Source organism: Anas platyrhynchos, chromosome 6 (genome assembly GCF_047663525.1).
Source record: "Anas platyrhynchos isolate ZD024472 breed Pekin duck chromosome 6, IASCAAS_PekinDuck_T2T, whole genome shotgun sequence".
Classification (NCBI taxonomy): Eukaryota; Metazoa; Chordata; class Aves; order Anseriformes; family Anatidae; genus Anas; species Anas platyrhynchos.
In genome coordinates, this window is record NC_092592.1 from 30703992 (window position 1) to 30824885 (window position 120894).

A 120894-nucleotide genomic window follows, 5' to 3' on the forward strand; every position below is an offset into this window, starting at 1 on the left:
GGTATGTTTGGAAACAGTGAAACTAGAGACTGCAACAACAAATGGTGTGTTATTTGGTTAATGTCAAGATAGCAGAGAGAGATTGAACAAACCTATCTAGAGATCCTGTCTCAGCTTTCCTTAGGAGGACGTCTCATCCAGCCAGCACTGGAAGTTCATCGGGTTTGGCTGGTTCCAGCAGCTGCCTTTGTGCATTTAGGGTGGAAAGGGAGGCAGCAGCAGGCCAGGTGGATGTCCCAGGGCTCTTTTCAGTTGAGTACCAGATGGTAGGACTTCACTCATAAACCTTTAATGCCAAGGATGGAAATAAAATCACAGAATCACAGAATTTTAGGGGTTCAAAGGGAGCTCCAGAGATCATCGGGTCCAACCCCCCTGCCAAAGCAGGTTCCCTAGAGGAAGTTGGCAACGTAGGCATCCAGACAGGCCTTGAATATCTCCAGAAAATATTCCAGAAAAATGTTTGCTGAGCTCTCCCCCCAAATCTGTTTCCACACTGAGCAGCACACATCCCTGCTCATCTGCACTCAGCTGTTTGCAAGGGAAGTGTAAGCCTCGTAGCGACTTCCAAGACCTCTTCATTTCCCCTTGTCTGCTATAGCAGGAAAAAGAAAAAAAAAAATGGAAAAAGCTAGATCTAATGCCTGCAAAGAGAGCATGGAGACACTGCTGCCCTGTCAAGTACTTTAGGAGATGATTTGTTCCGCTTGCATAAAACAGTGCTGCTAAGGAGGTGTATCCTGATGGACTGGACATACTGTCTGTATTTAAATACCAAAAAAAAAAAAAAAAAAGTGCTTATTGTGCAACAGAGACTTTTCCTCAGCTAACGTGATGCCACTCTTCCCCGAGGTCTTCATCAGCACAGACATTACTGGGGCTCATTACCTGGCATGCCCACGTTTTTGCCCAAAACCTGGGAGCACCGTTATCACGCAAGCTTCCTGTGTCTCCCTGGGGAATGATACCAGTGATGCCATGTGCCTGCAACCCACAGCCTGGCCCCCCCTGAAGTGGCCAGGGCCAGGGACAGCACCCATCTCCTCCAGCAGCACTGGCCTGGGGCTCTCCCCACTCCCTGTCCTGCCATCAGGCTTGCTGGGAGCTGCACGAGGGGCCCCAAACCTCTGTAAGGTGGTGATGGACGGGCGGATGGACAGAGCACACAGCCTGTGCAGCCTCATTTCCTTAGGAAACTGGTTACCCACCAGGCACGCATTGGATTCAGCATTGTCAGGACTCCACGATGCATCTGGCATTGACAGAGAAGGACCAGATGTGGATTTTGTTTGCAATTAGCATTCACCACAGAGCAGAGATTCATTCATAAATATACATAAGGACCCCACTTTACAAGCTCCAGCTCCCACCCGAAGTCACAACCTCTGCGAGCGAGACCTGCTCACCTGTGGAAAAATCCCTGGGGCCTGAGCACATGGGAAATAATTTGGCATACCGAGCTGTGCAATATATTAAACGGATCGCAGCACAAGAAACAGATGTTTATTCCAGTGGGTGCAGGAGTCCAGACACGAAGTATTGGGTTACCGTCTGTCTCAGATAACAGGACAAAGTGGAAAAGCTGGGATTAAAAGTGCTGCCTGTGCCCCGTGTAGGGGCTGCGATCCCCAACCACGTAGCCTGGGTCCTGTGGCGGGTATTTCACACCTGGACCTGCCCACTGCACCAAGCACACGGGCTGTTTGGGGTTTAGTTTGGTTCCTGGCCACTTGGTTTAACTCCTGTGCCCAAGGCAGGATGATTGGTAGCCCACATCCATGGGCGGTTTGGAATCATGGGCCCCCAGCCATGATCCTTCAGGTCCTTGGGGGCTGTGAGAGTAGGGGCAGACCTCAAACCAACAAGAGCCAGGGCAGGGCTTCAGCAGACATCACATCTGCCCCCCCAAAAGCCTGTGAGGAGCACACAGTGACAGCAGGTCAGGAGGATAGGCAAAAACTTGTCTGAAAGCAACAAGGAGGTTTTAACTCCACGTGTAACGCTGGTTGGGACAGTCTGTTAGGTCTGGGTGCCTCTTCTGTCCTCCTGTGAAGGAGTCCTGGGTCTCCTTCATACCACGGCACCTTCAAATGATGGGCACAGAGCAGAGCAGCAGGGGCTGGGGAACAGATTGGGCCATACCTTCCCGTGGTTACCCTTTAACGAGCCTTCCCATTGTTCGGGTCACAGCTTACGAATCCTACCCCTTTGAAAAAATACGGCCTGTGTTATGGAAAAGCACAGATGACGTTCAGCATGCACGAAGTGCTCCTTGCCATGACGGATGGGAAGAGGCTGAGTGCTTCACCCCATCCTTGGGAGTGGAGGCGCAGGAAGGAGGTGGGACAGGGCAGGGGGAAACTTCCACGCTGCTGCCTCAACTACACCCCCGCTGTGTCTTCCATGGGTTAAAAACACTCCTCGTTCATTCAAGGCTCATCTGGCTCGAAAAGCCTGGTCTCCACCATGGTGTTTTTTTCTCAAGACCTCACACCAATGACTCAGGCCAAACTCGTGACATTGGGGTCGCGACAACCCATGGATGACATGGGGACGACCAGTCCCCTGCACGCCTGCTCCCAAATCACCCGGCCAGGATTCCCATAATATCGCCGCAGCTCTGCCAGGAAACAGACTGTAAAAGTTCCTGTTTTAAGCCGGGAGATGAGTTTTATTGTCGGCAGTCGTTATAGCAACGCGAGGTGCCGGCGAGCAGCACGGCGGCGCGTTGCAGCAGCCCCTGACAAGTTCAAGGCTGCTGCCTTGCTGCTGAAGCTTGTTGCCAAGGCAATGCAACAGAAGGCTAGAGCTGGAGAAGTGACTGCTGCCGGCAGCTCGTGCCAAAAGGCTCCGTCTGCTGCAAGGCGAACTTGGGGAAGTCGTGGTAGTGTCACAGCACAGCCCCACAGCAGAGGAAGGGGCATGGGGACGGAGTGAAGGAGCCCGGGAAGAAGCAGCTTCATGCACTGGGTATCGTGGAAAAGCAGCGCCAGGATGACCAGGGTGTCCTAACCTGCAGTGAAAAAAAATGCACCACGTGTTTGGAGGAAGGAAAGATAATCACAACATCCTAATTTTTTACATTTCTTTAACTCAGGCAACACCACTCGAAAGGGGAATTGGGCTTTTTCCCAATGGCACCAACAGCAACAATTGTTTTCTCGATGCATTTGTTCTGTGACGTGGCTATTGCTGCTGCTGTGGTAAAAGGCATGAAGTAGCTCGGTTATCTCTCAATTTTATGCTCATTTCCAGCCTTTTTAAACATGCTTCATGACAAAACATTAGCAAGAAAAGAGATGGGGCTACATGCTGGTTGTTCTCTCCTGGCTATGCGTGTATGCTAATGTTAATGTTAATGTTAGCATTGACAGCATCCTCTGAGTTGAAGGAGGACTACTTCTAATTGACCCCAGAGTCAAATAGATGATCAATGCAGAAAAAATCAGGTACCTGAGATTAATTTAATTTCAGCTACCAATACAATATTTTGATGTGTGCTGGGTGTTACTGGAGTAGTAAAACACAGGTACTGCTAGAGTGCCTCAGATCCGTTGTTGACTTGCCTATTGATCAGTAAAAGCTTAATATTTCCTAAACAATTACCGTAGCAGTATTCTGATCCAATCCTACTTCCATCCCATGCATTTCACCTTTGCGTGGTCTGTCAATAGCTAAAAACGACCTCATCTTTTGCTACTGAAGGACTACTTCAGCAAGTGCGACTTGCAGCAATGTGACTGTAGTATACCCAAAACCTCCAAACGTCCCACAGTGGAGTTTGTCCTCCTGTATCCTGCTATGGGCCATGGAAAAGTTGTCAGGTCTGCAAGCATTTTGTGTCATCTAGAAACGGGAAAATAAGACGTGGGAAGTGATTTGTCAAGTGTGCTAAAAGTTTTTGTGTGAGATCACAGGCTGAGCCGTCTCTACTGACCTTCACAAAAGTAAGGCTTTTAATTAACTGTGAAGTATTTTTGTACTAATTTGCAGTTTTGAAGCTATGGGCCAAGAAGCAGAGAGTGACTGGTCATATGCTTGTAGCCATCACTCATTTTTCAGCAGCTAAATTATATTCAAAGGACTGACGATGTTTTACTTGCAACCTTACTGCTGCTACTGGTATTTTTCCACAGTCACTAGAGCTAGCTGTGAGATATTCTGTGATCAGAAAGGAGAGAAAACCTGGTTCAGGCAATTGTGAAGGGAATAAAACATTGCCCAAGAGGATGGTTTTGTTGTTTATTATTACGATTATTATCTTATTTTAAGACTGACTGTTGTATGAAGGAACACAAGAATCCTAAAACCGGGCATTAGCATTTTTTGAATAAGAAAGCAAAAGGAAACTATTTTTAGTCCCAGTCTAATTTCTCTGCTGGTGATTCTGCACATGATGTTTACTTCTTAGCATATCCAGGAGATGGTTTCACAGCCCCCTGGAATAACCTTCCTTTTTCTGAAGAGATGCACAAACAGAAACCTGGCTTGTAAAAAGGCAAAACCATATGGGCAGGACACTGAACCCGATCTGCAGGATCCCAACCCGTTTCCAAGACCTGGCTCTCCTGACCACAGGTCCCATCTGCCCTTGATGCCCGTGACAGTAGGACCCTCCTGGAAGCTTTCTGGACCTGCTTCACCACCCTGAGTGTGCTGTGTGATGTCTCCTCCAGGACAGATGGGATGCATGGGGGAAGTTCAGCCCCCCCTGAAGAAACCAGGGCTGAATCGTGCTGTAGCTAAGTGCACCTCAGCAGATGCTCCACGCCATGGGGCACAGCCAAAGGGCATCCCCTCGGTTTGCTTCTGCCCGCTGCCCTGGCCCTGGCTGTGCCTCTATTTCATTGCTCAGGAGCCAGCCCCAGGAAGCAGGGACGCAGTGGGGAGCCAGGGCAGCGCCATCAAGATAGCTACTGGTAACAGAAGAGACGGAGCTATTTCCAGAATGATTAATACTATTAGCACATGCTGAAGCTTAAGGCTTAACGTAAGCTTTAAAGGAATGGATTTTGATGTAAAAAGTGAATAAATGAGACAACTGTCAGAACAATGAGTGGCGAACCAAATAAAGATCCTTAGTGTAGGAGATAAAAATCCCTCCCTGCTGCCTTCTTTTCTCTGCAGCTGCTGGTAAAAGTCTCGTTGCTCTTCAGGCTGGAGAAGGAGCCTGGCAATGGTGCGTGGCACTGAGACACCCAGACTAGCATGCAGCAAGGCAGCTCCCACAACTAAGAAGCCACATGGCATTTTAGCACGGGCACAGCCATGGCAAGGCACCGGGAGCCAAGGGCTGCTCACTCCAGCCCCAGCCACACTGCTGGAGCCTGCTGGGGGCATCTCTGGGCTGCCCTTCCCTGGGCACACCTTGGATGCTTGCAAGACTACCAGTCGGAGGGCTGGCTCATCCTCTGGCTGAATAAAAAGCATGTCTCCGAGGGCCATCTTGACTGGATCATCTTCTCCTAATCCCCACCGCGGTGTTGTCAATGACATAATTGAAAACCTGCGGCTCGTCTTTTGAGAGCCAGGTTTAACCTCCCATAGGCAACTCCCAGGAGGACAGAGGTTTGCATAATCTGCCACATAGCAGGGATCATGTTTAGCATTATTCTGTTTTGCTTCTCTTGACACTCTCGTCTCACTGTAGAGCAGGCAAACAAAATCTAGTAATAGTTGTACAACATCCTCTTCCCTGATTCCTTTTTTATTTTAACTCCAGTCATGCAGGCTGTTTGTTTTGCTAAGAATATCGCGTTGCATGGGCGGCTTTTATTTCCCTTTCAAAAATATGTTCCTCTCCTCTTACATGAGACATTTGGAAAATAGCCGCCTCTAATGGATCCTCCAAACCCTGGTGGGTTTTGTTCCATTGGATGTGTCCGAGAGGAGGTCACACACTCAGTGTTTCTGTGGAGAGGCTCATTCAGCCTTGACCAAGCCCCGTGATCCTCCTTCCCGTCTCGCCTTATGGCCTCTGAGGAATGCTGCATTGGCTGCGAGGGAATTACGAGGTCTTGGCAAGACACGCTAATATCCTCGCAAAGACTTGTCGGGGACCAAGACTTCAGCCTCCAACTATTTCCTCTGATAAAGCAGAGCATTCACAGTAGTTCATCAGGCTCGATTCAACAGTTTGACTTTGTTTGAGAGAAATGCAAGGTCCGCACAGAGCAGAGAGGCTCTGTGAGCACAGCTGGCTGGTGCTGCTGGCCTGGCAGCAGGCTCTGCGACAGAAATCCAGCATCGGGTCCTATTGGAGGCATCGGTAGCTCAGGACACTTCAGTCTGGGCTTGGAAAAATGAGGACCCAGGTGGAAGGCAGGCTGCGAGTTATGAAAACACCTGCTGCATTAGGATTCAAAAGACAAATGAAGTCTTTCGGTACATCTGAAAGCTTGGACTCTCACATGTGGGGATGCAAATTTGATGGAAACGTTTCCTCCTGAAGACCTGCCTGTGTTTGTACACAAAATTTGTAGCAGAGACAGAAATGCAATCCAACTTCATTGCATCTGTCCTTTGCTTGTCACACTCGGTGTTATCTTTCCACTAGCATTAGGAATTACACTGATAATCCTTGAGAGTACGAGAGCGAGCATTGTAATGCAGCTAGATCTAGGAAGCCAGTTGCACAGCATGGAAAGTATTTTTGCTATCTTGTTTTGAACCACAGATAACAGCATCACCAGTGAAGGGACCGCATTGTTTGCTCGTGGGATGGGGATGGATGTCCCCAGCCCATGGCTGTCCCAGCACTGCTCCCACGGCACGGAGGCAAGGTCTGAGCAGCACGTTGCATGGAGAGGAACAGCTTTCCGATGGCGTCAGAGCTCTGGTGCCAGTGACAGAAGGTGGATCACGAAAGAGATCCAGCGTGTGAGAGGAAACGGCATTTGAACAAGCAGTTCCTAAGACCAGCAGAGCAGCTGAAGCTGCCGGGAGCTCCCCTTGCAGTGACCCTGTGGGTAGGGCTGTCAGACTGCTGAAGGACAGGGCACCTGCAGCAGAGCCTTTTCTCTCCTCTCCTCTTCAGCCTCCTGGTCCTCCCCTCTCCGTACAGACCCTGTGCAAAGCTGGAGTCGTCACCTCCAACCTGCCAGTGCCACCGAGCTGGGCTCCGGAGCATGGAACAGAGCAACTGCTGCCAGCCTGACCCTGGCAGCTGGAGGGCTCCAGGCAGGTGAGGGCATCATCAGATGCTCAGAAACTTCCAGCTGACTCAAGGCTCCTTTTCCTGGTGCTGTACCAGCCTCTGAACACCTCTGTGGTGTAAAATGAGGTGAAACAGATGGTTTCTTGTGTGCACCCTCAAGAGCTTTGGAAAGTCCCCAGCTTGTAGAAAACGGAGCAGAGCTGCCAGCTCTGGAGCTGGTTTCCCACCCAAACATCAGGCAGGATGCTGGATCTGTAGCTGCAGCTAGTTTGACAGAGTGCCAGCTCCTGCACAGCCGTCCTCATCTGCTTTAATGTCAGCTGAATATTTATGTACCATTTTCCCGTCCAGCACATCCAAGCCTATCCTGCAGGCTAAAGTCCCCCCAGCCTCCCGAGGAGCAGTAGCACAAATTGCAGTCTTGTACGGTGCCATTTGGTGTCACCCAATTCATCTCTTTTACACAGGGACTCAAACCAAGATGCCAGGTCAGCAGGTACACAAGGACCTGCCCTGTGCCAGCGCAGCACCTCTTGGGCTGTGCACATCCTTAGTGAGGCACGTGTTTGAATAACTTGTTACAACCACGCTGAAAGCGGAGGAAAAGAGTGATAGCAGAAAGACGGGGAGCCAGCTCTATCAGCCAGGCACAAGTGGATGTGTTTGAACCAGCTGATGGTTGATCCTGTGTGTACACACGGCAAAGCCACAGCACAGCTCGCTGCCCTGCTTGGCAAAAGGCTGCAATCGCCTCCTGGGAAACAAGCAGTCCTGATCAAACCCTCGCACAGAAAATAATCAAACAAAACTAATGCATGTGTGTGTGTGTATATATCCAGCTCACAGGGATTTAAGAGATGTGTTGTGTATGTGATGTGGGTCCTGCTGAGGGTGTCGGGGCTGCTGGGGAAGCCACAGCTCCAGCGCAAGGATGAGAATTTTCTGGTGAACCTCAGCATGGCAGGCAGACTAATCTCAGAGGTCGTTAAAGACTTCTGAAGCCTGCTAATTATACATTAGCCAAATCTTATTACAAATAAGTAATAAGTATAGGCACGTTTGTTGTTTTTACTAATGACATTAATGTCTTTTCTGATGATTTGCAGAACTCCAGGGGACCAGATACTCAATTTGCACTGATGTATCTCCCACTCTGGGGAACTCTGTTGATGTTTGCTGTCTTTTTACCATCGATCTTGAGACAATCCGAGGTCTGTTTTCTGCACAGTGGGTCAAGCTTCCTCTTCTGCCGTACAACAGTTACACAGATTTAGTGCTTTTCCTATATAATGGATCTGGGCGCAATTTTCCAGTCTGTAAGTCACCGTACGCAGTCTCACATATTACTATTGTTAGAGATTTGTGCTTTTCCTCCCCCGCAGCTTCCTTATCTCCCATAGGGAAATGGCTGTGACCATTTATCTTTCCCCTGCAGAATCCCAGAGAGTTCAGGCACCCCGGTCAAAGCCCTGACGTCGCACTTCACGCTGCGCCAGCAGCAGGGAAAGAGCCAGGCGTGGAGCTGGTTAAAACACGTTCTGCAGATTGATCCGGCTTTGCCGGGCACAGACAAGCACGGGTTTTTCCCTCGCATCCATCCACGTCTCTCAGGGACTGATGTGCTGTGAGTTTCCACCGGCTGTTTGCACAGACCCGACCGTGGGTCCACGCCGCCCCGCTCCGCTTCCTGTCTGGGAACAAACCGGGACAGTCAGCAGAAACAGCCTCACGTCCTCGTGGATGAAACCACGGAACACAGTTTGTCCCGCCAGGGAAATCAGTGCTCTAAGTGCATGAGTAATCCACTGACTTCATAGGAATATCTCCGGGTGGGTTTTTTAAGCATGCTCTCGGCGGTGCCAGGATGCTCGGGGTGCGTGCTGCTGACCTGTGCTGCCCTTTGGGGTTTGGGGCATCCCGGTGGCACATCCCACGAGCACATCTGGCCCCTGCTGTGCTGGGGGGTGAGCTCCTGCACCCTGGCTTTCCATCACTGACAGGCAGCCGTTCCTAGCGTTAGCATCCCTGGGAACACGCTCAGAAAGTACAGATGAGGTCATTCCCCAGAGTCTGCTTAGGTATTTGGGGCCCTTGACATAGAGAGGAGCTAGAATCTTACTCTCGCTGAATGGTTTTTAAAGGGAAACTGAAGCTCTTTTTATAGTGCACTCGGAGTTTGGTAATCTTGCAGTGGTAAATGATTAACAATTTGTTTATCCTAATCACTAGATGTTGTACTAGGATATGTTCTTCGCTCTTATTTGCTTCAAAAGGGGCATTGGGAGTAACAGTTGCCCATGCAGAATCAGAATCAAACATTATTCATGAATTAATGTTGTTTATGCACATTAACAAATCTGAGGCTGATTTCATCTCCGTCCTTTCAAGTGGTCCCTCAGGCACGCTAAGCAGCGGCTTGCCCCAAAGGCCCTGAGTTTGACTTTATGCTCTAAACTCCCAAAACTTCAGCCCAGGAGATGACAGCACTCTCTTCCCTGTGGGTCCATGGTGAGAACAAGAAGCACGGTGCCAAAAGAGCCGTCACCACTGAGGGCAGGGAGGGCTCCAGCCTTGTCCTGCACCTGGAGGTAACAAAGAAGTAGGAGCTTGGCCCGGAGTCCAGCACAGGGCTGGAAATCTCCTGAAACTCACCCTCCAGCCCATCACCTTGTGCCCTGACACGTCCCCATGCTTTCCCTCAGCAGCCAGGCTGCAGCTCTGCCCCCAGCACACCCCCTGGGAGGGGGCAGCTGGCTTGGGGACACAGCCGATGTGCCGGCAAGGAGCTGCTGGCTCCTCACGCAACCAGCAGAAGCCTTCTGCCCAAGTGTGAGCGGTGCCGAGGCGACAAACCTGGCTTTCTTGCTGCAGAAGGATGTGCTGTGCTCCACAGGCATCATCAGAATCACAGATTAGAGAAAGTCTTTTGAAAACCGTGCTCTGAGCGTGATTTTTTTTTTTCTTCCAAAAATAACTCGTATTTTGCTCATATTAAAAGAGCAGGATGTTCTTTCCTGTCCTGCAGGGATAAGGAGGAAATGAGAACTATGTTTTTTTTAATATGATATGAGCTACCATTCTTCTGGACTAGTGCTGTGAATCTTGATTTTTTTTTTCCCCAGACATTAGCATTTTATTCCCCACGGACCTCATTTCGCTTCCATTCATGCTGATTATCCCCCAGCAAAGCTCTCTTTGATTTCAAAGGGATCCTTCCATATTTACACCTCTCGCATCCCAAGGCAGTGTGGATTGAAGGGAGACAACCCACTGAACGCAGCGACTGCCGAAAGCCTCCAATCCCTTCTCACATGACATAAAGTCGGTCGAGAAACACGAGTGGGGGCAGAGAGCATCCTTTCCTGTCCTCTGTGTTTGAAGGAAAGAGACTGTGGTTTGGAGGAAATGTGAACGTAATGAACTGGACATTTGTGTCCCATTGTGCTGAGGTTTGACAGGAAACACTTGGGGCTCGATTCAGGAAAAAGTACATAGTATTCCTTTATTATACTCTCATAACCCCAGCTATCCTGCAGCACTGGCCTGCCTGCCTGCCTTTAATGTATATATTCTCACAGCTCTCTCCAGAAGACCAGAAGGAAATCTGGCCGCTGGGGAGCGGGGGAGGCATGGGAAGAAGCTGCAGGGCCATTTCCAGCGAGCAGCTCTCCTCAATGACAGCGCAAGGCCGGCAGCTCTCTCCCTTTCCAACCAAAGGGACCCCAGAGCAACCACCCCTGCTGCCTTGGAGGTCTGCTGGGGGATGAGGGATGCTTCTGCGGGCAGGGGGGCTGCAAAATGCCCCGAGTTTCATAAAAGCAAAATCAAAGCCCTGAATTACGCCATGGGAAGCAGGAGGGTGAGATGGCGACGCTCTTGCTGTGAAAGCCTCCTTGAGAAAGCAGCTGCAAATGCCAAACTTTGTGTAATTTCTGAGCAGCCTCCCCCAGGGCCGTGAGAGTGCTCCCCACCCGTCGGCTCTCACCGTAACCTATGGATAGGTGGCCGAGGCAGGTCTCCTGGGCACCTTGGCTTGGGGCTCACCCCGCAGCAATGGGTAGAAGGCTCCAGCCCTCAGCATTCAGCACCTTTGATCCTCATTTTGGCCGACTGAAGGTGCAGTGGTCCCTGGAGCAAGGAGTGACAGTCCCTCATCCATGGCAAACGTGCAGTGCCATTAGGGGCTGGTGCTTCACCGCATGGCTCTCCAGGCTGCAAAGAGTGCAGGAGAAACCTCAAAACCCCACACAACCCAGGAGTGAGAGATTGAGGACATAGCGCCCTTGATTGGAAAAGGAGGCACCCAGGAAACCTTGTGGTGTATATATATATATATTATTTTTTTTAACTAGAGCTCAAGTAATTTGACTTGCATGTCCCCTGAGCTGCTTCCTAAACCACAGCTGCACGAGGAATTATCTAGCTCTTAGCTGAAGTAACTCCCTAAAAAATAAAAATAAAAAAAAAATGTAGGTCATTAAAGTGCTAATAAAAAATGTTGATGAATCTCTGAGCAGTGCTCTGATTATCTCTCTGTGGGGAACGAAGAACTCATTAACATGAGCTTCGTGCCACTCCCTCCTCCCTTCTCGGAGTTTGGCATAAAGCAAGGAAACAAATGTTTGTGGTTTGGCCAAGATTCTAACGAGTAGCTCAGCTCGGTCCCCTGATTAGACACATGGCTTTATGGAGGGTGAAAAGGCTGCAGGACCGTGTAAGTGGCAAAGTGCGTCTGCTGGATCGGGCCCCCAGGAAGGAGACACGTTATCTGTTGTATGTAGTTCTGTGGTGGTTTTTTGTTTGTTTGTCTGTTTTGGAAAGTATTTAGCTGGATGCAGGAAATGTGCAGAGAGAGGGCTTCATTGGCACTGCAAACAGGGACAAGGGCACAAAGTCCAGAGAGAGGAGCACAGCCCTAATTCCTTCTGAGGACCCACTCTCCAAAAACACAATGTCACAGTAGCTTTCTGTGGGCTTGGGCTCACTCGTTAAAGTGCATTTTTTAATCCAGAGCTCCGGTCTGACCCCAGTGGATCTGTCCTGGCTGCTACCTGCCCTCGCTGCACTACCTGTTGCTTATCTGCAGACTGATGGGCACCTTGGCAGCAGCACCCAGGCACCCCAGGAGTCTTGGCATCGAGACCTGTCCAACGGGACTGGGCCGAGCTCAGCAGCACCCAGTAGCCACTCCGAAGGAACAAAACCTCCAGAACTGATGGGAAAAGTCTCTCCTGTGCAGGAATGTTTCTTCTTGGTCCTGCTTGTAATCCATTCACGGTCTGAATTGTGGGAATTTGTCATCTCCATCAGCTTTTCAGGACTAGAGTAATGGGAAAACTTAGCCACATGCCCAGGAGAAGAGAACTTGCCCTGCAATAAACACACGAGGCATCTTTACATGTCTGAAAGCATTCTGCTGGGGCAAGCGGTGCCTCTGAAATTCAGATTTCCAGGTGTGTGATCAATGTCACACAGCCCCTCAGCACTCAAATCAGCCTCCCCAGACATCATGTGTGCTGAGCAGACAGAGCCTCTTGTCATGGCTTTAATAAACTTTATCTCCAAAGCAGCGAGGTTTTTCCATTCCCGATACCCTCCTGGGGAAGGCTGAGCCTGATCGCTCTGAGGGTTGACAACTCCCCTCTGATTTCCAGCCGAAATTGGTCAGTGGCTGGAGGGAGTTCCCGATCCTCACCGCGGCACCACCCTCACTTCCAAAACCACAACTGCATCGTGGCATTCCTTGGATTTTCAGATTGAAAGCTTACCAAAACATGATACAGCTGTATTATTATTTTTCTTCCTGCAAGGCAAAAACGAGCGTTGCAGCGAATAACCACGCACGAGGAAGCCGATTGCCTCAGCACACTGCACATGCAGGTAGGGGTGTGTGTGTGTGAACGCACCCGCTCCTCCCGTGCCCAAGGTAAGCTTTAATTCCCCACGGCTGCCAGATGGTTAGAGGTCCTGCACTAAATAACAGGTGCTGCTCCACCTCATCCCATTATTACTGGCCGGCACCTACGGGTTCCCAGAGCACTGGTCCTGCCAGCCGGGGCCATCTCAGCTGTAAGTAGAAATTTGCAAAGCTAAAACACGTCCTCCTTGCACACCCCAGGGCTGGGCAGCTCGGAGCCTCGAGCAGTTGTGTCTCTGAGGCCCTCTGTAGCTCCCGAGGGACCTGGGGCTCACGGTGACGTGGTAGCACAGCCAGCGGGGCTGGTGCCTCCCTGCTGGCTCCCACCAAAGGCCCCGGGCGCACACAGCCCTCGCCCTGCCCTTGCTGCATCCCAATCGTGTCCCTGCCATCGCAGTCCCCAAGGAGCCCTTCCAAAGCCAGCAGGTTGCCGAATTACAAGGTTCTGTCCCCGAAACCACACAAAGCCGGTTGTGTGAGCGGCTTTACACCTGCAAGCACTGCTGTCAGGTCTCAAAGGGAACTTTTAAGCCCTCCAAGCTCATTTTGCACAACTTTTGAATCTTAAAAACGATTCCAAATATAATTACAGGCTCTTAACATTATTATTATTATGGCATGGGATTTATTAATATTTTTTTCCAGGCATGCATGCATATCACCCAGGGCTTTATGCATGCACTGAGACGTGCTTCTGCGAATTCAAAGGGCTGGTCAGGGGTGTGCCAGCCAACCCCAAACCCCAAACCCCAAACCCCCGTAACGCCGCACAGGGAGCAGCGCAGGAGCGACTGCAGCCGCAGAGTCCAGCCGCGTGGCCGGCTATTGAAAAAAAAAAAAAAAAAAAGAAAAAAAAAAAGCGATTTGCATGTTGCGCACACACTGCAGCACAGCGGGGGGGGGGAACCAGGTCCCTCCCCTCCTCTCCGGGCGGGAACAACAATGGAGGGAGGCGGGCGGGGCCTCCTCTTCCTCCTCCTCTCCTTCCTCCTCCTCCTCTTCATCCTCCTCCTCCTCCTCCTCCTCCTCGCAGCCCCAGCCCCTCGCAGCCCCCCCCCAGACTCAGCCTGGAGGCGGCCGCTGCCAGATAGTGCTCCACCGGGGGAAGGAGGAGGAGCCCAGGTGTCCCTTCCTGCCACATCGTGCACCGCCCCCCCCCCCCCTCCCCAGGCCCTCCCCCATCCCGTCCCCTCCCCGGCCCTGCCCCCTGCCCCTCCCCGGCCGTGCCCGCGGCGGGGCGGAGAGGCGAGGAGGGAAGGGAAGGGATGGAGTGAGCAGCGGGGCCGCCGAGGTAACGCTGCCGTGCCCGTGATGGGGGTCGGGGAGGGGGGATTTGAGGGTAGGGGGGGTCCCAAAATGTCCCCTCCAGGCCCCGCCGAGGGCGCAGTGGGGCGGGCGGGATGCGCTGGGGATGCGCCGTGGGGCCGGGCTTGGGGTTGGGGGGGGACAGGACCTAAACGGGGGGGCTCCCGGGTGTGTGTATGGGGTATGTGTGTGTGTATGGGGTATGGGGGTGTGTATGGGGTGTGTGTGTGTTGGGGGGGTGCAGTTGGCGCCGTGCGCGTGCAAGCAGCGCGTGCAGCCCGGCGGGGCCGCGCGGCGGCGCACAAAGGCTGCGGGGCGGCTGCTGCTGCGCGCCCGGGGGCACGGCGAGGACCCCCCCCCCTTTGCACCCCTTTTTCACCCCCTTTGCACCCCCTTTTTGCACCCCCGCACCCTGGTGCCGGACTCACCGCACCCCCACCCGCCTGGCCGGAGCGCAGCGGTGAGTGCGCGGCGTTTCGCTGCCTCGCTTTCCCCCAAACCCCCCGGCGGGTGGCCGCCCCCATCCCTTTTTCCCCTTTATTTTCTCTCTGCTGGGGCGTCTCTGCACGCTTGGGAGTCCCCGGGGGTGCTGCGGTGCTGCCTCCTTGGCTGCTGGCTCCGGTGCGGCTGTGGAAAGGACGGGGCGCGGAGCAGCGCGCCTGGGTTTGGAGACGCTGACCCCAAAAAGCCGGGGGGCTGATTGCAATTAGGGCCGGCCGTAAGCACGGGGCCCGGCCGCATGGGGCTGAGAAAACCGCTGAGAATCTGCGTGCTCCGTGAGAGCCGGGCTTTGGAAATGCTCATACACGTCCAGCTCCACCTTTGCTGCTTGTAGTGGTGCGGGCAGCCCGGGAGCTCAATTTCAATGCGTTCCCATCGTGGATTTGCTGGGCTGCCAGTGGCACAACCCCCAGTGCCACCAGTACCTGCCCTGACACCACCAGTACCTGTCCCCCTTCTCCTCTGCTGTCTCCCCAAGGAGCAGCCCCAGCCACGCAGCCCCTTTTGGGAAGAGTTTGGTGTTTTGGCTCTGTGTATTGCTCTGTGTGTGTGTGTGTGTGTGGTGGTCACAACAAATATCAATGTTTGTGTCTTGAACTTCGGTAACAACGTTGCAATGGGAACTCCTTTGGGGAGTTTGGTCTCAGTCCCAAGACTGAGTCCTCTTCTCGCGTTAAAACCACCTTGAATTTTTAAATGAGTTTTTATTATATAAACCAGTGTTTGTTCCAGACACGAGGGTGGTCTGGCAGCTAGGCAGTGTCTGCATTACCAAAGGACACAGTTTCAGTGGGGAAGCCTTGCAGTGGTACGGGGAAATGAGCGAGGAACTGACTTGAAAAACAGCCAGCACCACTGCTGCTAGTAGAGGTAATGGCTTGTGGTTTGGTCTTCTGAGCATCCTTATCTTGCAGTTGAGCCCGCACCAGCAGCTTGCCCTTCATCCAGGGGTACGGGGCTGTCTTGAGGGTGGTGATGTGATTGTGAGCAGAGGGAAAAAGGAGCAGGATTGAGCCTCATCTGGGCAGCACTCCTAGAAGGAGCTAAGTTTTCAAACAGAATCGGTGGCAATGAATGAGCAAAAAAAATAATCGGCCAAGGGTTCTAAAAGAATCAAGGTATGAAATTGCCAAATTACTTATTGTGCTGGATAAGCTGTTGCTTAAATCGGCTTTGGGACCTGAGGAGTGAAGCTGCTAAATGTGACCTCAGCCGCTGGGCTTCGATGTGACCGGGGGGACTTCAGGTTTCCTCCTGCTCCAGACACAGGTGGCTGGTGCCGCGCTGCCACCAGCGGTGGTGGCTTTGGAGGTACAAGGCTTACTTTGTGCCTGGGGTTGCCGGGACATTTTGCACCAGCGAGCTCTCGGTGGAGGTGTTCTGCACACCCAGGCGTTGCGGCGGCGTGGCCAAAAACCCCAGGTGAGTCCTTGCAGCCTGCTGCAGCGCTGCCCAGGGCTTGGCGAGGAGAGCAGGTGTGGGTCTGGGAATGCGGCCGGCTCCTGGGCTGGTGCCAAAAGGGCTGGCAGGTGCTGCTTTGAGAAAGGAGAGCACGAGCTCCTTAATTTGTTTGCCCACTCGTTAATAGCGGATACTGGTTTTAGCTTTACGAGTCTTCACGTCCTCAGCTTTAGAACATTTCTGTTTTTTCAGGACAAATTATAACTTGTGCGTAGTTTTCAGTGGGAGAACATGAAGCCCAAAGCAGGGGCTCTTGAGGGACCGAGTGCTCGGTGGTTGGGGTTACCGCACGGCGGTGATGACTGAGCACGTCCTTACTCCTTGGCCATCAGATGGAGTCTTGGTTAAATCGCTCATTATCCTTGACTCTTACCTGAGGATCAGCACAGCTGGTGTTTTTATTTAAGGAAACAAAGATTTGGGGGTGATGCCGTGGTGTATCCTGCAGGGCAGGGTGCAGGCGGTGCGTTCCCCACCCGCTGCAGTGCTCCTGGAGCAGTGGGGCAGGAGCAGGGCTGCACGCTGCAGTGCCTCTGCCTGCCCCCTGCAGCTGGGAAGAGCTGGGGTGCCAACTGGAATGGGTCCCCTGGCCCTGCTGGGCTTGTCCCTGCCTGGTCTGGTGCTGGAGATGTTGGTGATCACTGGGGTGCATCGTGAAAATTCCTGCTGCTGGTTAAACCTGCAGCAAACCTCCCTAACAGCCTGCTCTGCGGCTGGCGGCACTGCAATTACAGCTCTTAAAAGAAATAATGATTTAGGGAAAGAACCCGAGTGTGACCTTGAGCTGGTGCATAAAGTAGGCCTAGCTAGCTTTTTTAAACAGGAGGGAAATAAAATTATTTTTTAAAACGTCCTGTAACTGTAGTGGCCATAGCAACCTCTGGCTGTTAGTTCTCCCATAGATCAATTCTGCGATTTCTCAGTGTTGGTGTTTCAGAAACCGAGTAGGTCATTGTTTTGGTATCGACCCAGAAGAATGCAATCTATAGGATTTAATAGCATTGCTTCCTGTTACATCACAGGCTTTTCCTCAAGCTATGTTTTGAAATGCTGGTGGCTGCGTTAGGAGAAGAGGCGGTGGTATGGCATCTTATGGTTCCCGGGGGCAGTGTCTTTTATGTAGCGTTTTTTGGTGCAAGAAGATGAATGAAAGCTACTTGACCCTTAGGGAGCAAGCCATAACTTATTTGTTGTGTTAGTGTTAAATTATATGGTGAACAGGGTTAGTTCCTACATTAACTTTGAAACAAGTGGCACGTGGGGAAGCACTTCTTGTTCTTTTCCCAGTGCGAGGTAACAACTCATTGTAGTCACAAGTGAGAATTGGAGGTGTTTCTTCTAAATTCATCCTGACAAGTACATGGTGGTTTCGTGGATAGCTCTTGATCTGGATTGTTAGTTAAGACAAACCAATTTTTAATTGCATTAATAAATTTGGTCAGATATGGAAGTGTCTTCAATTATAGCTTGCTTTCAGTCCAGGCTACAGTGGAGGGTTTTTTTTTCCTTCCATCATCGGTAAAATGGAAAATAATTTCTACTAAAAAGTTGAGGTTTTCTTAGGATTCCTTGAAAAGTTTCTGAAGGAAGGCTCCTTCTGATGATTCTTGTTTTTCTTATAGCTGGCATCTTCACGGTTTAGCTGATGTGACGTGGGCAATTATTTAGCCAGGACTCTGGGAGCATATAAGATTCATTATTATATTTAAAGTCATTCAAAGGGTAATAATGTAAACTCTTCTTAACAAGGATGCAATCAGCTGGTACAAAGTGCTAATTAAGGAAATAGTATAATAGCCCCATTCAGTGTTCCAGTCTCTTAAACTGCTCTGGTCTTGGCTGGGAAGAAACTCTTTCCTTGCCTTGTGTTGTTTAATGTGTTAAAATCCTGGTGACTTCAAAGCAGCAGGGAGCTGTGCGGTGAGCTGGCAGCTTGGGATGGGGTTCAGTGAACGTGCTAACTGCTGGGTCTGTTTGGCATTTGCTTGACCCGATGGCTAACAGCTGGGAAAATCCCTGTGCCCCCACACAGCCAGCACCTCCTGAGTTACTTCTCCAGCTGAAAGACGTGGCAATCTTGAGTACCATGGAGTTAAATTGCTGTCCCGTCGCAGCTTCTCTTACTGTTGCTGTGCTGCTTTGAATGAGTCTTCAGCGTGGTGCTGGCACTGCAGCCAGGAGCTGGACTCTGTTGGCCCAAGTGAGAAGATTTTGTTAAATCACTGTGAGAACTTGTGCTTGCTATCTTCTTGTATACCCACAATAATTTGTCTTAAGATTTTTGTTGTTGCATATATTTAACTGTATTATCACAGAATCATGGGGTGGTTTAGGTTGCGAGGGACCTTGGGAGGTCATCTGCTCAAGCAAGGCTACCCAGGTTGCCCAGGAAGATGTTACGTTTTTTATTCTTGCAGAAAATAAGCATTGCTGTGCACGTCATCTGTACCTGTTGCACTACATGTGATATTCTTCAGAGGCCAGTTGGATCTGCATCTTCTTGTGTTTGCGGATGCACAGGTGTGTACCGCACAGCAAAGCCCTCCTGTGCATTCCTCATGGGTGCAAAATAGAAAGCCTTGCTTATTGCCTAGTTTGCTTTATTGTGCTAATTTAGAAAAAACAAGAAAGGTGAAATGTATCTTGAACATTTTGTTTCTTTCCCTCCAAGCATAGGCTGGCTTTGGGTGAAGAAAGGCTTTCGTAACAGTTCTAGGGGTCTTGTCTGAAGCCTGTGGCATCCATTTGGTACTGACCTTGTCTGTGAAACTCAAATCATTTTAGATCAGTGGAAATTTCAAGTTGCTGTGTTCAGAGATGGCTGGTATGAAAGCACATTGTTTCATATAACCCAGCATCCCAGCACTTCCTCAGCAACCCGCACGAAGGTGTGTGTGCTGGGGGGGCTTTTGTCCATTCCAGGTCTCCCTCACCAACACACCCTGAGCAAAGGATGACCTCAGGAGGCAGAGTTCAGGTCTTTTGGGTGAAGTTTGTTGGCCAGTCTTTTTTCTTTTCCAAAACACAGGTTGGGTGAAGACATTGCAGGCTGCTTTTCAGCCCTTCCGACTGTGCCCAGCTCAAGAATCAGCAGCGATGTCTCACCCCCATTTCAGTCTTTATAGATATATGTACAAAAAGCTCTGTACTTAGAAAGAACATCACTAAGGCCACAGAGTCAAGTATTTGAAAGCAAAGTAGTGCTTTCCAAAGAAAATATCCTGGATTTAAACGTGAAAATTAAACTATAGCATTGGAAAGCATACTTATGAGCCCTTGTGTCAGGAAGAGTTGAAGTGTTTTGGCTCAGATGCTTCAGATCTAGCAGACACTTAGCAGAGGCAACCTTAAGCCTAAAATATGAAAAAATAGACAAAACTGAAAACAAGCTTTGGAGGTGGAGAGAGTGAATGATACCAGACAGCATGTCTAGCTCTGTCGAGAGCCAAGCATGGTGACACACAGGTGGTGGCATGGCAAAGTACCTGTGTATTTTCCTGACACAAATACACAGCTGTTTGCAGGAGTGCTTATGGATTGCACAGTCATTTTTCCAGGCTCCTGGATGATGCTAAAACAGGAGTAAAACGTGATCTAAGCCAGTTAGTTACTCTGGCATGCCTTTAATACACCAATCTTTGCTACATACCAGACAACCTACTGTTGTTCACTGTGCATCCTAAAACCCCAAAACCAGACTAAAAAAGTTAATTGTTAGAACATTCAAACTTTGAGATTTCGTGATGTGTAGTACTCTGTGGAGGGAAAGATCATGTATCCTCTTATGGTTGTTTTCAGTTGTATTATCTGCAATTTTTATGGTGGTTGTGAAACTTAGGGTGCGAGAAGCTGGTTTCTATATCAAATTAACAGCTGGCACTCCCATGTTAACTGAGTTCAACATTAGCCCCTGTGATATAATATAACTGCCATAATAAATGAATACCTAGTGAAATATTTCTGTTATCGTGATTAAAATGTGGCAGTGCCCGCAAGCCTATCATCATGTTTCAGATCTTGATTGCATATGAAGTATTGTACTAAATGCCAAGTTGAGGAGTCTTAAGTCTTTGTAATGTTCGCAGTTAATCTGTGGAATTTTTGGCTTCGAATGGCAGCTTGCTTTAAATGCATGCTTGTCTAAAAGTATATGCAAAGGCAAGACTCTTCTAGAGATTCAAAACAATTAATTTTTTTTTTTCTGGCCCAGCTGTCAGGCTAGAAGGCAGAAAGCAGAGATGTTCATGATCTTCAACTCATTTAGTAAATGGGAGCTGTTGTCTCCTAGGGCAAACTGTATATTTTCATGCCAAAGGCTGTGTATTTTACTTATTCCTTAAATTCTCAATGTTATGAAAGAATATATATACATGCATTGTTTTTTTTTCCCCCAATTCCATTCAATGTACATACTACCAAATACAAATTAGGTTTCTTGTTGGCGTGCCGATTGTTACAAGTTGAGTATTCAGAGCTATTTGTCTTTGACGCATAGCTGACTTGGCATGCAAAGGACACGTGCGTGTTCTGTGTTAAATGGCTTAAGGACTGGAGGGACACAGCTGGAGCGCTTGGCAGACACCTCTCGTGTGCATGATTTGGAACAGAGTGCTCCGTCTCCTAAGACGAAGTGTCCAAAGTAGATCTTTCAGTAAAATTTTCATAAATATTTTCATTGCAAAGACTTAATCCTGAGCAGCTGAGGGAGAAAAAGGAAGTTGTGAGACGTGCCTTAATAATGGGCAGAGCAATGATTTCTAAAGCAAAATAAGCCTGTAACCAGCAAAGCCCGTTTTATAGAGTTGGCTTGTTCGTTATCAAGATAATCAAAATCACGGGTCTTGTACCAGTATTGAGGAAAGAAAAAAAAAAAAAAAAAGAAAAATAGAAGAAACATGCAGAGGATTTTGCAAATACTTTGAAACTTGTGGGATTTAAAAATCCATAATTAAAAAAAACACACACACAAAAAACAGTCCTAGTGGTCTGGCAGTCAGGTTCTCCCCCTCCTTTTCTCCTCTATTTCAAACGTTGTTTAAATAATTTTGCAGTGTGCTAAGAGATTGAATACATCTGTAAAGCACTAACGTGAGTGAGTCTGTGCTCAAAACCAGGTTAGTTTATAAAGAAAAAGAAAAGTTTGTGCCTTGAAATGGGTCCAGGGAGCTTCCTGATTAAAACATGTGAACTCAAGACAATTCTGTTTAACTACATAAAACGTTTAAGCTGTAAAACACCAGGAGGTGGTACTTAGAGGTACCTGGATAATTCGCCCTGAGGCGGCAGAGGGGCAGCGTGGGTTCCCTCTTTGCATCAGATGCTTTCCTGTGTGCCAAGCTCTGGGGGGAAACTGAAACGCTGCTTCCTCTTCAGATGCGGGTTTGGATGTATGTTGTGCTTCCAGTGTGTTTGTTTGCTCAAGCTTAGATGTTTTTAAACAGCAGTGCCTGTGATTTTACATGCCCTGAGATGACAGCTCAATAAGGGCTAGACCAGAAGGACTGCTTGATTTTACTCAACCACTGCCTCTTTCCAAATGGCAATTTTTGCTGTCAGATCAGCAGAAAATGTTTGTTCTTGTTGTTCCTAATGTGAGGCTGTCACTGTGTGTCAGTGCTTCTAATCAAGTCTAATGACTTAATTTACTGCCAGGTGGCAACATTTTTCCTTCAAAATATCTTAAACCTGAAGGTTTGCGACCGCCTGGGTCAAGGCGCTGTTCCCTGCGATGGACCTGGCGTGGCCACCGGCGGGTGTGCAGTGCTGCCAGAGAAGTGTCCTCCAGCAAGGGCAGTTAGCCTTCCAGTCATACCCTTTGTGAAATCCTTGCTGAGCTGCAAAGATTGCCAAATCTTCCCTCAGTTGGCAAGCACCTAGGATGCAACTTGAGCCAAGGGAAGGGAGAGCTCAGTGCTTGGAGGTGCGAGTGCCTGGTCGGGGCTGCTCCGGCTCCATAGGCGAAGCCAGCAGCAGCCCAAAATCACCCGGCCATCCCGGGGCCAGCCCAACAAGGCAGACCACAGCACAGTGGTGTGATTGTCTCCATACTTGGGTTTGATACCATCTCTGATGGAAAAATTCACTATGTTTCCTTGCTGAAAAGGGTTCCAATAGTCTCCTTTGGGTTAAAAATAAATAAATAAAAGGCATCGCCTCCTTTTCTCTTAATGTTGGCTAATACTTTGCATAAGACTCTCTACTGTCTGCGAAACATTGACTAAAATGAATTAGCTAAAGGTGGGAGTTGGAGTCACGGAGTCATATTTATAACCTGGGCTAGCCTTTAACAAGAAAAAAATAGCTTGAGGTATGCCATGTAACAGGAGAGTCTGGCTGCTATCAAACATGCTGCAAATGTATAGTAACGGGTATTGTGTGTAGGAAATTTATCTTTGTAGTAGAAACCCGATGTTGCTGCTGTTCCCAGGGGGCGAGTTGAGTGAGGTTATTACTGCGGCGGAGCTAACAGAGCTCTGCTTATAGCATGCATGCAGACCAGACGGTTCTTCGCAGAAGGGTGACCTTTGCTGTATTTTGGTTTCAGATTTCACAGGGACCTATTTCAAAGTTTTTAGCTTCAGTCCACACCCTGCTGGTGGTTAGCTATAAAACTCTCTTTGAAGAAAGTTTTAAAAAAAAAAAAAAAATCTGCCTTTTATTACCTTAATAAAGTTAGATAGAGGTCATTTGTTTACTCCTTTTTGTAATAATGCACTGCTGCCGCTGTTATTTGTCAATATAACTGATAGTTCAAAGATGGAATTAAAGCTGCAGAATTACCAGCTATAGTGTGTAAAAGTGTAGCGCAAGTAATTCTATTTTATGGCTCTTCAGTTTATTAGTTAACTTGAAGAATGTGTGCTGGCATATATTTGTGCTGGGGAAACCATTCTGGTTCACATGGCATAATGTAATGTCCTCCCTCCAAGGTTATTTCACCTTCTTTCTAAACTTTTTTTTGGTTATTCTCTCTTGCTTTCCAAAACCAATTTAAAGAAATACAAGAAAGCCACATATAGTTGGATCCTGTCCCAAACGCTTTTGTTACAAGTGCTGGTGCTCACTAAACTTAAGTAGCCCAATGTGAAAACGCAGCAGAACACCTCCTCTCCTTTCACTTTCTGCATTAATTCTTTTTAATAAGTTGAATTGGCTCCAGGAGGAGCCACGCGAGCACTGGAGCAGGTGCAAGGTCTCAATGGTGGGAACGTGCCAAGGACAGGGGAACCTGTCTGTACGGAGATTGGGGCTCCGGTCCTAAAATCCTACAAAGGGGGCAATGCTGGCTTGTTGAGTCCATTCAAATACATTTGTGGACATTGTCTGCAAGCTAAGCCTTTTGCAAGACTTGTTTTAAGGCAAGTCAGAATGAGGAGGCAGTTTCTCTCGGCTTTGAGATACGAGCTGGCAGCTCCAGGTCATTAGGTTCCCCCTGCTCTGCCAATACTCCCAAAATCTGTGGGGAAAAGGTCTTGTTTGAGGGGAGGATCTTTGGGGTGAAGGCAATGTTTTGGAGAAACTACATAGACTTCAGAATTATTTTAATTAAAACCTCCTTGTCCATTGTTTATTTTGGCAATTCTTAAGAGGCTCAGAAATGTGTCAAACCTTCCAAGTTTTGAAAAGCCACTCCTGTTATCTGATAGTTTGGAGAGTTTCCTGTCCTAGATGCTGGATTTGAAGAAGGAAAGTGTCATGTAGGGAGGGGGAGGAAAAAAAAATGGGGATAACCAGGCTGAAAGTGGGACTTGCTGATGTAACTGGTGCACAGAATGCAGAGGAGGAGTGAAAAAGCTGATGAAGCTTTAGGAATAAGCACTGAAGCGTGCCTACGTATTTTATCCTTAGACCATAATATGCAGTCGTGTCTGGTAGTTATGTATCTGTGCATTTGGTTCACCGAACTCTTACTGGCTGCAGGAGGTGGAGGTATGGAGCGTGTGTGCAGGCAGGACAGTGGAAGGTGTCTCTGTGATTTGGGTTTTTCTCATTTTGCATTAAGGCCTTGAATTCAGCTTACTACTGGAGTAAAATAACCAACTGGCTCCCCTCGTCTGCGAGCGTTAGTGTGTCCTGACATAGAGCTGGAGCGCTGCTGGGGTGTCAGACACATGGGACACGGGATGCTGGCAGCCAGGCAGACCAAGCACATTACAGCAGCGAGTGGCATTGTGCCATGATGTCCTATAGCAGCAGCTGCCTCAGGGCAGTTCGCACACACAGAGCTGTGGCCTGGCACAGCTGCACACTGAAGGCAGCCACTCCTGGGCTCAAGCATCGTACAGCCATGTCCCAGCTCCACGGGGCTGCCGGTGGGTGGGTGATGGTCCCAGGCTGGGTGCTCGGGGTGAGGCATTGGGGTTGCTTTCTGTTGCACCATTCCCTTGTTTTCAGTCTGCAGCGTTCCTGTACAGAGCAAAGCATCATAATTAATTTTTCTCATGTAAAATAAAAAGGGTTTCGCTATTGAGCAGTGTGTAACATTGCTATTTTTTAGCTCTGTTTCATGGTTATGTACAAGAAACCGAGGCAAAATGTCGCCATGGTAAAACTTTATTGCATCAGGTAAAGCAGGATGTCTGTTCTCATATGTTAGTGTTCTGCAACATAGAGACCAAAGTGATTGTTTTGGTGAGAAAGAATGGGGCTGTGCTTGGTTCTGGCAATGAACTTATGCATACGGCTGCAATACAACTTTATATGTGAAGAAGTGACAATTGCATTGAGGAAAATGTGTACAAATAGGTTGGCTTAGCATAGCTCAGCTTGCCTCCCAGAGTGTCCTGTAATTAAAACCTGTGGTCTCTTTACATCGTTTGAAGAGTGTTATCCGAATTCTCCTTCCATCCAGGTTTTCATCGGTTAAATGATGTGTAAGAAAACCTAGTGTTGCTACTAACAAACTTGGCACAGAAATTGTTTTAACAATTTTAGTGCTGACTTTCCAACAGCAGAAAGCTGTTTGCTGTGGAGTTGACTGAAATGGTTCCAGTTATTCTCTGCAGGTGGTGAATGATACACACTCACAGCATGCATAGCTGTCCTGTAGTTAGCACTTCGTGTCCTTTATCCTGGTGTGTTCCTCACTTTTCCTTTTGCTTTTATTTTTTCTGTGTTTATTTTTGCTGTTTGTTCCCCCACCCTCAACTGCAATGAAGCATTATCTCCAGAAGTTTTTGTGCTTTTTTTTTTTTTTGTTTGGTGTGATGTGCCAGCTTCAGCGTAGATACTTAAGGAGTCTTATCAAAGTAATACTGGCTCAGTCAGAGTAAAGATGCTTTAGCTAAATAGACTATGGCTGTGTTTAAAAATAACAGCCCTGGCTGTGTCAGCGCGTCGGACGACCTGGTTTCGGCGTTAGATGAATCAAAAGAGGGAGGCTGAATGCTCCCGAATTTTCGATGTGATTAGCCAAAAGGCTTAGAGGGGGCTGGTTATGCTGGGCCTTTTAAGTGCGTGAAGGCTGCGTGTGGTGCCTCTTGCTCTCATTGGGCTGGGTGCAGGCATTGTCCTCCCTCAGGTTTGGGTTCTCAGCTGTTCTCAGGGCTGCCCTGTCGGCCATAGCTCCTGTGTAAGTCTCATGCCCTGGGGTGCCAGTTGTGTCCCCCAGCAGTGCCCTGCCACATCCCTCCCTGCTCTGTTTTGGGGGGCTTGCTGAAGGCTGGCCTCTCACTGCCCCTTGTAAAGGGGCTCAGGTAGTGAGAGAGCTGATGTGCAGGAGGAAAAAAAAAAAACTTCTTTGAAAATACCATGTGCATCTGTTTGTTTCATTTCTTGTTCCGTGTGGGTCTTCTATGCTTTTTTTTTTTGTTGTTGTTTCTTGGCAAGGAGAATAGCATTACATTCTTGTACCCAGAGGAAGGGTATTAAGCTAACTCGTAAAAAAGATGATTTATTAGCAAATGTAGTTTTTCATTTTGTCCATTGGAAATTCAAAAAAACAACAAAAAACCCTCTAACCATACCCAGATTACTGGCTTCATTCATGCAGTCTTTGTATCAAATTTGGATACTGTCTTTGTTAAATTATGGCTCCTTAGGGTTTTCTGCTACAGAGGCTTCTTCAGTCGGGAAATGAGGGTATAATAAAGAGGATCCAAGGACCGGACATAATGATTCTATATAATTGAAACAAACAATGCCGGGTTTGGCTGATGCTGGTTTTTCCATCAATTTTTTTATTGGCGCTTGCTCATTTTGCTTTAAGCATAGTTTAAAACTGAAGCAGCTTGAGTGTCTGAAGTAGTTGAAAGCCCAATAGCAGGCAATTCGGGCAATACTGTTAATCACTGTGTCCTATCTTTATGCACTTCCCCTGAATTCTGGCTTATTCAGGAAGTCTCTTTGATTAGGGCAGTAAATTCAGCAGGAGACATCCAGAGTCACTGGAGGGTGTAACTGAAGCCAGCCTGATAGGTCTGGTTGTGCCCAAGGTCCTCGCAGCCTTGTGCCAAGCACTGGGCTCGTGCCTGGCAAGGAGTGGTGAGCACCCGGTGCTCCTCGCCGCTCTCTGGTGTGCTTCAGCTGGCTGCTGCTGTTGGCTTTCACTCCTGCTTCTGTCGTAAGGTGATCTTAATTGTAAGGGTAGAATCATCGCAGCATACTTCAGGATGCAAAAACAGCGTTGCTAAGCCTTCAGCAAATGACTGTGCCTCTCGGGTGAAGCAAGAAGCCAGAGCACACTGCTGGCTCTCTCTCATTCTGATGCTGAACCACTGCAGAAGAGGAATGATGCCGAGTCCCTCGTCTCATCTCTGCTGTGCCAGAACACTTGATCTTTCAGGCCAAGGAGCGTGCGGGGCTGTGGTTTTGCAGATACTGTTCAGAGAGAGAGGAGGGAAAAAAATTGCAGTCTTGGCATTAACACTTACAAACTAATGTATAATCCTAGTAAAGCTGCTGAAGTCAAAGCTGTAGGTATTTTTAATGTCCTCTTAATCTGATTCTTTTTAAATGTTTTGGTGGTATTTTCTCCTCATTTTTGTTCTCAATAACTGTTGTGTCTTTGCATGTTGATATACAATCAGGTACAACTTTGAGTCATACCTAATACATAGAAATGTTTCTTTTCACTGTTTATTTCTGCATGTGCTGTTCAAAATGCTTTATTAATTTATTTAATCTAGAAATCCAGAGCAGCCTTTCCTAATGCTCTTTCTCATATTCAGGTTCAACTACATAACTCCTTTTCCACTCTTTTCTACTGTCCATGTTAGAAACAGCTCTCAGGTAAAGTGAAAGCCCTTGCTGTCACTAATTGTATAGTGCTTTGGAAGATGAAGACTGGATTCTTCATGTAACAAAAAGCTGTGTGTGATTTGAGATTAGCACTTTCAGTACATGACTACAGTGCATTATTGTCAAATATAGCAAATGCAACATTTTCAGTCTTTTTGTGTGATTTTTTTTTTTTTGTGCACTATATATGCGTATGACGCACACAGAAAATGTTTTCAATGAAAAAGAAAGCTGATGAAAGGGGTAAAACTGTATATAGCCTCAAGGAGAGACTTTTGGAAACATTTCTGTGGACTGTAGCAATGGGTGTTACGTAAGAGAGAGGAAAAAAAAAAAGTTTGCCCTGAAGTGCCTAAATTACTGTAGCAATTCTAAAAGTAGGGTCTGTCTGCCTGCCTAGAGATCATTGCAATGTCCACTTCTGAACGGAAGAAAGATGAGCATGGATGTGTTGGAAAAACATAGTTATTTACAGGAGTCTGTGGGCTGTGAGGGTTACAGGGTTGTGTAACTCAGTGCAAGAGTAAACGTTCCAGTGGACATCCTCATATTATTCAGTTAACTTGAAATTGTGTGAAATTCAGTCTCCTGAGTGGTCTGAGTTCGTATTTAGCACATGAGGATCTGATCTTTTATTTGTTTGCTCTTTGTGGTAAACTGAGCTAGTGCAGACTTGACTGAAGTGTGCAGTTGCACAGCTTTCTAATTAATTTGAGTGCTGTCTTTGGCATATTTGATGGATTGGGGGAGTATAAAAGCACAACAGTAGATTTTTTTTTCATGTGTGTTGAAGGATTTTGTTGTAGCATCTCGTGATGCTTGTGGGGTTTGCACTGGGCACGGATCCACAGCTGGCTCAGGAGCCACAGAATCTCTGTCTGGGTCCCTGAGGCAGAGGGAAGGCAGGAGCCATTCAGCCGCCCAGCTCATCCAGCCTGGGCTTTCTGCTTAATCACATCCCTGCCTCGAATTGCCTTCTGGAGAACTCTATTGTTGGTGGAAGCCTTACAACGAGGCAAACCCAGCTCAGACTTAACTGGCTAATTAGGGTGCCCTGTTAGGGAAGTGTGAATAGAGCCCTTACACTGCCTTGCCTGCACACATGTTCTTTGTGCGGTGGGGTCCGGATCCTTGGGTCCTCCCAGCTCTGCGCAGATGACACATGGATAACAAGTCTCTGTTTAGGTTTCAGCTCGTCATTCAGACTGCTGTAATATTTGACTGCCCCATCTGCATATTGGCTTAGCCCATGGAAAGTCTTGGGCTGTGAGATTTTGTTTTAATTATCTTTTTAATATAAACTGTGTAAATGCTGCGGTGTTATTCTTCTGCTTTTAGGGTATTTGAAGCCCCCAGTGACTGACAGCTGCTGGCGTTCCTCCTTTCTGCAGACAGCCCATAGTGTGAAACAGCTGGCATCCAGTAAATGAAAGGAGGTTTGCTGTTGACTTCAGTGTGGTCAGATCCACCTGGAGGTTTCAGGTTCCTAAGCAGTTCTGTTTGTTTGCATTCCCTCTTAAGAAAATAAACAAACACACATCCTCATTTGTTTCTACTGCTCCCCCTCACCCCATCTGTAGGTCAGCTTCACTATTAGGTACAAATATTCCCAATTAGGTTTTTCTTTTATGTCCTTTTGTTTTAGCAAGCCTTTTATTACAAACAGTTTAAGCTCCCACACCTTGGTGGGCTCTTCTTTTTGACTGAGGATGTAGCATTGAAGCTTGTTGGAAGCAATCTTCACTGCTGCCTACCTGCACCCTCCTTCCCAGCCGCCCCAGGAAAACCAGGGTAGGCACATTGCTGAGCTCGGGAGAGCTGGCACGCTCTCTGGATGAATTCATCGTTTCCTCAGGGAGCAGAAACAAATGATTTGCTCATCTCTATGCTCTGATTGCCTTCTTTATCCATCTCAGCCAACGCTTCCTCTCTGAACAAGCCCTTAGTTCTAATCACACATAAAATTAATCTGATACCGCCTCTAAGGACAGTATTTATACAATTATCTTTTCTTTCTAAAATCCTGTTGAAAATGCTCAATACGGATGCAATGGATGTTTAAAGTTCTCATTAGAGATTGGGTGGCACCTTTTAAATAGTTGTGGAGAACTGATGCTGCCAGGTCTCACTGCCTCCAGAGACAAGCACAGCAATGTACCTGGCAATTCCAAGCTGCCTGACTGCAAGAGGGTTTTCACGTTGAAGTGCCAATTGTCTCATCTTTCATTGTGTTTTTTAGGTGAAAATTGGGCTTTTTCCTGCTTTGAGTTTGTTCTTCAGTGTTTTTATAATTTTATGTGACTTTTTTAATACCCTGCTTGGAAAATTATATAGGTTAATCAAATACTTGCTTTAATGATAAATTCAGGTGTTCATAAGTGGCAATGTCTTGTGAAAGAGCCAAGTTATTTTTTTCAAAGGTTCAACCTGAAGATAATTTGGCAACAGGGATTGTTTTCAGTTGTTGATTTAAGTGATGTCACTGGTGGTTAACTAACCTCACTTCAACTACTTAAATTCCTATGATAAATACATCATCAAGGCAATAACCTTTATAACCATGAACCACTTGGGTTTTACTAATTTAATTTTGCATGAATATGAACATGAATGTAGAGTGAGAGTAAAATGACTATATACAGAGAGAATTTTTCTTAAACGTTGGATTCAATACCCATGTGAATATGAACTTGCCTGATCCAGTTCAGGAGTGCACTTCTTAAGAGTGCTGTTCATAAGTACTTCAATATCTAGATATCAAATATGGTACAAATCTTCTAGTTTTGGATGGGAATGATAGTCAAGCTTTGTGCTGTTTCTAACCTATTTTGAAATGAATATGAGCTTGAATAAAACTTTTGTGAGCTAAGTTGCTAGTATTTTATAAATTGGCATGCATGAAGAATGTTACTCATTTCAGTTTAGACGTACTCATTTTCAGTTGAGAACTTATTTATTATTCTATTAGTTTTGTTGATTAAGTGGGTTCTTATCAGAATTAAACAACTTCTTGCGTTCTCAACAATGATGGAGCACACTGATTTTTGTCGTGCAATGTATATATTCGAGCTAACTCAAATTGAGTTATCTGGCCAAGAGCTCTACAGATTAGTTAGAGATGTTAAACATGTCATTAGTGATCTAAAACTTGGGTATGTATGAGCTGAATTTCTTTTTTAACTAAAAACAGTAAAGATATTTGAGTGAAGTATCTTAAGTGTCTCCACAAAGGTGAATAGAGTTATAATAACCGTTTATGTACTTTGAAAATAAACACTTGAGTTGGGGCAGTCCTAGGTTAGCATTGTTTGTAGTAAAGAAACTCAGACTAGCCTTAGTTCTCTCCTGAAAAGTTTTCTTACAGCAGTGTTTCCTAAGCAGCATGTTCAGCTTTTTGTAGATAAGGGTACATGTGAATTGTTTTTGTGGTGGAAATATGAAAAGGTGAGTTTGAACTTGTTAGTTCTAGGAAACTTTGTATGAAAAAAGATAGAGGGGAAAAAAAAAGATAGCAAGTAAAATGATTAAATAGAGAATTTTCCCTTAAACATTGGGTTCAAGATGTAGGCCACATCTGTAATCATGTTTTTAGAAATGAGTCCATATTAAATGGACTCTCTGCCAACAGCATCTGGTTGCACTTTATGTACGTGTTTTCTTTCATAAAGAAAGCAAACCATATGACATAACCCCAGTCAGATAAAAATGATTGTTTATAATACTTTGTTTATTTATATAGCACCACAAGATGAAATATTTCTTCATCCAAAGACTTTGCAGCACACTACAGAGGTGAGCAAATGAGATCTGCGTTCCCTCAGGAACGGTCTGGGGTACTGGGTGGTGTGGATAGTAAGTCCTGGGACATAAAGGGACATAAAATTAGGATCTGAGTCGATAATGGAATGTGAGCCTGATAATTTCAGGTGCCTTTGTAGGTAGTGCCCCACATGCTCTGGTGGCAGCGCAGTGCCGGTAGTGCTCCCAAAGCATTGTGTGGATTCAACAACAGTGAGGCTAAGCGGTGAAAAAGCGTTGAAGACACGATGCCTTTGAGGACTAGTAGCAAGCCCTCGGTGCTGCTCGCTGCTAAAAGTTAGGTTTGGAAGCAGTGGTCTGCTTTTAATAAAATAGACTGCACAGCAGTCGTTTGCATGAGTTGTTCAGACTAATTTGAACAGGTTGATCTTAACGATGCTTTTTAAAGTGGCTTTTTCACAAAAAGAGCCACCCCTGTGGGGCTTGTAAAGAGCTCCAGCCTGGACAGACCTTTTGTGTTCAGCTTAGGAAGCAGCAGAAAGACAAGAACTGGAAATTCAGAGGTATGATTTCCTGTAATAAAAGGGCAGTGAGTTGTGAGCACCCCCTGAGCAGGAGGAAGCTACGTGGTGGGGCTTCACCCGTCGTAGTGCTCAGCCACACGTCTCATCGGCACGTGCCGACCCATGTAGCTATGGGTGCCAGCTGTAGCTTTCTAACATGAAAGTTGGGCCACCCACGGTTGCAGAAAAAGCTGTGGACTAGGGAGTGTTTAACTGAGTGTGGATGTACTGTACTTCTACCTGGAGGTGTTTGGAAGGAGCAATTTCCATATAGAGTAGCAGATGCTTGAGAGGTGTGGTGGGGAGGGGGGCAAATACATCTGCCATTAGGTTTATTTTGTCCCATAGTAGGCTCTGATCAATTGTGCACCAGAAAAGGAAGTTTTGACAATTTATACCTAGATAAAATGTCCTTGTGTGATTAACTGTCTTCACCTGGGATCCAGGTTGACTTTCATTTTGGATTTTCAATAGATTATTTGTTAGCAACATAACTTTTTTTTTTTTGACTTAGTCATGAGAATGATGGTGGTCTAAAACAGATTTTCATTGCAATACTAGAACAAAACAGGAATTTAAATATTGTGGGTATTAGACCTGTTAAAATTAAGCATTCTAATTAACAGAGCTAAACACAGCTTAATTACTTAATGTAATTAACAGAATATGTATTACTTTTTTTGTTGCTAGGCTGGAAGGTTTTTAGCCAAGCATGAGCTTTTGCTGTGCATGATGACCCTGAAAAGGCTTTTGGGACTCTCTCCAGCTGGCAGCTTGGCACTGCTGAGCAGATGTGGCTGGTCTCTGGAGAGCTGCTCTGTACTGCTGGCTTTATTCATTCCTGATGTTCATATTGATCTGTGGGTCCAAACAAATGTAAATAGTCTCATATGGAAGTGGCATAATGAGTTCCTGTCGGTCTCTTCCTGATATGTTCAGGATACATTTTGGTAGGTCTAAGATAGGTCTTACTTGCTGTTTGTACATGTGTATGTTTTACAGGTTTTTGGCTTCATGCTCCACTCTTGGTGATTCATAGAGCACCAAAATATGCAGAAACTGTTCTCAGCACTTTTGTAGACCTCTCCAGATGATAATTCTGAGTACTGCTTTTTCACGCAAAGCAAGTGGGCGAGCTGGAGGAGCATTCGAGTTTTCTGGAAATGCCCACGATTACTAAGGAACTGCTTTGCAGTTATCTTCTCGGAAGAGAGTTCTTCCATATATTTAATGATTAAAAACTTGAGTTGGAGAGGGAGTGAATTTTCCTGTGATAAGCACAGATGGTGTTGAAAAACCAGTTGAAAATTTGTTCTGATGGACTTGAGTTTGATTTCTCCTAGACCCTAATTTATATCTGCAAAAGGCAGGCGGTAGTAAACTGCGATTAGTAGGACAATAAACTAAAATCAAAAGTTGCAGCTTTTTGTGTTAAGCTGGGGCATATAGTCATGTTGTTTTGTGTATGGAAAGTCTTTGTTTGCCACCTTTCAGTGTATAATTGTCAAAATACTGAAGTGAGTATTTCTTATGCTTCTGAAAATTAAGTCAGAAAATTGAAATGGTTTAGGAGCATGTTGGAGATGTTGATCACAGGCAATTTCAGATAGCATTCTGAAGCTTCCCAATGGAGGATGCCAATGGTTAATGAATTTCCCTGTTCATTCACATGCTAACACAAAAAAACGTACATGTTACTGCAGCTAAGGCGTTGCATTAATGCACATTACTGACCTCATCCCAAGAAATGTACAACACAAGCCAACTTCTGATATAATTTGGGGAAAACATTGATTTAAATGGTTAGTGAAAACAGATGTTTGAGAGGTTTTTGTGGGTATGCTAAACTCTTAAAAAAAAAAAAAAAAATCTTGTAATCCTGAACTGTAATTATAATAGCTGATTGTTTATACCTTTCCAATCCATGGTCTCTGAGGCTGTGTTCTGGTGATACTGGCTTTGATAATTTCTACAAGGGAAGCACTTGCTGATCAGAAAGTGGATTCAGATTGAGACCACCCAATAGTCACTGAATAGCAGTCATGGAAGTATGTATGTTTTCATTTAGGATAAACATTTTGAACTTAATGACTTCCTGTTTCTAAGGATGAAAAAAATCTTTTTTTTTTATTTAAAAAAAAAAAAAGGGGGGGGATATCAAAACAGGAAACTTGAGTACATGACAACATTTTGCTGGTAAGCCTATAGGTTGATGCTCAACAAAGAGCTAACTCTAAGGAAGGTTCCTGAGATGTTATGCTATTACAACATGCAACTTCTAACATTCTTCTAAGTTATGACTGTTTTTGTACAAATACCTGAACTTCTTCATTTTTTAAAACAGAAATAAAATGAGACAACAGATGAGGAAGGAGTTAGGTGGCCAGGAAGACCATAGAGAATAAGAATATGGAGGGGGTATTAAGCTGAATGTTGACTTAATGCAATGTTACAGAGGATGGGCTTTCTGTTTAAACAGATAACAAGCCTCTGTTTACGTTATCCCAACCCAATCTAACAAGCAGATAATGCTATAGAATAGTAAAAAGAAAAATTTAAATAAAACGTTAGGATTAGACTGGAATCATTAAAGAGAATATTCAGCAGTCACACTCAAGTTGAAATGTCAATTAATTCTATCCCAGTGTTGCTCTTTTTTTGTAACTGAATTTGATGTACAAGTTATTAATATGGCAAGCTTTTAAAAGCAGCATATGAAAACAACTGTATTCATTTTGTCTTTTGAGTTTAGCTGGCTTAGCACTGGAAGTGAGTGATTTGCAAAGACTAGTAAGGGCTTGTATAAATTCACTGAGATGTGAATAGTCAGGAAATGTTACACTCTTGTAGTGCTATTTTATTTTATACTTGAACTCAGTAAATGGTGTTGGCCTGTGATGTATATCTTGTGCAGCATTACATTGCCACTTCATGGAGTGCTCTGTTTGATCAGTGCATGTGTTCTTCGTCTTTTTAAGTAATTTCTGTTGAAGGGATCGTAGTGTGCACAATAAATCCTCATAACAGAAGTTCAGGATCCCATTAGAAAGGTGGCTATTGAGAGGCGAGGAGGAGGAGGCCTGCGTGGTTGGATTCAACTTTGGGGCTAAGAGGGGATCTTTAAACCAAACTGGGCCTCATCCCACCTTTCTTGGAGGAGGAACATATAAAACTAAATAGCATCCTTTTTGTTTAGCAATAACGTGCATATGTGTTGTTCCTACTGTACACTTGAGTACCATTTTGACTTGCAGTTTTGAAAAAGGAAATATAATTCCTTCCCAAAAGAGCTTTGTTAGAAGTGTGATGGAGGAGCCTGGGTTATAAGTGAGTCAGCTTGACTAAGCTGCAAATAATGCTTTGTCTCATAACTGAATAAAAACAGAAAACTTTCTTTCTGAAGGGGGAAAGAAAGGTTAGCAAGACATGTTCTTGTACCCCAGTCTTGAAAATGTAACTCACATTTTCAAGAATACTAGATATATGTTAAACTGTGATGTTCATACTGACTTGGAGTTAGAGTTATGGGACTTGGACAATAATATGCGTATTGTGAAATGAAGGCTCTTCCTGAGTCAAAATGTAAGAATTTCCTTTAGCTTTTGGTGGCAAAATAAGTTAAACTAATTGAGCAATCTTCTGAAAAATCTTCTGAAGCTTTGTGCTTTGCAGGCATTCATCAAGGTAGGGATTTGTTCTATGAATGTAAGCAAATTGGGGTATTATTATTGTTCAAATCTTCTGTAAATTGACTGTACCACTTACATATAGTTCTAATGGTCCTTTTTTTTCCCCTTTTCTCCTTTGGAAATCTGGAATCCCTGTGGTGAATGACAAACCAGGATTGCATCAGTTAGACTTTGTTATAATGGCTTTTGCAGCAGTATCTGACAGGATCTGTCTTTCGTCTCGACTTGGTGATATCAACCAGACAGAACTGTGCAGCAGCAGTATTTTCATTGAATGACCCTAGATCTGTTCCAACTATCTTTCATTTAAGGAACTCTGCATTTATTTTCCTCTATTACTATTTTATAGCGTTTCCTCACACCTTAAAACTAGGTAATTTTCAGCTTGGAATTTATTATCTTCTGTATTTCTTGTAAGTGGCAGTAGTTGTTAGAAACTAAAGCTTGGCAGTGGGGAGGAAAAAAAGCTAGGACTTGTGTATCATAGAGCAAATAGAAGTCTTGTTACTTTTATATTTGAAACAACTACTGTCATCATGTAGACACTGAAGTTCTTTATTTGTGTTTTTTGTAAGATAGTTACACAACTCAAGAATTTTCAAATAATAGAAAAGAACAATCTCCCCTTAATAATGTTGACTTGGAATGTGTTCTAACCTGTGAAGTTTAGTTTTATACTATAGGCAATAGCATAAAGAATTGTTCAGTGCCAGATATAAAGAGGGCAGCTGTAGTTCATGCTGCCTTCCTGATGCTGCCGATCTGGGTGTGCTCATCTGATGGTACCTGCTCAGCTTTAGACCTTCCTTTTGTACGTCTCTGTTTCTGCCTGGTTTTTGCTGGCATGGGTTCTTTGCTTTGGGTATTCCTTTCTTCCCCTCTCCAAAGCATTAAGTGCCTCTCATCTCAGGGATTTTTGAGTGCAGCCTTCCTTTGTAGACATTTTCACAACAGAAAACAATCACAGTTCTCTTGGACAACAGTAAATTGGCAAAAAGAAAGTTGTTGCTTCTAGTGTTTGTTTTGTTGTTGTGGGTTTTTTTTTTTATCAAGGCAATAAATGGCTATGTTATTCTATTTGAGGAAATATAATTATTCATCTCTACTGAAATATCTTAAAGAGTATGTTTTATAAGGAAAGGCTTCAAAACTTAAAAGGCAAAAAAGCCAAATATGTGTGTGTGTCTATCTGTACATATATCTACCACTGAGAACAGAAATATATCTTAAAGAATTGTTTTCTTGCCAAGGGAAAGAACAAAGTTATTTTACAATTTTGCACTGTGTTTACAGCTAAAAACACCATTCTACTTTGCATTCAGAATGATGCGTGTGACAGGCCATTATCTGGATTATTCAATGTGTGTAATTAAGCATTTACTTTCTTTTTTCTTTCATAGTACGTGTGCTGGGGTTTATAAATCTGAAGTAATAATGATCTGTGCATTTTAAAACATCATTTGAATAACTATTTTGGGAGGTTGATCAAAAGGATTTATTTTGAAGCTTTTTGTGCCTAAAATACATTCCTTTATTTTTTTTTAAGATAGGCATTGAAATACAGTCTGCATTGGAGCTGAGTGCAGAAAATATCGTGGCCTGTGGTAACATACCCAGGATTTAAGACCATGTCTGTAAATCCCTGGGCTGTTGGTCTTTGGGCCAACACTTGGCAGTAGTTCTTAATGCTGATGCCTTAAGGTACATTGATATTTTCCTTTTGAGAAGTAGGCATCTGTGTGAAAATCTCTGCCCCAGCCAACACAGCTCGTATGCCACGAGGAGAAGCTGGAGCAGGACCTGATGCCTTCTCTATGGAGTTAAATTAGCCTTGCTAGTGCCTTTATTGAAACTGCTTTAGAAAGATTTTGAGTTCTCTGTGCACTTTGTATTGAATGGAGAGGAGACCTGAACTTACCTGGAAATGTGAATTTGAGGTAACTTTTTTTTTTAAAAAACCCTGTATATACCCTGTGGAGAAGCTGCCATGCCGTGTGTTGGGGATATTGGGTAACAGGACTTGCTGTGCCTCTGGCAGACCCGTGCGTGTTGCAGCACCTGCTGCTAACCACTCGTGGTGTGGGTACTTGGTGGAAGGAAGGAATGTTTCATTTTAAAATTTCGGAAGTGCATCACATACCTCTGAAGTTTTTAAATTCTCCAGGGGATTCTGGGTGTACTGGCCTGCAGCAGCACCATGGGCCTGCCTGCCCCTTTCCTGCTGTGGCGAGGTGCTCCTGGTGTCCCCAGTGTGCCAGGGTCATCTTGGGGTGTGGAAGACCACCCAGAGCCACCACAGGTCCCTCTGGCAGGGGGTTTGGATGCTCCCACCACACAGGAAGGTGGCTTAGGGCTCACAGCCTGGAAATCCCTCCTGGAGACCAGCGCCTTTCACTTGCCCTTCCTGGAGTTCCTGGAAAGAAACGTTTTCTGCCTCGCTGGTGAAAGATATTCTTTCCTTGTGAAAGAGGAACCGTGAAATGTGGGTAGTCAGATGTTTCAGAAATGTGGGCAGTCGGATGTTTCAGCAGTCACACAGGACCGGTGGCACACGCGGAGGAGCCGGCTGTGTGAAGTGCTGGGCTGGAACTGCAGATGACTTCTGCAGGATGCTCAGCATTCAATTCCTTAATCAGTTTGGAGGGATTTTGCTTCATGTGCCTTCTGTAGCTGATGCTGTTCGCTGCAGAAGCAGCTCAAAAGCAAAATTCCCTCAGATTCTGTCAGATTTCTGTAGAAACTAATTTCATACCATAGCTGTGGACTGAAAATCAAGTTGCTTTGCATCCTTTCCTCTAGAAACACACAATCAAGTTGATGCACACTAAATGCAAATGTATTGGTCCTTGGTTCTTTGTGGACAATGCAGTTGATCTTCTCTTACAGATCATTTTCCAACTTAGATGCATTAAAGAACAGAGTGCACTTAAGCTGTGATCGCCATTCATTTGATAAAGTTGTGAGATGTCCTTGCTTGAAGCAAAACATTCTTAGTGTTGTCTTGCATGAAACATTCAGCTCGTGTCTTGAGAAAAGGCAATTCAGTTGTCCAATTTATTCAAGTCTGTGTCTTCACTTCTAAGAAAAAAAGATTACAAATTTTAGGGAAAATTTGAACAGCTTGAAATCATACAAGAGGGGGAAAAAAAGTCCTCGTTAGTGGAGATATTGCTCAATTGGTAACAGATCTCCCGGGGTTTTGTTTCTGATAAATAACATAACAATGCTTCCCAAAAACAGAGATGTGTTGCATCTTCACTGTGTTTCAGCTGATTTTAATGACAAAACATGTTTATTCATACTGGTGGCCCTTTGTTGGTTTTGGAGATGAGGAGGGAAAAAACTGGAAAGGGATACTGTTGAATCAGTCCAGAAATTGGAAACAGCAACTGTGAAGAGGCAGCATGTTTGGGTTTTTGTGAATGTGGCATTAAAACCTTAGCTTCATAGACATGGAAGAGGTAAATGTTGGCAAGGGAAGTGTTTCTGCCTCTGCTTTGGCCTCTTAGTACTGTTGACCCATGCATTTGTGTGGCCACAGAGTTTGATGTGAAATACTAACTTTCTATTTTGCATTATTTTATGTGTGGTGGTATTTTGGTGAATTATTTCAGTAGTCATTTCTCACATGGACGTGTTGAGTTGCATTTCTAATTCATTGTTTTCTTTATACAATGTGCATTTTCTACTCTAACAAATTTACTGTGGTATGCAGCCTCCTGCACGTTCGTAATTGAGCTTCTACTCCCTGGTATTCCAGAAGAGCTGTTGAAGAGATAAGAAAATACTTGATGTGGTCATTAAAAATCATTATTCCTCTGAAGGGTCACTTGTTTTGAATTACATTTGGAAGCTCGACCAGAAAATAAACAGCAGCAGGTAGTTCTCTTTAAACAGTCACCCCTCAAGGTGTTTTTCTTTCAGTATGTATTTCCTAATTTCTGTTACCACATAGTTATATGTTAGCATTTTTCCCTTATCACAGCCATTAAATTAGTTCATTAAATTAAGTTTTCAAATGAATCAGATGTTTGAGTCAAGCATCACAAAGCATCAGGAACCTTCAATTCCCAATTATAAAGCTAGCTAGCTGCCTTTTATGTGCTGCTGATGGCTTTCATGAATTTTGTCAGTAACAAAGGGGCCGGTCTGGCTTTCATTGAAACTTAATGCAGATTTCTCGTGCCTGTCAAGAGGGGTAGAGGAAAGCTGCAAAATAGCTTTTAATGATAAGCTGTAGCTGGCTACCTTTGATAGAAAAAGATAGTGTGCCTTGAAAAATAGGCTTATAAAACCTACTAAAAGGGAAGAATTTTACAGCAGCACAGATAAAAACAGATAAAAAACAGGCAGTTTTTAAGAACATGTGGCTGATGCTTAAAAACCAGTTGGGGAGACTTTTGCAAGTCTCCATCGATGTGTGGGTGTCTGAGCACTGGGACAGGGTCACAGTGTGGTGCTTGTGGTAGAAGGCCCTCAAAGTAGGTAGGGCTCCAAAAGTAAATCTCAGTCTGTGTTGCTTTTAAAACTTGTTTCTGATCATGTTTTGGCAACAGCTGATTTCATTTGCAGAACTGTCACTTTCACTTCAGTGAATTTGGTTTTTGAATGCTTTGGTACAGCTGCCATCGTTCTGCTCTATTGTGTGTGAGGTTCAGCGCTGTTTGTAAGGGCTCTTGTGCAGAGGGATTGAAAACCAAGGGGAAAAAATACAAATTTCTTACAAAAAAAAAAAAGAAAAAGCAGCCCTAGAAAAGGGTGAATGAAGAAGTTGTATGACCCCAGTAGAGCTCACAGAAAAGATTGTGAGAGCTTCCCAGAGGGCATAATTTTTTCTGAGAAAATAAGAACTTAGAAAATAACTGTGCAGACATGACAGGAAGATAGTAAGGGGTTTTCTTTGTTCAGGAACAAATTTAACTTCTTAGTAAAGTAAATACAGTCCAGATGGCTGGAAAGTACAAGATGCTCCCAGGGGTTAGGGTGGAGGTTGGATGAATTAAGCTTTGTAGAAGTCAGAGGTGAACAAGTGAAAGATGAAAATGCAGTTACAGACTTCAAAAAAAAAAAAAAAAAAAAAAGAATATATAGTTTCTGTTCTTCCTGAGGTTTGAGGCTGGATTGAGCCTTTCATGATAGTGATTAAATGAAAGTGTATGAAGAGGCAAAGTCTCTGTTTATTTATCAGAAAGTAGGAAGAAAATGGATACAAACAGTTTTTCTTTTGGTTTTCTTTCAGCAGTGGAGATGGTCAGTTTTAAACTTATCATTTGTTTAACTTCCAAATACAGTTTGTTTCAACAAATGAGTGTTTTGGTACTTTGTAGCTGAGGAAAAAGATCTAAAGAACTGTGTGCACACTGACTGTTATTACCTTTGCAGCAGTGCTGTTGTTACAAATCCAGCTATGACTTTATCCAGATATTATTACTGGAAGAAAATAGCACCAGACACTTGAAGTTTACGTTGTGAAATGTGTTCTGCTCGTCTACCACCAGGCACGCAGGCTGTGCCATGCACTCAGTCGCTCTGTGGGGTGTGGGGAAAGGCCTCCCTCCAGTCTGTGGCTGCAGGGCTTCCTTTTCCTTTCCTCTTTTCTCTTTCTGGTTTTGGGTGTGGTAGGAGACAAGTTCGGACAGTCTCAGAGTGAGATGTGCAATCACAGTAACCTTGCTGGAACCGCTCAGTAGTAATGCTGCTGAGGTACAATGGGGGTAAACACTATCACATCAGAGCTGGAGGAGAAATCTGCGTGCTGGAGCAGGTGTAGGGTTGCTGTAGATTTGATGACTTAAAAATAAGAACATGATATGAAAGGAAAAGATGGGATTAGAAAGGAATCAATGGCTACGTAGGTGGTCCAAGCATCGAGTTAGTAGGCATCACATCATTTCCTAGTAAAGACATCCTGAATGGGTGTTTTCTGCAGTAAAACATCAAAGGCAGTTTGCAAAAACCATGCTCTGAAACGACATCTAATGTGAGAATGTGTTGGATCTTATAGATACTTTTTACCAAAAAAAAAAGTATGAAAAGATTTCTTACAGACTTTGCATTTCTTTTTATCCTTGGGCAGACCATTATTGTTATACCAGTACTGTAGCTGCAAATGTTTAAGTGTGTTTTTTTCTGTGCAAGTCTAATGAGAACAGCGTGTCAAATGCACATACCAGGGTCCTGGTCTTATTATCACATGTCAGACCCAGGGGCAGAAGTCTGGCTCCCTGAAATGCCCATGCCTTCTTTGAGGTGAGGATGCTGCAGAGGTCGTGTTGGGCTGAGAATAAAAAAGGACTAAATAAGTGCAGGGCTGGTTCCTAGGAGCAAACTAGTATATTTGTGATTCCCAGGCATAGGAGGTTAGTCTAAGGAATGCTGATAGGCAGTTCTCGTGACAAGAGCACACATGGCAATAGCAGAAGAGGACCAACGATAAAGTTGTTGTAAGTGCATTGAAAACTGAACGCAGGAGTTGGAGCAAAGAATGAAAGGACGGACCTGTGGAGGGTGGGATTTCTTCATGCTTCTAGCACTCTTGACATTTTTGAGCAACTGTGCACTGCTGAGAGTAGGGTCCTGGAAACCACTAGGCAGGAGTGGTTGGGGTGGATAGCTTCTGGTGAGAAGCCAAGAACAATTTTTAAAGTGTGCAGTGCAGCATATTAATAGATGAAATCTGGTGGTCATAATGAGACTGTAGCAAAAGCTAATGAGTTGGAGTTGACACTGAAAGACTGGTGGAAAATGACATTCAGTCTCAGGGACAAGAAGAAAGCAGGAAACCTGGAATAGCAAAAGGTCGGAGAGGAATCATGTTGGGCTTTCACGTTTGTATCTTCTTTTCTTTTTAAGAATTTAAGATATTTTTTTTTCAATAGAGATTTAAAGTCTAAAGAGTCGTAATACCAGAATACATGTGGTACGGGACAAAAAAAGCTGTGAAAATAAGATCAGGATGCAAGGTGGGTAGGCAGGGGCTTTAAATAGCAGTTGGAAAATGCTAGATGGCTTTTTGGTGATGATTACCCAAACCTTGTGGACAACTGGAAAATTATTTTGTGTGTATTGTGTGTAGCTTTTTCTTTTTTCATAATTAAGGATGAGGGAGCACAGTCCACCTCCCCTTGACAGACCTTGAAGCCAACAGTGAGCACTTGTATTTTGTCTGTCTTGAAATACCAGTCACTGAAAGAGATGCACTATATTCACAAGTGTGAATGAATAGAGCTTGACTAATCCTGCTTTCAGTCAGGATTTCACCTTGTTTCAGGGGGGCGAGGCAGGGCAGAGGTATGCAATGCTCAAATGATTTTCCCAAGGCCAGGCAGGACGCCTGTTACAGAGCTGTGCCTGTCATCCAGACCCTTAAGTCCATTCAGGTGATTTCTGAAACTGCCACTTTTCACTACTTGGACTGCATTTATATCAACTAAGTTTAAGTAATAATGTAGTGCTTAAAATACCCTACCTGAAAAGATCTTTGCAAACTTGCTTAAACATGGTTAGTAATTAAAATACAGGCTGCAGCTGTGTTCTTTATAACACTGAATTGCTGAGCACTGAGCCTTTTATAGTGGGATCCGAGGTAAATGGAGTAACAAACAAACAGTAAGGGAAATGTGAATTAGCATTTTCATATTTACATGTATTTAGCTGAGCCAGAATTCATAATTTAAGCCTTTTAAAAATTCTTAAATAGCTTTGTCACATTTGTCTAAAATCAAGTTCTACTTTCTCATGCTAAAGCTTGCACTGACAGTAGTGAAAGCTCAGCCTGAGTAGCAGTGTTACATGGACTCTGCTCTGTAGTTTCTTGCTGTTCTGGTCATGCATCTTGGTGCAGCAACTGTAGGAAAAAATAAAAATGAACTGTGTGTTTTTAATCAGAACCAGCAAATCATTTCTGGCATAGCTTGATACTACTCTGCTCTAATTGTGGAAATATGCGGTATATTCTAAATACTGCCTTGCCTTACAATCTGCATAGTTTGGGTAGTCAAAGCACAGGGTAGTTCTCTGTATAGCATAATCAGTAAGATTAAATTGAAAAGCTTTTAGTGTTCATTTTCCTCTGTGTTACTGAGAGTAATAAAACTAAAAAGTAGCTTTCAAGTAGTCTTCTAAATCTCAGTACAGACTTCAACATATCAGCTGATGTTTTATTTTGCTATCTAATTAAGGCAATGACTAGAGAAATATTTTTTGCTGTACTATTTGTCATTAAGCCAAGTTGCTTTTTTTTTTTATACTTAACGTTTAGATCTTCAGCATCAACTAAAAAGGAAGGGAGTGCTCATGTGTTTGTAACTTCAGAGAAGGTGAGCTAAGACCAGAGGCCCTTTTTGGTGGCTTGAGGGTAGTAGTCACTTAGTGCTTCAGGCATCTATGAACTAAAACCGATGAGTCTTGGAAATGTTGAACATCCCCCCCACAGAATATCTACGTTGTGGGTTGCATGAGCAATGAAGGGCCTGGTGGAGGCTGAAGGAGTAGCATGCTGACAATGGAAGGGGTTTTCTATAATCCCCAGGGACTCTGGGGATTCCATCTATTCCATCTATTACACTCACAATACAGGTCTGGGTTTTGTGTTTTAGGCCTCCTCTGAAGGGTAAAGCTGATACCATAACTGAAAAGAAGAGGGAGCATTCCCTTCCCCAGCTGTGAGCTGGGACTGTCATAACTCCTTAAAGAAGGCCATGCTTGGTGTTTCGTGTGGAGATGCCTTCCCTGGCCCTGTGGGCCTCCTTGGATGACAGAGCCATATCCCTTCCTCCTTTCTCAGAAGCATTGAGCATTTTTTTCCATGATCTGTTTAATTCAAAAATGGGGCATTCCAAAATTTCCAATCTTGTCATTCTAAGAGTGGATTTCTTGAGTACTGGTGTAATAATCCTCCTACACAAGCAAATTCTTCTAACATCTCTGTCTGAAGTTGAGGCATTTGTCTGTCTTCATACCATCCAAACTTCTTGAGTTGACTTGTCTGGCGCACTAAAAACATCAAGCTTTCTGTCTTTCATGAGTTTTGTTTGCTTTGTTTTTTCCTTCTGAAAATAATTTGGGCTCTTTGTAGCACATTTTGTTTTTGTTCTGTTTTTATGACTTGTTCCACTTGCTGCTTTCCTTCAGCTGCAGTGGAGAGAAATTAAATTCAGTTGTAGCCCTGATTAAAATCTTCACTTAATTGAGTTGCAAATTTGTGATGACAGATATTTGTCAGGGTGGTGATGATCAGTACCTCTTTGCATTCCTGGTACCTTTCTGAATTCTGATGATACTCTCTGGTTTTATCACTGCTTATGTTCATTTCTCCTCTTTTTCTCTCTTCTCTACATGAAGCTCAGCACAGGGTGTTAATTGCTTTTTCCATGATAGAGTAACTTGTTAATTAGCTGTCAAGAAAATCTAGTCCCTTTGTGAGGCCTGTCTTGCATTTCCCTTGGAGTGTCTCTGATGCTTGCTATCATCACACAGGGTCTGAAGGCCAGTAGATCTCTAGTAGTGGAAGTGCCATTGCACATTCCCATATGCTTTTTTTTGGCTTCCTTCAGGGATGATTTGTAGTGGTGATAAGCTTTATTGAAATAACTGTGAACTGAGAAGTTGTAGCGGAAATCTATTCATTAGGCTAATGTAGGAGATACTGTATAGGGTGCAAGGGGTATACTACCATTAGTGCTTTTTTCATCCAATGTTCAAGTAACCACCCAGGTTTTCATAGCAAAGCTCCTCACTGGCATTCCCCATCTTGCTGTCAGGGAATACTGCAGGACTGAGTCTTTTTACTGTTAACAGAGTTGAGGTTTGGGGTTTCTGGTTGAGAGAGGTATGTTTTGGTGAAATCCAACAAAGGAGTAGAAATTGCAGTTAAAAAAAAAAAAATAATCAGTAGGCAAAGATGCTCAGTAATACAGCCTAAGTTCTCTCTCTAACCTTCTGGAAGTATATTTGTGTATACCTCTCAGTTGCTGAGCTTTAAGCAGAGAAGTCTCATGGCCCTGATAGTGATTGTACACCACTTCTGTATCCTATTATGTCATCTATTTTGTATGCTGAGAGCTGAGAGTGGAAAAGATGGAAACATGGTTAGATTGTCAGTTGTTTCCAATGAAGAAATCTCTGTTTGGTGGAACTGTTTGCATTCCTGTGGTCAGTGGTATAAGGAAATACCATGTTATGAAAAATTCCCAATTGTTTCCTTAAGGGCTCTTTTAGAGTTGCACAATCTTTTGATGGTTTTGTTTGTTATTTAAAAAAAAGGGGGGGAAAAAGTTGCCAGCTCTTCAGTTCAGAACTCAAAATTCTCTTAAATATTTACTAGGACTTTGCTTTCTACACTCAAGGTTTGGATTCAAACCAGAAGTGTATTTTCTTAATATGCACTGATCAACCATTATAATGTGAGTAGTTGAAGATTATTTTTTCATTCCAGAGGATGTTTCTTTGGGATATCCCATCAGTTCCTTGACTATCCATCATTGTGATTACTCATACTTTCTGGATGCAGCTCTAAAACATTACTTCTTTCTCTGAGTGAGCAGGGGAAAGCTCTCAAATAACCAAGTGGCTTTCACTTTAATTCTCGAGAAGAGAAATGGCATCTTTGACACACAAATCCATTTGTCTTGCAGGCTGAAGGCTTCTAACATTTAATGTGTACTTGTGTTTTCAATATCCTGTTAGGATTTGTGTAATATGTCTAATTTTTGACATATGCATTCATTCAGATGTATTCCAAATTTCTGAAGCTGCTCATGTTCAATATTTGTCTTACCGCTGTCATATCTTGAGTTAAAATCAATCTCTCTTCCTAGCCCATTCATCCAAGAATGTCTTCATTTTCCCTGAATTGAGAGCTGGCTTTGAGATGATGTTTACTGTGTGACTCTTAGTCCTTTTGCAGATATTTTTCCCCCTGTCCTTGATATGATCTATATCCTTTGGTATTAGATGTGCAATTTCATTTTGGCTGTAGAGGCATTTAATTAATCTTTACTCTAGTGAAGAAAGCTTCATGCATGTCTTAAGCAGTGCTAAGCTCAGCGAAGCCAACTGCTGGTCAGTGCCTACACCAGAAGGTTTCTCAACCATGGCGGAGGAGTGGTAGGGTGGGATGAGAAGGCCCCGATCGATTAAGCAGAGTGAATTAGGACATGATGCCAATGTTGTGGTAGTGTTACAGTTGTTGAGGGTTTTCTTTGTTTGATTACGGGAATTTTAAACTGTGGAGAGGGGAAGAGATTATGAAAATGCGTGCAGTGCTACTGAGGAGCAGGGATGTGAAGGAGAAGAATGGCTGGTAGCAAAGAGCTGGTGACAAGCAGCAGGAAAAGCATCTGCTCAGGGGCCTTTGATGTTTCTAGCATAACGGCTGTAGCCATCTTCCTGTTCCCTTCTGCTGATCGCTGTAGGGTCTCTGGCCTCCAATGTGGGGGCACAGCCTGGCCACTGCTTGCCACGGCTCACACTGGCCCCTTGGTGGGTACTGTGGACTCCAGGGGACTAAAACATGCTGACTGCCACCATAAGGGCCACTGGGCCCTGGGCTGACAGAGCTGAGGAGGGCACTGAGGTCTAACAGAGCAGCTGCCGACCTGCAACACAACATCTCCTCTCGCCGGTGACAGCTATGCTTAAAATAACTGATCAGGAGCTCGCATAGAAATAGCATTCCCTTATCTCCAGCAGCGTGAAGTAGATGAAAAATAAACCGTACTCATGCCAAGAATAAATGGCCACGTTCAAGTGTCTAAATTCCTGCTGCTGTGGAGTGCTCCGGCTGCAACGTGGTGCTTTTTGGTGCCAGCCCGTGTCCCCTGCCTTCCCCAGCCGCTGCCATGGGTCTCTGGGTGCGCTCGGTGAGGAGCAAACATGCCCCAGGCCTGCCCCCAGCTCATGCTCCTGCTGGCCTTGAAGGCAGGGGAATTCCGGTGGTGGCTGCTTACCTGGGGTAATGCTGAGTGCCAGCACGTCCTTTGCTCCCAAGTGCAAACTGGCTGAAAACAATGCCAGAGCTTCTTTTTGCAATGTTTATTTTTCTAGTGAGTGGGGAACTAGCTTTCTCTACCACAGTAATGTAGGGAAAGTAGACTGTGAATATCTTGTGACAGCAGTGCCTTACATTAGTTTTGTATCATTCTACTTACTTTTTGTGCCCTTTTTTTTTTTTTTTTTTTTTTGGAAGTCAGTTCTGTGCAGTTGAAACCACAACAGCCCTGGATAATCCACACACTTCAGTCAAGGAGAAAGGGCTAGGCTGAAGTGTTGAAACTGTTGAAGTACTTGTATGTACTCAGAAGACCAAACCTGTAATGCTTGAGGATACAGTGTTCAAGTCCTGGAGGAGTAACAAGGCAAAGCTGGTGATGGTTAAATTTGTTTCAATTTATAAATACAAATGGTTAGCTGGTTAGAAAGAAGCACCATCTGTGCCTGACCATAGAGCTCAATGTCACAAGGCATAAAAAGTCTAATATGCAATGAGTTGATCTTTGTAATTAAAATTAATAAAAGCACGTGTTCTGTATGCATGTATGAAGTCAGGGAGCCTGGCCCCCGTCCACCAGGAAATAATTGCTTTTCCTCAGAGGAGTGGTTAAGGGAAAAGGGAAGGTGATGGAAATAGATTTTGTTGGGTTTGACTGGAGACAGTTTATGCTCAAAGACTGAGAAGACAAAAGATGATAGAAGCAAACAATCGCTATTTTATTTACTCGTTTTACTTTCATGTTAAAAGATGAAGGCGAGAGGGAAACCCATAGCTGCTCGGTGGTAGGAAGGGGTCAGGGAAAGGCGGTGGTTGCCGTGTGAACTTTGCACGACAGCAGCTCTGAAGCTGCCGGCCTTCAAAGAGGGGAATTGTGTTCCTGATTGTGCTCCTCTTTCTCCTGCTTCCCACCCTGGTCAGGGTCTGCCCGCCCGGCAGCACAGCAGGCATTTGGCTGCTCTGAAGTTCAGCTGCTGGCCTGGGGAGGAGTTACAGAATATGGGGGTTATTTTACAAAATTCAGCAGGTAGCTGGGTTTGGTTTCTGTTTGCAGCCCGTTGTATATGAGGGACATGGCTGGGTTCCCCACCCAGGCTCTCTTAAATGAGACTTCCCTGTGCTGAGATTTATTATTTTAATGAAGAATGCATTGTATGGTATCAAAGTAAAACATAATTAAATTAAATAGTCTGAAAAAGAGTTCAAGAAACCTAATGTTGTGTTAATGATTTCTAAAGTTTTAAGTGTACAGCATATTCCAGTAATACTGAAAAGCCTACCACAAGTCATTAATCTTTCTTCTACTTTACAGGTCAACTGCATTAATAGAGCAAGGAGAGCTGTGGAAAAAAATCAAGGTACCCAAAATATTTTATTACGTGAATTCTTGGCTGTGTTCTTGCTGGTCATTTAGTGTAATGATTTTAATTGGGGGGTGGGGGATAACTGAATTAGCGAGCTGCCACTTTAAAGTGGCTTTATTGAAGCAATTGTGGTTTTTATCTATGCTTTTTAATCTCACTACAGTTGTGTAAAATACTTCTGTGGGGAGAAGCTGTGCATTAGCTTTGAGATGAGTGCTGGAGCCTGCACAGCACTGCCTAACACTTGCTTTAAGGGTACACGGAGCTTCCCATGTGCATGGGCAGCGAGGTAGCCTCCAGCTGGATGCTGCCCACTGGTCTGACCATCCCAGCTGAGCAAAAGCAGTGCTTGCAGCTTGGCCTCTCATCACGGTAATTAACAAAATTCAGCACTTTATTTAACTGTTACTTGTATGATTCCTAAAGCTGCAAAAGGAGGAGTATGAAGTCTGCAAAAGCTGAGCAGTAGCTGATATTTTACAAGTTAGGAACTCTTCAATTTTCATACCTTTTCCAGACACTTCTATTTTGACTTACAAGTGTTACTGTGCTATGGCTAGGATATACAATATTGTGTTCCTCACTTTTGTAATAATAGGCAGCAAACATTCTCACAATGCTTTATGGATTTCCTTTCTTCTTTTTTTTTTTTTTTTAGTTGGAGAAAGTTTATCTCCTTTATTTGTCATGATTTTGGAAAGAGAGGGGAGTGGATAAGCAGATAGAGCCATAGCAGATGTTATTGAATTTCTTCTTCCCAAATAAATTCATGTGCATAAAGAAGAAACCAGAGATGAAAGAGTACAACAAAGTTATTTCTGTCCATTGATTATATGTTTAGTTGGAACATAATTTCTTCGACAGAAGCACAGGAGCACCTTGCAAATGCAGGACCGAGGCAGAAACAAGGAAGAAGTCAAAATGTAAAGCAGACATTTAAGTAAGAGCTTACTGCATCCTTCCATGCTCTTCAAACTGAATAGTGCTGAGATACAAAGCTGCCTTCTTCCCATAAGAATACGTGAAATTGCTACTTAGGAATGCTGTTGTAGTGAGCTCTGCAGCTTTCTGCCCTGTGCAGGAGTTTATGCTAGGTGAATGTATTTATAGCTGTGTAGGTAGTTCATGCGCCACATACAAAAGTCTGATACAGGCAAGAATACGGTTCATACAGAAGTAATCTCTCCAATTTCTACTTCTAATACATCTTTTAGAGAATGATTACATCAAGCGTTTGTTTTGGCTTTGTGATTGGGGAAAAAATAACGTGTGTTTTCCTTTTGAGTGATGTCTGCAGAGGGTGAGAAGCTGAGAGAAGGGCAGAGCAGCCTACAGTGCTGGTAAAAATGAAAGGTGTCCAGTTCTTGGCCTGCCAGTAGGTGATTACACTTACATGGCAGGTGGTGCACAATTGCTCTGCTTATTTGCTGGCACAGAACTGGCAACACAGAGAAATCCTGTCCCAGAGCAGCGAAGCGGTGGCATCATCATCAGCGTGTTCATCGGGGTACCTTTTTATTTCAAGAAATGGAGGGATGCCTTAGTCCCTCAGCTTTGCTCTCTTCCACCTTTTTAAGTGGCTTCTATGGTACCTGGGGTGTTCAAAGCTCCAGCAGTTCCCAGGGGCTCGGCAGGCTGTCTGTCTGTGCCGTAGGCGCTGTGTTCCCCAGCGCAGGCGCCCCCAGGCTCTCGGTAAGACAGGAGCTGGCAGAAAGTACGGGAAGGAATTTGTGTGCAACTGGAAAAGAGATACAGGCGAGCCTCAGACATTTTTATCTGGCGTCTCCATGCTGAAGGAGAGGTTTCTATCTCCTTGCCCAATATAGACAAGAGATTTTATTCCAGACGTCTTCTTGCCCCTGACTGTGCAAAACCTGTCAGATCCTTTTCCTGACACTTTCTCCCTCGTCAGTCCCTCTAAAAGACTTCAAAAGAGATTTTCCCTATTGCAAAAGGAACCAGACATGGTCTTTCTTTACTAGCCCTGCATTCGAAGCATTGATAAGTAACATGTGGCTGGCTCCAGGCTGCAGACTTTCCCAGCAGTTTAAGGAAACACTGCTAATCACTTGGTTTTAAAGGAAACTATAGGATCCTTCTCCCTTTTCTGTTGCTGCTCATTTGTGTAACATATCCCAGGAGCTATTATTCCCTTCTGTTTGAAGCTGTCAGGATTCACCACTGTCTGATTGCTGAAAAATAATAAATATTTTTCATTTTTCCATGTGGGATGAGATTCTTTATTGATAACCCATGTCACAGCTTTGATTTTTTTTCCATAATGCCTTTTGGATCATCGCTGTTTGGAACACTTACTTCAGGAGTGCCCTAGCAGAAAGAAAAATATTATTTTTAAAACTAGAGACTGAGCAAGAGGAGCTTGGAATCCGAATGCACTGTCTTCAGTAATTGTTTAAACCTGTCGTGCTGTTTGGCAAAGGTCTGAACCAAGCGGTCCTTTCCTTAAAATGGAGCTGGGGCTGCCGCTTCAAAGAGAGGGGATGCCTGAGGACAGCCTCTGATCCTTTTAATAAGAGCAGGGCTCACTTGAAAGGCAAGGCGGCAGGTGCAGGAAGAATGTAACCTGGGGGGCTTACGGGTTTGCTCAATAACTCCAGGCTGGTGCACCGCCTTGTAGCAGTAGGAGAACACAGCTTCTTATTTCCTGCTTTGTTTGGGGATCGAGCTAAAAGCAAACAGTACAAAAATATAGTCAGATGGAAGATGAATGTAAATCTGTGTTCAAATTTCTTGCCTAAATTGCTTTTTTTTTTTTTTTTTTTTTTTTTAAAAAAAAGAAAGTCATCCTGGCCCTGAAGTGCAGAAAGGCCAGCAGCAATCCCCAGAAGCATTTAACCTGGTCAGATAAAACTGGGAGTTGATCCTTAACTTTTGGGCTGCCTGCTCACCTCTGCATGCATGGTCCTTGTGAGGAAGGGCAGATGCTTGTGAATCTGTGGGGTTTTTATGCTTTTTCAGTCTGTCTCATAAGAAGCGTGTTTCTAGGCTCTAATTGGCATTGCTAGTTTTGCTAGAAATTAAAGCTCTAAAATCACCTTACACCCAGCACTGAGGAAGAAGTCAATGCAGGGCAGGCTAGGACAACTACCAAAATATTTCTGTTTATTGCTGAAGTTGGAGCTGACCAAACTTTTTGTCTCTAACCTCCCTAAGTATCAGTCTATTGTGTCCCAGTTTCACTCACACGGTCCAGGCCCTGTCTGCAGGGTAACCGTGATGGTGCAGGTGAAAGCTGTGCCTCTAACCCGGCCATTGTGGGCTTTGTGCTGTTGAGCCCTGGGCCTTCAGAGCCCACACAGGGACTAGATGTTGCTCGTGGGGTTATTTTAAGCATGTGCTCGAGTGCTTTTTTTCACCCAACACATCTTTTGACTCGTCTGTCTCTTACACTGCAAAGCATGATCTCCATTTTCCTACCAGCCCTCACCCTCCCAGGCCAGCGGTTGTGATGACCATTGACTCAAAATCCATTTAACCTCACCCCTTCCCAGGCTCGAGCAATGGAAACTGCTTAATAAGTGCTTACTCCTGGATACATGCCATTTCAGGCCAATGTGAAAAGCTTGATCACCTCCTTCCATCAGTTCCCAGCTGTACCGTAGGATCTCAGAGGCCTGGGGTCCTGCTCAACGTGACTTTCTTGTCCCCACTGAGTGCTGTGCCCAGGGTGAGCCTCCTTGGTTTGGGCACTTCTGTCATCTGGGCCACTTCCCAGGTAGGGCTCTTCAAACAGCAGCGGCTTGATAGTCATATCTGCATGAATAATGAAGCAGGATATGGGTACAAGTGCAGCTCTGCCTTAAATGACCCTTCCCAATAAATATTTGTGAAAATAAGTTACTCGTGCAGTCCATTAACAGAAACAAAACTAAACACACAGTTGGGCTTGCGCACATAACATAAAATAATGTTGTAATCCGATGTCTCATTCTCTGCCACAAATCAATTTGAAGATTTTTTTTTTTCTTAGCATGAGAGGCTTCAGAGCAGGAAAGTCTTTTGAGTTAACCTTCTCACTAAATATTTGTAGTTGCTGACAGTAATATTTGTTCATACTGTGTCTGCAGTCTGCATTTTTTTCCACTTAGAATGGAAAAAGAGATCTGTATGGGGCGTGAAGACAACTGTATTTTCTGTACTTCTCTGGAACTGGAGTTCCTCACTTGTTGGACTGCTTTCCCGTTCAGCTGAAGAAACGTTTTGGAGCTCGGTCCCTGTTGCTTGGCTGGTGGCAGCCACGTGCTGTGCTGGACGTGATGCTGGTGCTGTACCTCCTCCACCTCTCCAGCCCTCCCCGCTGGTGGCAGCGCTCGCGCTGAACTCAGCTGTTCCCTCTGACCGCTTGCATCAAAGCGCTGGAGCTCTGCCCAGATACTCGTAAACAAATGAAACGCGGTGTGGGATATATATTGTGCAAGCTAAAGTAATCAAAAGAGAAAATAAAAAGACAAAGGGAGATCCTGTTCGACCGTTCTGCAGTTGTTGCCTTTCTCATGAAAAAGCACTTCTTTTGTATGTAGTTCCTGTTGCTTTATTACATGTATGAAAGGGTTGTGTGGTTTAGGTCTTTGAGAAACATCAGCTTCAACAGGGATTGCCATTTAAAAAGTAGGAGCTGGTTCTTTTTTCAGCACCAAGCTGAAGATTTTCTGTCTTAAGAGATCTAACATCAAAGTTGTTCTGGCAAGACTTGGCTAAACTTAACCCCCTCTCACCGCAGTGGAAAACTGTAAGAGAAGAGCTTTAACAGTGGAGGCTGAGGAAGCTTGTAAAGTACAAGAGGAGAAAGCATCATCCCAGGGTATTTCTAGAATTGCTGCTGTGTCTGCGATCCATGGTTGCGAGGAAGACAACCAAATTCATGCAGCCTTCTAAAGTCTTAGTAGCTGATTGAGGCTTTGTGCAGGATTTCTGTAGATAGTATTCCTGTTGTGGACTTAGGAAAAAGATGATACATCTTTCAAAGGCATTATTTTCAATAAGTTAAAATCCTGAACCGTGGGCACTGCGCTTTTTTTCCACAAGTACCTGGAAGGTGTTGAAGAGCTCTGGATGGCTCACCACTCTTTTCCCCTTCCCTTTCCTATGCCCCTATCTTGGAAGCAGTTTTCTGGCAGCTGATAAGTTTCTATATCTCATTCCCTGTCAAATTCCTTGGGCCGTGCAATAAAGCAGTTTCATGCTAGGCGGGAAGAGGAAGAGGACAGCATGAATGGAAAGTATCCGATTGCACTGGGATCGGGGGAGCTTGGCTGTCGTTTCCAGAGGGAATTGCAGGGAGGGAATGCAGCCGAGCAGTGGGAGGGAAGCAGTGGAGCTCTGGATTGCACCAAGCAACAACAACAACAAAAAAAAAACAATCTTGAACAAACTTGTTGGTTTTCAGCTTTTTCAGTTGACAAGAGCAGGCTGTTAAAAGTTAGTAGCACAGACTGTGTTATCTTATCCTGTTAATGATGAATTAATGAAGACCAGCTCTGGAAAAATGAGGTGATATAATTACTAGCTTGTGACATGCTGATCAGATTTTCAGCTGTTTCTATGTGATGCTGGAATTGAAGCTGAAAATTTTCATTCAGCATTTCAGATTGGCATACGTTAAATCAATAGGCTTATAACTGAAAAAAGACAGATCTAGATACTGTTTCCAAAAGGCAAAATCATTCCATTTTGCTAGCATTATAACTATTAATGAAATTTAAATGTCACCCGTATCTCAGCCACACCACACTTATTTTTTAAAATGCTCCTTAGTCCAGGAGCAAGCCTGTACTTGATGGCTTAAAAATACCATATCTTTTTATGAGCATAAAAAAATGTTGCTAGATATGTATCGGCTCATCACTGTGACTTAGAGTGGAGATTGTTGGGTTGTTTTTTAGCAACCCAGTCTGGTTTGGCTTTATTCATAATCTGAGTGGAATGAATGAAGAATGAGTGTTTAAAAGTTGAACTTTTTCCAAAATAATTATAAGCCTTAAAACTTCCATCCACTCGATACTGATTTAATAATTTCAACAACAGCCTGTCTTTTTAGGATTATTCTTTTCCCTTTGTGCATTGGACTGTATATAGTACCGCTGACCTTCTTAGCAAATGTTGATATTTAGAAAGTCAGTTTAATAAACACTCTGCTTTTTGTTGCGCCTCAGCTGAAGCTGGATTTACTTCCCAACAGTTCAGTTGTAACAACAGGAGGGCTCTGTCATTCTGTGAACAAGCAGTCACTCTTCACAGAGAATATCTTGCATTCAACTTTGTTAAATGTGGACAGAGTTTTAAGACATGGTTTAGTGTGTACCCTGGCGTATCAGGGTAAAACAATGCCAGTCAAGTGGTTTGCAGCTGAGGCTCCCTTAATTCTGCTCCTAAAGGGCCTGTGCTGTTAGCTGAGTTTTTCCAAAGCTGTAGCCTCTGCTTGTTATCAGCACAGGGTGCTAGGAAACGTGACTTGTCTTGTGTTATCTTTAAGCTGATGAGAGTCTTGGTGAAGAGAGGATGGGGGGAAAAATATCTCTGATGTAGAGTGAGTGTGAGTCCATTTTTTTTATGCTCAGTCTGTGTTAGGGAATCATTTTTAGTGGTCAACAGTTGCTGCTATTGCCTGGTGTCAATGCCTCCGTAAGGAGAAGCAAACACAGGATTTTACATCAAACCATTCAGATTGAGGTTTATCTATATGGCTGTTTGGAATTAACTGCAATTAGAACTTTGGATTTTAAGTATAATTTATCCATGCTTCTGAATTAAGGTTAGCATAAAAATGATGACTTACGATTGATGAATCAAATCTGTTTGTTTTGAACTTAGGTCTGTGTTTAACTGTAAGGATGTCATAGACCCATTATACTTGATGTAGGCTGCGAGTTAAGGTTAAGTTAGTTCTTCCAAGCTAAAGCAGTCCAAGACCCCAAATGTAATTACTGAGCAGCAAAACAAACCCCTTTGTTTACATTGTTAGCATTCTTTGGATATGTGATCCTTATTTAAAAAAAAAATAATAGTATAAAAATTTGTAAAAATAACAGGAGTTACAAGGCTGGTTATAAAATAGCGAATAAATGATATTAGGAGCACTGGCATGCTCCTGTGAAGGAGCCGAAGGAGGTAAGTTTATGAATGCTCTCAAAGGAGGAAGCCTGTTGATACCAGTCTCAAGCTTGCAGGAGGAAGTAGCCTCAGAAAATATCAGTGTTGCTTTCAGGACGTTGGTAACTGGACTCTAGTATAGCAAATTCCATCGACAGTTCCCATGTCAGCCTCCCGCCTCTGCTAGTTGAAGCCTTTTCGAGACTTTTTCGTGTCTGACACAAACACCGGTGTGCCCATTACAGCCTTTCCAGAGCAAGAGTTGGTAAGATGTGAAGATATTTTTTTAATTTTGCATAGCTTTGAGACTTTCACAGGGCCCTGTAGCTATTTAAAATATTGCAAGCACTTCATGGATAGACCTATCAATACGAACAGGTGAATGCAATGCTAATATTTTTAGTAGACAGAAGTAATCTGTAGGAGAAATAAGGCTGGAAATCTTATACTTTCGGCTTATCAGTGTTGTTTTTAATTTTATTTCTTTAACCTGCCGTTTCCAGTAAGCTTTTAAAGTCAATACTAACTTCCTGTGGCTTTTTTAGAACTATAAACTGTACATTAGGGTATCTTCACGAATTTATTTGATCATGATCTTGGCAGTTCTTGTAAAAATGACCTTGTCGTCTTTGAAGTGAGTACAGCAGGAATTGTTCATCCAGTACAGCAAGGCAGAGAAAAACATTTAATATGTCCTTTTTGTCAGTAGTAGTTTCATCCTTCAGTGATCATATTTAAATTCCACAACTGATAATTAGTTTACTTATCCCTAAACACTTGAATTACTGCAAAAACACCTTCATCAGGGTATCTCGCTTAGTCCCTGGCCATTGGGGTTGAGCTCATAATTTACAGAAGCACAGCTGGAATTGTGTAATGATGTTCTCTTTAAATTAGTACTTGCAATCAGTATGGCAAGGGTAAAGAGGTGCTGAACTGAAGTGGAGCTTTGAAAATTGGATAGCTCCGATAGTAGACAGATTTAGTCATTTTTTGCAAAGATACTCGAACTGTGGCAAAAGTGGCTCCCTGCACACTTGTGCTCCCTGCCATGTACACACCAGTGCTTCCATTGTTTTCCATGTAAACAGTTGCAATTAGGATATGTAATTGGGACAAATAATTTAAGTAGAAGCAGGGTAACTGGCAAGTCACATCCAAATTAAAGACAAGTCAGGCTACAGTGGGTGAGTCGGTTATCAGGTGCACTAGGGAGAAGGAAGACCTGTGGCTGCAATGATCCTAGACCTCAGGAGGCAACTCAGCAGATCTTTCTGAAGGTCTGGGAAGGAGCCAGGGACCAGCAGTACAGGTAGGACAGAGTTTCAAAAGTCAAATGTATACTGGCAGGAACCCTTGGGGAAGTGGTCTGAGGTGTTCCCAGGATCGTGTATGAAGTGTTGCTGAGGCAGAGACAACTTTGGTTTGTGGTTGTGAAAAAGCATGGAGAAAAGAGGCTTTTGTTCAATTATGAATAGGAGGAAAAACTCAATCAAAAGATCTGAAAAAGGAAGGACGACCTCATGCTAAATCAACAGGGAATCAACAAAAGGTACTCGACATTTTAGAAGCTCGTGGACAAGTTTTCAAACTTAAGGGGGAGAGGAAGTCAGCTATTGGTAGAGTCAGCTTGGCGTGTCCTGCCTTCTAGGAGTGAAATTGGGAATAATCTTCCAATGATAAAGGTGCAGATTAGCAAAAATCAGCTCGGATGGGATGAAGAGTGAGAGAGACAAAGTGCACAGAGTCTACAGATAGACCAAATAAATGCCTTCTTCCACCTGAAGGTTTTACAAAATGCCAGTGGGAAGAAATAATTAAAAATGGTGATGTGTGTCTTTTAGCGAGGCCATAGATGTGTCAGAACTTGATGGTCGGAAGAAATCCCATAATTGCAAGGCAGAGGTGACTGTTGATAGACAGCTTCTGGACGTTGAAGAAAGCCTCAAGGTGAAACAGAGGATTTGTTTCAGTAATGAGTTACACTTCTAATTCTGTACAATGAAAAATGCTAGTATTGCTCGCTCATCGCTCACTCAGAACAAAGAGTGATATCTTGGGCCAAAAGGGTGCTTTGGGGTGCAGCTGGACAAAGAACCTGCAGGACGGGGAGCAGTTCGATCTGATCCTGTGTGCATGGGCTGTATCTGTGGCTGTAATAGACTGTAATTCACCATCTTTGCAGAAATAACCAGAAGGTTCAATATGGTAGAGTTCTTAATTTAGGAAAAAAAAAATAGATGAAAACAAGGAAGCTGGTTGTAAGGAAATCAAAGCTCACAGGTAGTAAAGCAGCATATTAGAGGTTGGATAAAATACATGCCATATATCAAATATGTCATATTCCATTTTTTTCTGCTCTTGCCACTTTTTATTTGTAAGAGACAAGGATGGTTTTATGGCAGAGTTAAGGAATCTATTAGAAACAAGGAGACATCTTTCAAAAGCTGAAGCTGTGTTCAAACAAAGAAAATAAAAAGGAAAAAAAAATACCCTCTCTCAAATTAAATTTTAAAGTATAATGAGGCTGGCCAAAAGATATTCTGAGAAACAATTCACTAAAGACATGAGAGCCTATGATAAATCATTTATATTGAATCATTTCAGATACTTGCAGGAAATGGAAGTCCTGCCAGACAGGCTGGAGAGCTGATGGATGGCCCAAGTGTGAAAGGAGAGCCCAGAGAAGATAAGGCGCAGAATGAAAGCTAGGTGATTTGTATGCAAGTTGACTTCCCTGGGAAGTCTTCGTGCAGGAACTTTGCAGTTGAATCTTGAGAAATGATTTCATACCGAAAAGTTGTTAGAAGTGACTTAGAATCTTTTTTTTTTTTAAAAAAAAAAAAAAAATGAGAGAGAGAAAAGAAGAAAAGTAGCTAATTGCCCAGGAGCAGATAATATTTGCCCAAGAGATTGTAAGGTAACTCCAAGTGAAAATGCTGATCTAGCAACTGTGATCCATTGCTTAAAGCTACCTTAGGATCAGAGGTATGGAAATGGGCAAACGAAATTTCAGTATCTTAAAAGCATTCCAGAAATAGTCAGGGTACCACAGGCCCAGCAAGTCTATACAGGTGAGTTGGTATGTGTCATTACAAATAAATAAACCCCACAGAATTGGTAAATATGTGGGCATATATCATTTATTGTGTGGTTTGGGAAAAGTGAACGTGTACACTTCAAATAGGTTGATACTCTTCAGTCTTATGGCAGACGTGCAATTTGCTGGTTCTCGTCTGCCCCTTCAGCCTGTAGAATTGAAACTGACAGTATCTTAAAATGCAAAAGTGCAATTATTTATTCTGCAATCATGTGTCTTTGAAAAGAATATACATAATAACCAGAAGTTTAATGCCATACCACAGCGTAACTTTGTGTAAAACCCGTGGATGTCAATGAATAATTAGATCATAAGAAATAGTGTACTGAAATCAACTGTATTATATTGAGTACTTTAAATATCCTAGATGTGGTCAAAATATGTGACTGCAAACCTATATTTAGATGTGTTTGCTCAGTTTTGGTCAAGTCCTGACCGCAAGATGTAGGTAAAACTTGCTTTGTGGTGAGTGGTGGATGTGGCATGGTCAGTAGAGTCCTACGAAATCTGCCAAGTCTGAAATTTCTGCTCTCTTCAGATGTGATTGGCATGAGTCAGGCTGGATGCCTGTGGCTTTTTTTAAATGTTACTGCTGATCTTGCTTCTTGGTAAGAGGACACGTAATGAATAAGGTATAGTGTCTTCCTTGTATCTGGTACAAGAGTTAAAGAAAAAAAAAATATTGGGACTAATTCTGGCTTTGTGCTGGCTCTTCCATGGGTGCAGCCTCTTTGAGATGTCTAACTTTGTGCGTAGACTGAAAGTATTTTTTTTTTGTTGTTGTGTTAAAACATTTGTAATAGATTCAAACATCAGTTTTTTCCTGCTTGTTCATTATATGTGTATGAATTCATTATCTGAAAGATAAAGTAGACATTTAATGAACTTCATGTTTTCTGCAAAAGAGAAAAATACCTGATTAAAAGGAAGATATGTTTAATACACTTGTTCCCATGACATCTCCCTTGAAAAAGTAAACAGTTGCACAGAGCAATAAGGCTGTCTGCCATGAGGATTTTTTTCAGCTGCTTACCACCCTGAGTAGGAAGGATTTGCATTTCACAGAATCACACAGAATCTCTAGGTTGGAAGAGACCTCAAGATCATCGAGTCCAACCTCTAACCTAACACTAACAGTCCCCACTAAACCATATCCCTAAGCTCTACATCTAAACGTCTTTTGAAGACTTCCAGGGATGGTGACTCCACCACCTCCCTGGGCAGCCCGTTCCAGTGCCTCACAACCCTTTCAGTAAAGAAATTCTTCCTAACATCTAACCTAAAACTCCCCTGGCGTAACTTTAGCCCATTCCCCCTCGTCCTGTCACCAGGCACATGGGAGAACAGGCCAACCCCCTCCTCTCTACAGCCTCCTTTAATGTACTTATACAGAGCAATAAGGTCACCCCTGAGCCTCCTCTTCTCTAGGCTGAACAAGCCCAGCTCCTTCAGCCGCTCCTCGTAGGACTTGCTCTCCAGGCCCCTCACTTTCGACTGTATATAAAGTTGCTGATGATATTTGAAAAGATAAGTAACTGAAAAAAAGCACTGAATGTTGATCTGTGTAAAATTTTAATACCATAACAGTGGTGAGATAGCTTTAAAGTAAAAAAAAAAAAAAAAAAAAAAAAGTTTAATAGGTTAGAAGAAAGGCCCTCTCCTGCACCTCTCAGCTATGTACCAGTTTTGTACCAAGGAATCGTAAAATGGGGAAAAGTCACAAAAGAGGTCAGGTTCCTTCCACTGAGCCTCTTTATTTGACAAAACCTGTTTTCTGTAGGCTTTGTGGAGATGCATTTGCAGATACATTTATTCTAGTCTTTTAAAACCTAAAACGTCAAGTTTGTACTGTTGTTTTCTTGCACGCGTTGTGTCATATGGAAGAAAGCATATGCTTGTAGGTGGGTGCTGCTGAACCTGCATGCTTCAGAAAAGTATTCAGAAACCCTTTCATCTTCACCACCATTTATAATGTTCCATGCTTGCCATTCATCGTAGCAATTCAACCCCAAAATATCTAGCTGTGGTATAAGGGGGCTGGGTTTAAATTAGCCTTTACCAAGCAGTGTAACAGGATGTTTGTAATGGGCTGATGGATGTGTGGGTTTTGTTTTTGCTTTAACTCATCTTTCACTGTGGACTTTTAAAGGATTTCTGATAGAAAGCATCACTTTGCTTATTTACATGTCATACTAACAGTGTAATAGAAAGATTTTAATACCTTGTTGAGGTCCAGAAGTGTGAGCTGTTTAATGCATTTGCTGACTCTTTGGCTCATTTATCCTCTCATGACAGCAATAACAAAATACAGAAAATTTGGTCTTCAAGATGTACGTTAGCTCCAAGCATTTATGGGGAACAAGGGGGAAAGTGTTATAGTTGCTTTAAAAATTTTTTATGGAGCTTGTTAAGCCCCATTTCCTCTTAAGGTTATTTGTTTTATAGTAGCCTTCACGGGAATACATTTTCCTAACCAAGTAAACCTGTATTTTGATCACAAAATACAATAAAATGTAAATTACTGTGTTTCCCATTCCTCCTCCCATCTCCATTCCTCCTGCTCTCTTCCTCGCATGTCGACATCTTTGGTGATTTATATTTTTTAAGGAATCAGATGTATTTTCACTCAGCGCTTGTTATGTTAGCAGCTCCTGCACTTGATATTCTGCAAGCTTGTTTGTGCTGGTGACATTTTCTCGCAGCATATTTTAGCTGTACATCCACATTCGCACCACCGTTGCCAGATCTTGCTGTTTGCTTGGTAGCTGCTCTGCGCTCGTTTCATACCGCTTTGTGTCGCAGTGCAGAAAATCAGTATGTAATACAGCTTCTGGAGGGGATCGATACCTCTGAAGTTAGTGAGAAGCCTGGAAAAACACATGCCGAAGTGTGCTGCCTGCGCTGCTGTGTGAATTGCAATAATTTACTGAGTAGGCTCTTGTTTTAAAATCCACCATTTGTCATTTTTCTCCCTTGGTATTTAAAATAACTAAGTGATCTTGTCTTGCTGTGTACTTCCCCAGTCTTGCATGTACCCTGCTAGTGTGGCAGAGCAGCATTTGTCTTGCATAACTGAAGATGTCTGCAATATGGATGTCTACTTGTGAATTATGTGCTTCTGTTTTGATGGATGTCTAGGCAGTACAGCCAGCGAAGTCTAGCAAATTATTCACTTCAGCCTAGTGGAAGACTTCAGACAATGACTTGGAATGTTTGTAAACATCTGAGCTTAAGCAAAAGAACCCCTCCTCTAGGACCTAATGAATTTATTATCAAGAGTTGAACGTGAAAACGTTGTTTTTCTGTAGTTCATCATGTGAATGAGGAATGAGAACTCTGTTATTTTGCACTTTCCCTATTTCAGCAATGCATGTTGCACATCTCATCTGTCCGTTTGTTTGGGCACCTTCTCAGCATGAGTAATAATAGCAGCTTCCTCACGCTGTGGCTGTGTGTGGAGGCTGTGGGTTCTCTAAACACCTTTCACAACCTTTCCCTGTTAAATCCTCAGTGTGTAGCATATCTGAGACCTCTTAAAACCCCGCTGCTGCAGTCACCCTTGACTGTTTTGGGATGTGAGTGGTGTGCGGGCTTGGAGCCTGCTCTGCCTAAGACACCTGTCTTGGGCAGGTGTGCTGCATGGGGAAGAGTTTTGATCTGTATAAGGAAAAAAAAGAGTAGTCTGAGTGGTCGTGTTGGGTTAGCCTGTTGGCACGCGTACACCTGCAGGATTCATTTGGGTTTTTTCTGTCTGTAGCACTCAGCTGAGCTTCACTGATGCAGTGAGGTTTATTCTTGTCCCTCTTGATACATCGATATTTTTGCAGCCTTGTAGGTCTAATAAAGCTTTTAATCCCTGTGAGATTTTTAAATCAACAACTTCACTGTATCTGCTTTGCTGTTTGAAGTAGAATTTTGCCTTGTATAGCACAGTACTTAATATAATATAAAATAATTGTGATAAATTATTATTTATTATTTGTATTCCAGCAGCTATGAAAGGAGCAAACTCCTTACAGAGCTGGCATTATGCCCTGGAGTTCCTGGGGCTGCACAGTGTGAGTGCTGCTGCATCCCCCTCTTTACCCCCATGCCTTCCTTCCTGCTCTAAAACTGGATTGAAAGTATAAAGAAGCATTTTGCGTGTGTTTCTCGTATATGAGAAACTCAGATTTTGCTGTGGCAGACAACGAACAGTGTAGGAAACTGTCCCTCAATGGATTTGCCCAGTGTAGAGCAGCTAGAATTGAAATTACAGGAAGATTTATGAGAGCTGATCGTGCTTTCAGTAAGCAGTGGAACTGCTGCAACAGTATAGTGAGATTACTGGCAATGTAAAGCATGCCATACTTGTGATTAAAAATAAATAAATAGTTTGCTGCTTCTGTGTAACCATCAGTAAGTCATTTGTTCCAAGGAAGTAAAAAGCGAAAGTATTTTGAACAATGCATGCAGCACTGCTCTCCAGTCAACCACAGAATTTGGATTGACTTTCCTTGGAAAACTCTAAATTGCCGCAAATCCTCTGTTTTTGTAGTTTCCCACTGATAACACTGAATGCTTGTGTAGGTGTTGCAGAGATTATACAATCTTCCTGAAGCATACATCTAAACTTTACAGACTCGTATTTAAAGAGGTAGTGCTGAAATATTTCATCATTACTTGCTAAAAAAAAATATTGTTCTCATGCCTGTTTTTCTTCTCAGAAAGAGCAGTCAGGTATAGGGACGGGTTGCCCAGGGAGGTGGTGGAGTCACCATCTCTGGAGGTGTTCAAGGAAAGGTTGGACATGGTGCTGAGGGACATGACTTAGTGGGTGACATTGGTGGTAGGGTGATGGTTGGACCAGATGATCTTGGAGGGCTTTTCCAACCTTAATGACTCTGTGATTCTGTAATTCCATACGGAGATAAGGTCCCAGTCCTACTTCTGCAGTATTGTTTTTCTTCCCACATGATGGTACCCACGCCTGTACTTTTTGCAAACCAGATTTATTCAGTGAGATGGGCAAGATGGCTTTTCCTGGTGCCTTTTTGCAGAGGGATAGCCCTCCAATAGTTACTTAGACACTGGTTCTGAAAATTATCGAAGGCTTGGCGTTTTCTTACTAGTGTTATTCTTCTGAGTAGCTGTGCAATTTGAGAAGTTGTCCCTGCCTGATAGATCCAGCAAGCCCAAAAGTGACCTGCTGTTACTAATGAGCAAAGAGCTCTTGAGCAGCAGGCGTTGGAGAAAAAGCCAGTGATGCATATTAAGAGTCTGCTGTGTGTGGCTTTACCCAGTAATAAGGAATCCAGAGCAATGATTTGGAGTTCCTGAATGGGGGTTTAATTCAACTAAGGGAGGAAAGAAAAAATGTATTGTTTTTTTCTTTTGTTTGGATTGTTTTGTTTGCTTGTTTGTTTAAATGTGTTAGAGGAAGCAGGTAAACTGCCTGTAGCCTCATGAATTTATTCCAGAGTGGGATGAAATATACCGGTGTTTGGTGGAGCAGGGTCTGTGTTTGTTACTGGTACCATCCTCTTCTCCCATAAGCTGCCCCTTTCCTGAAATCCCTTGGGGGGTGAGGGGATTATATTCAGAGGAAAGACTAAAGGTATGTCCCACCTCGTCCTTGCCAGCAAGCAGTGGCCGTGGCTGTCCTCTTCCCTGTGTCCTCTGCTTCTTGTCCTCCACACTGGCCTGGATTTCACCTCTCCTGCACACTGCAGGGCCCATTCTGCTGTGGGACAGGGAGAGGAAACGGGCCGATTCCTCCCTGCGCAAGCAGCTGGGCAGCGGTGGCTGGAATGAATTGCTGATCTACGCTGCCCATGTTTTTCTTCTCTTGTCACTTCCTTTGCAGCTGTTACAGGGCAGGTTTTCAGGCTTTGAAAACAGCATAGACCTCAGCGGTAGTGATGCAGAGGTGCTGAAATACGTGTGCTTATTTGGGTTTGCATGCGAAATAAAGCATCACCTAACCAGTAACAAACAGTGCTGCTACCATCAGTGCCCAGATTCTGACTATGCCTTCCAAAAGTCATCTCTGACTTAGGATTTCCAGTTTGAGAAGTTCCTCAAGGGAGATTTGGCCTTCTGAATGCAACATGCAGTATTTTTGGAAATTAAGCTGCTTCAAGGAGTTTTCCCTCAGTTGAGCGCTGAAAGTAATCAGTTCTGAAAATGTTTGTCTTTCATCTTTGGAAGACACGTCTCTGGTGTAATAGCTCCAAGGCTATCACACCAAATGGACTGACACTGCTGTATCCAAATGTGAAACAGTCAAACTGCTGAAAGTCATGTTGTGGGCCAGCAGTTATGGGAAATTTATCATGGGGTTGGAAAATATGTGCGTTATCAACAGTGCTGCCTCGAGGCTTCCCCCAGCCCATAACAATTCAAAAACAAACCACCCATCACAAATCACAAAATGCTGTCAAAAGTAGGTTCTGAACATGAGAGATGTCTGAAGCTGCCGCTTGCTGGTTTTAGTTTTAAAATCAGTGGAAAAATGTGCAGTATCTACCACTGAAGATAATATTTTGCTAGCTTCCACCCTGCAAATCCCACAGATATTTTTCCTCTTGTTTATTAAACTGTTCTAAATGCATTTGTTTTATGGAAATTGTTAGGCCTCCCCTATTAGCAAGCTTATTATGCCGGTATGCAGTTTACCCAGGAGAGCATCTATAAGCTGTAGGAACAAAAACACTTTTGCCTAAATAACTACACCCTCCCTAGGGATTTTGCTGATGCATAGAATCACGTACTATAAATTTATAGAGAATGTGATGTATAGAATGAATTGTTTATTTCAACGAATGCTAGAGAAAGTGGTTTTGTTTCTGTTTCTTAGACCTGGTCCTAATAACTAAATAAATAAAGTTGTACAAATAACACTGAAAATGTCCTCACAAACTTGTGTTGTGCATTTACTTCTACCACAAGATGAGTATTCCAAAGGTCTTCAACCATTATTTGTGGTAAGAAATACTGTGCAGGGTGAGGAAGGGATGACAGACCAAGATCTTAAAAATAAAATAAATGAAAAGTTACACAATTCTCGTGAGGAGGCAGGCTTCCAGTCACAGTGCCCGCAGCTGCCAAACTTGCAGAGGCTTTGGACAGACCTGGGGGACTGCACTTGTAACAAATACAGAGATGTGTGCCTTACTTCAGCCTCTTGTGCAAGAGATTGCCACTGCTAACTAACATCTGACACGGCTAGCACTGTGCAAGGAGATGACAAGCCCAGCCAGGCTCACACGACAGGCAGGAGTTGGGCTGTAGTAACTCCATTGTAAATCTGAGCCCAAGAGTCAAGCGTGCTTAAGCCATGGTTGCTACTTCAAAGAGTAAAGGTTGGGTCTTACAAAGTCTTCTGGTCTGTATAGCTGCACGAGTTAACTGCTGTGTAAGTCATATATTATGCCTATATATGTATATATTCGTATGCTCATATTTTATTTTAAATATACACACAGCATAGGCACCCTGTCCTCTCTCTGTCATACTAAGCACTTTTTTGGCAGGTAACACAAGTTATGGAAACAATTAAAATTCCTCTGCAACATTGGACTGCTTACTTGTTTGGAAGAGTGGGTGGTGTCGGGGTGGGGGGAAAAAAAGACAGATCTGTACTTCAAAACAAAAGCGTGAAAGCGGCCTGATCTGTTTTTACCAGGAGGTCTTCTCTCGGTTCGTGTTTTGACAGAAAGGCTTGAGTATCAGGAACATGGCTCTGGGTTTTGTACTGTGGTGTGTCTGAATGATAAATATTTAAGAAATCATAGAGCTGCAGTTGTTTTTATGGCCAGTACTGTGTCTGTATCCACTTCAAGGCGCTGGGCAATGTATGGAAACAGCTCTTAGCTTCCCCTCCAGTGCAAGGGGCTGTTCAAACAAGGGTTAGGAGCAGGTTGGTTTCTGCTCTGGCTTCATGCCCTGTCTTTCCTAATGTACTTTAATCTCATCCATGTCTGACTGAGATTAAAAGTGGCAAAAATGAGTTTTAAGAATAGAGAGAGTAGGTGGGCAGTGTAATATTATCCTGTCGGGAACATCTCGATCCAGGGAGTCTGTGGCTGCATTTGCCTGTGGGTTACGTGACAGGTCAGTGGCGTGATGGACTCTGCAAGCCTGCGAGTGAGTGCGTGTTTGTGAATCCTGCAGCTGTGGTTTTTCTCCACCCTTTTCTCATGAATAAACTCGAACGCTCTTTAGGGGAAGGTTTCTCTGGAGTTGCCACATCTGATGGTATCTTTTCAAGCAATGGTCACCATCTGTTGGCATTTCTGCGGTGATGGGGAGGAGTAGCGCAGCGTGCCTCCGTGCAGTGAGAAGCAGCATCAGCGAGGAGTCATGGCGCTGTGACAAGAGCAAACCACACCAAATCTAACACTGTTGTCAGGAGGAGCCTGTGGGTTTGGTTCTCAACCCCCGTATTTGTTTGTTTTGCTTTTATTTTTTTGCCAGCCAGTGACTTTGAGCCCAGAAGTGTTTGGTCAGTCATGGTGAAATACTCCTTGAAAAGATTTTCATCTAACCAGCAACTCCATATCTCAAAGTGCTTGCAAGTTCAATGTCTTAACCAACCACCTGACTTGCCACATGAAGTCATTACGTGCAATTAATAAATGTTATGGATTGTTCTGCATGTAACTTGCACGCCATAGTTGGCCAATCAAATACGTGACTTAGCAGTGCTGGAGCTCGAGACATCGTTGCATGAACTTTGTGTAAGAGTGGGTTCATTCAATAAAATATAAAAGGAGCATTTAAAGAGCCTTTTATTCCTGTCATAAAGATGCTTTGTGCTATTGCTGTTGTGTATTTGACAGAACAGTCAGGGATGGATGCTGAAGAAAATTGTCTTGTATTTTGATTACCTTCTATTTCAAGCTTCTGTGATTTTTGTCTTCGGAGTAGCATCATGGCTGGTGAGTTACAATTTTTTGAGTGTTTTGAGTGTGGTTTTCCAGTGCAATTGGTATCTGTGTAGTCCTTAAGTCAGCTGTTCCCTGCTTGCCTCAGTTGTTCTACGTTTGTTTGTTTTGGTTAGTTGGTTTTTGATGAACATGGGATTTAGTTTTGCTTCTGTTTAAGTGGAATAGAGTGCCAGCTTTGAGAGGACTGGCCGCTGGATTTCAAGTGTATGCTGTGACTGTGTCAGGCATAGGACTGATCTTGCTGTGGCACAGTTTCGTAGTTTGCCTTACCGGCCTTACAAATTTCAGTTTTATTTTTATGGAATAAAACAAATATTTCTGTATGGCTGAGCACAAATAGGTAATTTTGATTTAATTCGCAAGATGTGTTTTAATATATATATAATATATGGTTCTAAAATACAGCAGAGTACTGGTCATGCAGCTGCAGCAACTGTTGCACTCTAGTTCCATATCTCGGTTTATTATATCAAAGCAGCTCAGCTTCCGTGAGTATGTGTGCTAATGGGCTTTTATCATGTGTATAAGTAGTAGTAAACAAGATATTCTCCTGTATCAGCCATTGCAGTAAGAGATAGTAGAGTCTTTATTCTTTTGGAAAGCTATAGGAGAATGTGTGAAACAGTGTTCATTAATGTATACTATAATAGTATTAACTGTCTTAGATTATGTCAAGTAGATTTCTTACAATAAGCACATCATGAAGTATGTTCATTTTGCCTATCAAAGTGGATTTTCTGGGTGGGGGGGAGGAAAAGAAAAATCCTCAGGCATTTTGAAACTCGTAAACTTGAGTTGTGGAGAAAAGACAAAGAAAAAACTTCGATTAGATGCTTAAATACGCTTTCAACATCCAGAATTAAGCCTTTTTAATGCAGCTTTGAGATGCGCAGTACTAATCTCAGAGTTTTCTGTGGACATGTAGAGCTTAGCGGAAGCATCGGATGCTCAGCTCTGGCACTATTTTTTTTTTTTTTTTGCATTGTTTCCACATTCTGGCACTCCGCTTCGTTTCCTCGCCTCACTGAGCACTGCGAGGGACATAAATTGACATAACTAGATTTCTCTGACTGGTGCAGGGGAAGCGGCCTGAAAGATAAACTTTAACCTATCATCCTGTCAACAAATTTACATTGTTGTGGGAGTAAGGATTTACGTACTGCATAGTCAAAAATAGTATACAGGGACAATGCATTAAGATTAAATAAACAAAAGTGCGTGTTTGAAGTTGTATTTTTCAGCCTAAAAATGAGTTAAGCATTCCACTATCTGATTTGCTTTTCCATATTTTTGTCAAAAGAAAAGTTCTGAACGTTTTCTCCATCCCGAAGTGAAAAACTCTGAACTACAACAAGAGATGAAAAAATTCATGGGAAAGTTATGAAAGAATTTGATCTGTCACTATGATTTTGTGACAGCCAACCCTTTCTTAGCAGCCTGTGCTGTGTTTTAGGCATGCCACGGTTTACTTGTGCAGTCCTGGGAAATTAATCTCTCATTGAATGCTCTCTTCCTTTATTAAGGCTAATGGGAGTCATGTGTTTATGTCAGCGGGAAAGCAGACCCTTAAAAATCTTTCTGGTAGATTTGGTAGAAACAGAGCTCACGTTCACTATTGCTTTGTTCTGGGCAATCGGAGGTCTCATTAGTGGGATGTTAATTAAGTTCAGTGCACTTCTTTATTGGGCGAGAGGATATGGTTGAAAATATTAAATGAGTGACTTCTCGATTTTATCATTTCCTGTATGGTTGGATTAATTTCTCTGTCCATTGTGTCCTTTCTCCTGTGCTTATATATTGTCTGTAATCACCTCCTGTGCTTAAATATCACCTGCAGCGGCCGTTACCCATAACCCGGTGCTGACATAGGTCGCAGCAGAAGCCAGGCTGGGGGACAATGGGATGGATTGGGGTGGGCCCCAGCAGGTCCCATCCAGCCCCTGCTGAGGAATAAACACGACTTCAAACAAATCCACTGGAAATGGCCCTTGGGTGATAAAGCAGGAGAGCATAGGCCAAGCAGGCGTGCATGCAGAAAGCTCATCCCCAGCACTAAGAGCAATGGGGCAGCTGGGCGGCCTGGCCCCCGCAAAGCCCAGCCCTGGACCCGTGACACACGGTGGGAAGGCTTTCCCCTCCGGAAACACTGCTTTTTGGTGTTTTATCTCGCTGAGGCAACCGCAAGTGAACAATGGGCTGTTAGAGCAGGGGAACAGCGAGAGCTCTGCGGCTAACCCAATATTTACTTTGTTCCGCAGGCGGTGCCGCAGGGAGACGCGGGCCGGGCCGCAGCAGTAACGTGGTAGATGTCCTGCGGGGCCCGAGCCAGTTTGGGGTGTGAGGAGGGAGGGTGGTGGCGGTGTCAGCTCTGGGAGCTTCCTGCCGGGGCTTCCTGTTGTAAAGGGACAAAAATAAACGGAGTAATCAAGGGTGTTGACATAACAAGAGCGTGGTTTTTCTTCCCGGTACAAATTCTGTCATATTCCTTCTGCAGCACTTGCCACAAAGCTATTGCTGCATTGACTGTTGTCATTGGGACTGTAGTAGTGTCTAAAAATGGGTTAATCGCTAAAGTGCCGGTTTACAAACAAAAAGGTGTTTGTTGACCTTTCCTGTTTTATTTGGGATCGGACAGTCAGGCTTTCACCTGGCTGCACAGACTGCAGGCTCGCTGTTCTCCTCAATGTAGCCTTTGGAGCCATTGTCCTGCCTCAGACTGAGCACATCTGTAAGTAATTTGATAAACTACACCGCTGATATCTCAGAGATCAGAGAGTCAAACTTGCTCTGCTGTGAATTTTCTCAGTTTCAGAGAAATGAGAATACAGGGGAATGCTTCAGTCTACAAACAAGGTGCCGTCCAGCTGCAGGCACAGACTGGGTCTCTTGAAGGTGCACTTTTAAGTCACTTGATTAGATGCGCTTTTATCTCAGCGTTGGTTAAAATGTTAAATTGCGGGGGAGATGTATGTTTTGAGGAAGTTCACGAGGGACACAACACTCAGATGTTTTGACAGTAGCTCCTCCTTTATAAAACGGAAACAAGTTTTCTTGATGCCTCAGCCTTCACTCAAACCCACACCCTTAACTACCAAAACCAGAAACCAGTCCTCCTGATGAGTTTCGTACTATCCTGGATAAAATTTTTCTGCCTCTGTTGCAGAAGAAGGAGCCCATGCAGTACATGAGCAGTTCATCTGTCTGGACACGGTCCTGGGCTCCAGGTTGAGCAGGAGGGTTGGACCAGACAGCCTCCAGAGGTCCCTGCCAACCTCAGCCATTCTGTGATTCTGTGTTATGTAGGTCAGTTGGTGTGTCCATTACAAAAAATAACAAGTGATGAAACTTGTTTTCCCTTCTGCACCAGTATACTTGTGGCATCCTGAGATTATTTTTTTAATTTTATTTTCTCAAGATATTTAATAATGAGGAACTGTGGCATTCGCTTTGGGCATTTGCCTACTCATTATGTAAATATATTCCCCTGTGCCCTGACTTGGAGCCTGCTGGAAGCCTCCCAGCCAGTGGCCTGGTTTTACAGCTTTTGGGTTGCATCTGAGGGTCCAGTCCCGGGGACTTGGCCATCAGTTTGATGGGGGCAAAACATGCTCTTGATGCAGGAAGACACATTTAAAAGTTATGATGTACACCTCTTTTTTTTCAGATGGGGAAAAACAAGCTATGGCAGCAGCTGTACCATGTGAGAGAGTGTGTCATGAGCCTGCTGGGCAAAGGCATAGTGAGGGGCATTATTTCACTGGGAGGTTGGCACTGGCCATGGCCCTCCGGAATGGTCACAAAGGATTTTCTGTTCGGCATCTAACGCAGCAAGAACATTCATATGTTTGCAGAGGGTTTCCATGGAAACCGTGTAAACTGTGATGCTAGCACACAGAGGCAAAGGTTATACTATTGTAGAGGCCCTTTTGTATTCTCCTTAATGTTGCAGAGCAGCTATATTTCTTAACTGATACTCTGAGCACACATTTTGTTCAGATTTTTTTTTTGTTGACTGAGCGTTTGTCATAGCTGTACGGAGGAGGTCAGATGAGCTGCAAGAATAACAATGAATATGTTATTTTTTAAAACGTACAATCACTTGAATATATGATTTGATTTGTCTTTTTGTCAGTGATAACGATGCAATTGGAAATGAAAGAACAGGGCATGGAAGAAAAAAAAAAATCCAGCTTTTCTAATACAGTTCCCAGTTCTGTTAAGTGCTTTTTTCGTTCAGGTGGAACAAGCACCCTGAGGTTATTGTTCACTGGCACTTAGGGAATTCTGAATGCTTCTCTCTGAAGTGTGATCCTCTGCTATTTATAGATACCAGTTGTAACACAGTTCAGTATGCTTTGATGGCTCATGCTGTCTTTATACTACATATTTAAATTTTCAAACATATCTATTGCGTTGTTTGCTCACATCTCAGGAAACACTACCACCATGGGCATAAATGCTATTTGTTGTTAAAAGAAATGTGATTATCCTTGTACACGTTGGACTGTCCCTGTCTGCAAAATTGTGCTTTCTATTCTCCTTTATAGGTTTGTTTATAAGTTTGTTGTTTTTTCTTTTTGATTGACCTAAGTTTTGCACTTGTGTTTGGGCTCACACTGCAGGTCAGCGAGAGCTCCAACATACTTGGTGCTCTAAGAAATTGGGGTCTTCTGTGATCACACTGCGTACGTATTCATTCCTGCCATGTAGCTTCTGAACCTGTTGGTTACTTTAAGCCAAACTTGGTACAAGATGGTAGAAAATAATTTTCTAATACATTACAAAAATTGATACCTGTTTAGAAGAGAAGGTTGTAGGATTTTGATGCTTAGATTGCGATGAGGTGCAAGTTGCTCATTCCACCTGATCACAGGTCAGTGACAAAAAAAAACAACAGTCCAGTAAAAGTGGACACAATCAAACTCATGATCAAATTTTCTAAACAAAGAGACAATTTCAATTTAAAGTTTTTTATATTTTATTGCAAAATGCACAAAACCTCTTGGGAGTATACGTAATGCAGTCAAGTAACCTAAAGGCAATGATTGCATTTCCAAACAACATAGTTTTGAGAATGGTCACTATTGTGCTGTCACAATAAATGAGGCAGCACTTGGTAATTACTTTTCCTTGTGTATGTCCCGTACATGGATGAAAATAATACTGTGACAGCTGCCTTAGAGCAGTTACTGTTGTGGGCAGTAGTTTCTGACACAGAGTGAGAGGGTGCAATGTGCTGTTAGCTCAGGAGAGCTGTTGACCTACCTTTGGGCTGTTGGGCATACTGGGCTCCTTGCTGCCCCATCACAGGGTGGATTTGTTCATTTATTTACTTTTTGTTCTCAATTGCATGCTTTGTCATTTTAGGTATCATTTATAATTATTAAAAGCTTTGTATCCAATGTCTCATTAATGTGACAGTTGAGAATAACTTCAAAAAAATAAAAAATAAAAATAAATTCAACCACTTGGAATAGTTCCACCCGTTTTAGTTTTTGAGAAACCACAGGTCTTGTTGCTCAAAATCACCAGATTACAAACACCACTTTCAATGTGACATGAAAACGAACACAGGATACACGTAATGAAAACCTGTCTTCAAGTTTCATATTGTGTAATTGCTCTGAATGAGGGGCAGGGGTTGTGCACCAGGTAGGAGTGTTTTTCATTATGAATCCCGGCTTTCTGAGCTCCAAGCCAGAAGTCACAGGAAACAGTCTGTTCATTCAGCACAAAACTTCGCATACTTTCCTTCACCTCTTTGTAACTGCTCTGCAATGCTAACTCTGATCCATTTTGATCATTTATCACAGAGAGAACATAATGCTGATGAGGCAGGCAGAATTCAAAATCCCATAGCAATGTGCTACAGAACTAAAAAACCTACATTAACTCGCAAATTGTATCTTAAATACTTACTCTAATGCACACTGAAAGTACCACCCAATAATTAAGATGAAAAACAGAAATCCTGCTACATCAATGCCTGAAATAATATAACAGTTTAGCAAGCTAGAAGAATGCGTCTTTATTAAGGGGGGAAAAAAGTCTAAATATTTCCCAATTCCAAAAGAAGCATTCTCTGTTATCCCTCCAGAAGCCTTTGAGACCAGACTAGGGGGACCAGATTCCTCCTCAGCCTCCTCTTTTCCCTTTTTGGAGCAGGCGATGTGTTCTAGCACAGATGCGGTGCTTGCTGCAGAGCCAGAGCCCGCTGGTGTGGTGCCGTCCCACACAGCATTCCTGCATGTCTGTGGATGCTGTCGTGAATGCAGCCTTTGGCAGGCATCTAATCACCTATTATTCAGCACTTTATTAATCAGCTTTCCTGGTATTTTTTTGGCATGGTCATATGTTACTACAGAGGTCCCTAATTCCTTGATGAAAATTAAAGCAGTGTTAGGTTTTTACAGATGTGGAACACAACCCAAAACATAAGTGACCAAGATAACTGAAAGCCATAGAAAAGACGTGATTTACTTTCAGTCTTCCAGCAGATGTAATCTGTGTAGCCTCTGATATTTCTGTGTCATCAATATATTTTTTTATGGCATAAGCTGAAATACCATGTTTACCTGGGATGATTTCCATGAGTTAAGTAGTTTAAAAAAAAAAAAAAAAAGATAAAATTACTGTGTTGTTTTTACAGTAATTTTGATTACATTGTAAATCAGTTGCTTTTGATTCATGACGATATAACTGAGAGAAGTATTTGCCCCAACATCTCTCCACACTCAAAGATTCTGAACTCCCAGCCAGGGGGTTACGTGCCTGTTCCTGGCTTTCAGTGCAAATATAAGCAACTTTAATTGCAAACAGGCAAATATCATTTTTAGCAGGTATACAAATGAGCTTAGAAAATTAAAATAAAACAACTTTTATGATACTTTATGAATTTTGTCATAATCTTCGACATAATCTTGAAATCATTGTATCTGACAGATCAATCTAATGTATTTGTTGCTTAAGAATATTCTTAAAATTATAAACAAAGAAAAATAGAAGTAAAAAATGGAAGAGTTGCCTAGGGAAGAAATAGCAGGAGCATCTGCCATGCTGGGTATATGATCAGTTAGAGGCTGCACACGCTGATCCAAAATCATGACCGGGGTCTTAGCAACTGGACACGGGTTGCTGCTGCTGCAGCTCATTCTAGGAGCCTGCCTTGTTTTTTCTCTTACAGAAATTGTAGAAAAGCTTTTCTTCACTTGCATGACAGCGTTTTGGTGGAAGGTACGTGTCCTGTGAAGCTGTTTGCTGGTGCCTCCTGGGCTGTTAGGAAATTCTGTCACCAGTGCCTTTGACTGCCTGACCACTAGACGTGAAAATCAGCCAATTTTATTCACGTTTCATGCAGCTGCTTAGGTGAAAGAGAATATGGTGTAAATCTCCAGCAGGTTTTGATGTCAGGCTGCATTCTAGAAACAACCAGTGCTGATGTTTGCATGTCCCTAGGATTGTGGACAGTATGCAGGGTGCATCCGGGGATACTGGAGTAGTTTGTGGAGCATCTTCTATTTTATCCAGACTTTCAGTGCTTGCAGGTGGTAATGGAGAAGACAGGATGAACGTAGATAATTGCTTGCTTGAACTGGAACGTTGTAGTAGCCTAAGTATGAAGTATTTATACATTCTGTCTTTGACATCTTAACTTTCTTTGCGCTTAGCACTGACTCACCATACCCCTCAGTGTGTGTCCTACTGGGGCGTTTGTCAATAAATCCTCAGCACTTGTTCAGGGGTGTGCTGGCTGCTGCGCTGGGCACATCTGCTTCTCTGCTCAGCGCTGTGGCTACGTCCAAAATGACCATTTGACTTCAGACTGGCTGCCTTGAAATCCAGTTGAGTAATTTTCCATTCCTAAAGGTATATAAGACCTTTGCCTCTCTAAATTCAATTTGCTTTTCTAGTGCTGTTAGCAGAAGGTGCCAGAGACAAGAAACAGGTCAAATGCAGGCCAAGTCAATTGAGATTAATGTGCATATTTATGTAGGTAAGGCTTTGACTGCAGTGGAAACTTCTTGGATTTACTAGTCAAGTATTTTTTAATTATTTTGAAGCAAGCTGAAGACAGTATTAGAAATGTGCGTAAACACAGCAAAAAAGCATTAGTGCACCACCATTAATCTAGGGATTTCCCAGGGAAGGATAATTAAAGCAAGATGCTTTGAACTCTGGTAATTAAGTATAGCTGTCTTTTGAACTTTCATAAAGGAGGTCCTGGCTGCCCTCTGAACCTCCATGTGGCCCTTCTCTGCTCCGTACTTTCCCCTGCCCTCCTCTCCCCAATTATTCTTAGCCCTGATGTGTTCATGTATCTAGTTCAGACCCTTTCTTCGTGGGCAGATGTGCTGGGGTGGCAGTTGGAGAGCTGTGGAGCTGAAATGTGTGAGTTGGGAAGGATCACCTCGAGCCAGCCTAGAAAATATGAAAAATTGTAGCATAAGGTGTGAGTTTTGAGTTAAGTCCTCTGCAGATGAGAATTTTGCATGTATTTGGCAACCTTAATTAAATGCTGCTTTCTTCTTGTTATGTTTTAACACACATTAGCATTTAATTTATGGTTGCAAATGGACCAAGAAGGGGAAAATTTGTCCAATATGTTGAGGCAAAACTTATTCCAGTAATGAAAAGAAAAGCAAGATCCTTCTGAGACTGAATGGAGTGAGAAAAGGCACTGTCAGCATGATTTGGAAATAGTGTGCTACGGGGTTTGGGTTGTTTTTGTTTTGTTTTCTCCGTGCCATCCAGTGGATGATATAGGCTGTTAAAGTCCTACTAACAGTACCTCCTCTACACCTCAGTTGACAGATGTCTTTGGGTGAGCTTTTACTGGAGTAAATCTCTCGCTTTATTCTCAAGATGCCTGCTTTTCTTTTTCCATTCTTCTCCCAGCTGGTCAGTGGCAACGTGCCTGCTGCACGGTCAGGCCTGGCGTTGGGGCCATCGTTTGTTTTAAACTGTCATTGATTCCCAAAATTCCTATTTTTAAATTATAATTAAAAATCTGATCATTCCCTCTATACCTGTTTGTCACACATGAAATAAGCATATGCAGTTGTGTTATCTAAAACACACTTAATTTTTGGCTATTACTATCGTGAAACAGCTTTTCTAAGTGACGTTGTTTTCTGTTTAACATGAAATATCTGTATGGGTCAGTAAAGTGTCAAAATTCCTTTTTTTGAGGAGTTAGTCAACTTTTACATGGCTAAGCTGGGATCAGTGAATTATTATGGATTATGTTGCTGCTGCATATTTAAAATTTATAGTAGAGTGATTCAGAGATCCTGAGGTGAACTTGGGGGAATCACGCAGGGCGTGGTGCATCACATAAATAAAGATACAATTTGTCCTGAGGACTTCATGATCGAAGGCCTGGCACAATTTCATCTTTTCTTCACCTCTCCGATTACAAATGTCCCCGCTGGGATCAGCTGTTGGCCGGGTTTCTCCTTCCTCGCCGAGGAGTTTGGAGGGCGTTGAGCTGCAGCGCGGTGTGCTCAGTCCGTGGCCCTCGGGTCCTCGCCGAGCTGCTGCGGGGAAAGGTCAGGACTTGGTGTGAAGAGGAGGAATCCAGAGGTTTGGGCTATAAAAAGGTCTGGCTGCGTGATGCCATACCCAGGATGGGCTGTTGGGGTAAACACGTGTGAAATCCAGCAGTTGCTGCGTGTCCATCATCTGGGTTGCCCACCGTCACAGCCTCCGACCTCCGTCTGGGCCCGGGAGGCAGCTGCTTTGGCCGTGACACTTCTCAGGATAATCGAACTGTCATAAATCAAGGCTTCTGATGTGCCCTGGGATCGATAAGATTCCTCTCTGCTATCTGATGTCACATGTTGTACCAGCAGAGAACAGGGAGGCCTCTCATGGATTGCCAGAGTAGCCCTTGTGGCTCCAAAAGCTGCTTTCCAGATTGGGATTAAAATAAAAAAAAATCTGCATCAAACTTTGTTCTTCCGTCCGTAACACTGCGTAGGTCTGCGTGAAGAGTGAAATTGTTTCCTTCCCGCATCAGTGGTGCTCAGAGGAAGCCCCAGAAAAAAGTCACCGGAGGAAGTTGCAAGAGAGGGAGGGGAAGGGTGTTGCAAAACGTGAAAGGTTTCGGCTGCAGTCAGCTTTTCCAATTAAATGTTTGTTTTTGTTTTTCTCACAAATAAGTTTTTAGTTTGAATTGTAGAGGAAGCTAGGTTCTGGTTCTCCCTTTTCCAAAGGATTTAGGGAGGTTTTTCAGCCATTACTTGTGTATGTGTGGGTTATGTGTGCGCGTACTTTCACAGCTTAGTACGGATAAGCACTACCAGAACATAATCTTTTAATTTAGCTCTCTGTTGCCTACTGACCCGTGAAATATTTTAGGTAACTTAACCACAAGTGATTATGTAGATAAGCAGAGATAAGTCTTTAAGAAAAAAATAGCTTTTTATTGTGTTTTAATGTTTTGGAAAATACTGCCCATTTTTTCATTACCCAAGTCCCACCTTTCTTTAAAGCAGTACCAATTCTAAAATGCAGTCTTTTTTTTCCACCTGTGATGTACTTTGTTTCCCTTTGCTGACAGTTGTTTTCGAAACCTGGTTCAGTTTGTAGCATGAATATAAGCTAGGTCATGAGAACCAAAAATTGAAACTGCTTTGGTGCTGCAGTGCTCGTGTTGCCAAGGTTTCATCAGAATCCTTAAAACCAAAAAAGCAAAGCAATCACTCTTATTGAAAATAGGTATTTCTGTCTTCTGTCTGTGTTTATATTTTAAAATTAAATGGAAATGAACACTTGGGGTTAAAGCTCCGTGACATTACTCTGAGGGGGTTTTTGTCCCCTGAGGCAAGGAAGGTCAAACGCCAGTAATGTGATCTCTGCTCTGTAGGTTGACTTGTATCTGTGCTGGTGCTCTGAAGTGCTAGCTAGCCTTGGGAGTGGATAAAGGGAGGAAGGCTTTAACACCCAACTAATAAGTACTGAGATTCTTTGTAATATGTAAATATTTGCTAATCTTATTTATGACTTACTGTGGTAGGGGCGTTGTTAATATGACTGATTAAATGGGGATGAGCAGTTCATTCTTCGGGATGCGTAAGCTCCGAGGTGGCATCGGGAGAGGGCTCGTGCTTCTGTCTCCATCTGGAAACCACTGCTGCTGCTGGCATCGCTGCTCTGTCTGCAGCTCTGCGGGGGGCCCTCTGCCTGCTGATCCTCTGTAGCAGCCCTCGACGCCACGAGGAAACGTGTTATTAGAAAGCGTGCAAATCAATGGGCTGGAAGTCTGCCCTGCTGCTGTGGTCCTCGCCCAGTCCTCTTGGGCAGCGGGGCTGGGAGGATGCTTTCTGTGAGCAGTGGTTGGATCAAAGTGGGGACAAGCAGAAAAACGTACATGTAGAAGAGGGAGGAGAAACTAACCTCAGTTCCATCCTTGTTGTTCAGTGCTGCTGTGCTTTGTGAGAGCAGATTTTTGCATCTGCCATAGGGAGAGGTCTTTCCCCTGGCAGCTCTTGTAGGTCTCCTTCCCTGTGCCGCAGTGAGGACACCTCTCCAGGAGAGCTACCTTGCCATGCCATAAAAACAGGTGGTTTGAGCTCGGTATTCAGGTGTTTTTTGGGCGAACCCTTATATCAGTGTAGGGAATTTTGATACTAACACAGAAAAACAACATAAACCAAGACAGACTTGAGCACTCGTTGCAGAGTTCAGTTTTACTGGGCTTTTTGTGAACTTTATAGTGTAGAAGGTGGAAGAGAAACAGAGGAGAAGTGGGTGTGAGGTAGGACTGACATGCTTTTCAAGTCTAGTAAGTACAGAAGCTAATTACAGCTTAACAAATGGTTTAATTTATTAGCCAGTCTGGTGCTTTTACTCAGTTTCAGGAGGTGATTTTTTAAATTGCCTCAGAAATAGCCTGCATGCACAGACTCCACACCATTTTGTAGGATCAGTCACCCTGTGTACCCAGGCAGAGGCGGCAGCTCTCAGGCACTCCAAGTGCGCTTCAATGTCATTTCTAAATATATGCATGTATCTGCATATGCAAATGAGACTTACATCCAAGCAAAACGTAACTCACCTCTAAATTAAAACTCCGTCTGGTGAATTGCAGTGTACTGCGTACTTATTAAAAATAAGCAACTACAAAAGAAATAGGAATAGCAAAAGAAAATTTGCTTTTAAAGGAACAGGTATGGGGACAGGGAAACAACGAACCGACTTGGCATCTATGGTGACTGACCTTCTCTTAAAGTGAGGTTTTAGGGACACAATTTGTGCGTGTGTGTGTAAAGAGCGGTGTAATCTCAGTGCTCCTGCTGCCTGCACAGCCATAGCACCGTGCTGGTGCAAGCAAACAAGCGGATAGAGCGAGGCAGGGAAGCCCCACAGTGTGGGAGCACACTTCTCCAGAGCTGTTGGTGCTCTTTGTAGTCCTGCCACTCAGAACAGGAGCTCACCCACAGGCTCTCCATCGTTAAAAGCTGTCGCACAGCAGTGAAAGGATACCCGAATGTGTATGACTAAAGCAGTATGTGCAAGGTTAAGTACAAAAGTTCAGTTCTGAGACTTAACACATGCAAGTAGCATTTATGGCCATGTGGTAGAGCATATTGTATGCATCAAACCCTCATCCTAGGCTTTTTTTTTTTTTTCTTTTTCTTTCCTCACTCCAGCTTGTGCTGCAATATACTGGCAGGCCAACACAGCGAGCACGGCGGTGCAGCCTGCGGCAGGGCAGTGCTGCTGCTGGGGCATGGGTGGGCACACAGTAGGCGACCTTCCCCATCCCACCAAGGGTCATGTCCTTGGGTGAAGGTGCCATCCTCGTGTTTTGGGTGGGTATCAGCAGCCCATGATGCCGTCTCACTTTTCAGCAGTGGAGGAGAAGCTGGCTGTGGTTCAGCTCCAGCTTGCACTGAGCAAAGCATGAGTTGAGCTGCTTGCATATTCATGTTGACTTCAGTGTTGCACCATATGAGCGTGCAAAAATGATGCTTTAGCTTTAGTGCAGAAACAAAACATGGGTTCAGATACACTCAGGTTCATACATCTCAGGAAAAATATCCTGCCGCCACGGAGTCTGCCTAATGTGGTGTCTGAAAGGAGATGATGACTATTTCATTAGCTTACTCTGTTCAAAAGCAGAAAGACTTAAATTAAGTGCATGGCAGTGGATTTGCATAGTTGGTTTCTAACCAGTTTGGGCTGCAGTATGACGGATCACTGTGCCTGCCCTGTGCTAGCAAGACCAGTGTGAGGCAGCCCTGTATTGTCACCAGCTCCACACAAGAACAACGTAGATAGCTGTGCAGTGAGCCGGGGGGCTGATATGGCCAAAAGTAACAGCCATTTAAAAACAAAAGCTCAAACTGAAAAAAATAAACCAAAACACAAAATCAGCAGACGAGTAGTTTCTCCTACCCATCCCGCTTCACAAGATGGCATGAAGGTGAAGAGGTGACAGAGGCAGAAGGACTGGATGGCTGGGAGGGTTGGCGGGAGGTGTGACTGCTTTTTTTTTTTTCCCCTAATGCAAATACTACCTTGTGTCAGTGTGAGGGTGTGATTGGGCCGTTTGACTTCCTTGAGTGCCTGTGTACAAAATCTGTATATTAGTAAAATCAATTAGTTTTGAAGAAATGCTAACTACCTAGTCTAGTACGAGTATTTTCAGTTCCACAAGTTACGTTTAGAAGATGCTAGTGTATGAATGCACATCGTATTCCTCTTACCAATGTGTAAAGTGAGACTGATAAATGAAATCCAAGCTGCTTGTAACGTAAGAGGTAATGTAATCTGTCAACTTATTGTCAGATATTCATGGCATTTGATGTCCTGATCAAAAGAACATAAAAAAAAGAGAGAAAATAAATGAGTTTTGAGCTGTTATCCAAGTATTTTCTTGTCCTAGAACAGATGTGATTGTTCAATAATATATCACTACTAAAATTTATAGAGGAGAGGATTGCTAGCTGAATTCCTAATGCTAAAAGATAGCGACGGTGACCTTAGTGTCGGTCCATATTCCCCTACCTATTTTCCTGTCCTTCTTAACCATTCTTTCATATTCCTTAAGCGTGTTTCCTTCTGCCATCTCGCCTGTGTAGCCGACAGCGTTGGCGAGAGCCAAGTCTTTGATTCAGACTGGAACCTGCCTGTTTCACAGGGAGGCTGGAACCGAGATCAAGAGACATCCAGCTTGCTTCCAACAAGTCTCCTGGCAGACAAGATACCGGAGGGGGGGAAGAAAGAGCAGACTGTTCCTTAAAAGCAAGCAGGCGAGAAATAGCAAGAGCAGAATAACACAATGTGCTCCTTAAAAGTGCTCGGATGCGGTCTCGTCTAGCTTGAGAGCTCAGACCCGAAATCAGCCGTAGTGGCTAATTATGCAGTGCACACACTGCTGGTTTACGGTGCTGGAAACTCTAACAGATGGATTGCACTGCTAGAGAAAGTGGGGATGGCTGAAACCCGCCATAAAAAGTCAGAATAAAAGGTAGGTTAACGAGTTGTTGCTAGGCGATCTAATCATTTGGTCCCTTTTCCATTGCTGAATTTCTCTTATGGTGGTATTTGTTCTTATGTGTGCTCTGTACGTTGTGAAGGATACATTAAGTCAGTGCTTTCTGGGGTGTTCTTTGGCAAGAATTTTTCCTTGTCTTTGGTTCCTTTCTTGCTCTTGGTTTTTTGTTGTGTTTTTTTTTCCCCTTCAGTACTCTGTGTTTCTCTGACCTCATTATTATTTTTGAGCTGCTTCTGTGATTTGACATTGAAAACAGTTATTCCAGCAAAAGCAGCACAGCGTGTTACTCAGGCATTACAAAGTGTCAGATGGGCACGATCAGGGCTTCATCTCGCAGCCTACAAGGCACGGATCCAAGTTATTACAATTAAATGGAAACTTTTGTTAAATAAAACTTCTTATAGAGCTGCGCATCCTCCTGACAAAGGTGCCGTGCTCTACTTTGTGTCACCCAGTTACAGGTACAAAACACAGAACAGAAAGAGGCCAAAGCAGTGAGCCGTGTGAGGGCATCAGAGGGAGGCAGCATGCAGCCGGTTTTCTGCTGTGGTGGTGTCAGAGGTCAGTTCGGCAGTAAGTGGGGGAAGCTGGGTGACGTTAGCAAGTGCCCTGCAGCAAAGGCTTCAATTTTCTTTGTTTTACAGGTCCCTAAAACTATTTTCAGCGGAGATGGAGACTCATGTATAAAAAAAACTCGAGCACGCTGACTTGCTTTTCAGGGTTTCTTTTGCCCCCCATTGGAGGAGCTGAACCACAGGTGCCAAAACTGCTCCTCTGCGTGCTTTGAGTCTATTTGGCATGACAGCTTGTACAAGTTAGGCCAAAATGTGGGCTGAGATGTGCATCTCAGCTGAGCATGAATGATCATGTCAGCAGGAAAGAATCAGATCCTTGGTCAGGTTTGATTTCTTTGTGTATGTGTCCCTTCTAACCAGTCTAGATTTAGCCTCAGGTTGCTGCAAGGGCATGAGGTTTCTCATTCCCACCTGCATCTCAGGCTCTGTGACCATAGATTTCCCCAGTACAAACAATACAGCATGCATGGGAAAAATCACTGCTCAGGAAGGTGGTAGCTCGTTCTTGCTGTAATTCAGAAGCATCACTGGAAGGGGTGGAAGCCCAAAGCAGCCTTACAGCAAAACTGCTTTTCTCCTAGGTAAAAGAATGGCCACAGAAAATAAAAGTGGTGAATGGAGAGTGATAATTCTCTATCACAACTCATAGACTTCAACTTCTGGATTTTCTGGGGTTATCTTGCTTCTGTGTCGTTGCCAGTCCTGTGCTGAGAAGGAGGTAGAGGTTCTTAGATCCCCAGAAACAGAACATGTTTTAACAAATGACCCCTTTTTTAGAAAAAAAAATCAGTGCAAGATACAAATAATAAAAGAATGGCTGATTTGTTTGAAAGTTTTCCAGCCGAACAGTAGGGGTTATGCAAGAGTCAGCCTGGGCCCAACAGAGCAGGCATTGAACCAGGTCTTGTAGGAACAACTGGACCCAATACCCATATTATGTCCAGTAATAGAGGTTTTTGTAGCACAAGGACTTTAATGTTGTAATCTTAATGGCTAGAGGTAACAAACCAATCTGGCAGGAAAGAGGAAAAAACGAAGTCCAGAGCAATTAGAAAATCTCTTTTGTGGCTTTTGAGCCTTGCCAGCCACATTTGTGTCTTTTTCCAGATGAATGGGGTTTTCTGTCACTGTAAGGCGGCATTGTAAAGTAACGGGCTTGAACTAATTGTGTCCTGTAAACCTATTTAAAATAATCATAATAATAATAATCAAAGATTTTTGAAGCCTAGACATGCGTGCAGTTGGCCCAACCAGAGCCACGTGGGCTGGCACTTGAGCAGCAGCTTGCGAGTCGGGCTTAGCCGGGTGCAGGAGCATTTTAGCAAAAACAACTGGGTAACGCAGCTCTTCTGAGGGAAAAGTAACGAAAAGAAGTTGTTGGTTATTGCCACTTGGAGCAAGGTTCTCACCCTTCTGCATCTCTACACCAGTTTCGGCTACCAGCAGGTGCTTGAGGGTGTCTGTTCTGACCCTGATGGAGAACAGCTCTGGTCCTGAGCTCCTTGTGGCACTTGGAGACCGAGCTGGTAGGCTTGCATGTTCTCATCAGGGTCTGCTTTTTCTCTCTCAAACCCCACCATTTTTTGTGGGTGGAGGGAAAGGAACAACATAATCCATTGTTAGATTTACAAGGGTCTCTCCTGACCTTGTTCTAACCTGAACAGAGGGAGGTTGAGCTGTGATGCTATCCCAAGTGCTGTCCCCAGAGGTCTGTCCTTCTGCTTCAGTTCTCTCAGCTGGAAAAGACAATGGCTCATTCTTTAGCAAAACCTTCTCTCCTTTTGTACCCCTGTTTGTAGCACATTGCCCTAAGCAAAGACTTAAACGAAAAGGCATTAACTAATTACAGTCTGTAGTGGGAAATTCATGCACTGAATTTTTTCCCCCTCCCCAAATCCCCACTTCCTTGAAGCAAGCAGTGTCTCCTCGCCTTCTCCCCAGCATCCCCCAGCCAGCTGTGCGTGGCAGACTTCAGCCAGCAAGCACTGAGTGAGCTCAGCCATGGCAGAGCAGCCAGTGCAATGCAGCCTCCATAAAGAAACCATCCAAGTTCGTGGAGCTTGTGTCCAGGATGTGGATTATACGTCCCAGGAGACACTGTGTTCATCCAGCAGGCCTGGCACCCTCCTGAAAGCTGGGTGTGAAGCTGGATAGCATTGTAATTTAGTGATAGCCTGTAATATATAAGAAAATGGGGGATGTGGTTTTGCTGTGCCTTATCTGCGAGTGCTTTCCCTGACAGCTCTGTAGGTGCTGTCTAGCCGGGGTTTCACATTTTGGGGCAGTGCAGCAGTGCCTCAAGCCTTTCATGCTCGCGCTGCCCTGTGCAGCGTGCCAGCAGAGCCGGCTGGGCGCCACGGTGGGAAACTGGCTGAAGAGAAACCCACGTCCTCCTGCCAGCCCGTTTCTGGGGCTCCTCACAGGCAGGACGAGGGCTGGGGCTGCCGAAGGGGCTTTAGTGGGACTCTCCCCAAGTATCTCATCTGGAAAAGGTGGGAGGTTTTAGCTGCACAGCTCAGATCCGCACATTGGTTTGATGCCCATAGAGCTACAAAAAGTAGTCACAGTGACCCAAAAGAGGGATGTTTTCAGCCTCTGAAGGTATCATGTTGAAGCACATTGCTTACTGCTCTTCCCAAGCGATGTTCCTTCACATTTGGCTGTTCTGTGCATTTTTTATATACTAAAGATGTTTGCATGCAAATATTCTTATGTTAAGTACGTGACTGAATGTAGGTATTTGCATGCTAAAATGTATTTTCATAGTATCTCTTCCTACAAATCTTGCTTCTCTTTGTTCTTCAAACCTGAGAAAACCTTCCTCTTGGTGCCTGTTTGAGGAATGGTGTCCTCAGCGTGTTTCTGAGCCCAATTCTGTGTATGAAAATGCAGGCGTCGGATTTTCTGCTTTTGATCCGCTTCTGTTTGTGTTTACAAATGCTTATCAGTTTTTTTTAATGATGTTTTAAGTGCAAGACATGAAAGTTGTTTTTTCGTTCCTAATGTAATGAGCTTTGGTGAGAATCCTTGCTTACAATTGCACGCAGAGGAGACGAGCTAAAGCCCTGATGTCTGCAGCAGCTGAAGCTGCAGTCCAGTGCCACCCTTCTCTGCTGGTTTGCTCTCTTTGAGGATGAACTCCTAGCACAGGCACTGGCAGAGATATGCTAGCAGGCTGCGAATGAGCCAACAGCATTTCTCTAAAGTGAAGCTATGGGATGCTTCGGAAATGCTGTAATTAAGGGATGCCGTCGTTGGAGCTGGGAGGTGAGCTCTGAGCCGATGTTAAGCAGAGGCCCCGTCTTCTGGATGTGTTCTGTTGAAGTTCAATGCGTCAGGAAGGAGAAATACAATAAAAAAACATGTTGGGGGGTGATGAATGTGATGTAAAATGAGACAGGAAATGTTGTCATAAAATATATAGTGTGTATTTTGGATTTCATTATTTGTAATATTGTTCTGCTGTGGTTTTTATTTGAACTTGAATAGAGATGGTTACAAAGTACCAGAGGTCTCATTAATGGTTTTTAAACACTTTTCTACAGTTTTTCCTTAACTTCCTAATTATGGTAATTATTCACTTGTTTCACTCTCATATTAGACATCATTCTGCAGAGTTGAAGGGAACAGTTATTTGTGTCTGAACTTGAAAGTTGCATTCAAAATTTTCCATTTAATTGCTAATCACTCTTCCCCCTTTCTCACTTTCTTCCAGGTGAAGGCCATCATCCGCAGAGCTGAAGCATGAGTACGGATGCCAGTCAGGTGGTGATCACTACTCCTCCCCCTGCCACGATGCCTCACAAGGAGAGGTACTTCGACCGCATCAATGAAAACGACCCGGAGTATATCCGAGAGAGAAACATGTCTCCGGACCTGAGGCAGGACTTCAACATGATGGAGCAGAGGAAGAGGGTCACTCAGATACTGCAGAGCCCTGTGAGTAGGATTCGGGAGGGGGCTGAGAACTGAAAAAGGTTCTTTTCTCAGATTTCTCATTAATTTGCTGAGACTTAAAATAAATAAATAAAATTATGTCACAGTTAGCTAGAATAACTCTGGACTGTCTTATAAGAAGAGCCATGAAGCAGATTATCCAACATTTTGTTTGCATTGCTTTTTGTCTGTGAACAAACAGTCTTTATTGTGAGTTGGTTTTTGTTTTTTTTTTTCCTCCTGATGCTTTTATGGTTTTATGCTTCATTACAGCATTACAAAAAGATCTGGTTGGCTGCAGGGTACTTAATTAAAAACTTAGGCTCGGGGAAGAGAGTAAAGGAGTCACCGGTGAAATAGGAACAAATTACTGCATTGCTAGGAGTTCTGCTTCCTGGTTTGGAGTGTGAACCTATCATTTGCATCAGGAATGCTTTAATTAACGTTTTTAATGCAGGCTACAGTCGTTTAAATGCTAGACTGTGCATTCTTCTCGTGTACTTGGGGGCGATTGTACCCATACGTAGCCGTATTAGCACATCTCTAGTGGTTGTCTAAGTTCAGTACTTGTGTAGACTGCACGTAACACTTAAATCTATTGAACCACCCTCAGATTAGTTTTAATTCATATTGTAATTTATGCATGGTGTGGATTTAAGCTGATGAATGCATTAAAAAGTAATACTGGTGTTTTGAAGCCACGGGGAGTAAGAGCTGTGCGAGGGTGGGGGCGTAAGGTGAGTGATGCAGACAGCAGGGCGCAGTGGGGTTAAGCTGCTTCACGGATCCTTCCCTGCTCAGTTCCTCTGTAAGTTGGGGTGTTTCTTGTGTCATTTTCCTGAAGCTTTTCCATATGTAATGAGATTGCAAACAGCTGTTAGTAATCACCCTATTATAGTCATCCATGAATAACAGGATTGTTTGCTAAAGTGTTGTCGTGGAGTGCCTCTTGGATCTGTGCGTTGCTCTGGGTATAATGTGAACCTGTTGACTAAGGAATTTATTGCTTTTGAGTCCATTTGTGCAAGTTTAGTTCTGCAGCCAGCCTCTTTATTATAAAGAAAATACTCCAAGGAGGTATTGCATAATGCTTTAATCATGATAAAATTATGTTAAACACTCAATTGTAAAATGTGACCAGCCTGCTCCTTCCTGTTAAAATACTCCCATTAAAAGTAGCCAGGACTCACAGCAAAGACTAGATAGATCCTCGGCCTGTTTAGAAAGGGCAGGGTAAAAATAAGTTACAGAGGTCTTGTTTGGGCTTGTGTTTGTGGCATTCCTGGGTTCTTCCGACAGAAGCTTTGAGTCTGCTGGGCGTAACTATTTGCTTAGCATTCAGGGGGACCATTTGCTGCATCTGCCAAGTGTAATAAATGTCTCTTTGCTGCAGTCTCTGTTTTTTTTAAAGAGGTGAAGTGTTATCATGCAGGTTTTAGGAAGGGATGAGGAGGTGCTACCTCTGAGTCTAGGTAACTGTTTTAGCAGACGGCTGGAGGACGAAGAGCCACCAGGCGGTTGTTGGTGTCCTGCTGCGGGAGAAGCTGAGCCCAGCGCTTTTGGGAAGTGACTGCTTGGAGCTGCCAATAAGTTGCAAGTTTTTGTTTTGCAAGGGAACAGTTGTCCAAATAAGCCAGGGGCCTGCTGGCTGGGCGGCTGTTGGCATCTGGCAGGGAGAAGATGGGGACATGGAGCCGAGTGTGTGAGCAGGCACGGAAAGAAGGTGCCTGAGCTACCAGCTTCCTTCTCGCCATGTCTCCTTCTGTCGTCTCTTCTTGAAATAGAAAGCTTGAAGGAATGCTGCTAGGGTTTCTCTTGTGAGGAAATAAAAGCATTTGTAATACAACATCTGTGACTGAACATCCATCAAGTGAATTTCATAACTGATTTGGAGATAGAAACTGCATTATTTCTTCCAGAGTCTGGCTGCAATGTGACACAATGTTCTTGAGAGTCTGAGAGTCAGGACTGAAAATTATCATCTTGTTTCCTCATAAATACAGTATTTTTCACAAAAGTACCAGAAAGCATTTGTCTTCTTACTTGTCTGCCTAATGCAGGTCCAGGATTGCATTGAGCATGCTTTTGTTGTACAGCTACAGAATTACAGAATATTAGAAGATTGCATAAGGCTCCTCTGGTTTACTCCAGTTGACGAGTAGGAATTGGTTTGAAGGTGTTTTGGAAGAGGAGGAAGAGAGGTTATCAGACACAGTTTCATGAAGAGTCTGCTCACTGGTAAATCTTCACCCGGTCTTACATGTTGATGTATGCACTCAGATCGGAGAAATAGTCATTGACTCATCTTCTGGCAAGTATCAGTAACTGGAGTGTACATAGCAAGGATAATGCCTTTCTTTTCTAAAAATATATGAGCATGTATGGACTTGAGGTGAGCTTGAGTGAAGACATACTTTCTCCAAAGAATTACGGTATAAACCGAAAGGGTTAAGCACTGCCACACAGGAGGAAGCTTTGGTACTCATATATTGAATTAACAAGCCTTTTTCTTTGTTCCCAGTAGGAAAATCTACATCCCTCAGCAAGAAAATAAATTAGAGAATATATTTCAGGAGCCACTGTATATTTTGAGCAGTGTGTGTTATTGTAATGGCTACAGCCCTGACCAGACACCCTCAGACATCAAACTGCTGCATCTCTCTGATGTGCCATTTGATGCACATATTGATGTGCAGTCTGACTGCTCCTCTCTGATGTGCAATTTCCCTTTCCTAAATTAAATAATTTAAAGGCTACCGAAAAGCTATTCTCATTACCTCTGATGTTTGTTAATGTCTCGGAGCCTGTTTGTAATAACTCTTAAACAAATCATAGGAGTTTTGCAACGCTGCCCACGAAGAATCTCCTGACATTATCAGTGATTTCTCAGGCATTTGCCTGATGCTGTGTGTAACCCATGTGCGTCTGAAGGCCTGCACAATCTGATGGGACCCATATGTGTTGTTCTGTGTCTGTCTGGTGGAAAGAAAGTACATTCAGCACGGTTAGCCATGTCCAGCCTGATAGGATGTGGAAGTACCACTGGCCATGGTTTTAACAGAAGAGCATTTAGGTTTGGTTCAGTAATGTCTGCAAGTTCAGAAGGTCTGGGTACTGGGATTACTTTTAAAGGAAAGGATACATTTTTGCACTAGACTAATTTCATTGCTTTACATTGTGTCTGAGATACTTTACCTGTAATAAATAGGAAAGCTTTTTCTTTTTTTTTTTCAATTTTCATGGTTAACTCCAAAACTAAACCCCGTTTTGTTATTTTACAGGCTAAACAATCATATTCTGCTTATACAGAATAACTACTTTCAATGAGTAAACGTCTATCTGCTATATCATCAAAACCCTAGTTTAAGATGTGGTATGCAAGTGCTCCTGGCCTTCCTTTCTTTCTGGCATTTTGCTGGTGCCCTTGCCATGGCAACTGAAAGCTTCAAAAACACTTTTTTATTATTAAAAAAAGAAAAGGCATGAAAAGCCATGATTGCCCAGCTATCCTGTGTGGAGACGGAGTGGTCACTTCATTATTGCGTTGTGGGGGCCTGTGGGGCACAGCAGCTGCCTGCTTGCTGAGTAGGGTCAGAGTGGAAATGGGAGAGGGTGCATAAATTTACTTGGCATATACACAAAATAGAATTAGATCTATTTCATAATTTCACTATGCAAGGAAAAAGTAGTTAAATTTTTGTACGAGGCAACGAGCTGAATGGTTGAAACACACAAATGCCTGGCTATTGGCATTTAAATGCCAGGTTTATGTTTTGAGCTTACCCAGGAACGTTTCTTGTGGCTCATCGAGGTGCACGGAGCATGCCCTGGCCGTCTTTGCCCATGAAACATGTTTGGTTTGAGGCTGAGAAGCAGCTTGCTCACAGGACCTCATCGCACTTCATTTTATTTCTGTGCTGGCTGGGAGCACTTATCAGGCCCCTGCGGCCCCGCAGGGCGATGCTGCTTCAGTGCCGCTGTTGCATAACAGCAGTAATTCGCTTGTGCCCGTCTGTAACACAGAATCAGTTTCCTTACGGTTAGGTTAAATGTCCTTCTGTCCCTTGTCTGTCCTTCCTGCCCCTACATGTGCCTGCCCCAGCTGGTCCTGCCCAACCCGGTCCCGCTTGGTGGCTGCCGTAGCATGCAGGACATGGGCAGACTTTTCTCCTTGTAAACAAGCAAATAAACCCACACTCCATTTTTTTCTGGCTATGTTTTTTTTTGTTTTTTTTGTTTTTCCAAACCATCAGTTCAGAGATGAAGGATAGTTTTGTGTATTTACTTTTCCCCCCAGGTTTTCCATTTGTCTGGCTTGCTTTGCTCTGTATTGGATGAACATCCAGTGTTTTCACAACACCGCTCCCTTTTGAGGCAGTTTATTTTTTTTAAATACCAAAGTCCATTCAGTTGCTTGTGCATTTCAGCTTACAGGGCTCTTTCCCCATAAGTTCAGAAGCCCTGTGGGTCCTTCAGGAGGGCTGCCCACCTCACCCGTGCCTTGGGGCCCCTGGCTGCACCAGCTTCTCGTTCTGCAGCTCCCTCATCTGGCTTTGGGCGTCTCTGACATCTTTGTGGCTTTCTGCTGGGGAGGTGTGGACGTTTCCCCTACTCTCCTCTCATTTAAACTTTTTTTTTTTTTTTTATCTGTGCTATTCTGCTCTGTTATGTTAGAAATGAAAGTTACCTTTGACTCCTCTCTTCCTCCCATGTTGCTGCTTTCCATTTAGTTTGAACTCAGGTCTTTCGTTAGATAAAAGTGCCGATGTTTTCCGGATTGAATCAATAAACATGTATTTTTATTTCTAATCTTCCTGTTGTTGAGCTGCTTGGGTTTGGGTTTTTGTTGTCTTGGGTGGGGGTGGCGTGGTGCAGATCCTGCTGTAAGGCATCAAGTCAGTCTGGTGAGCGAGCAGGAAGAGGGGTGGCCAGTGCAGCACAGGTAATGAGTGACAATTAAAAGGACCTGTGCAGCTCTTCGCTGTGCTCACTTTTAAGTCTTTTTTTTTTTTTTTTTGACATTTTCTTCCTGGAGACAAGTTATTAAATAATCCTGTGCTTTAGCATGAGTTCCTAACAGCACCTGGGAACTCCTAGAGAGCAGTGGCTGCTGGCTGCAGGATGCGCCCTGCGCTGTGCTCTGGTCCTGGGGTACCTTTGTACCCCTCCTGCAGGTGTTTCTTTGGGAGCGCGGCCCCGGCTGGCATGGAGCAGGAAAAAACAGCCCACACTGAGCCAGCTGCAGGTCTCTTCTTGTCCTTGGGGTCGCTCAGGCCAGTCCAGATACCCACACACTTCCTTACAAGTAAAGAGATCGTCGCAGCTGTATCCAATTCCCCACACTTATTAATAAGCCTGTTTCTTTCTGCATTAACACCAAAGCCTCTCTTACTACTTTTTTTTCCCTCCTAGAGTTCACAAACACTTGTTGCGCTTATCTCCTCCTTGCAAGCCTTTACTCAGTGGCGGTTTTTTGCGGCCAGCTCCACCCTTCCCCACTCGGGCACGGGTTGTTTGTATCTGCGCGGCGGGCTGGAGGCAGCCTGGTGCAGAGCTGCTTTCGCCAGCTGCTCTCGGTGAAGCTTTTCCTCCCTGGGTGCTGCGATCGAGCACCAGAGGCAGGTAGGGTGTCCGTGCTCTCCGGAACAAAAAACACCAGTTAAGTTTTAAATTTTTTTGTTAATTGTAGTGATTTGGCTTAGAGACTGTGGGTGCGTTTATAGATAGATAAATTGAATTATACCCTGTTAAAATATATATAAATGCTTTGGTCAGAAATGGGCAAAAGAGACTAAATGGATGTCTTGAATCTTTCTGCAGCTTTTAGGCTAATAGTGCTGTTACTCAGTGTAGGGATCTCACAAATCTTTTCTAGCTCTTTTCATGTAGGCTGAGGTACCGAACAGTTGGGACCTTGCTCTTATTAGCCCTGATAGGAACATGTGCTTTTTCCTCTTTGTAGTTTGCTGTGGTGTGGGGTATCTGCAGGTAACCTGCATGTGAGCCATTTCTCTGTCCACAGGGGAATTCTTTTTCTCTTCATTTTGTTTCTATTTCTGTTGAGCAGATAAGTCTCATCATATACATCCTTAAATCAATGGTAAACAAACAAGAAATGACATAGAAAGATACTACTTATAGTATAAGCCTAAATACTTATGAGCCTGCGTGCTTCATGACATCCTGAGAGCTGTCTGCCAAGATGAAGAGATTAACAGAATTTTTGTAGTAAAAAAATATCTAGCAGAGAACAGCGGGGCTATAGGTTATTCTAGCAAGCTAGTTTTTCTAGTTGTCTGCTTCTGTTGACTGAAAAATACCAGCTGTCAACCAGTTGCTTTGATTCTTAAAAGCCCCAATTTACACTGTCAGCTCATACGTGAGCTAAATGGGGGTGAATGAGTCAGAACCAAAGCCTGCAACTTCGCTGCTGAGTTTCAGAGAGCCCTTGCAGGTGTAGGCTAAAAGACTTTTGCATCTAAGCTGCTTGAGTTTGTGATGTGCATTTAAAAGATGGTACCGTGCTCTGAGCTGGGGTGCCCTCTGCTCGTCCAGGTACTGTGGCTTCGAGAACAACCTCAGCTGGTACTCGTAGAAGTTGGGCTTGCAGCCGGTGGCTTGCCCAGGTCAGATGGGGAGGTTGTCCAGTGCCAGGTGATTAACAACTCTAATCACCCTGCTGCTGGCCCTGCACCTTGTCTGAAGAGTGGCTTTGCCTCCTTTCCAGCGGCTGTCCTGGACCCAGCTTTGATACCAGGGGCTGTTTTCTGTGCAAACTGTCATTGGGATGCTCAGAGTACTGCTCCAGCACAGAAAAGATCTGAATCCCAGAGCTGAACCTTTCTCCTTACTGAGTGCTGCTGAGCATACAGCTGAACAACATAAATTTGTCATTCATCTGGCACTACATTTTTTTCCTGGGTCAGCATTTTCTTGTCAAGTACTACATCTGAAATTACTAGCGACCTTTCCACTTGAAAAATTGCTGCTTTGTGTTGGAGAAAGGCTTTTGTCTCCCTTTGGAAGACACCCCCTGTAGGATGCCTCTTGTGGGCACAGCAGCAGTGCAGTGCCAGTGTTACAGCCCTGTGAACTGCAGCAAACCAAGCCGCTGGGGCTGCAGATGGGTTTTCAGAAGCAGATTATTGCTACTGAATGGGTTGGATCCCAAAATCAGAGCCCTGATTTACAGCAAATGAAAGCACCAGTAAATGTCATTCATTTAATGGGGAATAGCTGAGGTGAATAGCTCTCTAGAAGGTGGTGATGCCCCTCCTGTGAGCCTGTCAGGAGCAGAGGAAGGCTGTGTCAGCACGGTGGGTGATCACCTACGGGCATGCAGCGGAGCACGTGGAAATGGGAAGAAGCCTAAACACAGCAGAGGGGAGTACTACGGGTCTGTAGGCGTGACTGGAAGGTAGGGAAACATGCCTAAATATGCGTGGAGGAATGCGTGTGAGTCACGAGCGTGACACTGAAGGCTGCTGTCTACTAGATAATGTCACTGTGCACTGGCATGTAGATAAATGGCATACCAAATTTTATTTGTATTTCAACATACCCACACCTGCTTTGTTCATCCCAAACCACCGTGTTTGCTACTTGCCCAGGGTTTTACCTGTTGTCTGGTATTTCTGAAATTACTTCTAAGGAAAGTTTGTTGTGTTATGAGCGACTTTATTAAACTATAAATCCTTATTTGTAGTAGTGTTAGTGTGTAAAATATACTCCTGTTAGCACTGAAGTACAAAACTGAGAGCAGGAGAATGAAAATAGCATGATCAGAAAGCAAAAGAATAAAAATACAATATAAAATAAAATTGTTCCATCAAAAGCTGTCCGAAATACATTATCTTTTTTTTTCTGCAATAGCAGTAATATTTCTCATACAAGTTGGGGGGAAAAAAAACGTCTGGGTATGACTAATAGGAATTTACTGTGAATGTTTTTGCAGATCCTTTCTATAGTCCTTGTTGAATTGAGAGTGATTTAATATAACACAGATAACTGTTTTTCCCCATCTCCTCCCAAGCAAATACTGACATAAATTTCATGAATTCTGTCTTCTACATGGCCCCCATGAGACTACAAATGTGCAATTTCCTTATATACAGATTATAAACAAGAGTAGAAGAGTATTTCAGCCTTCCTGAGTGTGAAGTGGCTGAGCTTTTGTGCAGGGGCCTCTTTCAGGAACATTTGAGGAGTAATTGCATGTCTTGGAATGGCAGAGCCTGAAAATGAGGGTTAGTATTACTTGTGGGTGAAATATATGGGCCAGTCGTTGTCTCTGCTATCTTAATAGATCACAGTAACAGGAGGAGAAAATGCCATAAAGCTGTAGCCACATTATGAACCATTAGGAGAAAACAGCTGGTTCTGGGAAGTCTGTTATGGCAGGGCAGCAGTTGTGTTGTGAAGCTTAGGCAGAACATGAGGTGAACTGCCACAAAATCTCTTGCTGGTTTATTTTCTGAGGTATTTTCTTTGTTTTAAAGCTTTCAGTAACATCAGGAATATGATGTGCAAAGGGATAGGAAGCACCTCTGCTATTTTACACTTCTTGTGCTTTCAAGAAGGTTGGTAAAGCATAAAGATTGGTCCTCAGCTCCTTTCTCTATGCAGTTGTGAGCTATTTGATCACCAAAATCCTTTCTTCTAGATATGCGATACATCCCAAAGTCTTATACAAAGTTGCATTCATGTCTGAATTTCATCTGGCTGCAGTGACAGAAGTGCTCAGGGCCTGGTCCCGACCTGCCTCAGCATCTCCTCCAGGTTGTCACAAGCGATGCTGACTCTCCTGCTTCCTGGCCTTGCAGTTTTGGAGTTTGTATTTCCAACTTGTTCCCCTGAGATACAGCAGTGTGCATTAAACACTCAGAGCTGCACTTGGATTTTCAGAGGAAATTGGGCTTGGAGTATGTAAAAAGCTACTTGCTGCTGAGTGCTCTGCAGATCAGTCCCTGGGCATCTCAAAATGAATGTCCCAAATTAGTGGAATCGTCTGACCTCTGCCTCTTTGCTGTTCTGTGAAAACGGTGATAGCGCCCTGCTTCACCTTAAAGGCGTGTTTGGGGGATTAGGAAGTCAGTGCTTCAGAAGCATTTGGATTTACAGTACTTATCTGCCCCAGAGAAAATCTTGTCAGATAAGTAATAATTGTTATCGCAACAGGGTCTGAACAGCATGCTGAAAAGGCACAGGGCCACGTGCTGAGCCGTGATGAGGAAAAAAAAAATACTGAATTTCTTTTCTAGTGAGGACTTGCCACTATGTGCTATGTGAGGCAAAGGGACAAAGCAGCTGTGGTAGAATGACAGGCTGTGTGCAAGGCAGGCAGGGAAACATCACTGAGAGCCTGGCCTCTGGCGCTGTGGGCTTTGCAGCCATGTTAGGGCCAGGGATTGTGCTCGCAAAAATCTGGCTTTGCCCATGTATCTTCAGGCTAGCAGGGAGCTGGTGAGCTGTTCTGTGGGCATGCTGCGTGCATTTGGTTTGCTCTGAGAGACCTGTGCAGCAGATCACTGAGTAGTCAGTCCACACAGATCCTTAGAGGCTTTTTTTGTGAAGAACTGGTAAGTCTCAGGTACACGTGATCCTGACAAAATTACTTGGAGAAAAAGAGCACAGGTGGCTGTGCTTGAAAATTAAATGTAGTTGTGGATACCCAGCCGAGAGGCCGTATCAGGCAGAGTCCTGCAGATGTTTTGGGGGTCTGGCAGCAGCACCCTGTTCATCAGCAGTTCTGAGTATACAAGACTGTGTTATGAAACTGGATCTTTCCCAACCAAGTTGGGTGTTTTGGAGGAATGAATTAAAATTCAGTGAAGGAATTGTGTTTGCCTTACAGAACTGTTTTCCTTTTTAATTGAGACTAAATACTCTACCAAGGCAGGCAAACTGAAAGGAGCAATTACATAAAGGGAATAGCCTGGAGTTATAATAGGAGTCAGCTGCGTTGTACAGACACCAAATGTCTCTCTGGAATGAACCAGCAAGAGCATTCGCCATACACCTAGCTGGTGGTGTGTGCAGCCCTGTGTGCTGCGTGTTCAGACAAAAGCTCGAGGATGCTGCCAGAAAATAATGAGAGGGTTAGAAAATATAACCCGTAAGGAAAGTTTGAAAGAGCTGAATTTATTTCATCTAGAAATGTCAAGGCTGAAGTAGTCCTAAAACAGGCGTTTGTTAGGAGTAGTGGTTCGTCTGCCTTCTGGAAAGAACAGGCTTTGTCCACAGTGTTAAGTATATTAAATCTGATACTGTGAAAACTGCTTCATAATGTATTCTGCATGAGTTTATCTTGTTGGGGTTGTGGATATTTTATACTGGGAAAAGAGGGGAAGGGCTTTTCCCTTGAGGAGAAGGAAAGAAATAGGAAGTGACCTCCTGACATTCCTTCTAGTTTTTGCGTGTCTGCGGTACTACTTCAGCGTGGATGAACTCCAGTTTTCCATTTGTTTATAACTTTATCAAATTTGGATGGATTTTCAGAAGGATTACTGAATTTAAAAGAAAAAATATCCAGCACTAAAAGCAACATATCCTGGTCAGATTTCAACTATCTCTTCCAAAACATGGAGTGTGCTTTAATTGTTGATACAAACACTGTTGTTAGCATTTACAAAAATATATTTTACCTTGTGTTCTTCTAGGAAATAGTTAACCCTCTGTGACCAAAAGCCTTCCCCCTCAGCTCCCCAAATTGCCAGTACTTAGGATACAAAGCTTAGATCAGATGGTGGAAGTCTGGTGAGGTTATAAGCAGCTAAAAACAAGGTCTAAGGGGAAGTGTCATGTAACATTAATAACAGGCAAATCTACCAGCCCCACCTATAATAATCTTTCTTCTATCAAATCCAGGTTTCCTTGATGATTGTCAAATGTTTCCACAGGCTTTTAGAGAAGATCTGGAATGCCTTATTCAAGAACAGATGAAGAAGGGCAATAACCCAACCGGACTGCTTGCGTTACAGCAGATTGCTGATTACATTACAGCAAGCTCTTTTGCAGGCTTTTCCTCATCTTCACTCAGTAAGTGAGCTATGCATATAATGGACCCTTTTTCTCTTCACTTTTATTATCACCAGTGGCTAGCACTGCTGGGATCTCTTCTTTATCTGAAAAAAAAGTTTGTCAGAGCCTGCTGAAGCTGTGAAGTAGTACAGATGGTGGTCTTAACTTTCCTTTTGGGCCTTCTTTCTCTCAAATGCTTTAATTTGTATGATATCCAAAATGTTTTGAATCTTCACACTTGGTTATTTTAGAATTTGCTAAGAGGAATTACATTGAGAAAGAGAACAAAATTCTGTGCCTTGCTATTATTAGCAATTTAACATGAGCATAAACTGAGATGTGAAGTTGTTTGTTTTTCTGCTCTTGCATGTAAGTTGTAAAAAGGAGGAACAGCCTGCCGGACTGGATTGTTACCCAGACATCTCCCAGAGTTAAAAACAGCTTCTAGTATGCACTATAGTTACAAAGATGTCACTGGGACCTTCCAGTCTTTCCAAGTCCTACAGCACTGAAGTGTTAAAGTCAATTTAAGCTCTGTGGGTGGATGATATGATACGGGAGCTTACAAGCCTGAAGTACAGTAGCAGCTGTCAGCATTCAGCATCTTTTGAGAACTAGTCCTAAAATGGCTCTTTGGTGTTCCTACAACAAAACAAGTGGAAGAGAACAGCAGAGAGCTCAGATAGCCTTATCTCCATGTCTCTAGCCGGTCCTGCAGGTCCAACTGTTGTCTCTGCAACATTTGCCCAGGGACTTGGACAGGATGACTAATCTCAAAGTGCACACTCCTTCTGTTGCAAACCAAACCCTTTTCCCTCTAGTAGTAACTAGTTGCTCTAGTAGGGTAGTAACTTTCCCTGTAAGCAAAGGCAGTAGTTCTTAGAGGGGTATCATGCTCTCGCAAAAGGGAGATGTTGGCCTTCACGAGATGTTTGTGCAATCACAAGTCAAATAAAGTAATTAATTTTTATGCCTTCTCTGTTAAGAGATGATCTAGCAGTCTGACAACTCTTGCACTAATCCTAATTCCTTCATTAGGACTAACTTAAAGGGCTCTGACTGAGACATCTCTTCAGAGGCTTAATTTTGGGGTGTGGTTCCTACTCTCCTAAAGTAACAGAGGTTTCAGTAAAGACCTTAGAAATCCCTGGAGTACAGGTCCAGTCTAATAATTGCTGTTATTGCTATAATGACAATTTAAATATACTGCTTCTGAAAGATCACGACGATACCTGACGTGCCACCATCTTCACCTGTTTGTTTTTCAGGCCATGGGATGGTTACCCCTATCAATGATCTACCTGGAATAGATACCTCCTTGTTTGTTAAGGGAGAAAAACTTACTCGTTGCAAGTTAGCCAGTTTATACAGATTGGCTGACTTGTTTGGGTGGGCACATTTGCCAAATGCCTATATCACAGTAAGTATTTCAGAAAATAAGAATTTTTATTTGGGATCTCAGCTATTCAGTCAAATTAATTCCCCCCCCCCCCAATAATATAAATTCAGAAATATGTCAGTAATCCATTTGTCTTTTTCCTCCATTGCAGGTCAGAGTAAGCAAAGAACATGACCATATTCTAATCATTCCAAGAGGTCTGTCCTTTTCTGAAGCTTCAGCTTCCAATTTGGTATGTAATTCACCTGCAGTAATAACCACCAAGGCTCAACCTGTTTTCTAAAATACTTTTGTGGCTGCTAAAATGGACCTGAACTATAATAATGCTGTTTGTTGGGTTTGTTTGTTTGTTTTATTGTTTACCCACCAGATGCAAAGCTGATTAACTGTTTAGATAGTAGCATCCTTAATACTTAGCATTTCATTTTGGGTTTAGCTTTACCTTGTGTTGCTTTGTCTCCAGCCTCAATGTAGAGTAGCAAAGTTTTGTTCTGTCTCCTGAAGCTAACCAAATAGCCTCAGCAGCAACCTTTTATAACCTGACAATATGATAATGCAGGGGAAATCACTCTGTAGGAGTAGTGTTAGTAGAATCAGCTCCTGTGTTTATAAGTGGGAAAATAAATTGAATAATCTTCCCTGGGCTTAACAAAGGAGCTGGATAAAGCTACAGGTTGGCATTTAGGAACTGGTAGCTGCTAAATCACACATCTTGTGCTGCAGAACCTGCCATATGTTCTTCATGTCAGTACGTATCTGTAAAGAAACTGTCTCCAGTTGGAAAAGGGCAGCAGATCAAGATCGATAGCATTGCACCAGCAAACACAGAACCAAAATTAAAATGTGAGAAGATGACCTGATGTGCTATTATTCTAATGTTACTACAAATTTGAAAATTCCCTATGCATTTAATTTTCTTATTGGACATTTCTCAGAGCCTGAAGTTTCTTCAAATGCAAAATCAGGAAATCTTAATAAAATTAATTTTAAACTGCCAGAAATGAGAATGCCTCACTTATAGAAAGTCATTAGTAGTGGTTTGTATTTGTATGTCATTTATGGGAAAATACTGAAGGTGTCTTTTCTCCTTTCTTGCATGGTTGGAAGATGCTTACATAAACATGCTAAATATATTTACATAAACATGCTAAATATATTTACAGGTTGAACAAAATCTTTTCTTTCACATAGCTGTTTTCTGTTCCAGTTGTGATTCCAGTTTTTAAGTTGCTGAGACTTTCTTTTAAATGAAAGGTCAGGTAGACAAAGAAGAGTGAATGATATGATATATTGGGTTCTTGTCTTTTACTTCTTCCACATTAGAAATAAATGCTATCAAATGCTATTAGTGTCTTGGATGGTAGAGTGGTTTAATGACGCACAGACTGATGGCTGCTCTCCTTTTTTTCTCATGATCTGAGCCCTGAGTATGTGAGGACCAAGTGAGAAGGAGAGGGCAGTTCTCAAATAATTGTGGTTGTCACAGACTTCTTAAATATTATTCCTTTGCTTGACTTTTCCAGGTTAAGGTAAACATCCTAGGAGATGTAGTTGACCAGGGGAGCACAACTCTAAGTATTGACTCGGCAGGATTCAGTCCACATGTGGCCATCTACTCCACGCGCCCCGATGTCAGGTGTATAATACACATACACACCCCTGCAACAGCAGCTGTAAGTCTTCCTCCTTCTAGCATGGAGTAAAAGAAAACAGGTTTACCTTATGAACTTGGATCACCTTTCTGTAGCTGAATCACTACTCATGGAGGTTTTATTTTTGTTTGTAACATCGGCTCTATGCTGCTTCTTCTGTTTTTATTTTAAATTTAATTTTTTTAAAAGCTGATTCTGCAAGGTCATGAAATCAGCAGAGTGAGAGGGCTGAGGCACTACGGTGAAATGAATAAGAATAAGCTGATGTACAGACATGATGGTGCTCAGGTTGAGGAGGTTACAAAATACAGAGTTTACTCAGGGTTTATTTATAGCATCTCAGACCGTACAACGTGCTGTATGCATCATCATTTACATTCTGCAACTGCATTTTTAAATGGCTTAATTATTAGTTATGCTCGGTTTGGATTTACCCTACTACAGAAGTATCATAGTTAAAATACATCAAAAATGGTTTGTACAGCAATGCTAAAACATAAGGAGACTTGAAAAAAATGCTTTGAAATACAATAATATGAAATGTATCTATTTACTTTATATGCATATATAAGCCTTCCTTGACTACAGACCAAAAAAAAGGTAATGGCTAAGTTCTCTCCTGTTAGCTTTTTGAAACTATAAACAAGGGAATTAAATATCTAGTGGGAGCCTTATGTTGAAAATTAAAGGAGGATAACATTTACAAAAACTAACTTGAGATAACTTGTCTTTTCCTATAATCAACCTGTCCCTAGGTTGTGTAGCAGCAGCTTTCTCACTCTGTTGCAAGTTAGAGCAGTTAAAAACACAGAGGTATTATTTCTCAACTCTCTCGTTATGGAGAGTGTCTTTTCTGGCAAAGATATATCATACAGCCTGCAAAGACTTGGGTGGTTAAGGTGTGTTTTAAGAGTTGTTTTTTTTTTCTCCTAATTATCATTACTTCATTTTTATGAAACAGGTTTCATCTATGAAGTGCGGCATCCTTCCAATATCTCAAGAGGCTCTGATTCTGGGAGATGTTGCTTATTACAATTATCAGGGATCTCTTGATGAACAGGAAGAGAGAATTCAGCTTCAGAAAGTTCTTGGACCCAGTTGCAAGGTATTCAGCCTCATTCACGCTTTCCAAAGGCAATTTTCATGTTCTGTGCCAGTTTCTACCATTTAACATCAGTGTCTTCATTTACTAGGTATTAGTCTTGAGAAACCATGGTGTGGTAGCACTAGGAGAGACACTGGAAGAAGCATTCCACTATATTTTCAATGTGCAACTGGCTTGTGAAACACAGGTGAGAGAGAATATATTTGTATTTAGTCTTGCAAAAGGTGTGACTCAAGATAGCTCAGTATCCAGCCCATTTATCACAGCTGAATGTTGTGTCAAGGGAAGAAACTTCTCCCTATGATCACAAAGAACTGTAGAACCCGATAAACAAAAGGTCTTTAGAGCACAGGCACAGGGTTGCGTGTTTAAAAATAATTTGAATCCCCAGATCAGTTTTTCCCTATTGTCTAACTTTAGCTGTCCTGTTGGTCATCCAGGCATTATTTGTAATCTGCGGGGAGAAACCTCTGAGGTGTCCTCGCCTTTCACAGAAGCCTATCCCCAGAAACATCATCACTTTGCTCTTACGTGTTCCCCAGCACATTCCCAAGTATGTGTTTGGAGGGGAGGTGCAGATGGCAGGCTCTCCTCCCTCACCCTGCCATTCATGTTGAATTCAACTACTCATTCATTTTAAAACTTATATTAAAATTGAAAATTTTTAGTGTTGTAATGCAAAAAGACCTTTTTAGGGTACTCTGAGAGTTAGTGTTTTTGTCCGCTCCTTTTGGAGTGCAATTACCAGTAGACAACATCATCCTTTCGGTAAGAATCGCTTTATATTTTAATACATTTTTGCACAGAAGAAAACTGGCATGAGAAATAGCTGCAGTTTATATATGAGTTTCTCCAGTGCATCCAGAAAAGCAGTGACTCCAAAAGCACTTCCACAAACAAAATAACGCTCATTGATGTCTTTAGGTGCACGCATTAGCTGGAGCAGGTGGGATAGACAATCTCCTACTACTGGATCTGCAGAAGTTCAAGCCTTCCACACATGCTGTGGCAGCAGCTGGAGGAGGTGGAGTTAATATGGCTTCGCAACAGAAATGGAAAGTTGGGGAACAGGAGTTCGAAGCACTCATGCGGATGCTGGACAACCTGGTAAGCACGCACGTGGGGCATTGTCCATGCAGCCTTCGTAAGCTGTTGAGTGTAGGGTCAGCTTCTGTACCGCAAATGTTTCTTTCTGGCCTTTTTTGTGAGCTTGAAAATGAAGGCAGAATGACTTCTTATTGTATATTAGATCTCTTCTGCTTGATTTAGTTCTTACTATGTCAGTGTACTGAAAGTAGTATCCTGCCCTGATAAGAGTTTATAATCTGTTGATCTTAAACTTTATCCAACCCATCTCACAAGCGTTTGCTCTTTATAGTGGCCTACTAGTGAAAATGTTTTAAATGCCACCCTATTAAATAGATGTAGAATATTTCCTCTGTTTTTGTTAATAATTCTAATATTAGGAAATAAGACTGATTATTTGAAATGTCTGTTCACTACACTATGAATTCTGGAACAGCCTTTTAATACAAATAGAGGGAGAAATGGGAGAGTGTGATGAGCTAGAATTGTCACTGTGCAAGATAGGAGGACTTCAAGAAGATATTCAACCAAGTCACAGCCTGAGCAGGATGGTCACCCAGTAGCTGTGTATTCACAAAGGCAGCAGGAAGGTGAAGTGTGAATGGGGGACCTGTTCAGCTGCCTACCTGCAGGGTAGTTTAAGTGGGTCTTCTGAATGTCAGAAGAACAGTAGGAATGAATTACAGCGAACACCACTAACCACTTCTCTGAAAAGCTCAGTGAGCCTATTCAGTGCATACAGAGCAGCACAAAAAGTTCATGACTACTTCAGTTATTTTTTTCTGACTTTTTTTCTTTATAATCATTTTCTCTTTTTCATTCTCCATAGGGATACAGAACTGGCTATGCCTACAGGCAACCATTAGTCAGGGAAAAACCCAGACACAAGAGTGACGTTGAGATCCCAGCCACTGTGACTGCCTTTTCCTTTGAAGATGATGCAGTCCCACTGTCCCCACTGAAGTTCCTGGCGCAGAAACAACAGAGGGAGAAGACAAGGTGGCTGAACTCCCCCAACACGTACTTGAAAGTGAATGTGCCTGAGGAATCCTGGAATGGAGAAGCCAGTCCCAGGACCAAGATCACGGTAGGCCGATGCTTCGAGTAGTTGCTTTGTTTTTATGCTGCTTGAGAGAAAGCAAACTACATGCAGCTTTTTTGAAGACATCTTTAACAGGATTAGCAAATCAGTTAATCAAGCAGGCAGAAATAGATTTGTGGAAGGTTTAATGACACCAATGTTGAGGGCTCCAAGTGTTTTGGGCCTTGCCGTTTGGAAGAGCAACGGTTCATGTTAAAACGTAACGATTATTTTCCCTTAATAACCAGTTCCTCCAATTCCTTTTTGTGCTATTAATTATTGGCCAAATATAGTAAGGTTTTAAATCACATGTGGGCTGCTCTCATATCAACAAGTTTTAATTCTAATTGAGCAACATGGTCTGGTGGGAGGTGTCCCTGCCCATGGCAGGGGGTTGGCATTAGACGATCTTTAAGGTCCCTACCAACCCAAACTGTTCTGTGATTCTAATTCACCTCTGTGAATTGAAGGAGGGAGGGGGAGAGAGAAAGAGAGAGAGAGAGAAAGTGGGAGGGGACTCTGAAGAGTCTGGTAATGTTACCACTTCTAAAGATGAACAAGACATGAACAAGACTTTTCCTCCTGCTTCCACTGTGTTTCCAGCCTGGGGAGTGGTGGCAAATGTGTGTGTGGAGCACGTTATTTGCTGTTGGGCTACTCCCAGATGCACAATGCAACCGTCAAAGCATCAGCTCCTCCTGCTGGCAGGCCAGCAAGCTTCTGCACTTAAGTTTGGGAGAAATATCCTCAGCAACAAATGTAAAACCTTTCTACAAAGGAAGAAGGCTGCAGACAAAATGTGCAGTTAGCAAAGGTGGAAGTTGACTGAATGAATGAGAGAGGACAGGCTCTGGAGCTTACAGATCTGTGTGCCAGTCGCTAGGAAGCACGACACTTCCTAAACGTGACTTCATTAGCACATAGTAGTATGTTTTGCAAGAGTAAATTTTGGTGTTTACTGGAAGTAATCTTGATGGTACATGTTCAAATCCCTTTGGGGAAGCAGAATAACTTGCAAGGACTTGGGATATTTGTGGATGTCATGTGGAATAGAGAATAGAGTCAGGAAGGATTTTCCTTATCTCTGTTCTTTAGCCGTAAGTCAGAGCTGAGAGTTGTCCCTCTCCATCACGCTGATTTTTAGCATATTTTTTTTCCTTTAAGTGGATGAAAGCTGATGAATCTTCGAAAACTAGTGGAGGAACGCCAATCAAAATTGAAGATCCAAACCAGTTTGTTCCTTTAAATACAAACCCCAGTGAAGTGCTGGAAAAGAGAAATAAGGTAAAAGATGTGAAAAGAATAAAACTGTAACATTTCCAAGTATAATTATATGTTAAGTAACGTAAAATTTTTAATTGTTCTGATTTTACTAGGAAGTTTGTGTGATTGTGGCATCAGAAAGCACTATAAAAACATGTATTTAAACACTTGATATACATGAATTCTGTAGAGAGATATAAGCAACATTTGTACATTCTGAATGCAATAGTTTGGTGAATGATGAGCATTAACTCTGGAAATGGAAGATTGGAAATGGTAGTGCCCTGCTATTTAGCATTATATTTAGTAGATAATTAGGTGTCAGCATGAACCAAATTGTTGTACATCAGGTGAACCATAATTCAGTCAGTTCGGATGGGTTCTGCTCTGTGCTAATTCTCCTGGTGTTTATTAAGCTGGAGTCTCTCTGTCCTAGTCCACTCTGTAATGGCAATGGAAAAAAACCTCTCTGTAAATACAAATGTCTCAGTGCTTTTCCCTTCCAGCACATAAGGCGCTGACTGTCAGACTGACCAAACACTCCACCCTGGACATTACTGTACAAACAGATATTTGGGACACTTTCCATTTGATTACAGAATCTTTTATTTCTTGGAAAGCACCGTATCAGTGTCTGTGGGGATTGAACTGGAGTCAGAAGGAGCAACTCCCTTCCTTAGAGCGGGCGAGGCACCCTCTAATCATCTAGAGGTTTATACTGCAAGTCCCAGACAATGATTTTTAAATTTGTGCAAGTCACTGTCTCCTTAGGTAGTTGGCTCCTATTTTTCTGCTGTACAATGTTTTTATCTGATCTATTTTTTGTTTAGATCTGATCTGTCAGTCTCTTAAGCACTGACAATGTGCTAGGATCGTTGTTTTGGGGAAAACAGTGAATTTTGCTCATAAATAAAAGTTTTGCCTTCCTTTCTGACCACAGAGAACTTTTTCAGAGCTTAGCATGTGATATGCATTTTGGGGATGGAGAGGACAGATTCGGATAGCATACAGATTCAGATAGAAGACAGATTCAATAGCGTACTATTCTTTGGAGTTTATTTCTAAATACTAGCTCACTTGAAGCACAGAAGCTGGGGGTAAGGTGGATCTTCAGTGGTACCTGAAGAGCTAAACAATATACGCAGTGCCTTCAAGAGAGGAAAGGAACATCTTGTTTTTTAGTGCGCCAACATACAATTTGTTCCTCTGGCCACACACTACTGCCTGTATTATTGGTTTTACAAAGTTGATGGACGTAGCATTAGGTTAAAATTAACAAACACATAAATAACTGGTTCTAACCCAGTTTACTTTCTTTATGTATAGATTCGGGAACAAAACCGATACGACCTAAAGACAGCAGGACCGCAGTCTCAGCTGCTTGCTGGGATCGTTGTGGATAAAAAGCCAAGTCCAGTGAGTAGGACTAATTCACTGATTTAAATATATATATATATTTTTCACTTTACTTTCCTTCAAACTTCACTTTGGGTCATTTTCTTTCTAAATACTTCATTATAACTAAATGTTTTAATGGCATTATTTAATAAAAAAATAAAAAAGGGAGGGGGAACATCATGCATTATAGTTGAATCTCTGTTGTTAAATTATTTTCACTTCTCTGAAGAAACTTATCAGAAGAATATCTTGGTCCCTGAGCTATAAGCTTTTGAGAGATGTCTCTCCTTTGAAGCTATCATACTTCATACAAAAAAAGACCAAATGAAAAACCACACACAAAAATAACACCCCACCTCAAATAATGTGATTGTGACACTGTAAAAGAATGGTGAGTTATAGCTCTGTAGTTGGTACTTATTTCTACATAAAAGTCTATCCAATGGGGTAGTTTTAGTGTGGATGTGTCTGTCTGTCTCTCTGCAGGTCTGATGTCACCAAACTATTAGCCACGTACATGTCCCTTGCTTCTCAAGCGTTCATTTTTGTGATTTTCTCTTTTCCAGCCAATGCAATTTGAAGATGATGAGCACGCACCACCAGCACCACCCAACCCATTCAGCCATCTCACAGAAAAAGAACTGGAAGAGTACAAGAAAACAATTGAGCGCAAGCAGCAAGGGTTGGAAGGTCAGTGGTGCATGTTTTGTTTTGTTTTATGTTGAGGTTTACATTTCAATCATCAGTTCATTCCTAGTTCGAAAATCTACTGTAAAAATGTAACTACTTGCTTAATTGTTCCTTGAGGCAGTGGAATTATTTCTTAATTTTTCGCTTTTAATTTGGTAAATGCTGAAATTAAAGCAATGGAGGATTTGTACAGCAGTGGGGTTGAGGAAAAAAAAAACATGCTTTAACATAGTGACCTTTTTCTTAGAAATCATTGGGTTCTTAGAATAATAGAAGTTAGCTTGCACAAGTCCGTGAAGGTCATTTAGTCCACCGTCCTCCTCCAAATTAATTTCAAATTTGGGTCACATTGCTTAGGGCCGTGTCCAGCTGAGCTTTCAATACCTGGAAGGATAACGATTGTGCAGCTAGTCTGTACAACTTCGACAAAGGGCAGAAGGTTAAGTTATCTAAATGATATGGGACTAGTTGACTCTCTGAAAATGATTTTTGCTGCTTAATTATGAAATATATGGTAAGGTAGAAGAAATCTTTGTGATCTCTAGGTCTTTTTTTACCCGTTCAGATATCAGAGTTCACAGGAAAAAAAAGCTGCTGAGCTCTCACTGAGAACATGAAATACACTGTGATGCTTCACATTTGGTACAACGCTGTCGATAGGTTCTGCATTTTCTGACCCTCAAATTCCAGTGGTTCTGAGTTCACATTTGTAATTTATTGTTTCCATAAGTTTACTGAGATGTTTGATCTTGGCTTCTTTAATTTTTTTCTTTATTCTCCCAATGTGCAAGACTCATCTGCTTTCACTTTTTACATCTTTTCACCAGTACTACTACTCTGTAGGGAATTGCTAATTCTTTTTTTTTTTTTTTTTTTTTTTAACAATAGCGCTTACTACGCACTTTTGTTCACTAATACTGTGTAATAAAACAACTGTGCTATATACCGTGTTCAGGATATAGTGTGGTAGCCTATTGTAAGTCACACGCTCTGCTGTTACAGCTAGATAAAACCATGGGCATGCTGCTGGAATGCAACCCTCCCCCCTCTCTTTATGCTTTCTATTAAAGAACTAATATATAATGATTGTTAGCAGATGAAATGTGTAAATCCATAATTCTACAGAGTTTAAACTGTGTACTGCAACTTCTTGATGTTGTCAGCATGAACTGCACAATGCTAGTAGAGCTGTAAATCTTGTAACGCTAGTACTGACATTCTTTATTTTTACTTTTGCATGGCTACTAATTAAAATCTTGTCCTGCAGATGCTGAACAGGAATTATTCTCAGATGACGGTTCATCTGTGTCACAAATTCAGTCACAAACTCAGTCCCCGCAAAATATCCCAGAAAAATTAGAAGGTATTCCACGTAGTTTCTCTGAAATACTAATGGCTCTGATAACCCGAGTCATCTGCTCTTTTGTTGGGTTCTTTAGATTTGCATGAAGTCAAATGATGGGAAAAAAAGAGCCCTCTTTTTACCAAAGTCTGGGTGGGACTCTATCCAGTAGACTGCTTTTCCAATTTTTTTCAAATACCTAATTCTCACAAATAGAAAATAACATGGGGAATATTGACATTTAGATATTAACAAGGTGAAGGAAATAGATGGTACATTTTGGTGTTAAGATTAGATTTTTGGCCTAAGGGTTTTCCAGAAAGCTCTAAGAACGAACTTGGGAGCAGTAGTGCTCCAAAGATTTCTGTATGGAATTGCTAAAGTTTTGTAAAGTGGTCTCTGGAGTAAAGTAGGCAGCTTGAGATGTATATGTACCTGGCAGAGAAGAGGTTAGCATTTTCAGCCCAATAACCTTTACTTATGTTTTCAAAGTATTTGTCTGTTTATAACAAGTAGGCATGTGGATAAAGGAGAAAAGTCCCCATCTAAGCACTTTGGGTTTCATTCTTTGGATCACAATCCAGACTCACATCTTTGTTTCAACTTTGGGGTTGTGTTCTTTTGTTTGCTTCTTTGTTTTCATGATAATGCACCTAAATAATTGCAAATTTTTCCATTCTCTTAGAAAATCATGAGGATTTCTATACCCAAAATGCCAACCTAATATCTGTGGAGCTACCTGTTGTGGTGGTGAACGGCAAGGAAGATGCACATGATGTGGAAGAAGACCTCAGCAAGAGGGTCAGTCAGTTAACCACTAGTAGTACTGTGGAGAGTGTAGAGATTACCATTAAAAGCTCTGAAAAGATAGAAGAGGCCCTGTCCCCTGAAGGGTCACCTTCCAAATCCCCGTCAAAGAAGAAGAAGAAATTCCGGACCCCGTCTTTCCTGAAAAAGAATAAAAAGAAGGAGAAAGTAGAAGCATAAATGCAGTTCTGTTGTGAGGAGATGTTGCACATTTTAAACGTTTAAGTTGACCATTAACAGAGTAGTGTTAGGGGTGTGCAGTAACTGGACTTTTTAACCTAAACAAAAAGGAACTGGAAGAGGTTTTGCTTTAAACAAAAAACCACCGCCACCAAAAAAAAAAAAAAAGACTTTCATGTTAATTGAAAATTAATTCATCTCTCACATAACTGAGTCCAAAATTGCTATGAGGGTTTGAAACATTCATTAGTTTTGTGTAGAACTACACTGTCAGGTGCTCAAATACCATCATAGCAAGATCAAATACCATCACAGTATGCAGCAGCAAGTTCTGCTTGGAGAATTTTGCAGACCTTAAAATTTTCAGTACAGTAAAGTCTTTAATAAAGTTACTTAGAGTGATCACGTGAGGTTTTTTTAAAGAAAAAAACCTGCTGTCTCAATTGGTAACCACCAGATCATGCATTTTTGTATTGTGATTTTATGACCATATATTTTATGTTTCTGTACCCCTGTTTGAGTGGGTGCATATTAACAGCACACCTTTAAATCTTTTTTTTAAGATTAGATCGTGTAGAAATACTATACACTGGCACATAATACTAGGGGAAGAACTGTGTAAGAGAAAGTTTATTTGGAATTATACAAAATGTCTAAGAATTCCATTCATCAATAACTTCTTTGCCAAATACTTCATTTTAGTGAATTATAATTTTTGAAGACTTCTTTTTTATTCTATCAGTTGGGGGGGAACCCTTATTTTTCAAGGAGGGGGGGTTTTATACACTTAACATTGATAATTTAGTTTAAGTGGCAAAACAAAAAGAAGATTTTATATGTTCAAATGTTTCTATACCATTCAGTATAAAAGTATTATAGGCATGTGAACCAAGCATTTAATAGTAGAGTGTATTTAAGAATGCTTGGTTTAGAATATACTTAAGTATAATTCAGGAATCCAGGGAGTTAGAAATCAGAAAGAAAAACATACAAAATTATTGAACTGGATTCATGTTTAAAACTTAGTGTTGGGTTTTTTTTCCTCATGGTATTGCTAATGAATGAAGAAAAATAATCTCTTAACATAACCAAATGAAGGAAACAAAACTGTTAAAAGGGAAAGTGAAATAGTAAGAAAATAGGAGGAGACAAAGAAAGTAAAAGTTTGGTGATTATTTTTTTTAAATATATGATATGGATTGTGGGATATTTTTATTAAATCAGCAAAGTGACATTTCCATATTAGAAGTTTTAAATAATTTGTATGGATTCATGTGGAGTGTAACGCTTTTTTGTTGTTGTTGTTCCTTACTTTCATTTGAATTGTAAAAGGGTCTCGTGAGTCTGTGTTGTCCTTTGGATGAACCCAGAGCAAATCAGAGCCTAGTGCCATGGGTAAGGGTGGTACCGCCACTTACTCATTTTTACTGATATTGTCATTTTATTACTTTTACTGTATTGTAAATACAAACTAAGCATAGAAATTAACATAGGGTTTTCTTCACTGTGTCAAACTGTCTGTAAATCAGTCATCGCAGTAGGACATACATTTGAAAGATCCATGTGATTCCCAAATTGCCAGTTGAAATACTATACAATATATAATTGTTAAATATGGCTGGAGAGTGGTTTGGCATGCAAAAATGTTGATTATAGCATGTTCGGGGGCTGGTTAGCTTTGACCGTGTAAGTGTGATAATGCAATGTTGGAATGGATCCTGGAAACAATTTTCTAGCTATCACTAAATACTGGAATCAGTGTTTTTAATCATAGTGGAAACTTTCAGTTGCTTACTTTTTTTTTTTTTTATGTTCTACATTATTTGTGTTGTATTACAACATATGTAGAAACAGTAACCTGTGAACTACGCTTTTCATAACTTTTTTAAAAATATATCTAAATGAATGCAATGTGCATAAATATTTTTTAAAATGCAACCGTGAACTATTTGCACCTTTTGCTAATGCCTCTATTTACTTGCTTTGGCATAAAGAATGAGCCAGCCAACTCTTGTGTCCTGTGGAAAATATATAAATGTTATCTGAAATTGCTCATAGATGTAATGCTAATTAATGTTAAATCACAAATAAACAGTATTTTAAATAGATGCATGTTGTATGGCTGCCTTTTGTTTATACAGGGCTTTCACATCTTTTAGTTGTAAAAAGCTGACTTGATTATGCACACTACTTCTACAGAATTTATCCTGAAGATGGGTTTTCTTGGGCTTATTCTGAAAGTTGTGCAAGAAGGTAGTCTGATCTTACTAGAGAGTTTTCCTTGTCTTAGATCCTGGAAATGAAGAAGGACAGGCCCATCATAAAAAATAATAATTATTATAATTATATTTAAAAAAAAGACACAGCATCATCAGGCAGGGATTTTGAACCCCGGTCATGCTGGTGCAGCCAGCTTCTGCTTCATCTGTCTCTCTTTGCTCTGCATCATGGGGTTAAGCATGACGGTGGTGTAAGTGCTATGTAAGTACAGAGCAGGGAAATAGCTGCTGGAAATTACCGCTTCTTTCATTTTCTTGATGAAAATAAAGTATTTTGTGGGAGATGTTTTCATTCAAAGCTGTTTGAGGACATCTGTATCTTGCCCTGCCAGCATATGGTACATATACCTCAGTGATTGAGGCGGCAGCAGTTGAAGCATTGCGTTTTTATCTCTCTATCAACTTTGTGATACATCTTTAAGGACTTTTTGAGAAATGCTCGTTTCTGTTGTCCTCCCACAAATCAACCTTTTGTTTGTTTACAAGTCAAAATCCAGTCCTCCAAGTCTGGTGACAATTTCATGAACCCAGTCTTCCTGTGTGGGAGGATACTTTTGGTTCAGCATTTTAAATAAATCTAATCCAAGATCCAAGCAATTTCTTACTATTGTTTGTCTCTAGGAGTGCCTGCAGCCTGCTTATAGAATAATATGAAAGTAATAGGTAATAATAATTGCTGTTAGGATGCTTCACCCAAGGAAGTCAGAGCACTATGGAGAAGAAACGTATGCCGTGAGGAATTCCATGCAAGCCATCATCTAAGAACCTTGCAAAGGAAAACAAAGAATTGTAAGTTGTGCATCTTTACCCTTTCTTTGTTGATAAGGAGACCTGTATTGTCATCAGGTGGTTGCTTGCAGACTTTTTACAGACTCACCTGTCCTGGAGCTGTGTTGCATGGCAAAACAGATTTTGTCTGATTTGCTGCAAAAGTTGTAAGATGTTACTTACTTTAGATCAGGCTTTGGGTGATGCAAGAGGACAGGATAAGTCACGGTTAAGGCTGCTGCCAGCCCATTTTGACCAGTATTTTCCTGCCTTCCTAGCTGAGTGATCGTGCAGTGTTGAGCACGTAGCATAAATTGGCAATTACTCATTGGAAAGCAGTAATTAAAAGTCACGTGGCAATCACATGAGGGCATTCAGAGAGCTGACAGCCGGGCCGGGGGCGTTGCATGTGCACGGCGCTGGAAGGCTGGATGCACGCTCCTGGCAGGGCTCTCGCAGAGCCTGTGTAAGCTCCTGCTTCTGCAGATCAGCTGAATTTTGCACAGGCTTTTAAGGGAATAGTAAAAAGCACATCGCTAATGTAAAGGTTGCTCAGTCCTTTGCCAGAATTTCCACTCGGTTGCAAAGCCAGCAGCAGTGGAAGTTTCTAAAAGGGAAGATTTCTCCACCTGGAGTTCTGGCAACTTGTATTTTTCTACAGGTTTGTTCTGTGGAAGTGTTTGATTACATTAGCTTTGAATTTTGTGTGCAGACAGTGCCTGCAAGCACAGCCAGGCAGTTTTCACTTGGACCAGTGCTCGGCATGGAAAGTTTCAGCAGTGATGAGAAGCAGGGGGCAGATGTGGCCACAGCTTGTGTTTCCCCTCCGTGCAGCCCAGCCCTGGTAAATCTACACGTGTAGATATTTCATCCCCTAAACATGCTACTACATCCACAGTGATGGGAGCTCTTTGGGGCCATTTTTCTGAGGATAGGGAGAGAAGACATTTCCTTGGGTGAGTTCCCAAAGTCCCTTTGCAATTAATCACTCCTTTTGTCTTTCTGCATCTGCAGGAGCAATGCGTATTCAAGAGTTCGCACTCTGAAATTTTGGTCGAGTCCCAAAGCCAAAGACAGCCTCCGAAAGCTGAATGTTCAAGTGGCCGTTAGGTGGCATCAGATTTTCACGTTTGCTACATTTCGTTCCCTGCAGTTGGAAAGCCGTTAACAAAAGAGCTTTCAAAGAAAGTATTTTGGTGGAGATTTGGTGGGCATTATTCCAGTTCCAGCGCAGCGAGATGAAAGCAGACATCTGGCTGCTGGACTCATTTTCTTTATTGATTCATTTCAAAATCCAGAAATGGAAGGGGCTTTATCTGGGAGGCAAGACATCCACTTAGCTCAGTGCTTCGGCAATCAACAAAGAACGTAATACATTTTTGCACTTGGAAGCTTACTGCACTGTTCTAAAGAATATCCTGACATCGAGTGCCTTCTCTCTTGCAACCTCACCCACAGGCCAGGGGTCTCTCAGTGTTTCTGGATGGCTGGGGTAGAAGAGCCCTGTGGAAAGTGTGCGGCTGGGAGCCTGCAGGGTTCTGGGTGCCTTGGAGCTGGGGCAGAGCTTTGCTGACCTCCCCCTCGGCCATGGGTTTAGCCATGGACGTGCAAATGGAGAACCAGATGTCAGGGGATTTGTAAGGCAAATTGCATTGTGGCAGCTGTGTATCAAGGAAGGGCTACAGTGAAGGCAGATATTTAGAAGTATTAGAAAAATGTGCTGCTTTTGAAGTTCAGCTGCAACAGTTTTGAGGGTCGCACTAAATTCTCATGGCTCCTCGAAACAGAAAGGCAAGCTTTACCACTGACTTAACCCGTTTGTGTGTCCTTGCTCTTTGGCAAATAAAACTTGTCAAAGCTTAGGTTTTTATACTTTTTGTGCATCTTAGTCTCTGAGCTGTAAATCCTCAGAGGCTGAGGGCAAGGTGTTGGGAAGCATCACTGTGTGCTTGCCCTGTTTTTAGGCTATTCTCTAAGTGTCTTCCTTGCATCTCTTTGAGAAGCAGGACACTGGGTAGGTTGGACTTTTGTGCTGATTTTCTACAGTTGTGTTTCTCTGTTAGCCAAACTTGAGAAGGGAATGACTTAGCTGTTAATGCTGATACTAACTGTTGTACAGGGAAAAAACAGGCAGGGTATGACTAAATAACAGACAGTGGTCAAAGACAGACACACCCTGAGTTGTCTCAATGAGAGAAGAAAAGCACGTTTGGCTTTGAAAAAAAAGAGTCTAAGGTGTTGTCAGATGTTTCATACTTGGGATCTGCTTGTAAAAGAAGTCACACAAAGCAGAAATAGTGGCTACAAGTGTTTTCCACATGTGTTCAGCAGAACTTCCTTTCCAGACTGTCTTGCCTGACTTCTCCAGCTTCTCCTTCCTGTCCCCGCTCCACATTTGCACCGGATCAAACTCAGGGAGAGAAAACCAAAGTCTCAAGCCCATATGTGACAGACTTTTTCCCTTCTAGGCTCTTATGCTTAGGTGTGATATGAGTGCATCTGTATCATGCAGATGTATGGGTTTCCTGAATCACTGAGACTCTCTCCAACCTCCTCATCAGGCACACCGCTGAGCCATCTCCTCTGGAGGTCCAAACATTGCCTAAAATTAGGTGCTTAACAGACAGATTTTTCTCCAGAAGCTTGGCACGCTTGCAGATGCCAGGGAGAGCTGCAGAACAGCAAGCTGCCGGTCCAGCCCCGCAGTGTGAGGCATCAGAAGCCACGGAATCCTTTCTTGGGGTTGCCTTGTGGAGGGCTGAGCCCCACTGCCAGGCTGCAAGGGGAAGGAGCAGCCTGCAGTGCCTGGGGATGCTCCCGGCCCCCTGCCAGGGGCCATGTAGTACAATAGGGCCACTGCTGGGGACTCACCTCCTTCCCTCTGTCATAACAGCTGACCAACAAAGGCTCTGCAAACTTCAAAGTTTCACTAAACTGCCATAAACTTACTGAAATCTTATCTAAAGACACAAATCGGCAGAAACCAGGCTGTAGCTCTGCTGTGCCAGGGGAGCTGTTACCATCACGAGGGCTTTTCAGGGCACCTCAGGGCTCTGCAGGACAAGGCTCCCTGCCATGGAGCCCCAGGACAGCCCCTGAATCCCTCGCTCATACCTCAGAGAGGCTCCAAGGACTGAAGTTTCCCAAATTGCATCTTCCCTGGGTGCCAAAAGTAATCTCCAGCGGGTGGGGTGAACACGCCACAGTGCCTGAAGTTAGCTGCCTGTGTGCTTTCATCTCAGCCACCCCCAGCACCAATTCCTCTTCAGGTGGATGGACAATAGGGAGAAGTTGGCCGTTTGGGAAGTAACCCTCTCCCCAAATACGAGCCACCAGCTTGTTCCAGCGCCTTTGAACATGCTCGCCTCTCTAGCAGGCAGCACCAGAGTGTTTTGGAGTTCAGCACTGACTGTTCCTGTCAGGCCAGACACCTCTAACACCAATGCCTGTAATTACATATGTTGTATATGTTTGTGTGTGTATACGCATGCTAATTGTACCTGCATATGATTAATATATGCAGAGGTATTAAATTATTTGCCCTGCATGGTGCTGGGTGCATAGGCCAGGGAGGAGAGCGGTCCCTTAAACCCTGTCCCTGGCCTCACCTAGGTCTGAGGCCTTCGCCATTGCTGTTTTACTGAACGTGGAGGAAAAAAAAAAAAAACATTAATTGGAGAAATCTGTATTTCACAAAATAATTGAACTGGTATTTCTGAAGGTGATCAGGGTGCTGTGCTGCCTTGCTGTCTGCATGGATGGAGCTGAAGCCGCCCTGAACCGACAGCGGCCTCCTCAGCGGCCTGGGCCCAGGGAGGGCGATGAGGAGGCAGCAGTGGGGACAGAGCCTCCCACAATGGTAGATAAGCAAGGTGGCTACATGCAGCGTTAAGACCACAAAATGATGCTGTGTTACTACAAACTTGTGATGTTGAGCACCTTTAACATCCTGCATCTCATTCCTAATGCCTCCATGGGCCACAGCAGCTGCACTGCCTGCCACAATTCCCCAGTGACCGAGGCACGCAAATGGCTTAATGTCTGGAAAACTTAAACTAAAAGGGGCATGTTCCCAACAGGAGAAGGAAGGCATAGGTGCCTTCAGGCTCCTGACACCTCCTTCCTCCCTGCTGCTTTCTTGCTGTGTTTTCAGTCTGTGTGAGCTGCCGTGCCGGTCTCGTTAACCCCGAGTGCTGCGGTTGGCACGGGGAACACCTCATGTGGGGAGTGAAAATGGGAGGGTGTGTTTGTGAGGGTGGAGGTGGATACACATGCATGCAAATACATCTGTGCGTGTGTGGAAGCTCCTCCAGCTCTCAGCAAAAACACCTTTGCATTTCCATTTCAATTTTCCAGCATTGCTATCTCCCTCAGCCATCTCTCCTGGGGAAAATAATGTTTGTGCGTGTGCTGTGTGTAAATTAAAAAAAAAAAAAAAGAAGGAAAAAAATAAAGTGAGTAGATGATTTCCCTGGTTACATGTATTTAATTTTTACACGTGTATATAACATTGCCCTGGGAGCTGCTGCTCACGTCTCACTCTGCAAGGCCATCTACACGCCAGCCGAGGCAGAAGCTCTGCTGGGTGCCCCCTACGTGCTGATCATGCACCCAAAGCCAAGGCAACGTTGCTCTGTGGGTGCCCAAACCCTGCCAGCAAGCCGCTGCCAGGGCAGGACCTTGTTATCGTGTGGTTTGCTGTGCTGTACGTGCATATGGTGGTGTGCAAGGTGGCGATGAAGCAGGCGATTTCATCTCGTCTGGCCTTGTAGCAGTGGGACAAGGATGCCAAGTGGTCCAGGGGTGGGAGCCTATTGATTCCCTGATGATTTTAGTGCTGGTGATTCTCTGAGTTTTAAAGTTCGCTGTGTTCTGGGTGTTTGCAGTCCTTTACAAGTGATGCTGACTAATAGCTTCATTTGTATAAATTTTTAAGGAGCATGAAAATCCACCCAGCTCTCTGTGTTACTGTCTTTGTATCGATACTGGGTATCGCCCATTCCTGTATTTTTTTACAATACCCAGCTGCATTGTGCACAGAGTTGCCCTGAGCCAGGACAAGGAAGTTCACGGTTTGCTTCTTCAGCACTGGCATTACAAGGGCAGGCTAATTGCTACCTCTCTCACCCCCTGGCCTCACAGCAGCGGGGCAGATCTCTGCCTGGCCACAGCACAGCTGCCAGAGGAAGGGCAGGTCCAGCTCCTGGCACAGGAATGCCCCGCGACCATGCTAGAGGCCTCAGAGCATCACGGTGCAATGGAACCGAGACCAGAAGTTGAGGCTGGGGGTTGAAACTTTCCCATTTTTGTTCCTTTTTTTGTCTGTTTCTGCCAAAGCCCAGGTTCTGAGAAACACTGCGAGTTCACGTGGGCGATGGGGCAGCCCTCCTGGCTCCTGCGTCAAAGACCCTCTCGGCTTTTTGTCTCCTGTGGGGTGGTTCCCAAGCAGAAACCAAGTTACCATTTCCTGTACGTGTACCCACACCCCTAAGGTTAAGAAATAGGAAAAAAAAAATCTTAAAATATCTTTCAGTTCTTTACACCTCAAACTCAGGAAAACATAAGACATCTTTCAAGCCCAAGAGAAGGGAATCGCTGAACTATAAAAACCCACGGCCCTGAGCTGGCGCACACCAGCACAGCCCTGGTGTCTTTGGGGGTGTTTCTGGGTTCACCCCAGCAGGGAAGCTGGTCTTGTGTGTGGGCATCGCCTTTTATTTGGTATTTTCCTTCTGTGTCCCAAAGGCAGAGACATCTCTACACGTCCCGCCCATGTCTGGAGCCAGCGGCTGTATAGGAGACCAGAAGCAGATAGCAAAGTTTCCCTGCTCCGCTGCCTTTTCGTGCGAGCTGCGTTTATCTGCATTGTTTGACCAGCAATGGCAAATTACACCCTGCGCAGCGTGTCGTTAGGGAGAGGCAATTAAATACCAACCAAACGAGTATTGCAGCCAACGTGACCAGGGAGAAACAGCTGTAATCTGCATGGCAGCTGGGAAACATGGGGAAAATAGGAACCTTTTCACGCCAGCCTTGGCCCCAGGCTGGGCTGTGCCCAGGAGAGCATGGAGAGGATGCGAAAAGGGTTAAAAGGTTTAATAAACCATCTCACTGTTTTTTTTTTTCTTTGCAACAAGACATTTTTCACTTCCACAGTGTGGGTGCAATGTTTAGCCATGAGGAAGGTGCGGTGCCCGTCCTCTGGTACAGAAGGTGGGAAGAGGAAGGAGAAGGGCAAGCAGCAGGGGAATACCGGAGAGGAAGAAAAGAGTTGAAGCTGCAGGAGCGCTGGCACAGGAACGACTGGGTACCAGCTGGTTGTGACCATTGGGAGCCTGGGACATGCAGGAAGGGGGTTACATGGTGTGACTGCCCAGGACAGCAGGAATTGGACTGGGGGAGCAGCAGATCCCCTCCACCTCCACCCTCCCCGTACGACTCTATGCTCTCTGAGTAGCAGCAAGGCCAGGCTATGTGAATGTTATGATGCCAAGCAACTGAAGAGGAGCAGAACTGCATCCGTAAGCTGCTGCTGCATCCCCTGGGGCAGCCCCTGCCTGTCACCCCACACTCATGCCCCAGGGGACCCCGCCACCACGCTGCCTGTGTCCCCAAAAGCTGGGTGCCAGAGCCCAGCAGCCCGGCTGCTTCCTGCAGAGCCACCCAGACCTGCCGGGAGCATTTGGCAGCAAATCCACCCCCCAAAAATGTTGTCTTCTGCTGGTACATCACAATTTTAGACCATGTTTTTACCTTAAGTGTGGGAAAGCAAAAAATATTTATTCATTTCAGTACGACATATCAAGTGCTAGGAAAGACCGAGTGCTGAGCAGCAAGGAGTTAGCAAGAGACAAGGAGAGCTTGTGCTGGCTTACAGCCTGAGTGAGAAAGCTTGTGGGCCAACACAAGTACCAGAAAAAAAGAAAATAGGAGTGAGGAGGGCAATTAGTAGGCTGGGTGAAAATAGAGGGATGACAGCTCCCACCTGTGTAAGGGGCAGGAGGCAAGAACCTGAGGCAAAGTTTGAGGCAGCTTTCAGAGGAGATCACGGAGATGCTTTAGAGACACTCAAGGACAAAACTGGTGGAGAAGATCTGCCTGCACACCCCGGGGTTCCTGCCCAGCACGTCACACCGCAGGGACACCCGTTTGCATTACTTTGCTGCCTACGAGCCACCCGCTGTCACGTCAGGAAGACGGGGGTGATTTTTCTCCATTCTCCAGAAAGCCTGGGAATGAGTCACGGTGGAGAATGAATTACCTGTCACGTCTTGAAAAGGAGCTCGCTCCCACAATGGCTTGAGGTCAGCGTGGTGGCGAGGGAGGAAAGCTGGCGGATTGGGGAGGGAGAGACAACTTGTTTAAGTTTGGGGAGCAGCTGGGGGAGTGAAACGCCGGAGTTACAATGGGTTCGTGACAAAGGACTCCATCGGGTGGAGCTGCTCCCATGCATCCCCTCCCTTCGGCTTCAGCCACCTGCGCCCCAGCCTCTGGCGGTGCCCCTAAGCCACGTCCCATCCCGTTCCCATCTCATGCCTGCTGGGCACCAGGGCAAGCAGAGCAAGGGCAGGTGGCAGACAAGGGTCTGCAGGGACAGCCTGCAGCCGGTGCTGGTGACACTGCCCCTCACCATGGACTGGGCAGTGATGGGTGCTCAGGAGCAGATGTAATCACAAGTCGTTAAGGTGCTGCCTACAAAACTTCCTGGGTTGGTCAGCGAAGGTCTTCC

The 120894-nt window shown here is 43.5% G+C and overlaps 1 protein-coding gene across 7 annotated transcripts; it reads left to right on the forward strand.

The window, feature by feature from the left end:
* Positions 1-14001: 14001 nt before the first annotated feature.
* On the forward strand, positions 14002-112226 carry ADD3 (adducin 3). Of its 7 annotated transcripts, XM_027460911.3 has the most exons (17): positions 14221-14364; positions 48891-48936; positions 67975-68073; positions 86876-87099; positions 97995-98133; positions 99384-99535; positions 99666-99746; positions 101038-101187; positions 102128-102271; positions 102360-102458; positions 103196-103378; positions 104187-104444; positions 105603-105722; positions 107028-107117; positions 107666-107789; positions 109057-109152; positions 109817-112226. In XM_027460911.3, the coding sequence occupies exons 4-17, from the start codon at positions 86905-86907 to the stop codon at positions 110116-110118; spliced, it is 2133 nt and encodes a 710-aa protein (XP_027316712.1). In that variant the 5' UTR covers positions 14221-14364; positions 48891-48936; positions 67975-68073; positions 86876-86904; the 3' UTR covers positions 110119-112226. The 7 variants fall into 7 exon arrangements, with proteins under 7 accessions (XP_027316710.1, XP_027316715.1, XP_027316712.1 ...); XM_027460909.3 differs by lacking the exon at positions 67975-68073 and having other exon boundaries at positions 14002-14364; XM_072039778.1 differs by lacking the exons at positions 14221-14364; positions 67975-68073 and adding an exon at positions 42289-42387.
* The last annotated feature ends 8668 nt before the right edge of the window (positions 112227-120894 follow it).

Excerpts from the sequence above, each read along its gene's own strand:
- ADD3 (XM_027460909.3), top strand. The coding sequence starts at position 86,905 with ATGAGTACGGATGCCAGTCAGGTGGTGATCACTACTCCTCCCCCTGCC. Across the intron at positions 101,188-102,127 it reads ACACCCCTGCAACAGCAGCT|GTTTCATCTATGAAGTGCGG; the intron begins GTAAGTCTTCCT and ends TTTATGAAACAG. Across the intron at positions 109,153-109,816 it reads TATCCCAGAAAAATTAGAAG|AAAATCATGAGGATTTCTAT; the intron begins GTATTCCACGTA and ends CCATTCTCTTAG.